Source organism: the organism of the source record quoted next, unplaced genomic scaffold, assembly GCF_019419815.1.
Source record: "Pyrus x bretschneideri cultivar Hongxiangsu unplaced genomic scaffold, Pyrus_bretschneideri_v1 Contig76, whole genome shotgun sequence".
In the NCBI taxonomy this organism is placed as follows: domain Eukaryota; kingdom Viridiplantae; phylum Streptophyta; class Magnoliopsida; order Rosales; family Rosaceae; genus Pyrus; species Pyrus x bretschneideri.
This window is the reverse complement of record NW_025999816.1, coordinates 1217190-1351304: the sequence shown is the minus strand read 5'-3', so window position 1 is coordinate 1351304 and position 134115 is coordinate 1217190. Positions and strand designations below refer to the sequence as shown.

The window sequence follows — 134115 nt, the reverse complement described above, 5'->3', positions numbered from 1 at the left end:
TAATATAAAATAGTGTACAATCTTATGTTGCAGATACATAAAAAAATCTCTCCAGGGTGAAAAGGCCTTTCTTTTTGGTTGCCACACACAAACACATGCAGATGCACATGCAAATGCCGTATGGAGTGCGAGATTTGATGGATGCCAAAAATAAGCATGTTCCCTCCCTCACTTCCTCTCTTTCATCTGTAATTTATATATATATATATATATATATATATATATAAAATAAGTCAATTTACTCAAAATAGCGACATGTCGTGTTAATAAACACACTAAATCAATCCGCGTTGAGTTCATCAAGTTGCATCACCGACTCTTTGTCCTTACTTTCCCCTTCTAATCCTTTTAAGCATTGATTTTCCATTTGGAGGGCCCCAAACCATGTGACAAGGTTTCTTCTATCTTTTTCTCTATCGATTTTGGTGATAATGTACAACCCTAATCTTTCGAAAGACCCATGTTATATGTCGTAATTTAATAATTTATAGTCAAATTTCTGTTAAGATTTCATAGTCGAGTCAGTGGTCACTCTTAGTCATATCAATATTGTATTAGCTTAATAACATGCACAACCTAACAAGTTTTTCGTTTCATTATAAAATTCCTTAATATTAAAATTTCATAGTTGAGTCAATGGTCTACTAACAATCACATCAAAGAAGTGAAGTCTTGCTTCATAGTTTAAATAACTATTATCCTCTCCCTCACATTGCCCATTGGTTTTAGGAGTGATGCTCACATTCCAAAACAATTGAGTTGACAAACTATACCTACTTCCCCAAGTAGGGAACATAAAACGAATAGCTATACGGTTTACCTTAAAGGGTAGTGCTGTTCACACATCTTTTTTACCTCACACGCACCCTAGTTAATTTTTTTTCATCGATCTTCTTCCATCCATTTGATTTAATAGTCGAAAATTAAGAGAAATGTGTAAGAAGTAAAAATAAATATGTGAATAACAACACTTTATATTAAAATATACCCTTAGGTTTCTCAAGCTTTACATTTACATTTTTTTTTTTTTTTGGTGGAACAGCAAACAAATTGTAAATAACTTATTTGGTTTGCTAGTTCTTTGGAGTGGCCAACTTTTTTCATTAGGCAATTGGGTAGGCGACAAGCATAAATTTATAGCTAGTTGTGTTAGGGAAGTGGTAGATTAATCTGGTAATTAGGATATTTCTCTTTAACCATTACGTCCTAAATTTAAACTCTTCATTTTTTTTGTTCTCAATGTAAATTAGTGTAAAATATTGTTTGTAATAGTAGTGCTAATACAATTTGTGTTATAACACAAAATAACATGGGAATTTGTGTGGCTGTATAGGCAAATGTGAACCTACTTGCTAGACTGGAGTTCTAATATTATTCCCAAATAGATTGGATAGTCTATTTTTACGAGTAGTGTGCATATATGACATTTTTGTTTCACATGAGTACCTTAAAAACATTTCCACACCCACCGTTACCATCACTTTTTTCCCACGCTGAAGAAGACCAATTGTCATCTTATACTGCATATATTTGAGTTTTGGTTTAAACAATGCCTTCTTGTTTAGGCGCGATTACGTTGGAAAATACGTAATTATGTAGGAGTGAATCCACTTTGTAGAAACGTGCGTTAGCTGACACCTTCAAGTTTAGAAACTTTTGATAAAAGAGTCGGTCAGCCTTTTTGACAATTTGAGATGTCACTTAAAGCTGCTTTCCAGCTATTCGACGAATTGTCTTTATGGGCACTGAATAGGGTACCTGCTAGTGCCTTTGCATGCGTAGCTATGAGCATCTTTCTGATATGCTCACTCGGCATATGTTGAAATGCTCACTCAAAAGCTATTGACAACAGTCAACATGACATTATTAATAGTTAGATCATGAACATCTTATTCAGTATAGACGTAACTTATTATTAAGGGATGTCATGGAATTACACAATATTGTAACGTTATAATTATTTAGACATAGTAACGTTTGTATTCCAGTACATTAATTTAGTTTAAAATAAGATGAAGTTCTCATCCTCTTTGAGTTTTTGTGTCCGAAGCTCGAAAACTTAAAGATTCGGGTCATTGGAGAAAGAGAAAGAAAAATCTAAAGTTATATTTTATGTGAGATGAGTCATAAAATAGGAGCGATACGAAACTCAAAATCCACTGATTCCAAGCACAAAGATTGGAAAAGAATCTCAATTCCTCAGAATATGGTCTAAGGAATTGGTACGGCAATAAAGTTCTCACCATTTGCATTGGTACGGCAATAAAGTTCTCACCATTTGCCTGGATGACCTTTTCTTTATTCTTCATTATTTATCCCCCAATTAAGGATAATTCTATAAGCAAAGTATAACACATACCAACGCAAAGAAAAAGGTCAGATCCAATCCAAACCAATGAACATAAAAGGGAAAAGAAAAGGTAAAAAAGGAGACTAACATGTCGGTGGTGTATTTTATATTTATTTGTTTGTTATAATAGAAATAGAAAGAAGTAGTTTAAGCTTTAAAAGTTTGAGACTCGACTGTAATGCATGCAATACATTCATTATATAACGGTCACACATACAACTAAAACGAGATAATACCATATCTGACTGTGACATAATAACTATATTATGTAAATGCATGTATTGTAGCTGGTAACTAAAATTTGAAATCCCTAGCGCAATCCAAACTAACTAAATCAAAGAAAAATATAGCAATGGAAGGAATATTATATCCTGGAATTGAAGTTTGTTGATACTGCGCTCGGTAATTTTTTCTAAAAAAAGACCAGCTAGTAGTCAAGTTACGATAATTTACCTTTTTTAGAACTAAAAAACACACATAGGTATTTTAATTTATTTTTGACTACCATCGTATGATTCACTAACAACGAAAAGAAAAAAAAAAATTGATGTTCACTGCTTTTTGTACCTTTTGTGTTCACGCTTTAGCTGTAAAAAGAAAATTAAATAAAGGAAACGTAATGTACAGCTAATTAAAACTCTCACTATTGCCTATTAAAGCTAGTATTGCGTTCAAGCTGGAAGGTGGCATGTTTTATACAATCATTGGACTGTAGCATAAACATAACTCATCCAAAAGAGAATTATATAATACACACATATCTCGATGATTGGAGCAATAGTATCTGAATTTTAGTCTAAATGAATTTTTGGTCTTTGAACAAAAAATTTGCAAGTATTGATTTGTGAATCTGTTATAATATTTATAAATGATTCTTTTGCGTAACTCTGTTAAAATCATACGTCCCTCTTTTACCTCTTAAAACTATTTATTTTCGATAGGATATTTAACAATGTTACTTAAAAGGACCATTGCCATATATTGTGACAAATTCAATGACCAGGATTCATGGATTTTTAGTTCAAGGATCGAAACTTAAGAACTCTCAAATTTAATGTTAATTGCAATCTAATATATCATAGTCAGTGATCCTTTATCACAGAGTTAGAAAAATGTTGAGTCATTGCATTACGATGTGAGTTTGAGCTCTATCAGCTCCTAATCTAACATCTAATCTGACCAAATTGATCGTTTGACAAAAAAAAAAAAAAATCTTATAGATCGAAGTTGTTTATCAATAAAAAAAGTTCTAATGGCCCCAAATCAATAATAGAAAAAGATCCCTTCGAGTAGAAGCAGGAATGGTATGGCCCCAAACATTATTAAGTTTCAAGAATGGCCAAATATTAGTGATAAGAGTCGACCACAAAATTCACTTCCTCAAACAACATGCTTCTAAATAAAAAAAAATATTGTCAAACAAGTCTACGGTTCGTTTGGAAATGGTTTTAAAATAGTTAAAAACGCTTTTAGTGAAAATATTTTTTGTACAATCCTTAATAAAAATGCAAGTGAATCTTGAAAAGAACTTCGATTGTTTTTAGAACTCAAAAATATTTTCGTTAAAATCGTTTTCAGTCAAGTGATAATGGATTATGATTAAGATAGTGTCCAAGTGTTGGATTTCATTCAATGTAAAAAACTCCGGTGAAGAAAAAATATGCTGCTTATGCCACAATACAACCCACATTATTGTCATCAATTGCATAATCATGAAAGGTAAAATTTACATATAACGTGAGATCCATAAATACCCTTATAGACAGACACCTTGTAGACTCACTCTGCATTTATTTTAACGATTCGAATTGTTTATTTCTAAGTTATTATTCATAATCATTCTTATGTGTATATTTTACAAATCTAATTATGTAGTTTAATTAAGCTTTATATATTAAAAAAAGAGTAATTTGATTAACCAGTTATAGATTCGAATAGTGTCAAGTGTTCGATATTTCATTCAATTTAGTAGAAAAATCAGTAAAATAATTTGAATGAAGGGCACCGGGTAATAGATATCCAGAACTCTTGGTCGAGTCATATCTTGTGGGAGATCTAGGATCTTCGTCAAACGTATTTGATTGTAAGCCAGGGTGAGGGAACCAGCGGCGAAGTTATGCCAAAATATTCACCCCAGTCAAAATTTCATATTATTACTTCCGATTCTTTGTTACATCCGCCTAAGTATCACTATGACTAGTATCTTATGAAGTTTATTAGGGTTATTATACATTTTTAAAAGTTTCACTTATAAGCGAAAGTTGTGGAGGTTAAAATAATCTCAAAAATTCTAGAGATGACACGTGAACTTTTATTCGAGAAAGACAATATTACCCTTAATAAATGGGCATGCTTCTCATATGCTCCCCGCGCATCTCACACCCGTGGAGGGCTTAGCAGCTGAATACGATAGCTCACAGCTCACCTGTCATTGGCAAGGAATTAGAGATAAGGATTAATTACCCAAATCTTATCTTTAATACATTCCTAATTGAAGATTGACTCCAATCAACAAAGTAATCCTAATTTAAATCAATTAGGGATAATTACATCATTATCTCAAAATATTATTTCCTATTTAATATCTTGGGAATATTTAGAGAATATCTCTCCATTAAACACTATATGGCAGGCCCTAGCCCTATAAATACCCCACATAGGTCTCTGATCAAAGGTGTTGATTGCAGGTGCATTTTCGTCAAGACTGAAGACGGCCGAAATTTACATCAACAAATTGGTGCTTTCATTGAGAGGTGATTCAAAATACTCGAAGAAGCCTCTTGCATTAGTTCCTTGAATTTTCTGTTACGTTGAATTTCTTACACGTCCTACGGTAAAGCTTCGCAAAAGACATGGCGAAATAGAAGGATGAAGCAAAAACAATGAAAGCAGTTTATTAAATTTCTAGCAAATTGATAAACCGGCTCGAAGACCAACAAAGTTCAAGCAAAGCAGAACAAAAAGGAAAAGAAGAAAACTCCTAAGTCTAAGTAAAAAGATTACTCTTTAGCAGCTTGTTTAACCACTGGTTTCTCGAATGCCACACCTTCAGCAGTTGTGCCATTCCCAACAGTTAAAACTTCCATCAGATCATGCTTAGCAATCCCCGCCTAGACTGCCTGACCCTCAGCTGATCCACCAAAAGCAGCCTCAAAAGAGAAATCAAGCAGATCAAGAAGCGAGCGTTACTTCGTGACCAACTTTCTCATTCTTTAGTTGCGCATTCTCATCAACAAGCCCAGTGTGAGCACCTTGCAACTCACCCAGTTCCTTTTTTAGGTTTTCGCTAGCAGACAACACACCTTGCAGATCCATCTACTTGGACTCAAGCTTACTGGCAACCTCATTAAGACAAGACACTTCAGCATGCATGAAGATAAGTTCCTCATCCTTAGCAAAATAAGAAGATCATAGCTCCGAATTGGCACGCTCAAGGTTATCGACCACCGGAGAAACACGGCTGATTTCCTTCTTTGCAGCTTCTAACATTGCCTGAATCGCACTAAGCCTAGCATTCAAACGGACGACCTCTTGATGAGCGATCTCCAGCTGCAAAGTAGTAGGGGTAGAGACATTAGACCCCTTCAAACCAGCGAGTTCAGATTCGAGCTTCTCGATCTTTTCAGCAGCAGAACAAAGCTGAACCACCAACACTAATTCGGCCTCCTTAGCGCACTTGACAGCATTATGATCAACACACATAGACTCAACTGCTAGGATCAAAGTCTTATGCATTGTAGCAATTAGGGATGACATTCTCGAGTAGGCAGAACGCTTCGCAAAAGAGTCTGAACAGACGATAACTTTCCTAACACTGTCAACAAACTTGGCGCATGCATTAACGTCCTCAAGTAGATTAGCCTTCAGTAGTGTACAAACTACAGGAAATTCTCCAACCTCAGACTTAATGAATCTTTCACAACTACCCGTGCAAGCAGATTTCCCCTTCTTAGCAGACAAGTCAATCACGGCAGAAAGAGTAGCAGGCCCAGATGCCACCTTAGCAGCAGAATCCACTTTCCCGCTATTCATGGTGGTAAGCTTCTCAGAAGCAGAGCCAGACTTAGCTCTCGACGAACGCTTCGATACAAACCCGGACATCGGAGGCACCACCGAACTCTTCCATTGGGCAAGTCTCTCAGCAATAGATGCGGGCACCTTCGGAGCAGCAGGTTTCACATGCTCAAGCTCAAGAAGTTAGATCAATGACAAGCTTCTTGGCAGCAGACGAACTTCCACGAGCAGCAGAAAAAGTCATTGACTTCTTCTCAAATGAAGGCTCACAAGCAGGTAAGGAAAACCTCTTCTTTCCACCACCATTGGTAGCAGGTTCTATAGCAACGATCGGGCAAGCTAATGCCTCATCCTATATCTGCTTTATCTCTTCCCTTGGGGGTGGGCCACCTTTTTCCCAACGGAGAGGGCTAAGCAGCCTGCGCCACTCATAGTACTCAGCAGGAATGCCCAATGCGACGTGCACTTTCTTCATATCTGTCAAAGTCCTAAGGGTTGAGCCAAACTCTGAATCTACACAATGCAAGAAAGATGATCAATAAATTGAAGTCATGGAGCAGTTCAACGAAAAATTCAAGCAGGACAAGAATGAAGCAGTTCACTTACTATTGATAAAGGTAGTCGGAACACGCAGCTAAGGAAAAGAGTCAGACTCCTACTCTCCGCTCACCTCCAAGGTATCTCTGGTCCACTCATGATCGCATTTGCTAGAAGCATCAAGCAGCTTATGGCAAGACCTCAGCTGCCTCACACCTTCCTTGTGGCCAATCTTAAAGAAGTACCAAAACTCATATATGGTCAAGCTAAGATCAAAGAACCTTCTCAAGTTCAAGAGACCCACCATCGCACGAACTGCATTCAGGGAGCACTGAGCAGGCGTGCATTTCATAGAGCATATCACCTTCTGGAAAAAATGCGGCATGGGAAAAGTAAATCCCAACACAATGTAGTACATATGGAATTTGATAGCTCTCTTCCTAGTAAAGGCACCATTGCCGCATGGTTCATGCCCGCTATCATTTTTCACTCATTTAACGCGAACCCCAAAAGGAATCGCATGCTTGTACACCTCAAGAAAATCCTAAGTATTTTCCTATTTAATATCTTGGGAATATTTAGATAATATCTTTCCATTAAACACTATATGGCCGGCCCTAGCCCTATAAATACCCCACATTCTACCAAATTTTGAGAGCTTTTGCAACCCTAAGAAAAGCCCTAAACACTTTACTCTCTCAGAGAAACTAACTTAGGCATCGGAGATCCGTTGACCTAACCCCCCACCTTGTGGGCTCGTGAGGCTTAGGTCTTTGATCAAAGGTGTTGGTTGTTTTGCAGGTGCATTTTCGTCAAGACTGAAGATGGCGGAAATTTGATCGACAAGAGTGGTGGCAGATTCAGGAGTGGCAGATATTTAGATTCGAATGAGTTTTCAGTGTTAAAGTACAAGTTTTTTTGGATAGAAATAGAATGTGAAGCGTGCAAATTTTGTTTAAATTTATTCACCAAGGCATTTTGTCAAACACTTGGTGGGCTTGTTGTCGTCAACCAAACCGCGCACATGTCAACAGATGTCAACATCGAAGCAATCTGATGAGTGATTTTGAGAGAATTTGTTGAGTGGTGTCAAGGCAACCTATCGAGGTATGTCTAACATACATTACATCCGACACTTGGTAGGCATAAAAAAGACCTCATAAGATCTTCACAAGCATATCTCCCAGACTCCGGATGGTCCTAGAACCACCTTTGTCCCCTTGTACATCCTCCCCTGAGTGAGAGGTCTTAGATCACGGTCAAGGGTGGAACCAAATGCAAAACTACCTACAAATCAATTATTCCCTAAATTTTTTTTATGTATATTTCAGTTTTATTTCAACCATATACAAATACACTAAAATCCGAATGTGAAAATTGAAATGAGGCATATTTTGAACGGTAGGATACATGGATGATGTAGTACATCCATATATACAAGAATTTCTCATTAGAAATAATTCCTTAACGTTGTAATAATTGATTTATTTTATATATATTTGTCTTGTTAAAGCTCGCTAAGCATAGAATGATTGAATGAGATCTGCTGATAAGATTTAACGTAACCGTCAGAAACAAAAAATGATCCTTAACTTTCTAGCTACTCAGCCTACTAGCCAAAAATTTCTCTGGCTCCACGCTTGTCTACAGTCAACTCTTATAGACGACAAGTTTAATATCAAATTATTATCGTTTATCTTATTGTGTGACTAACTCAATTATTCACGTTTTTAGTATAAATATATCGTTGTATTAAAAAAATTCAGTTAAAAATTTACGTTTTGGAGCACATCGATCTCTAATATTATCGTTGAGGGTCAACGACAAATATCCATATCAAAACATTTGTTTAAGATTTTGTGAAACCGGATATTTTAAACAGTGCATGCAAACAGCGTACGTAATAGTTTGGATGCATCTCCGATGAGGGATGGTATTTACCATCCGGCTCTGGAATATTTTGGTCTTGTGAGTTGTGAGCACGTATTTGCCAAAACACCAAACTCTTTGATGCTAAAATACCAATCTTCAATAATAAATTCTTCAGAAAAGAAAAAATAATTAAGGTTGACGGTGAATAACACTTGCCTACTTAAAAGATAAATAGGAATTCCTATTTGAAATTGTTCATTGTCAATTCATAGAATTTCGTGTTTGTGGTTATAGTTGTTCATATTATAAATCATTTTATAAAGATCATATCTGCAAAAAAAATTAATTAAAACTAAAGTGACCAATAAAAACAGATGAATTAAATTGGTAAAAGAATTATGAACAATCTATGCATATGCTACAACAAAATGACTAAACGACCTTAATTTTATTTATTTTATGTAGAGATATCTACAACTACAAGGTGCTCATATGAATGTTTTAGTCATAAGCAAAAAGTTTTGTGATTCAAACATGAAAAGTTTTAAATAAGAGTCCATACTTATTGTTAAGTAGTCAAGCATTGTTCGTCGACAATGGTGCTTACTGGTGTGGACATATGAAGATTTTTAGCAAAAAAAGGAGGACAATTGATGGCAAGCCACGATTATCCACCTCTTCTGGCCACAGAGAGATTAAGAAAAATTTCATTCTGTCTATAAACACAATCAAGGAGAATTTTGTTGAAAATCTTCACATGAAGATTAATTGATGGAAAGAATAAATTAATATGAAAATTGTCAGAAAACTTGTGATACTCTGACTCATGGCCATCTTTGAGATTCGGGGGGTCCTATGCGAAATTTGTAAAAGAGGCCCTCCTTAAGATAGTTTTAAGTTTTTAAAAAAATATGACAATGTATTGATACTAGAAAACATTCACTTAAATCAAAACAAAGTCACTTAGTACTACGGTCTAGTGATATTCCTCTTCACTTTTAAGTGAGAGGTCTTAGGTTCAATTCTCACAAAAGGCGAATTTGAACCACATTATTGTTAACTCATTGTAAGGCTTAACCCACTCTCCTACCCCCTTAATGTAGATACTATCATTTGTTTAAAAAAAAAAAATCAAAGCAAACTTTAGTACTCACTGATTGCATGCTTACAAATGTCCGTAATGATAAGTAAAAAGAGTTACAAACATAACATTCACTAAATAATCAAAAGCAGCTTTATCTTAAACAACTAAACATGACAATAAAAACTTCAAATCTCTAACTTTAAAGTTTCACTTGAATATATAACATTGTTATATAATAAAATTATAAAATTGTCATTTTTTAGGATGTTATTATTGACACTCAAAATATCTCATTGTACTCCAAGTTTTTATATTTAGAAAGAAAAAAAAATACTCTTATAAAGAATGCACAATGTGGTTTTAAAATGCTAACAAAATCAAATTTTGGATATAGAACATTATTACCTAATGTTAGAGGGAAAAAATTTAGGGGCCCCTTCAAATTTGGGGCCTTGTGTGACTGCACCTTTCGCTCCCCCTCAACGCCCCCTTTGCTTTGACTTCGTGCCTTTGAGTGGAGGGGGCTTCAACTCCCCACCGCACCTAGTATTACACCAGTCAATAAAGTAATGCCAACTCTTCTCCACAACACACCAACAAAATTCGAAAACGAGTTCAAGTGTTCGACAAAGAAAACACAGCAAAAGGAAATTTATAAAAATTAAACCAGTCAACTTTTTTTATTTTAAAATTTAAAATTTTTAAATTTAGAATAGCACTATCAAGATGTCGGTAAGTTGAACTACAAAAATACAGTCACAAAATAATAAATTAAAATCTACAAATGCTAACCCTTTTTTTATGATGAGCATAAGTTTTCTATAATTTGTGAATAATAACTTAATAAATAAATGAGAAGTAATAGTTAGCAAATGGCGATGGCGGTGGTGGCAGCAATTGTAAGAGTGTGTCTTATGGCTGATAAGGTGTTGGGGGCAGGGGTGATGGTGGTGGAGGAATGGTGACTGCGATTGTGGTGTGTTTTATGGTCATGAAAATATGGTAGTGACGATGGTGGTGGGGTTGGTGGCAGTGGCAATATACATGTATAATGTATTAGTATTAAGGTTGGGCATTTTTAACCACCAAACAAAGAAATTGAGCTAATTATTCTGAGTTTAAGTGAATAGGTTAAACTTTTTTGTTATGGATTTTACAATATGAGATTAGCTGTTTAATCAAACCGAATCAATCATCTAAACTTTTTTTATTTTTTTTTATTTTGGGTTTTAGTTGAGGTTTTTGAATACAAGGTAAAGTTTTGAGGGCAAAACCACCGGAAGAGTATTGTATCATAGTACAACCACCTGGTCACCTTTTAAAAAAATAAAAAGGAATATGTTATTGCTTGGTGAGAGAAAAAGAAAATAAAAAGCAACAAAGTAAAAGACAAAATTACTTGCTTATCTCCTCAAATTGGAGATTCTGACGCAATGTATGGACATGAATAGTTCTAAGGTAAGTCATACTTCATAAAGCATAAAATAGAAAAGTACATTGAATAAAAAAAATAACCAAGGCTTGATTTGGATGTTCCAAATCTAGCTAGGGATACAAACTTAAAAATAAACACTTGAAAGGATTCCTAATTTTGTTTTTTATTTGAAAGAAGACAATGACTTACAAAAAGAACCTAACTATATGATACTAAGCTAGTGTTCCAAAATGTCGATACCTAAATATATTATACTAAACTAGTGTACCTAAATGTCCGTACATAAATATATTATACTAACCCAGTGTACCAAAATGTTCGTACCTAAATATATTGTAATGAATTAGTGGCACATAAGAAAATATGCAAAAATCAATTTATGAACACTATAAAATTATAAATAAAAATAAGAGACAACGAATACATATGTTGGCATTTAATAGAGTCTAGGGACTAAAATCAATTTTTAATCTTGTATAAGACATTTTTCTAAACTTCATCTTATTTAGGGATTAAAATCTAGTTTTCTAAATAAAAAATAAAAACACCTTACATACGAAACCATTAGTGTGAACACATAATTTGAATAGAGAAAAATGGTGTGCACTTATCCTTGATTATAAATAGGATAGCAGTTTCGAAGCTATGAAGCAAGTAAAACACATGAAAAAGAGAGAAGATGGAAGAGAGAAAAAAGAAGAAGAGAGAAGTGAGAGTGATCATACCATTTAACATTGCAACATTATCATCATCATCATCAACAACAACAACAACAACAACATCAACAACAACAACAACAACAACAACAACCAATGACAATAACAACAACAACAACGGCAACAAGAACAACAACAACAATAACAACAACAACAACAACAACATCAACATTGACAACAAATGGGTTATCAAAGTTTCGAAGAAATCCAAAGACAAGGCAAACCCTGACCTTGAAAAAGACAAGGCAAACCCTGGCCCTAAAGAAGACAAGGCAAACCCTGGCCATGAAGAAGACAAGGCAAACCCTGACCATGAAGAAGACAAGGCAAACCTTGGCCCTGAAAAAGACAAGGCAAACCCTGACCCTAAAAAAGACAAGGCAACATCAACATCAACAACATCAACATCAACATCAACAACAACGTCAACAACAACAACAACAACAACCAACGATGACAACAACAACAACAACAACAAGAACAACAACAACAACAAAAACATCAACATCGACAACCGAAGGGTTGTCGAAGTTTCGAAGGCAACCCTCTTTGAAGACAAGGCAATCCCTGACCTTGAAGAAGACAAGGCAAACCCTGGCCCTGAAGAAGATAAGGCAAACCCTGGCCCTAAAGAAGACAAGGCAAACCCTAGCCTTGGCCCTGAAGAAGACAAGGCAAACCCTGACCCTGGCTCTGAAGAAGACAAGGCAAACCCTGACCCTGAAGAAGACAAGGAAAACCCTAGCCTTAAAGAAGACAAGGCAAACCCTGACACCGAATAAGACAACGCAAAGCTGGACCCTGAAAAAAAAGATCTCTTTACAGCCGCTCAGCATTCATGATCATAACTATCATATGATGTTTGTGGGTAACGTCTCTGGAAACCCTCACGAGACTTCACTCGTCCCATCAGGGTCACCTATGGGTTTAAAGGCTTATTGCATGCGCTCAATGCAATCGAGTTCCCTGCGAAAGTGGCATTAGTTTTCATCCCTAGTTTTTCTTATTTTTAGTTTCTACGTATTTCAGTTCCACTGTATTGTGTGTGTGTGTGTGTGTGTGCGCACGCGTGTTAAACCAATAAACACTGATCGTATAAGCTCTATGGTTATGTCCTTTATGTAGTAGCTAGTAAGTTCAATAAAAATTGTGTTTCTTGGGAATTCTTTCTTTTAATGACATACGTATCACTTGAATTCCACATATCAATAGCTTTATGTACTAATTAAACTAATTAAGAAATCGAGAAGGAACTACAAACTTGCTACTCTAGTCTAAATAAGTGAAAAGGGAAGATTGGTACCTTGCATCAACTTAGGGTTCTATCCGGTGGAGGATTAGTATTACAGTGCAATCTATTTTCGTGCATCTTAAACCAAACAATATGACAGGCCTCAGAAAACTTTGTGAATATAAAAGTATAAACCTTGCGGAAATGTGTCCGTAGTTTTCAATTTTCCGTAAACTAAGTTGTCCTAATTTTTTTTTTCTTTTCAAATCAAACTAAGGGGTCATAACTCATTAATAACTAACTCAATGAAAATCTTCCTAAGTCAATTTCAAGAACTTCCAATAATTTTCGAACAACGTCTCTAATGGGAGATGTATGAGCATCAACAATGGAAAGATAAATTCTAATTTGAGATGCGAAAATCATATTTACATCGCAATATACATTTCTAGAAGATGTAAATATGAGTTGTATTTCCAATGAGAAATATGCAAGTTTGATATCTCATTTAATTTTCTTTATTTGATTGGCAGAACCCACCACCAAAAGATGTAAAATTAGGTTCTGAATTACATATTCTAGCGAAGGTGAATATTTTACATCTCTCTTTTTGAGATGCTCTACAATGCCTTGAAATTGGCATTTTACATTTCTTGTTGGCCAAATATCTCTCCATGGAAAGATGTAAAAAATTCATCTTCGGCAGAAAATGTAAATAAAAAGAATGTAAATATACACTTATTTTACATCTTTAGAACATGGACAAAGTTATGGAGAGAAACAAAATAACATCCCAAATTTACATCTCCTCCATTGGATTTGAATCTACTTTCACATCTCTTTGAGATACAAAATGAGAAGTAAATGTGTTTTCGCATCTCATATTTGCATCTTTCCACTAGAGATGCTGGTGTACTTTTACAACTCTATATTTTTTTTTTCTTAATTTTCTCTAGAAGTAGGCCAAGATGAGAGGGGATTGTTCGAACTCTTGGCACGGAGGAAGGGATGCTCCAACTCTTGACTAAATACAAAACTCACTAAGCCAATTCCACGAATTCAAATAATTTTCAAGTAAAATTCGCAAATTTAGAATTGTTTCAGCAAATCTCTATTTTTGTTTCTCTTCTATGGAGTGGAGGCCAATTTTTTTTTTGGGGGGGGGGGGTGGTAATGTTCGAAAATCTTTGCTCGAGTGTGGGATAAATGCTTAATACCACTAAAACTAAACATTTCATAATCCATTTTACCCAGTAGTGAAAAGATTCTCACATACGACCAGTGACTGATTAAGCGCTTGAATGTACTGAAGCAAAAAAAGAAGAGGAGAAAGAGGATGAGGACCGAAAAGCACAGACTTATGATTGATGAATAGGGGCTTGCCCGACACACCACTCATTATGGCAAGTACATGGAAAACGTCGAACAAGGGTTGTGTCGGTGGATATTTATTACACGTCATTGTGGGCCTTTGACCACTTATCGTAGAACTTACCCGACGGACATGGTTGTTGGGCAAATCCAACCTTGCCGACGAATATTGAATTTTTCGGGCAAACATCTAGATATGGCGCGCCATTTTTTTCCCTCTTCGCACCAAAATTTTGGCAGATGAATTGTGACTTGCCCTACGATAGGCTTCCAGTTCGTAAAGGTTTTGAGTAAACCCTAAATGTTGACCATCGTTGCCCTACCAACTGAAACATGCGTCAGGTAAATTCCCTTTACCCCACAAAATTTAGTCCGCCTGGCAAACATTTGTAAGGCAAGCTCTATTTTTTGGTAGTATTGGTAGAACTACAAAGAATTGTTAATGACGACGGCTAAACCTAGGGCCCTTCACAATTAATTTTTTTTCAAAACTATTTGTTTTTCTTACTTGCTGTCCAGTTTTACAAAAACCATTTTTAATTTTCTTTTTTTTAATATTTATTTTAATCTACAACAAAACTCACGTTGGATTATTGGTTCAGGTAAAAAAGTTTGTTTTTGGCATGCCAATTTGTTGGATAAATTCTTAATTGAAGTTTTAAACATTCCAAAGGCTTTGAGTAAAACTTTGCATGCACGGGTCTCCAATTTTATTATTGATGGGAATTGGATTTGTCCTACCTCTCTCCTTGATAGTTTACATCTTATTTGGGGTCAAATTTGTTCTATTTGCTTGCCAAAGATTGCTGAAATTGATGATACTTTGATTTTGACTGATTCTCCTGGTGGTCATTGTTGAGCAAAATTGTACACAATATGTAAACAAGTAATTCACTCTACACAATTTCACCCTCGTTCATTTTTCTGAAGAGGGTTTTATTAATTTGAGTTCGACTCTTTTTAGACTATGCGTCTATTAATTACAATCCTTTATTAATTAAAAGGAAAAACCCCTTGATTCCATTATGACTAAATCGTAACTTGAGGATTTAGGTGTTTATTTGATTTTGCGACTGCATCCAAGTCGAGCCCTAGATTGCCTATGTACCCTTTTTGAGGGGTCAAATCACTCGTAGTTCCTTTGATTTGGTTTAAGATTTTTAGTGAGTGAATGACCCACTAAAGAAAGATTTTTTATTCGGTGAATTTGGTTGAATGAACCTGGGATTCAATTTGGATTTTGTGGTGAATTTGGTTGAGGTGAACCAGCGTAGTTCAAAATGTATTTGTTTGTATTTGATGCCTTGTGTAGTTTCAGCTTGTGCAGGCAAGGATTTTGTGCCACTTGGAGCGTTTGATGCCTTGTACAGTTTTAGCTCGTGCAGGCGATGAGCATTTTGAAATTTGATGCACCTTCATGCCATTTGGTATTTGATACGGCTTCGTGCCAATTGAATCGGCTTTGGGCCATTTGGAATTTTATACTGCATATATTTGAGTTTTGGTTCAAACAATGCCCTCCTGTTTATGTGCAATTACGTTGGAAAATTCGTAATTACGTAGGGGTGAATCCACTTTGTTGAAAGGTGTGTCAGCTGACACCTCCAAGTTTATTAACTTTTTATAAAAGAGTCAGGCTGTCTTTTTGACAATCTGAGATGTCACTGAAAACTACTTTCTAGCTGTTCGACGAATTGCCTTTATGGGCACTGAATAGAGTAGCTACTAGTGCCTTTGCATACGTAGCCATGAGCATATTTCCGATATGCTCACTCGGCATATGTTGAAATGCTCACTCAAAAGTTATTGACAACAGTTGACATGACATTATTAATAGTTAGATCATGAACATCGTATTCAGTATAGACGTAAGTTATTATTAAAGGATGTCATGGAATTACACAATATTGTAATTCACTTACGATCCTTATATCTTAAAGTATAATGGGCATGACGTTAACATCCATTGTGTGAACCACAAGAAAGGTAAGGTTGTAGTACAACCGTTCGAATTTGCACTCCAAAATTTTATAATAATTGTAACGTTATAATTATTTAGACACGGTAACATTTGTATTCCAATACAAAAGTTTGCCTTTACATTATGGAGTGTGAACAATATAATAACAATATAAAAGTACGATATTATATTTGAACGTGTTTATATTACACTAATCAAATGATACCAATGAATTTGTATTAAAAGGTAACGTAAATTAACCCAAAAAGGTTAAAAATTAGTTTTCTAAGTTCAAAAACATGATACGGAAGATTCAGTTACTCAATTCGAGATACAAACCTCAATCAAATGGGTTATTGAGGATCGCACAATTTAAAATGAATGATCTGAAACTCAAAATCCACTAGTTCGAGACATAAAAATTAGAAAAGAATCTTAATTCCTCAGAATATGGTCCAAGGAATTGGTACGGCAATAAAGTTCTCACCATTTGCCTGGATGATCTTCTCTTTATTCTTCATTATTTATCCCCAAATTAAGGATAATTCTATAAGAAAAGTATAACAAATACCAACGCAAAGAAAAAGGTCAGATCCCATCCAAACCAATGAACATAAAAGGGAAAGGAAAAAGGTAAACAAGGAGATTAACATGTCGGTGGTGTATTTTATATTTATTTGTTTATTATAATAAAAATAGAAATAAGTAGTTTAAACTTTTATGATGAGTTTGTTGCATCGGACTATCACAGACTGAACTAGCTTAAGGGATTAAGTTGGACTGACTTAGACTAGACTAATCTGGACTAACTTATTGAAAGATTTGTGATTAAGGAATTATAATATTATATTAATTAATGCATATATAGCAATATTTTATATTATTTAATGTATATAATAATAATATTTTATATTATTTATTATTTATTCACTTTTACTTTTTTACTCTTAAAAACTACCCTTCTCAAAGCATCTTTTCTTTTCTTTTCCCTCTGGCTCCACCCCATTTCTTCTTTCCTCCATCTTTCTCCTGAAAAACATAGGTGTACAGCTCATCGCAAATTCTTCAAAACAAGCTCATCCTCTTCACTCTCTTGCCGCTGTTTAGCATCTCCACCTTCCTCATCCTTTTTTTCCTAAAAATTTTCGAATCTCTCTTCTCCCTTTGATATATGCGTTGGCTTCTCCGTCTACAAAGCCATCTCACAAATTTCTAGCAATGGGTGAATTTTGAATTTTGGGGTTGGATTTTGTTGTTATTATTTTTTTCGGGTTATTTTTTTTTTATGTTTTATTTTTAATTTTGGTGGTTGAATTTTGAGGTTTGGGCAGTGGGTGAGACTTTGTTTCAAATCTGGGCGGTGATTAAAGGGTGTTGTAGAGGAACGCTTGCAGAGGACGCATCATGTAGACGATGCAACGAGCAAACGAAGTAGGTTTGGGGACGGGACTAGCAATCCCATACATATTGGGGGTCCTCGTTAAGACTACCTAGTGAAAGACTTAGTCGGTGCGAGTCCGACTGAGTCTCATTAATGGTAATCCTTATTCACATCAAACACCGGCCAGAAATCCCAACTAAGCCAATCTAATCCAAGAAAGTTTAGTAAGGGCAAACAAACGCCCCCTTAAAGTTTGAAACTCAACTCTAAAACATGCAATACATCCACTATATAACGGTTACACATACAACTAAAATGAGTTAATATCATATCTGACTGTGACATAAAAACTATATTACATAAATACATGTATTGTAGCTAGTAACTAAAATTAACACCTATCGCAATCCAAATTAGCTAAATCAAAGAAAAATAAAGCAATTCTAGCAATGGAGGGAATATTATATCCTAGAAGTGAAGTTTATTGACACCGCGCTCGATAATTCTTTTTTTAAAATGACTATCTAGTGGTCAAGTTACGATAATTTTACTTTTTTGAGAACTAAAAAACACACATAAGCATTTTAGTATTTTCCTAACTATCACTGTGTGATTCACCAACGACGAAAAAAAAAAAAGAATTGATGTTCACTACTTTTTATACATTTTGTGTTCACGTTTTAGCTGTAACAAGAAAATTAAATAAAGGAAACGTAATGTACATTCCACGTTTACAGCTAATTAAACTCTCAATATTGCCTATTAAAGCTTGTATTGCGTTCAAGCTGGAAGGTGGCATGTTTTATACAATCATTGGACTGTAGCATAAACATAACTCATCTAAAAGAGAATTATAAAATACACACATAGCTCGATGATTGGAGCCATTGTACCTGAATTTTAGTCTAAATGAATTTTTGGTTCTTAAACTGAAAATTTGTAAGTATTGATTCGTTAACCTGTTATAATGTTTATCAATGGTTCTTTTGCGTAATTTCGTTAGAACTGTACGTCTCTCTTTTGCTCCTTTAAACTATTTATTTTCGATAGAATATTTAACAATGTTAATTAAAATGACCATTGCTATATATTGTGACCAAATTCAATGACCAGTATTGATGGATTTTTGGTTCAAGGATTGAAACTTAAGGACTCTCAAATTTAATGTTAATTGAAATCTTGTATATTGTAGCTAGTGGCCTTTTATCATAGAGGTAAAAAAGTGTTAAGTCTTTGCATTACGATGTAAGTTCAAACCCCGCCAGCTCCTAATTTAACATCTAATCTGACCAAATCGATCATTTGACAAAAAAAAATCTCATAGATTGAAGTTGTTTATCAATAAAAAAATCCTAATGGTCCCAAACCAATAATAGAAAAAGATCCCTTCGAGTAGAAGCAGGAATGGTATGGTCCCAAACATAAGTAAGTTTCATTAGAGAACGGCCAATATTAGTGATAAGAGTCGACCACAAAATTCACTTCCTTAAACAACATGCTTCTAATAAAAAAATATTGTCAAACAAGTCTACAGTTCGTTTGGAAATACTTTTAAAATAATTGAAAATACTTTTGGTGAAAATATTTTTGATACAATCCTTCGCAAAAATGAAAGTGAATCTTGAAAATAACTTTGATTGCTTTTAAAACTCAAAAATATTTTCTTTAAAAACGCTTTCAATCAAGTGATAATGGATTATGATTAAGATAGTGTCCAAGTGTTGGATTTCATTCAATGTAAAAAAATTGGGACATACCTAAGTAAAATCACCTAGGAAAAACTTCGGTGAAGAAAAAATATGTTGCTCATGCCACAATACAACCTACATTATTGTCATCAATTGCATAATCATGAAAGGTAAAATTTACATATAACTTGAGATCCATAAATACCCTTATAGACAGACATCTTGTAGACTCACTATGTATTTACTTTAACGATTCAAACTGTTTATTTCTAAGTTAATATTCATAATCATTCTTATGTGTGTATTTTACAAATCTAATTATGTAATTTAATTAAGCTTTATATATTAAAAAAAAGAGTAATTTGATTAACCAGTTGTCGATATTTCATTCAATGTAGTAGAAAAATCAGTAAAATAATTTGAATGGAAGGCACCGGGTAAGAGATATCTAGAACTTTTGGTCGAGTCATATCTGGTGGGAGATCTAGGATCTTCGTCAAACGTATTTGATTATAAACCAGGGTGAGGGAACCAGCGCCGAAGTTATGCCTAAATATTCACCCTAGTCAAAATCTCATATTATTACTTCCCATTCTTAGTTACATCCGCCTAAGTATCACTATGATTAGTATCTTATGAAGTTTATTAGGGTTATTATACATTTTTAAAAGTTTCACTTATAAGTGAGAGTGGTGGCAAATTCAGGAATGGCGGATATTTTAGATTCAAATGAGCTTTCAGTGTTAAAATACAAGCTTTTTGGATAGAAACAGAATGTGAAGCGTGCAAATTTTGTTTAAATTTATTCACCAAGGTATTTTGTCAAACACTTGGTAGACTTGTTGTCGTCAACCAAACCGTGTTATGCCATGTCAACATATGTTGACATCAAAGCAATCTAATGAGTAATATCGAGAGAACTTGTCCAGTGGTGTCGAGGCAACCTATCGAGATATGTCTAGCATACATTACATCAGACACTTAGTAGACATAGAGAAGAGACCTCAGAAGATCTTCACAAGCATATCTTCCAAACTCCAGATGATCCTAAAACCACCTTTGTTCCATTGTACATCCTTCCCTGAGTGAGAAGTCTTAGATCACAGTCAAGGGCTGAGACCAAGTGCAAGACTACCTACAAATCAATTATTCCCTAAATTTTTTTATTTTTTATTTTTTATTTTTTTGTATTTTTCAGTTTTATTTCAACTATATACCAATACACTAATTAAAGTCCGACAGTGTGAAAATTAAAATGAGGCATATTTTGAATGGTACGATACATGGATGATGTAGTACATCCCATACATACAAGAATTTCTCATTAAAAATGATTCCTTAACGTTGTAATAATTTGTCTATTTTATATACATTTGTTTTGTTAAATCTCGGTGAGCATAGAATGAATAAGTTCTGCTGATAAGATTTAACATTTATCGTCAGAAACGAAAATTGATCCTTTACTTTCCAGCTAGCCAGCCTACAAGCCAAAAATTTCTTTGGCTCCACACACTTGTATACGGTCTATTTTCATAAATGATAAGTTTGATATTAAATTATTATCGTTTATCTCATTATGTGACTTAACTCAATTATCCACACATATTTAGTATAAATATATCGTTGTATTAAAAAAATTTAGTCATAAATTTACGTTTTGGAGCACATCTCTAACATTATCGTCGAGGGACAACGCCAAATCTCCATATCAAAACATTTGTTTAAGTTTTTGTGAAACCGGATATTTTAAACAGTGCATGCAAACAACGTACGTAATAGTTTGGATGCATCCCCGACAAGGGATGGTATGAAACCATCCGGCTCAGGAATATTTTGGTCCTGTAAATTGTGAGCGTGTATTTGCCAAAACACCACTCTTTGATGCTAAAATACCAAACTTCAATAATAACTTCTTCAGCAAAGAAAAAATAATTAAGGTTGACGGTGAATAACACTTGCCCACTCAAAAGATAAATAAGAATTCTTACTTGAAATTATTCGTTTTCGATTCGTAAAGCTTCATATTTGTGGTAATAGTTGTTCATATTATAAATCACTTTATAAAAATCATTTTTTGTAAAAAAAAAAAATTAATACTAAAGTTGACCAATAAAAATTGATGAATTGAATTGGTAAAAGAATTATGAAAATCTATGCATATTCTACAATAAAATGACTAAACGACTTTAGTTTTATTTATTTTATGTAGAGATGATCTACAACTACAAGGTGATCCTAAATATGAATGGTTTTAGTCATAAGCAAAAAGTTTTGTGATTCAAACACGAAATTTTTTAAATAAGAGTCCATACTTATTGTTAAGTAGTCAATAATTGTTTGTCGATGACAATGCTTACTGGTGTGGGCATATGAAGATTTTTAGCCAAAAAAATGATAATTAGTGGTAAGCTACGATTATCCACATCTACTGAATCCAGAAAGATTAAGAAAAATTTCACTCTGTTTGTAGACACAATCAAGTAGAATTTTGCTGAAAATCTTCACATGAAGATTGATTGATGGAAGGAATAAATTAATATGAAAATTGTCAGAAAACTTGTGATACCATGACTTCGTGCCCTTGAGTGGACGGGTGCTTCAACTCCCCACCGCACTTAGTATTACACCAGTCAATAAAGTTATACCAACTCTTCCGCACAAACACACCAACAAAATTAGAAAGCGCGAGTTCAAGTGTTTGACAAAGAAAACACATCAACGAAAGGAAATTGATAAAAATAAAATTTAAACCAGTCAACTTTTTTTATTTTCAAAATTTTAAACTCAGAGCAGCAACGTCAAGATGTCGGCAAGTTGAACAAAGAAAATACAGTCACAAAATAATAAATTAAAATCTACACATGCTAACCTTTTTTTTATGATGAAATTTCAAAAAGAATTAATTTTCTACTAAAAAAAATAAGTTTTCTATAATTTGTGAATAATAACTTAATATATAAATAAGAAGTAATAGTTAGCAAATGGCGACGGCGGTGGTGGCAGCAATTGTAAGTGTGTTTCTTATGGCTATGAAAATGTGGTGATAAGGTGTTAGTGGCAGGAGTGATGGTTGTGGAGGAATGGTGACTACAATTATGGTGTGGTATGTGGTCATGAAAATATGGTAGTGACAATGGTGGTGAGGTTGATGGCAGTGGCAATATACATGTATAATGTATTAGTACTAAGGTTGGGCATTTTTAACCACCAAACAAAGAAATCAAGCTAATCAGACTAAGTTTAAGTGAACAGGTTAAACCTTTTTGTTATGGATTTTACAATATGAGATTAGCTGTTTAATCAAACCAAAGCAATCATCTAATTTTTTTTATTTTGGGTTTTAGTTGAGGTTTTTGAATACAAGGTAAAGTTTTGAGAGCAAAACCACCGAAAGAGTAGCATGTCGTAATATAACCACCAGCTGGTCACCTTTTAAACAAATAAAAGTGAATATGTTATTGCTTGGTGAGAGAAAAAGAAAATAAAAAGCAACAAAGTAAAAGACAAAATTACTTGCTTAGCTCCTCAAGTTGGAGATTCTTACGTAATGTATGGACATGCATATTTCTAAGGTAAGTCATACTTCTTAAAGCATAAAATAGAAAAGTACATTGAATAAAAAAAATAACCAAGGCTTGATTTGGATGTTCCAAATCTAGCTAGGGATACAAACTTAAAAATAAACACTTGAAAGAATGTATTCCTAATTTTGTTTTTTATTTGGAAGAAGACAATGACTTGCAAAGAGAATCCTCGACCGATTTTAATTTCCAAATTTATTAAATAGTAACTTATGAACTATTTCACGAGAAAAATTATCAAACTAACTACATGTCAAATAAACAAAATTATCAGCGATCATGTTTGCTTTCTCTGAAAACATAATTAAACGTGTATTGAGGGACTTGCTCCAATAAATACTAAACATGATTAAACGGTCGAAAATGATGGACATTTGGAAAAATAAACGATAAGCCCCTTAGTTGGTCATTTTTATAGTTTAGAGCATAAATTGGTTGAAAAAAATAGTTTAAGAGGTAAATTAATAATTAGGTGATAGTTTTTACCAAAAAAAATAAAATAATTAGGTGATGGTTCATAGTGGTAAACAAGAGTTTACACAAAAATAACTACCATAAGCACACACATAAAAGAGTGCGTGAATATTTTTTATTTTTGTTTTTGAAATGAAAGGAGGGGAAAAGGGCGAGTGAGAAAGGACGTGCGAGTGAAGAGAGACGGGAGAGAGGTTTTCTGTTTTAATATTAGAAATATGTAAGAATTACGTATACTTGAGCTTAAAAGAAACAGTAAATTTTGATTTTTATGAAATTACATTACTGTTTATAATATTTTTTTCTGTTCTTTTTTATTAGAAGAATAAAATGATAATTTTACGAGATTTTGGTTAACGATTAGGGTTTAGATATTAGAATGATGAGTAAATGGTTTGAAAGAGAGAGAAAGTAGTTACCACTTTTACCACAGAAAAAAACAAAGAGAAAGAAAGAAGAAAGAGGTGGGAAGTAGATGAATCTGAAGAAACACAATGCAAGCTTGTGTGTATGCTTTAATATAAAGCGCGTCCCTTCCCGTGCTTAAAGCTCTGTGAGAGAGAGAGAGAAAGGAGAGAGAGCCCTCCCACTGTTCTTCCCATATTCCCTTTACCCTTGCTAGCCCGCCTCAGGAATCTCTCTTCCTCTTCTCTGTTTCTACTTCTCTTAAAACAGAGATTTTCACCCACAAAATTAAAATCCCATTTAATTTTCGGTTTCCATTTGGGTTTTGTGGGGTTCAATTCATGAAACAAAGATTAATAGCAGAGATATTGTAGAGAGAGATACACACTCACTGTACGCAGAAAGAGAAGGAGATAAAGGTACTAGTTCATCTCTCTGCGCTGTGTCAGCTTCTTCTTCTTCTTCTCTTACTCTGTAAGTACTTTTCTCCGTCAGATCTCATGCTTTTCTTCTATGTGTAATTTCGTCGAACACATTGCGATCATATTGTTAATGGGTTAATTGGTTTCTTTCTTCTGCACATTAGATCTGGTTTTTGACAGCACCCCATCTTTTTTTCTGTTGTAATTTCCTATTTTTGGACGGCGGTGATCACGCGCGGTTTTTCACCTTTTTCCAATTGCCAGATGCTTAATTAGTTAATTTATCTCCTGGTTTTTTCACAAATTGGGTTTCTTTCGTTTTTCTTGTTGTCTTGATTTTCCTTCTTTATAGGTAAATCTTTTTGGCAAGATGGATAGTTTTGATCTGTCTTTCCTTTTCTTTTGTATAAATATGAAGCACCCGGAGGCCTGCAATCAGTATTCAACACTTACTTTTGCAGGTTTTTTTGGCCTCGTTTCGAAGAAATTTAGGTGCATTTCTTGGTACGATTTTGTGGGTTTGTTTGCTTGTTTCTTTTGATATGAGGTCGATAATATATCAATTTGATGATTGAGAAAGGAAGCAGCAGCTGATTGGCAAGCAGCGACTACGTGAATCATGCATAAAAAACTTTTCTTAAGCTTCAAACAAAATGATGTTATTGAATTATTTGCTTTTTTTGGTTTCCATGGCTTGATTGATGTCCCATGTTTGTTTGCCCTTTCTGGCTTAGTGGGGAGTGAAAAAAATGGAGGGAAGGTGGAGTTTGATGGAGTTAGGGCCCATTGCCATGTGCGGGATATAAAGGGAGGTTGACTTGGAAAGTAGAAAGTGTCGGCAGTTGCCATGAGATCTTGTAGTTTACGGCTTATTCAAGTCGTTTATGTTTTTTGCATCACTTTCTTTGGGTGGACTGAATGCATATGCTAGATCTGGATCTGGATCGATCCCAGGAATTCAGTTTCAGTTTTCCTTTGTGTGATCCCATGTTTTGTAATTGATTGACATATGTTTTTTTTTTGTCAAAGTTTATGGTTAGATGATGGGTTTTCTTTAATTAAACATGTGTTTCTTTCGTTTAAGTTGGTTCGTAAATGTATAAGAAGTCGCTTTTTAGGAACGAAAGAAATCCGTTGTAGCTTGTGACTGGTATAGTTTGACTGTTTGTGTAAGCTGCCTGATTTAAGTTTTTAGTACTGTTCTGTGCTTCTACTAAATTGTGCCTGGTAGCAGATCGGTATTATTTAATATCTGATATGACCAATGATGAAGATATCTAATATGCCTTGTATGTGTGCAGGTAGTTAATACTTTCCGAGATCATGAAACATAAGGATGGAAAACCAGGGCCCCAAGGTACCAGGGTTTTCCCCATGACAATCTTGTTTGTTTTGGTATGCGGGTTTTCATTCTATCTTGGTGGAATCTTCTGTTCTGAAAAGAACAAAATTGAGCCTGTCAAGGTCGAAGATGTCACAGAGGCAGTTCAATCATCTCTCCAGTTAAAACCCGTTACCTTTGCTGAATGCAGCAGTGACTATCAAGACTACACCCCGTGCACGGATCCAAGAGTAACTCCTTAATCATTTTTAAGTACTTTATCCTTTCTGGAATTTACGCACTGCTAGATGCTTATCAGATTGTGGCTGCTTATTGTACAGAGGTGGAGAAAGTATGGTGTTCATCGGCTTACTTTCATGGAACGGCACTGCCCTCCAGTATTGGAGAGGAAAGAATGCTTAGTTCCACCTCCAGATGGCTACAAGCCACCAATCAGATGGCCAAATAGCAGGGACGAATGTTGGTACAGGTAAATATGTGACAGCTGATGCCTAAAGCCTATGTACAGTCAAAAGTTTCTAGTTTTTAGTCTCTATTTGTTTTTTACCTAAAAAATGTTAAAAGTTTCACTGAATTTAGCATGGGCATCTGGTTTCAGGAATGTGCCATATGATTGGATTAACAAACAGAAGTCCAATCAGAATTGGCTGAGAAAAGAAGGGGAGAAGTTTCTCTTTCCCGGTGGGGGAACTATGTTTCCGAGAGGCGTTTCTGCATATGTCGATTTGATGCAAGATCTTATTCCAGAAATGAAAGATGGGACCGTTCGAACTGCCATTGATACTGGGTGTGGGGTGAGCTCATCTTTCATCCTCTTTTACATTTTCCCGATTTATCATGTTTAACTTTAGCTGAAAATTTCTGGTGGGTGAATGCATGTTGCCTTTTTGATCTAGTTAAAAATGCAAGTTTAAATTTCATCTGCACCTTTCTTTCCCTATTTAATTGTTGAAATTTATTTACCATGTAATAATCTATTTCCTTATTATCCTTGAAGCAGCACAAACTGCTAGGTAATTAAATTCATGAGAATCTACAGAAGTTAACCTCTTTAATTGGTTAATTTCTAGGTTGCAAGCTGGGGGGGTGATTTGTTAGATCGTGGGATTTTAACTGTTTCTCTCGCTCCAAGAGATAATCATGAAGCTCAGGTTCAGTTTGCGTTGGAACGTGGAATTCCAGCAATTCTTGGCATCATTTCTACACAGAGACTTCCTTTCCCTTCTAACTCTTTTGATATGGCTCACTGCTCAAGATGCCTCATCCCATGGACAGAATTTGGTACTTATTCTATCAAATTGTTTTAAAAAAATTCTGTTCTAGAGAATTTAATTCAGTATATTGAGCTTAATGTCCAGCTGCTGGAACCAGTTTTCAAATTAGCAATAGCATAGTGGGGATGCATGGGTCATATAAGCAGTGCTGCATTTTGCATTTTACCTGATTGGTCTAGGAACTTGGAGATTTCTCTCTCTTAAGTGCTGTAGTAATGGTCGATAGGACCAACTTAGACAATTTGCATCCACTAAATCCCTGTGTTCCAGTTATCATTTGTAGGGAAAAATTCCACGGCTCAGTTGTGAACTGTAATTTCTTGCATAAGATTGGAACTTCCTTTCTTCCTTTGTAGGACATCATATAAGATATCAGTTATCATTTTTAGGGAAAAATTCCACGGCCCAGTTGTGAACTTGTGTAATTATTTTGCATAAGTTGGAAATGGTTTCATCTTTCTCTCCTCTCGTTTTATCATTTTTATTTATCTTTTAAAGTTTACCACTTCTTCTGATGGCTACTTTCTTGATGTCAGGTGGAATTTACCTCCTTGAAGTTCATCGTATACTCCGTCCTGGTGGTTTTTGGGTCCTGTCTGGTCCACCTGTCAACTACGAAAACCGCTGGCGTGGGTGGAACACCACCGTAGAAGAGCAGAAATCAGATTATGAAAAGTTGCAAGACCTGCTAACTTCATTGTGCTTCAAATTGTACAACAAAAAGGATGATATTGCTGTTTGGCAGAAACTGTCAGACAGCAGTTGCTACAATAAACTTTCTGAGCCAGACACCTATCCTGCAAAGTGTGATGATAGCCTTGAACCAGATTCAGGATGGTACACTCCATTACGCTCTTGTGTCGTAGTTCCAGACCCAAAGCTAAAAAAGTCAGCTTTGAAATCCATCCCTCAATGGCCAGAGCGGTTGCATGTTGCACCAGAGCGTATTTCTGATGTGCATGGCGGAAGTGCTAGTGCTTTCAAGCATGATGACAGCAAGTGGAGGGTACGATTGAAGCATTACAAAAAGTTGCTCCCAGCAATTGGAACAGATAAGATAAGAAATGTTATGGACATGAATACCGTATATGGAGGTTTTGCCGCAGCCACGATTGATAATCCCTTGTGGGTCATGAATGTGGTCTCTTCCTATGCTGTAAACACACTACCCGTGGTCTATGATCGAGGCCTTATCGGAACTTACCATGATTGGTAATTTGAAACTCCTTTCTGCATGAATAGCATACTTTTGATGCGCTTCTCATTTGGTCATTGTAATGAAATCAAGTGGGTTTTGTGTTGATTTATCTGTTCTCTTTTGGCAGGTGTGAGGCGTTTTCTACTTATCCACGTACTTACGATCTTCTACATCTTGATGGCCTCTTTACTGCAGAAAGCCACAGGTAAAAAACGGGTTTTTCTTTATCTGGGGAGATGAATATATTTTGAAAGCTTATATTAGTATGGCATATTGAATTAACTGCTTAATCTTAAATGTAGGTTTTCTGTGCACTCTTGCCTAATTTATCATTCTTTGTATAAATGGTTCTAATGATCGTAAACTTGGGCAGATGCGAAATGAAAAATGTGCTCTTAGAGATGGACCGAATCCTGCGCCCTAGTGGCTACGCAATAGTTCGAGAATCCAGCTACTTTGTGGATGCTGTTGCGACTATTGCCAAAGGGATGAGATGGGGATGCCGCAAAGAAGACACTGAGTATGGCGTTGAGAAGGAGAAAATACTGATATGCCAGAAAAAACTCTGGTATTCATCGAACCGGACTTCCAGATGATGGCCATCCATAGAAACCCAAAACCAAGTCGATTTCTTGGAGGGACGGAAATAGGAATAGAAGCAAAAGAAGCAAGTTCAATACCATTCACAGAGAATTAGTTCATTGTTTAAGAAGCCAAGAATACTCAAATTTGTCGTTGAAGACTCGGTTACCCAATAAGGTGGTTTGATCAACCGATAGGGCGTTGCGTATAGATATATTCTTTATAAGGTGTCAACATGTACTCGGTGTAATTTCTTTTTCGTTTTCCCGATTTTCATAATTTGCTCTCTTTTCGTGTCAAGCTGTAATCGGAGGTGTATGTACCAAAAGAAGAAGAAAGAAAAAGAAAAGGAACAAAGATTTCTTTGTTTCTTAAATGGAAATCTTCTGCTTTTGTTTAAGCTGCAATTGGAGTTTGTCATTTTAACTGTTTCTACTGAAGGAAATACCGTTTGTGTTTAATTTTAAATAAAAATATTTAAAATGATTTATGACCGCACGATGTATGATGAACGGATATGATTTACGGATCCTCAGAATCTTCACAAAAAGGATCCGGATTCAAGCAGTTAAAGGTCAAATCTCCCACTCAAAAAAGTATTGGATTTAGCCTTTTTTTTCTTGCAAGCACGTGTTACCTGAGCCTGGTAAATTTTGAAAATTTGTCGCACGGTGGTCCGCTTTTCATCGAGTGCGTTGAGTTATGCTAGTTTGACTCTTTCATTCTCGTCTGGAATAGTTTGTTTGTGGCTGCTTGACCGTTATATGGAATCTCCATGTAAACGACATGATTTACATTAATATTGAGTACTACATTCTAGACTGTTCAATTGACTTGCGAATTTCGAAACTGGGAAAACTAAAATCTCCCTCCTCATCACCCACCACAACTCCATAATCCGGCCCCCACCCCACTACTGTCCACCCATGTTCCATCAAAATTGCATTTCAACCATCGCTAACAGAGAGAGGGGGTCTTCCTCCCACTCCCGTTGCTCTCTCTACTTCCCTCTCCCGTTCTTCTCTCTTTCCGAAGGAGATGTCGCCAAACAAGTGTTAAAGGTTTTGGTTGCTGACGGGGGTAGTGACGTTTTGAGGGGGTTGGTTAGGCTAGGGTGATGGCATTTTGGTAAACTAAAATAGAATGGGTTTAGATATAATTAGAGGATATTTTAGGAATAATAGTGGGCGAAGAAATAACATTTTAATTTTTTAACTTTTTATAGTAGGTTAAATTATAAGGTGGGTGGGGAAATAAACAATGAGGTGGATCTAATAACACTTTTTTTTATTTTTTATTTTTATTTTTTTTTTATTTTTTAAGAATTGGTGAGAATTAATTTACATTTGAGGTTTACAGGAGGAACACTAAAGCACTCGGTTTTGATGGAGTCTCCATTCTAAAGCAGACATAGCAGCAAAAAGATTGAAATTATGACTGAATGAGCATACTATGTTGAAGATCTATGACCAAAATCCATAATAATAAAAATTTTAAAAATAAAAAAGGGGAGGACTCTCCGTCATCTTATATTTTTGGCATAATATTTTATAATGTTGGCACGAGAATTGTGCCAAAACATAAGGTGGTGGAGAGTGTATGGAGATCATCACTTTTAAAAGAGTTGTTAGCATTTCTCAAAAAATTAAGGAGAAGAACACCAAAAAACGGGTAGAACGGTAATCAAGTTCACAATCATTAACATACAATCCCAACTGCGGTTTAGCCAAAATAGAGCGTATGATAAAGATTGCGTGATAGCAAGAGTTTGATTATTGAGTGTGGGTTTATTTATCATAAACTTTAGTTTTATTGTAATTTCATCTTGTACTTTGATAATAATTATACAATAAATTAAAAAAACAATTCACATATAAAATTTAAGTTGTGCATAAAGTAAAGTTATATAGATTCAAATATAATTTTCCTATCTGTAATTGTTATATAAATTTATGATCTGATTGCGCTCCCTAAAAACTTAACTCTAACATGATATGTAATTGTATAAAAATAAAAAATTAGTAGACATAATCTGTCTTTAACATCTCAATGCAAGAAAATTGGAGCATGAAATGAAAAACTTGCTGTAATTCCATTATTTACCTCTCAATTAAAATGGACACAAGAAAAAGTCAAAACTATTTATTTTTCTAAGTACATTAATATTTTTACATTAAGGAAAATAAAGAATTCGATAAAGCCACATAATGAGGGGTCTAATTTGGTATCAAATTTGCCGTCCACTTCGAATCTAAGATCTCTTACTTACAAATAAAGAAGAATGCAAAAAAGAATTCGAAGTAAATTAATTTTATTTGTTGGAAATAACTTCATTTGAAAAAAAAAAGAACAAAAAAAAAAGAAGTGGAAAAATCCAACCGACCAAAATAGAAAGATCAAGCAATTGGGTCAAATGACAAGTGTATCCTTATCTTCGTGAGAACGTAGAGGGGAGCTATAAATATCGGAAACGTAAGAAATTAGGTAAATTCCTTCGTTGGCACGAAGGCTTTTATTCTCTCTCATCCTCCCCTCTCTCTCTCTCTCTATCTCTCTCTCTCTCTCTGGCAGCAGATCAGAATTCGGTGGGTTCAATCGAAGAAGTCGGTTTTACATAACAGAAACTCTGGATTCCACCTCCTCCCGTCCTTGGCGACGGTTGTCATGCCGCTTGGCTTTCAGGTTCGATTCATTTTCTTCCGATCTGATCCTCAATCAATTTTTTGTCCTTTTTGTTTAGATTTACTTCTGAATTCGATTTTATTCGATTTTGTTTTGTAATTGATTTTATTCGATTTGTTTTGGGATAGTTTGATTTTTTTCGTTGTGAATCGTATCTCGATTTTATTCGATCTGTGTTTTGGGATTTAGGATTAGGGTTAGCTTTTTTAATGTATTCGTCTGGATATGGTACTTTGAACGGACGGGTCCGTTCAAAGTTTGTTATGTTGCTGAAAAATTCTGGGAAATAGAAGGGTTTCAGAGTTTGCAAATTTGGGGCTCGATTTTTGTAGGGTTTCTTCTTCTGGGTTATTAAGGTTTGGTGAAATTATTCTGATTTGGAATTACATCTCTGGGTTATGTAATTGGGATACTCGTGGCTTATGGTGGTGATTTTTATGAATCATAACTCCAATTGGTAATTTGAGGCTTTTTGTTTATTTATTTGTTTGCAAATATTTCATTGGTTGTATTCTGTTTGTGTCTTACATAAATTGCTAATGTTTTTTATCACTCAGGTTATAGATTTAGCTAAGTGTGTCGCACGTGAGGCTAAAACCGTAATTTGCTGCACCATAAAGTCTAACTGCAACCATTTTTTGTATAAACTTGTTTCTGGTTATGGTTCCTCTTCTTTCCTTTCCTACATTCCAGTTTTGTGCTGAAGGTCATTTGGTGGCTTAGAACTTATACAAATTATTGTTGAAATTCATGACGTCATGGGGGTCTATATAATTTGTCCCTGATGTTCTTTTGTGAGTTTAGGTTATCCTTTTACACATTTTTTTGTGATTTGTGGCATGTGGTTTAGCATCGGAAATCATTTGTTGGCCTGCGAATGAGTAAGAACAATGAAATAGCAAAGCATGTGTGCATCACGTTAAGTTTTTTTAGTTGTGTCTCTATGATGCATAATACAGCTTAGGTGCCCAAAGTTTGTTGTATATTGACGTTGTCACCATTATATGGTTTGTGGTATTTGTTTTGTCTGAACTTTGTTCTGAATTGTGCAGCAAGTATTGTAATTTTATGTGAGAGCTATTATGAAGCTGTGGTAAGGATTAAATGTTGTTTTGTTTTAGTGTTTGGATTTGCATCATTATGTTTCATATTATGTGAGATTTTGTTTAAATGGCCATTAAAATCAGTAAATTGTACCTTCTAATCTTGTCTGCATGATTGGTCTTATGTTCTTACAATGCATTCATTTATTGTAATCTTAATTTCAGGTTGTGCCGGGCTTAGATTTAAAGGGGTTTCATATATATTTCAAGACATGGAGCAAATGCGCCTCTGGTCAAATTGCCACCAGTACCGGGTCTTTTCTTTCCAGGAAGTGCTTGACTGGAGATTTCTTGTCCTTGGAGATTTTCTTCTGGTTTCTTTTGTTAATTGCACTTAGTGGTCAATTTCTCTTAAATGATCAATACGGGAGACGTGATGCTAGTTTCTGAGTCAGGTGTTGGATCTTTAGTGCATAGTGCATTGCTGATACAACATCCACTTGAAATTTCTGGGAAAACTTCTTCAGGGGTACAGCATACACAACTCAGATCAATTTTATACTTCTACTTTTTTAGTCTATGCCTGCTTAGTATTCCTGAACTTTATTCTTTCATTATCATGACAGGGTTAAATTCTGGCAATCTGTGACTGAAGATCTCGGCATACTTAATATTAGATAATCAGTTACGTCAAACCAAATCAGTGCAAACTGTTTATTTCAGAGTTATTATTTCATCGTTGCTCCTGATGGGTGCTATGAGAAGTGGCAAGATCTTTGTTACCTGAAGATTCCTCACTGATCTCTGCATAATTTAGATGAGATAGCTATTAGTTAAGTTTATTAAGCCTTGGGTGACACTATCTTGAGCTCTAAGTATTTCATTTGGCGGGATAAATCCTTTTGGTTGGTTTTTTTAATTGGCATCGATATGTTCGGTGATACTTGTCCTTTTTTGCCAACGATGTCATGCTGTAGCCCTGATGCCCTGGAGTTAGTAATAAATAAGGCCGTGCAGCCCATCCATCATATGAATTCTGGTTTTGTGCTTGTGCATATTGCCTCAGAAGATTAATGGTTTGATTCTGCTGGACCAGCAAGGCAGTTGTTTATATCCTACAGTGTATTTGAAGGATCATCCCAGATAAATTCGTTTTATCTTTTACGAGTCTTTATGCTTTCACTGAATAAAGAACGAGCTGCTTTGTGTTCCACAGGAAGAATGGAGAGGTGAGTGTTTACTGTGTGATTTTAGGGTTATCTGTCTGTGTTCATACTAATGCACAAGTATGTGGTTACTCTAGGTACAAGTTAATAAAGGAAGTTGGTGATGGCACATTTGGGAGTGTCTGGCGAGCTATTAATAAGCAGACTGGTGAAGTCGTAAGTGGTTTTGTCCCCATTCCTTTTAGAATGTATGTAGTGCTGTATTTGTTCTGTTCATAGTCATTTGGACAATATTACAGGTTGCTATTAAGAAAATGAAGAAAAGATATTATTCATGGGAGGAGTGCGTAAGTCTACGGGAAGTTAAGGTGGTTCAACTTTCTGTCTCCTCTCTATTAATATCCTGATCTGATTTATATTTTTTAATTGTATCACGGGTTTCTTCTCCATGCAGTCATTGCGTAGAATGAATCATCCAAATATTGTGAAGCTCAAGGAAGTCATCAGGGAAAATGACATATTGTACTTCGTGTTTGAATACATGGTAAGTGGTATAGTTGCTAAACTTGATATTATTTGCTATTATGTCCATGAGTGTCGTAACTGATAAGTGATATTTGTTGTCATATGGACATTGCAGGAGTTCAACTTGTATCAACTCATGAAAGATAAGGAAAAGCTTTTCCCTGAAGCTGAAGTCAGAAATTGGTGTTTTCAAGTTTTTCAGGGCCTTGCTTACATGCATCAGCGTGGATATTTTCATCGTGACCTTAAGCCAGGTATCTGCTACAATTGTTGTGTGTAACCTTGGTTGAGTAGGTAAAATGTTCGTTAGAGAATCAGAAGGGCTAAAAAAGACGTTATTCGATGTTCTGAATGTCCAACGTGTTCTATACTTTGTTTTGTTTTTTTTGGATCTTTAATTATTGCTGCTTGCATTCCCATGCTATGCTTTCTTGCATTTTTTGTTTCCTTTTTTCTCTTTTGTTTTCTGAATCCTCAAGTGGCCAAATCATCCCAAATTTTGTTTCCACTTTCGTTGTGGGGTTATTTTCTTTCCTCAATCAATTTCTTCGCTTATATGGTTTGTCATTAAGCCGTTCAGGCTGTCATCTGTTCTCTTTGTTTTTTCTTGTGCTACCAGACTGACATATTTGTACCTTTACGTTCACTTCTTTGCAGAGAACATATTGGTTACCAAAGATGTCATCAAAATTGCTGATTTTGGACTTGCTCGAGAAATCAATTCACAACCACCATATACAGAATATGTGTCAACACGGTGGTGGGTGTTGTTCTAATTTTTGTTTTTCAATTTTTGTTACGAATTATCTCTGCTTAGGTGTTAATATATTGCTGTCAGTTACTGACTCTAGAATGTGGATGTGCTAGGTATCGAGCGCCCGAAGTGCTGCTTCAGTCATACCTGTATAGCTCAAAAGTTGGTGAGTGTTTTTGTAATGAAGTTATGTTAAAAGTTTTGATTTTTGTCCTTTGTGAGTATATATTTACAATGATTGCTTTCGTAAATTATTAATTTTTATTTTAACTGTCAGATATGTGGGCAATGGGTGCAATCATGGCTGAGTTGTTTTCTCTCCGTCCTTTATTTCCGGGTGTTAGGTATGTATTCCGTGCCTCAGTCATTGTTTGTTTCCCACAGGGAAATATTGCTATAATTATTGGACAGGATAGAATTTTGAATCTGTGCAGTAATTGTTTAATTAACTTCAATTCTTTTTGGAAGATATTAGTGCCATTTTTGCTAATAATTTAGCGACTAATACCAGTTTATTTATGTTAATTGTTCTCACCTTCACCTCCTTCCACCATTCCTGCAGTGAAGCAGATGAGATACACAAAATTTGCAGTGTGATTGGAAGCCCAACCAAGGATTCATGGGCTGACGGGCTTCGCCTTGCAAGGGATATCAACTACCAATTTCCTCAGGTCAGTTATTTCTGGTTTTGCATAATGCAATTCCTCATTTGTTTTGTTCAATTTTATTCATGCGTTTTAGTTTGTTCTCTGAGGTGCATAGACTTGTACAGAAATCTCATGGGGAATGGTTTTTACATTCTCACTTTTATCAGACTGCTGTCATTGCTGCATCTTATTTTATTTGCGAGATTTATTAGACAGTTTAAAGCTGCATGCTAATTTGGGATGTATTTTTTGTGTGTTGTGTTTTAGTATTAGTAGAAAGATAAGATATGCTGTTCCCATACTTGGAAAAACAACCTTGTATATTAAGTTGGTTTTGTATCTTTTAATATGGCAGTTTGCTGGTATTGATCTTTCTTCACTGATCCCATCAGCTAGTGACAGTGCAATCAGCCTTATTACAGTAAGTCCTATATAGTATTACTGCCCCTCAACTCTGCCCATGTGTGGCTAAATCGTTTAAAGAACGTCTACTACTGCGGAATTCATGTTTTTCCTTTTCCTTTTGCTGTAGTCACTTTGTTCATGGGACCCTTCCAAGAGGCCAACTGCTGCAGAGGCCCTCCAGCATCCTTTCTTCCAGGTAGTGTATTGGAACATAGTATAGTTAGTACAACCTCCTATGATGAATCGGGTCTGTAAATGTTGTGTATTCTAAGATGTACTTCCTTTTATTTTGCAGAGTTGCTATTATGTTCCACCATCCCTTCGTTCCAGATCAAATGTTGCCAGAACACCACCAATAGGTTTGTCCATCTGATAATTTATGGAATTGCATCAGCTTTGATATCTTTATTTAGATATTCAAGTAATGTAGGATATAAATTTATTTGTATTGTTACACAGCTGGAGCAAGGGGAGCCGAGCAGCAGAGTGCTAGAAGACTTTCTGGAACTGTATCTCATTCAAAGCTTGCTAACAGCTTCCCTTCCCCAAAGTTGCATGCTTCTGTAGGCACAGGTTGGTTTATATTGTTCTGTTGAGTTTATTTAAACTTTCAATTCTGACGTTTTCTTTTATCCTAAAGGAGAGCATCATTATAATTTCACTTTTTGCCTATAAAAGAAGTGGGTTTATAGCTCATAGTTAAGGAAACATTGACATATTGTCTAATGAACTGGTAGTTTTCTAGATTTATTCTCATTCTGTGATAACTATTTTTGCAGGTGTGCAGCGGAAACTGGATATGGCGAACCAGGTGAGAACACATGTTATTACTTTTCTCTGTTTAATTTGATTGTGCGCTTATGCCAAACATGCACATACCTCAATTGCGTTTACTTTTATTAATTAATTCCTCATCTTTATGATTGAAGGATGTGAAAAAGAATGATAAATATTTGAAAAGCTCTCCAAAGCAGCAGCAGCAGAAATATCGACCTCCTGGAAAGAGCAGTCCTAGTAAGTTCCATGGCTAGAAGGATGTTTGATTGTGTTGCTTTCTTCCACCGATTTGGATTTTTTATCAATCTATTTTGCTGGTCACATTTATGAACCACAAGAATGCGTGAATGTTGGCTTTTTCTTCGGCTTTTAGTTACTTTTTATTTGTCAAGCCCCTGGTGCTTGTTCATATGACATTTATTTAACTGAGAAAAGTATGTGGGTTGGCAGCCTCTGTGAACAAGGGAAGGGTTGCACGTGGAGTTTCAGATACATCTGAGAAGCTGGCAAATATGACAATTGGTCATCGCAGGCAGACTGTCGGGCAGCCGCAGATGCGCCCTCCTCCCATGAAGGCAGGTGTCCAGTGGATTGGTGAGTCTGGAAACTTGTACCTCAGGCCTGTTCAAGAGATTCAACCTGGCAGAACGTATTCAAGGAAAGTTGCGGGATGAAGAAGATGAGCTTCTTTAACAGGTCTTATATATAGATCGTTTGCGTTATCACTACCTGCAGAGTTATGCAGATTTGTCTGTCTCGTGTCTTGTTTAGTACCGAACCTATGACTTGCGCTGGTATTTGGTTTGTATGCTTGTGAATTAGTGGTATGACCAACCGGCATCTTCTGCCCGGTCTTCTATTATTCATGTAAGCGGTATTGGATGAGTTCCAACAGTATGGCGTTTCCTTTCGCTTTCTAAACAATGACCTGGATTTTCAGAGTAAATAAATGAAAGCTAAGGGCACCCTATGTTTTTGTACAAGGTTGTATGTTTTTAACTTCATGTTGTTCCCCCTCCCCTATGGCGCTTAGACCATCTCTAAAAGAAATATCAAATTATAATAGTCAAATTACAATTTATGGATGATGTGTTGATCTGAAGTCTTATATCAAATTTTGTACACCTCTAATAGAATCGTCAAATGTTATTTCTTATTAATATAGAGCTTTAAATGGGTGTATTTATTGAAAAAAAAATGTGGAACAAAATTTTTATTAGTTGGAAATTTTAGTGGAACAAGGGATCCGTTATTAAAAATTAATTAAAAATAAATTTGATGTTGTGTCAAATTTGATTTCTAATTACAAAGACTTCAAATTTAATCAGCTAATAACATTTCCGTTAGAAGGATTTTTGCTAATTAGATTGACATCTCTTTTAAAGATGCTATTATAGGAGCAAAAAGATCTCCAAAACTGAACATAAACACAATTCATTACTATTTCTTACAAACAAACCTCAACATGAAGTACAAAGGCTCCAGAATTCCGAACAAAGAACAAAATATCTAATGTACACAGTGTTGTCTAAACAGCTAAAAAAACATGTAATGTCTTTCAAAATGAATATAAGCCTTGAAAAGCTCTTCAAGTACATTCAAGATATGTCAAACTTGTCACCCAAGTTGATCTGAAAGTGAAGGGAAAAGGGGAAAAAGGGTGAGCTACAAAGCTCAGTAAGTAACAATAAACAAAATGTTGGAGTTTTGAGACTCCTTGTCCCACATCGGGGAACATAAGCTTCCCAAGCACCTTTTAATAGGTTTTGTCTTCCACGTTCGCGGTTAGGATTTGGACCATTTAGAAATGGATTGAGAACTTTGACCTTATGATTGTGGATTAGGTTTGTAAAATATAGCCTATTACAATTAATATTAATTAATTAAGACAAGGACCTTGGTCTTGGAAGTTAAATTAATCAGATTTATTAATTTTAATTTCGAATTTTGATTAAGTGACAGCTCTTTGAAAGAGTTGTGTGTTTTCAAATACGCTCAACATGTATTTGAAATGGTGTAAACCAATCTATATATTTGCAATCACAGTTTCCAAACAGAATCATCTTTTCTTTCTTATTTTTTTTTGCACAAAATTTCCAAAGAGTAAACACACAAAACAATTCGCTATAATTCTATAATCCAATGCGGGTTGTAGAATTAGGTAGTTGTATCTTGGTCGAGCAAACGTTATAGAACCACAAGCACACGAGTGGGACGAAAATATTGTTCGAATGACATAGCTTTTGCGCTAGCCTCTACCTGTGGTTAATCAAGTTAGTACTATTTTAATTCCTGTATTTATTTTTGTATTTAATTCCGTATAACAAGTATTTTTGGTTAATAAAGTATTAAAATTTCAAGTTCTGTTATTTTTATTTATTTCTGAATTGTTCTCCAACACAAAATAATTCGAATGTACATTTGAAGGAGTTGGATTCAAGAGCTGCAACACAACGAACGCTCTTATTCAATGATTCAATGTCAATATCAAAGAAGTTAAGACTTAAAAGGTTTGAAAGAATGGGACAGAGACCAAGAATTCCAGGAATCTATGAATCGTATCCGTTCATTGTACATCGTGAGGTTAGAAATCATTTTAAATATTTTTATTTAAAATTAAACACAACAATATTTGACAAAAACTGATCGTATGATGAAAGGACATGATTTACAGATCCTTATGATCCTCACCAAAAGGATCGAGAGAGGATTTGGTTGAAGAGATCAAGGCTAATCCCATAGTAGAAACTTCGGTTGTGGGTTTGCATGTCAAGAGGTGGCACCTTACTTCAACTGAGGGTTTGCTTCAAACAAACAGACAGCTTCACTTTACATATGGTTGTTCTTAATCTGTCATTTTCCACCCAAAAAGTTAGACAAATTACACTAGGGCCTCAAAAGAGTTGGGCTGTTACAGGTTTCGGTCACCAAGTTTCGGCCATGAGGGTTTTGTGGGTTTGTCATAGCTCCATGCATGCATCTCGTTTGTCATGAGACCTTTATAATCGTCGAGTTTGCGTGTGTACAGTATTAAATTCGAATGTCAAGTATGGTAATTTTAATATTTGGTTGACAATACATGTTCTAACTACCAAGGCAATTCACTAATTTTACTGGGTAAGTGTCCTTGGATTGCAATGTTTGATAAATTACAGTCAAAATTGGCATAAGAAACTACACAACTGAAACGGAACTTGGAGTCACAAAGACCAAAAGTGAAAACTTGGCCTAAGTTTAAGTCTTAATTACAACCGTTGCCACCTTTTTTTTTTTTTTTTTTTTTTGGCAAACAACCGTTGTCACTTAGTATTATGATCTAATAGTAAAAGCGAATTTGAACCACATTATTGCTAGCTCATTGTGAGGCTAAGCCCACCCTCTCCTCCTTAGTGTAGATAATATCATTTGTTCAAAAGAAAAAAAAAAACATAAATTTCATCAAGTCAACTGGGAGTCTGAGAGTCCGGATCCTCGCCAGATCCGTGAATCGCGTCCATTTATCGTACATCGTAAGGTTATAAATCATTTTAAATATTTTTATTTAAAAATAAACATAAATAGTACTTGACAAAAACTGACTACATGATTATGATGAACGGACACGATTCACGGATCCTCACCAAAAAGATTCGAAGAGGATCCTGTTGGGGAGTTTGGGACTAAGTTGAACCATGTGTCAAAGTGAATGCACCCTCAACCAAGACAGATTTTCCAATGTGACCGGTACACGAAGTGGTACACTACGTATCACTATATAAATGATGGAATATGTGTATTAAAAAATAAATTTTTCCACTACTTATATAAAAACACGTGATGTATCATCTATATTCTTGTCAAAATAAAAAATTTCTCCTCAACCAGCGAGCGGCACCTGAAGATATAGGCGTAGCACAGGGCAATATGGACAAAATCGTACTGCGACAAGCATCCTCGCGGAGATGGCCCTTTGGCCCCTTTCCCCTCTCTCATGTTAGCAGACAATCCATGGTTCGTTTTGATTTTGGACGCTTGCTAAAGTATCAAAACCGGATCAAACAAACCTAAAATCAGTTTAGTCAAGATTTTTAAACTATGTAACTTTTTTTCATGGCCAAAAACCAAACTAAATCGACAAAACAATTTGATTTGGTCGGTTTGGATGGTTTGGTCAGTTTGATACTCACCGAAGAAACGATGTTATTTACAATAAGGGGTAGCGAAGTGAGCTAAAACCTCTCACTTATAAGTGAAGAGGAGTGTCATTAGACCGTAGTACTAAATGGTCTCATACCCACAATGGCAGAACTAGGAAATTTTCATTGGATGAGCTAGCTTAAAGATTTAAATAAAGAGGGGCGCGAACTTTTTGTATGCCGTATGCCCTTTTTTTTTTGTTTTTTTTTTTTGAAACATATAAACAAAGAAACTTGATACTGTATCTTTCACAGTACCAGCTAGCTTAAGAAAATTTTCACAAGGTGAGCCAAGAATTTTCGTTATTGAACAAATATGTGTTAAAATTCAAACAAATCTAAACTTGTACATGTACAAGAAGCGTAGAGAAAAAAAAAATGTAAGAAAAAGAGATAGTTTGTAAATTGTATTATATATAATTTTATATAATCAAACTGAGAGAATTCGAATCAATGACTAAATATATAACGGAGTATATTTGAAAATCAATAAAAATTACATGTAAAAAATTATTTTCCACCAAAAGGTACCTGGGCTATAGCCCAGAGTAGCCCTCAACGTGGCTCCGCTAGTGGATACCTACCTCCACTTTTAATTAAAGTGATATCAAATATGACCTTAATTTTTTCTGGGCATTTTAGCAAAAATGCTCGTTGAGATTGACATAACTTCTTGCTTTGTTATATGAGATTTGAAATTGATAAATGTGGTCCTTGAGCTTGTCCACCCTCAATAATTTGTCATTCTGTAAAAAAAATCTATATTAGATAAAGATAAAAATACTCTTAAATTAATAAACAATAAGACAACAAGATTTGACAAAAATTAAAGATATTTTTGTCATTTTCTTATTATTTAGCCGAGATTTTTTATGGAAGAATCTGAATGATTGACTGTAAACAAACTATAAATTAGTTCTATCAATTTAAAATCTCAAACCAAAGTGAGGAGGCATACTAATTTCATGGAACATTTAAAGCTTAAAAGGCATTGCAATTTGCACGGTGCTTGAGAATAAGATTTGAGTTACGCAATCCAAAAAGAAATTGGGTAAAAATCAAAAACCATTCTTGGACTGAACTTGAAGTCTCTGCCTCTCTCGAGTACAAAACACAGACCAGATACTCTCATTTCCTCGCTTCCCGACGAATTTGGCAAAACCCTTCTTCTCCACCACCGTCTCCAACTCCAAGGTAACCTCATCCTTTCCCTCTCTCTCTCTCTCTCTCTCTCTCTCTCTCTCTCTCTCTCTGTATGAGTATGACTAATTGAGATTTGGATGTTTTTGTTAGCATTTAGTCTGAAATGAGCGGGTCGTCGGTGGGCACTGGAGGTCACGCGCCGCTCTTCACAGTGGCGCAATGGGCTGAGATGGAGCATCAAGCTTTGATATTCAAGTATCTCAAGGCAGGAGTCCCTGTTCCTTCTGAGCTCCTCGCCCCTATTCGCACCAGTTTCAACCTCATTTCCCCCAATTTCTTACCTCACCACCCCACCTGTAATTCTCTCCTCCAAATTTCCACTCTTTTTGTTCTTATATTATCGATTTGATTTTTATAATTCCGGAATTTAACGGGCAATTGTTGTTGTGATATGCATGTTGTATTGTTATATTTTGGATTTTTGGTATGGCTAGATGATTTTTTTTCAATATGTTAGGGGGTTATGCTTCCTATTGCGGGAAGAAGATAGACCCAGAGCCGGGGCGGTGCCGGAGGACGGATGGCAAGAAATGGAGGTGCTCCAAAGATGCATATCAGGACTCCAAGTATTGCGAGCGGCACATGAACCGCGGCCGCAATCGTTCAAGAAAGCTTGTGGAATCACAAACTGCCTCTCAATCTTTGTCAACTGTGACGTCAGACAGTGTGATCGGGAGCTCCAGCCACGGTGGGAGCTTCCAGACCATGCCCTTACACTCAATTGGAAATAGTGGAGGCCTATGCTTTGGAGGCAATGGATCTGAGTTGAAGATGGAAGCTATACCCTATGGGGTGTCTAACAGGGGAGCCAGGTATATCCTTTAGGTTACTTTCGTATTGGTAGAATTGTAATGTCTCATGAATTTGCGCTGCATTCCTATTATTTCTCTAGGACGAGAAGTCTTTCTCGTACATAATCTATGAATAGTTGGTTATTTCCCGAACATCACTGACAAGGCCTAAGACGGGAAAGAGGTTATCCAATACATTTGTAGCTGCAGGTGGGGATTTAGATGGAGAGTGTTTATGATAATCACCTTAGAGATATAGAAAGTAGAAATAGAGGACCCGGAAAGCCTTATATGCTTATTTGGGGGGTGATGGGTTGTATATTTGACTGTTAGGGGCTTCACTTGTTAGTTATTAACATCAAATTTATGCTTGAAAATTGTAAGAAGGTTAAGGTCCCTTTGATCACTGTTTGGTTTCACTTTTTTCACTTTTTGTGCTTGAGATATGAGGAAGGTATATATATATATATATGGGGAAAATGAGTGATGAAGAAGGATGGAGCGAGGAAGGGGAAGAAATAACGAGATGGATGAAAACAAAATCTTGAAAGTGAAAACAACTTAAAAATAGCTTTTGATTTTTGGTTTTTGTTTTGTTTCCTTTTTCATTTACATTTCTTTACATTCTTCCCTACTCTTCCTCAACTTCACCATATACTTTCCTCACACCTTAAGCACAAGAAGTAAAAACTGAAAACTAAGAACCAAATGGTTACTAAATGGGCCCTTACTTTTTAAGGAAAACTAATGAAAAGGGCTTGAAAACTTTGAGTTTTAATCAAAAGGACATAAAAGCGTTTTAAGTGAATAGTACGAGAAGTGACTTTTTAGAGTAAAAATGGCCTTTTCATTAAAAGTGAACAGTACCGGGAGTGTTTCGTTAAAATTCCCTACTTTTTACCATGTTTTTAGCCACGTGCATTTGCATTTCTTTTTCATTTGTTACATGTCTCTCCACAAGTTAGCAAGATAGAAGCGTTGAAGAATGATGCATGCATGCAAAGTGAGGAGCAATGATATTTAAAGTGTGTTTGGGTTAGGAATTTTTCTTCCTCTGAATTGCAAAATGAATGGATTTAAATTGGGTGATTTTTAAAGTTGTTTTGGTTAGCCCTTTGTCAAATGGCATACTTTGGCAGCTCTTGGGTGATATTGGGTGGCTGTAACAGCAACTGACTTGTTTTGTGATGTTTGTACCATTTACTCCTGTTCTAACACTGATGCGTCTCCAAATTGAATTCCACTGGGAAGTCATTATCCATATTATACAGAATGGTTTACCCATTAGTTTCTTTCCTGTTATTTGATGAAAATCTAGAAAGTGGAGAAGCATCCGTATGGTCGTTGATACACTGATTATTAGTAATATGTTCAATGGTTGATTATTAAGGAGTTTAGCCTAACTTAGGTCTGTTAGCTTAAATTAAGGTCTAATTGTTCAATTTGCTAATATGAGGTTTATTGTTGAATAGTTAAATTCTGCATGATTAACTCAGTTTGAGGCGAATCTTTAGGACAGATTTATGTCTTGGTGTCTTATAAACACCCATGTACTCTGTTGATAACGAGTGCAATGCAATGTGTTTCTCTTCTATTTTTCAGTTTCTTGTTACACAAACTTTCCTATCCTACATCAATATATCCACCAATACAAAGATGTCTTCAAGTTGTCTTGGACTATGTTCGTAGTATGTTAGAATATGTATTACTACTGGATTCATGCGAGGAACTCATGGTTACATTATAAATTTACCTACAGCACTTTTGGCATAAAGCATCTAGTGAGGTAGATTAATTTACCTACAAGCTGACTATACATCGGATGATCATCCAGTAAGTAACCGTCATCATACTATAGAGACCTCTCCATTGGATGAGGAGAGCTTATCCAAGATAGCCTGTGCCTCTAGAATGCCCAGTACATATTTCCTTTGAGACAAGTAAAATACTTGTTAAACTGAAAACTCTGTACAAAGCCTCATAAAAGAGTATATACACTACGGTTGCAGTAGCCCTAGCATCCTAGGCCATAATTACTTAAGTAACTGTTAAATTCTATCCCTCCAAAGTACTTAAATGATCATCTACGAAACCAAATGACCAAAAAATAAAAGGAAAATAGGGGAACAACTAAGGCCGTAAACTAGCTAGAAGCGGAGCTTAGAGCCAAGTTGGTTATCTAACCTACTCTCTGAAGCTTTGTAGAAGCTCCTGAACCAATTTGTTGAAGGTAGACTGATGTTGGATGCAGTGTCACTTGCAAATAAATGGCACGGTATAGTGATTGGGATTCTTACATGTTTTTGGCAAGCTAAGGTTTTGGGACTAGCTAGAGAAGATGTTTCTGAAATCCATCTGCTTTCAGGATGTTTCTTCTAGAGATGCTAAGAGTTATCATCATGTCTTTTTGAATCGTCTTTTAGCTCATATTTTTCCGTGGTATAATCCGTTAGAATTTGGTCACAATACATTCTGGCAATGGCATGTTATGGTCCTTTGCTTTCTGTTCCTTTTTCTGAGATGGACAAATTTGTTGTTTACTCTACCTTTTTCCATTCTTAAGTTTTGTTTCTTATGCAAATAAAATTTATTGAATCAAAACAACAAAATCATTTAATTGAATATGTGATTAAAAGTAAGATATTTGCATCATTATGGTGATTGATGCATATGAAAGGTTTGTGATGGTCATCTTAGGGGGGATATAAGAGGAAAGGAATTGAAAGAAATTTACAAGATTGAGTTTAGTTGAAACGGGCCAATGGGCTAGTCCAGACCCACAAGTGGGCTGGTCAATGCCCAATGACTCATGGCCATGGACCTTTTGGTGATGGTGCTTTTTGGCAATGACTGCAGGCATCGTGTAATTCAGTTGCTGATGGGTAATTTTATTTAGACCTGAGCTTGATTATTTCTTAAATTGCATCCATGACATTGCTTTAGGTTTTGATGCACCATGATTGGTTATGATTTTTAATCGTCACTTTTTGGTTAGAACTTAAAAATAGTAGTTTTTGATATGCAGTTAGAGACAGATTTCTTAGGAACCAAAAGGATGTGCTAATTTTATGCAAATGCAGGGGGTGCAATAGATCTGGATCAGAAGAACACAATTTCATGTCAGAAGCTAAGAGGTGTGTTCAGGCGCACAGTACTGTAGACAGTCCGTGGCGTCTAATGGAGCCTCAAGTTCCCTTAAAATCAGAATTGAGAAATAGTTCTCTTTGGCTAAACAACAGCTCTCAGCTACAGACATTACAAACTATGGAGTCATTGAGCGGTGCTGCTGCAATCACCAAACAGGAGTATGTTGGTGGAGAATTTGGCTTACCCGGATCTCAAAAACACGAACAAAATTCTCTTCAGCCTTTATTTGATGAGTGGCCTAAGTCGAGGGATCTGGGGTTCCATCTGAATGATCATAGATCAAACACGACTGAGCTGTCAATGTCTAATGCAGGGGCCACCCCTAAATATTGCACAAGGAGTGATGAGTCACCCAATGGTACGTTATTTTCATCTAGAACATCTTGCAGATGCCCTCCTCCATCCCCATGACCAAGGAAAAGATTGATCGTTTGATTTATGTGTTGATGCAGATGCCTATACTTGAACCTGGGAGCTGATATACATGCGCTTTCTCGTGCATGTCCGTGTAGTGTACTTTGCCGAGTTCCTGCTTCCCTGTAATCTGGACGTCAGCATTTCTGGAATTTCTTAGGTTTGTATTTTCCACTCGACCATTCTGGTTATACGATTCCTGGAGTGTAATAATGTCTGTGCTATCTACTCTTATATGTCAGCATAGCACACTCCGGAGATATTGCTTTTGTTTGCTGTTGCACTTATGACTGCTATGGGTTTCTTGTGATGCTTGGACATGCGCTTTGTCACCCACTATGTTATTTGCTATTGTTGTTTCTTAGGGAACTAGCTTCAGAAGCGCCCGGCTCGGCCGGTGAAAAACCGCTTGCCAGCTCCTTTCCATTCTAACATTTTCCTTGGCTGGCTTGTCATTCCATTTTGAGCACTTTCCGTGAGAGGAACCTGACTACGTACTCTCCCTAGTTTGAATCAGTTTCCCGTCTCTCCTCACTGTTATGCATGCCATTGTCAGGCTCCTCTGAAAGTTGAAACACACACCAACTTCATTCCCATACCATGCTTCGAATTCAAAGCATTGATCGATAAAAACAAAAATCAGAATATCGCTATCGTTTGTTAAAAAAAAAAATAGTATGAAAGACCGACCGCAATGAATAGTTGAGTTCTGCCGAATGAATCGCGTTTATTATCAATATATGGTAATGTTCGATAGACTAATTGTTTAGGTGTAATTTCATGAATCATATGACGTAGTTGTCGACGATTAGATTATTATTTAAGTATCGATAAACGTGTTTATTTTGTATTAGTGACACATCACATGATTTGCAAACTTGGTTTAAAAAGTTAGTCTACCTAGCATTACGCTTAATTTATCATTAATTATGTACATAGGATTAATTATATACTTAATGATATAACTGTTTTTTTTTTTTTCAAACAATAGAAATTTCGATTAAATTCGAAGCGAAACATTTACATCAGATGTCAGAGTGTTGAACAACCATTCCGGTTCAAACTCACTCCAACTATGAAACCCACCTTCCTTAAACACAAAAGATACCACTAGATGCGCTGCCTTATTGCAAACACGGGGAACAAAATGAAATTCTACTAACCTCAACTGTTGTTGTAATTGTCTAATATCCAAGAGGATACCTTCAATCATTACCTCCGGTTGCAAAGTACCATTAATCATCCCTATAAGATTTTTTGAGTTAGATGACCTGTTGTTGAGGTCTAAAAATGTCACATACCAACCCAACCAAGTCTCAATGCCCAATTGTCCTGCAAAGCCTACATTCAAGCCCAAACACGGGCCAAGGCACAAGATTGATGAGGAATGTATTCACAAACATGTCATGCCACGCCATGCTCATGCCTATTCATCATGCCATGCTTCCTTAGCCACAAATCATGCTAAGCCCAAGTCACATAATTGGGGCTTGCCAAGTGAATTGTGATGTTGATGGTTACGAAAGGTTATCGGGCCTATGTGAAATTGGGGTCATGGAAGACTTTGGGCTGCTTAGGAGCTCAAAGATCCAAGCCCATACCCTTTGTATTTCACACAGACATCATTGAGAGAGAATTAGCCTAGTTTATCCCTTTCCCTAGTAGGCCAATTCCATTAGTAGGGATTAAACTAAATTCTTGCGTTAAATGCATGACAAGCCTAGCAAACCAGGCATTTAATGCTGATTTTCCCTTCCTAGCCTGCACAGACATCCAATGTGCAAAAGCCGTAAAGCGCGCTACCAGATTTAGCGCCTGCGGAAGGCCGTCCCAGGAAAGCCACATCTCGGGAAGAAGCAATTTGCAGGTCTCAACAGTGCATCTAGTTTACACCAAAAGGGGAATAATGGGATAGCTAGGGAGAAAGGGAGGGAAAACCAAGCCACAAAGGGATATTCCCCTGAAATCTAGAGAAGAACCCTTCACCTACATAAGGAGGGAGAAAAACCATTAGAGAGGGATTCAGAGAAACACATAGAGAGAAATAGAGAAAACGTAGTAAGATAAAACCACCTAGGAAGAAACCTATAGAGTTCCATTTTAGTCCAAAAGCTTACTCCAAGCCTCAAGCATCACCATCCATGCAACCTTAGTAATTTCCACGACCTTCCATCAAACATCTCGACCATTAGAAGCCTTACTATCACCCTAAGAAAGCCCAAATCATGCAGCTAAGAATGCCATGCAACCATGCAAACCTTCTCTCGCATGTAAACTGATAATCTTCTAGCTTCCACATCACGCTTCACTAGCAAGTCATTATCTTGATCTTTCATGCTATCTTCGAGCAGTTAATGTTATCAGGGTATTTCCTAAGACAAGCTATCTCTTTCGAGATATCCCGGGACTCGTTGCGAACCCGCACCAAGGAAGACAAGAGAACGTTCTCAAGGCCCAAATCCACCTCGACCTAAAAGTCCCCCAACACCTGTGCATCAAAAAACCCTTTCTCCATAAAAGCTACAAGGGCCGCCCTAACTGCATCCACTTCTGCCATCAAACTAGATGCGCAAGGATTATTTCCAACCCCACCAGCAGCACGGAAAATCCCGGCAAAGTTCCTTGCCACCCACCCAAAACCACATTTTTCCTTCCTGCATGCACCGTCGCAATTCATCTTAACAATACGGAAAGGAAGGCGCTCCCACGAGGACTTCGCAACAGCCATGGGAGTGGTCACAGGCCGCCGCTGCTCATCAACCCTTGCCTCTACCCATTCCTCCATCTCCCCATACTCCCATCGTTGTTGACGCAGCAGCTCCACAGCCTCAATCGGATGTATTAATTTTTTCTTAAACACCATGGTATTTCTACACTTCGAAAGCCTCCAAAGCCCAAACACTAGCCACCTACTAATCTCATCAGAGTCCTTCTCATGTGCTTATTGTTTAACAAGCCAATTCCAACATTCATAAAAATCTCCACCCCGAACCATACTAGAATCGAGTTGAATGGGGCTACCAAACCAAAAGACCTTCCCATATGGACAATGAAGAAATAGATGGCACTGAGACTCCTCCATCTGATCACAGAGAGCACAATTAGTCGGAAGTCGTATTCCTCGTCGTTGGAGATTTATCTTCACAGCCAACACATTCTTACAACATCGCCACATGAAATGGCGTAACTTAGACTCCCCCATACCTTTTCGTTCAAGTTCCCCATTTTTACTAAGTTCTTGTGCAACCTTATATCCCGATTGGACTGAAAGAACCATTCTTCGCATCCCAATATGCTCAATGGCATGCTCCAAATCTGAGAAGCTTCATCCTGGCCAAAGCAACGTTCAACCAGACTCCTTCTCCGCACCGGTATTAGCATCAATTAAATCCACTACCTTCTCCGGCATCTCGTCATGACAAGAGATGGGCTTAAACGTCCATGGAGTTGGCAGCCACGGGTTTTGTCTAATGATATAACTGAGGAAGCATCTCTGCCTAGCAGTGAATACAGACGTGGACGCCACCAACAGCACCTTCAGGTTCCTTCTCTTTATTCTCCGCAGTTGAATCCCTCCTCATGTCTTTTCATCCATCTTCTTCGGTTTTTCTTTTTTACTTTGGTTTTGCATTAATCGTTGAACATGCTTCGTCATCATAATATTTCTCGTTTATTTCCAAATGCTTACGCGACAACTCGTTGATGCTTAAGCTATAGCATAGCGTATGTAATCAGCTATCGCAATGTAGAACACCGTTTCAGACTGCTGATACGTGTAAGAAATGCATCAAGAGAAGACTTTAAGTGATAAACTCCATGATCGGCTTCAAATGTATTGAGTTTCACAAACCCATATACAGAGCTATTATTGGAACGCCAAAATAATCATCTCGGGCTCCTCTCTAAAGAAAGAATAACGGAAGGAGGAGTGCAAGATGACTATTTCGGAGTGCTAAACTGAGAATGAAGACTGCAAGACCTATGGCACATTTGAAGTTGGTACAAGAGATAAATTCGTGTTGGAAACTATTGGAGGTAGATTACCTGGTTCAGGAATTTGCACAAGTAATAAAACAAGGTCTTCTGCACAACTACTGAAACAAAGGTTTTCTCAGTACTATAGAAGCGCTGCTCCTCTAAAGGCTGCAACCAAAGTATCCTTAAATGGAACCTTCCTCCCAGGTTTCTCATTTACATCAAGGATGATAATAAAAAGAGACGATTCAGTGTAAGAATGCTTAAAATCCTTATAGTATATCCACCAGACAATCCAACTCTCCACGCTGTTAATCTTTTGTACCTGAAAGCAAAGGAACGCGGATATATTATTTTGTTTTTCTTCCAAGAGTGAACAAATAAAATAGAAAGCGGACCAAGCAAATCGAAATCAGGTCTAACGAGACATTTACTGGGCCTACACAAGATACCGACCAAATACATCAGTGATTGAATGAGAACTACATCACAAAGGACAGCTAAATGCAAATGCCATCCCTCTGTATTTCAAGACTTTGTGATCAAAGTGCTGGTGGGAAAATAAGGGGTGTAGAAATCGGAAAAAGGGTGGCAATTATGTCACTCTTAGCCGGCTTGGTATTAATCCATTGCCAAGCTTCTGAAAAATCCTTAAAACTTCTCAAGCAATCAGAATAACCTCAGCTGCAGTATCTTGGAGGGAACCTAAAGGAAAGAATGAGGCGAGAACAATTTGTTATCGACAAAGTTTGTGTATCGGGCATATCTCAGTTTTCTTTGTACGAAAAAAAGCTGATAATGTTTCATCTTAGCTGTCTAAATTCTTACAAGTAAGATGGTTGAAAACGTCTCGAGATACTATCATTTCCATCCTCTCGTGTGACTTATATAATTCTGTTCCACAATGAAATATGATTGTCGTTTAGAAATCATCAGGAATTAGCCAAACAGAGGACAGATATTAAGTCCATTCACTCCTATAACATGTGGATCAACCAAAACCTAACACACACATTTTCAAATATAAGGGTTTTCTTTGGCAGATTACATTACATATAAAAAGCCAGTCTGCAAGCAGATCAAACATCCATAGCAGGCCATTCTGTTGGTTTGTGAGAAAATGGCATTGCCCGCTTGCCAGCTAACCAGTAAAATGACTAGACAGCAAGCAGGCAATCATCAATTACCACTTTTCGGGTTTGATCGTTTGAACTTAAATCGTTGTACTGACTGAGGTACGATGACAGAGAGAATTTGTTCCTTTTAGAATTTGACAAAACCAATCCTTTGGAGAATATATGGTCGCGTATGGTATAGGTGATTGATTGGAATGGATAAGATATTATTTTCAAGGTATGTCGAAGGAAGACCAAGTCCGAGGTAGGAGATGGATTGCTCGAGACGAAAACTTATCCATCCCAATCCTCCCCAATATGGTAGGATCAAGGGAGAAGTTTCATTCATGTCAAATCCCCTTCTAAATTTCTATCCCCTCAAATTGGAAAATCACTTTCCTCTAACTTTATTATGCCTTGAATTAGAGGCGTATCCATTCCAATCCAACCCTTGATACCAAACAACGCCTATAGGTCACTTGTAGTCCAGTAAACATGGGACTGTCTTCCCTGCTTCAGACTAAGCTCTCCCGTCCAAGATAGAACTAAACACAGTATAAGACTAAACAAACCCATGCGCTAAACTGGTCCTTAAGGTCCTCCAGGGTATTGTGTAGCCGTAATAACATTGTCATGTGCTATGAAGTCAGACTCTTTCTTTCTTAATTTTTCACTTAATGCAGTTCAAATTGGATGGTTTAACAAAAGAACTACCGCAATGGAGGCATTAATAAAACCAATAACAGAGAGTTACACGTTAACCGTTAACTACAATGCAAGAGGTGTGTGTGGGCATATATACCTTTGGGAAAGTGGAAGAAGCGTCCGCGAAATGCTTCTACACCTTGGGAAAGAGACCTAGTACCGACGCTTAGGCGGCTCTTCAAGTCAGATAAATCTACCCCTTTCTCCAAGGCCAAGAGATGCTGGTCCTTAAAGCTAGAGAATCTTCCACCGGCTTCCCTTTGCAGGTTTGTGATGCAAGGTGCAATGCTGTTCCAGCCCTCCCCTGCAATGCTTTTGGGGAAAGGAAAGCCACTAGATTGGCCAATCTCCAGTGCACTACTTCTTGCTGCCATAACAGCTGAAAAAATAAATAAAAAGCTATGTCAGAACTGAATCCCGCTCTCCGTAGTTTAGATTAAATTAATTAGAATATCGCTCGAAAACATCCACATCACATCACTAATGAAAAAACAAGCAAATACAGAAGTTAAAAGGGAGTAGCATTAATCACTCTCCTCGTAATTTAGATTAGATTAAATTAGAATATCGCTCGAATCATAAAAATTGCACTCAAAAGAAAAAGTAGAGATTGAAAATAAAAGGAGATACCAACCACTATACGGAAGGTGAAAGAGCCAATTGGCAGGGAGACCGATTCCGGCACCGAGCAGAGTGAAACCGACGGAGAAGCCAAGACCGCAGCCAGCTCCGACATAACCAATTACCTCAGGCCCGAAACCAGGACCCCATCCAACCCCACAACCAATGCCTACACCCAATCCCCAAAACGCTCCACTCGTTGGATGCACTGGGTTCCATCTTTCGTACCTCCTGAACACTCCTTTTATGATCATTACCACCCAATCTTCTGGGTATTTTTATGAATTTCTGGGTATTTATGGGTCTCTCTGCGAGAGAGACTGAGCTCTGAGACTGAGATAGATATGGAGGCTACTGCAAATATGGACGTATTTGTCAATTTTTAACATAAAAAGTTTTCAATTAGTTTTCGATGGTTTAACTTTATGCGTAGCTAAGCTCGCTTAATTCTTCATATCATACCAGCTAGAGGTGTTTTTTTATATTTTTTTATTTTTTTTATTTTGGTCAAAGACCAATTTTAGGTTTTTTTTTTTTTTTTTAATTTTTTTATCAAACAATATAAATATTAAATTAAACGTTAAATTAAAAAGCTCATAGGGTTTGAATCCACATTACAATGCAAGAGTAATACTCTTCTTTCACTATTATGGAAGAGGACTACTTCCAGAGATCAACTTTAGTTGACTTTTACTTTTTCCTATATACTAGAGTCAAATAAGAATTTGATAGTATTTTAATAAATTTAAAGTTTAGTTGTAGTTAATTAAGATTTTAAGGAAGGGTTTTAAAAGATTTAGAAATCATGTTCTAGTCTGACATCTAATTTATTAAAATTTATTGTTTGATAAAAAAAATTAAAAAAAAAATCATATTCTAGTCAAATTAAGATTTTTCAAATCTTTCTGCACCTAGAATCCTGATTGGCATATCTGTGACCTATTTCATATTGGATTTTAACAAAGAGTAATGTTAGGGAGACCAAATTTGTAGACAAAATTTGCAAACTAAATTATGTGTCACCAATAAAATATGAGCACAAATGCATAGACAGCAGCTCTCCAATAAATAAAAAAATGTGAGAGGTTTTGGGTTCGATGTTCTGAACTGGTGAGTCTGTTTGATTATGGCCACGGACAGGTCAAAATTCCCGATAGCCTCTCCGAGCACGAAAATGTTGGATAACCGTGCTTGCTAACAGTTGTCTTCCTTTTTGCACAAAATCGTTTATCAGAACACCTTCGTAAAAAAGGAAAGAGAAAAAACAATACAAAAACTTTCTTCTTAATTAATGCTGGCTGAAAATAGGAAGGAATGGAGATTCGGTATCTCTAATTAGATTTTTTGTGGTGATTTTGATCAATTAACAACGTATCAGTAAAGAAAGTAAAACAAAAAAATCATCAGTACGATTTTGTTACCTCTTTGTGATAAGATGAAGGCGCTGTCTCTTCTCTTATATAAAGAACCATAATCCTCCTTTTTATCTGCATTCGATCTAACCTAATCTAAAGAACCCTAAACCTCCCCTTTTTTTGAATCGGTTCTAAGTTCTAACCCTAAATAGTGAGAAGAGACGCCATCAAGATTTCAAGACTAATTAAGGTATTATTCATCCTTAAATGTAGTTATTAGTTCAGTTGATACATAGTGTCTTAGTGTTGTAATTTTTTTCCTAAACTTGATTAAGGGATAATAAGAAGGAAGACTAATCGGTTATGAGATTTGTCCTAAACTTGATTAACGGATTACTGTTCATATTGACTTTATATGTGTCGACCTAAACTTGTTTACTGTTCTTACTTTGATCTTATCTTTTAGTTTTTTTTTTGTTCTTTACTCTATTGTATGAAAATAAATCTTATTTTCTCGGATTAACTCTTTATCTCATCAGGTTTGAAAAATTACACTATCATGGGTCGACGCAAATCAAAGTTACCTTTAGAGCTAATACCGAACGAAAGTTCGCGCAAGGTTACTTTTCGAAAGAGAAGAAATGGATTGTTGAAGAAGGCAGGTGATTTGAAAACACTTTGTGATGTGAAGGTGTGTACTATCGTTTACGAGAAGAAATCCAAGGGAAAACTGAGCACAGCAGCAACTTTTCCTAAGGAATTTAAAGATGTCAAGGAAATAATTGATAAGTACAAATCGAATTCATCGAAAGTAAAGAGAGTTCAAAGTTTGGGTGACTTCTATGCCACGCAAACGGTTCAAGTGAAGAAAGAGATTGGGAAACTGCGTAGTAAGATTTGTGAAGAGAAGTATCCTGCATGGGATGATCGTTTCAATGCGTTTTCAGCAGAGCAAATGCTTGACCTTTTGAGAAATTTGGAGAACAAAATTGTAGCTGCTCATGAGATGCATAGCACGATGAAGGAATCAAAGCAAATTGTTGTGCAAGAGATTATACCACCAATGGTGAGTGCCTCTAATTGCCATTTGTATTTCTTTAGGTATTTTTCGACGAATTTCTGTTTTTTCTTTTTTTTCTTTTTTTTTTGTGCTTAGGGCATCATCTGATGCATGTTTAGGATTCGATTGAATTTAATTTATGTATTTATTAAATTTAATGTATGCATTGTTTTTAATTTTGTATGAGTTCAAGGTATAAGATGGATTAGCCACAAAGGAAATTAATCATCCTACCAATTGCGTGTACATTGGAAGGGTTTCATGACTAATCCACCTTCGACCTACAACTTACACAAATTTTGAAAGTTGACATCCATTTATCCGTGCAATGTCATACGTTTAAATCTACTGTTATCAAATCCAAACCCATCTAATCCTTGGCACCATCAATAATGTGCAGGCCATGTTTCAAAGCAACCAAGAGTATTCCCAGATGCTTGGATTATCTGATCAAAAACCCAGTTATTGTTCAATGATGATGAATGATGATTGGACTCAATTTGCAAGCACATCACAGACCAACAGCAACATTCAGTACACTCCTTCAGCTATTGCTTCGAACTCCAACTGCAAAACATCTACGTGGGAGCATGATCAGATCTTTAACAATAATTATATTTCTGCAGCGTATGGAAATATGGACGAGAATGCAACTTTCTATAATCCCACGCAGCAGCAACCATGCATGTACGACTCAATATTTTCAAGTGCTGCATCTCAACAGCGGCAACAACAAGCAGTTGTTCCAAGTGTTGAAAACCCTAACCCCATCGACGCGCTTCCTCTGAGTACTGTTTTGTACGAGTACGATCATCCCCTCTCTGTGACAATGCAGCCGAGTTATCTCGAGTGTCCAATTTCAGCAAGTGCTTCTGCTTCATCATCCGGATACGATCAGCAGTTTGGTGCATCTCAATCACAGAACACGTTCTATGATGACGTATTCTATGATAACTTGTGGCATTTCGAATAAAACAACATTTGGAGAGCTCGGGATACTTGATCGATGTATGTTTTAGGGTTGTAAAGTTGATTCATGTTTAAGCACTACTTGGAATCGGATTTCCTGAACGTGTGGTTTTCTTATTCCTTTGGTGGCCATTGACTCCTTTATTTGTTAGTGGTTTCGTCGATACTAAATAAATGCTTTGGTCTTCGAAAAAATTAGATGGGAGTTTAATGAAAATGGCTTAGCAAAATAAAAATTTAATGAAAAACACTTAATAGAATTTTATTAACATTAAGGAAAAAATAAAAAAAGTGACATCATCGTAAATAAACTGAAGTTTGTAAAGAAAAAACAATGTCATTTTTTAAAATAATAATGTTAAAAAAATTTATTCATTCATCTAAAGAACTTTTGAAAAACTGTTATCGGTAGCACCAAAATTCAATTTATTTACCATACTGTCATTGCCTATTTTTTATGTTTTCAGACTTCAAAATGTTTATGAAAATGTAAAAGTAATTACGCTGCTATTTTCAGAAAAAAGAAGATGAAAAAAATAAAAATAAAAAAATAAAAAACTCATCAACGTATTAGATGTTATGTGCGGAATCCAACGGCCTTTAAATCACCACGGACCCGCAAGTGCTATATGGCTAACCTTATCCTTTCTGCAAACCAACATGTTGTCATACTTCGTGGCCCTTCAAATCCCCGCCATGGTAAATGCTCTTTGCTGTTTCTAAACCAGAGCTTCAATTACCAATCCCATGGCTGCAATTGCAGCAGGGCTCGCTTCATGGTCATCATCCAAGCCCTCCCTGATTCCTTCCCAGCACCAAATATCATCACCATCATCATCACCTAATAAGGTATCACCATCTCTCTCTCTCTCTCTCTCTCTCTCTCTCTCTCTCTCTCTCTCTCTTGTGTAGGTACACAATATATGTTCACTTGATTCAGAAAGAAAAAGAATAAATGCAGTAGATTATGTAGTTTTTCTTGGATTGTTTGAGGTTCTTATCACTGAAAAATGGCAGTAAATGTTTTATTTTTATGTGCCCCCAACCCCTAATCACTGAAAAAATATATTAGTAAAAATAAATAAATAGAGAATAAAATAGGAAAGGGAAAATAGTATTTGTATTTCAAAAATATGGAAACTGCAGCTTGTTTTCACCTTGTTTTTGTGTAATTTAACTTAATTATAACAGATTTGTCACTCGCACCTAAGTTTGAATCTTTTTCTGCAATTTATACTGAATTAGAATATCGCTCGAATAAAAGAAGTCTTTTGCTCGTAAAGTTTTGATCTTTAAAATTTCCCTTGCAGGTTGACGCTAAGCCTTGGAGCCTCTCCATCACCAGCAGTTTAAAAGAGGATATAAAAATCCAGTACCCAATCTCCGCAACAAAACAATGCCCAAATACTCAGAAACACTTGAATGCCACCTTGAGAAGCCCAAGAGGCTTTGGACCCTCCCCAAGGAAAAAGAAAAAGATTACCGAGAAGCCGAAGAAGATGGGAAACAATGACAGCGACGACGATGACGACGACGACGAAGATGAAGATGAGGAGGAAGGAGAGGAAGGAGTGATACCAGAGATCGTGACCAACAGGATGATTGGAAGGATGGGCTTCACAGTTGGGCTTCCATTATTTTTGGGCCTCTTGTTTTTCTCTTTCTTTTACTATTTGAAAGTTGGTCTGAAAATTGATGTTCCCACGTGGGTGCCCTTCATTGTGTCATTTGTCTTCTTTGGGACAGCCCTATTGGGGGTCAGCTATGGGATTGTGTCCTCCAGCTGGGATCCTATGAGGGAAGGCTCCCTCTTGGGTTGGACTGAAGCTCAAAAAAATTGGCCTGTATTTTGGCAGTCCCTTCGTGGTGGTGGATCGAAAAAGGACTAAGCACACAAGTACAAGTTACAACTAAATTTAGAGTCATCGTTGTAGCATCGTCTTCTTACTCGTACAGTCAATTTTGAAATATTTTTAATCTTTTCTTATTACAAACTATTGTTTCTTTTGGAACTTGCTTCATAAATTAAGAAACCTACGGGGACGGAGTTGGGATTTTATACGGTATTGAAAAAAAATTGTTGGAATTAACAAAACATGTTATCAATCGAACATATGACATAGATGATTGTCATGTATTCAAATAATATATTGTTGAAACTAATATAATGTTTCAGTAGCACCACATATTACATAGATGATTGTCATGTATTCAAATAATACATCATTCATCTGTTTGGTAGTTGTCAGGTGTGGTCAGCGATTTCAGGAGAAAATCTCTCGTCTCAAAAACATCCAACATCTAATGTATTAACATCAGATTTATTTGCATACCCCATATTTTTTAGGATTTTATATTATTTTTTTCAAATTAAAAAAAGATTAGGCGAGATTAGCTTTTCGGCAACAATCACATGCGAAGGCACCTACCCTCCCTCAAAGTTGAGAGGACCATTACACCTGTAAACCCCCCGTCCGTTCCTCCCCCACCAAATTTATTACTAATGAAAGTAAATAGATAAAATACAAACGGGAGACTATACCAAGACCCGTTAAGAAAAAAGGATCAACAAAACGATCCAAGCATATTGGAGAGTGATGATATATACATTGGAGTAAGTAATGTTCAAATTCAAAAGAAATGTAGAGTTAATCAATGTAATCAAACATTGGAAATAGGAAAAGGGTTGGGGATTGCGATGGAGATCTACTTTGGGGAGGATCGCTGAATGGCTTTATAATCCCCTTTTCCAAGTACATTATTATAAACTTGAAAACAGAACATTCCTAACGTTAAAGGTGGTCTTGTCCACGACCATGCTTCTCATGTATCATCATATACTTTTCTCCTTATTGTTTTTTCTCCTTTTGTTTTCTTTAATTTTTTGACAGAGAGAGAGAGAGAGGGGTTTTGAAAAATTCAGTAACCTACTTACCACATTAACTGTACGTATTGGACAACTAATTGGTTCCTTGTCGTGTCTGAATTACCGGATTTACTCCCATAACTTGTTTTTTAATTTGCATGAATTACGTGGAATTGATTTCACTGCTAATAATACCAAGAATCTTTGTTCAAGAGAAAAGTGGTATGGTGTAGAAACTAGCTAGGAAGTCAAGAATGGTTGCCTCATTTGTATGATTCGATGAATTTTTTTGTAGTTGTACTATGCAACAAGAGGTCTCCCATGATTTGGACAATGATAAGTGGTAAATGTGTCGTGTTTTGCTTTACCCTTTTTAATTTGTGTTGGAGTCATTTCAATTCACGATTGAATAACAAGCAAAACAATATGAAAAATAAAATATAATAATGCAAAATCTCATACTATTTGGGCTTTTCATTTAAAATTATTCTTGAGATTTAAAATCGATAGAAATGGTTCTTGAGATTGTCCACCGTCAATTATTTTGGTTTTTCTGTGGAAATACTTGTTAAATTGAGTGTATTTCTGTCAAATCAACCTCTTCCCTTGAATTGGTGGTTTCTTCAATTTAAATGAGAGTTTTCACTGACGGATCAAAATGATTGACAGTAGACAATCTCAGGGATCACTCATATCGGATTAAATCTCAGAGACCAAAATGAAGAATTATGACAATTTTACAGACCATTTTAGCTAATAAAAACCTTATTTATTAAGTGAAAAAAAAAATCATTTACTAATATTAGTTGCACAGTATTAAATTTGTACACATTCGGCGCCCCAATAATTAACTCACGATGATCATCTGTACATTTCATGAAGATTAAGGAATACTGCCATGAAACAAATGGAACATCATATGTGACAGAATAGCTCTCTTTTGCTCCCACACATAGAGAGTAGACAAAGAGTAGTGACAAAATAACAAAGTTGTAATAAAAGTTTGAGACATAGTTTTGAATTTGCTTCCCAGACGACCAAGCCACAGACTCACAGTACAAGTACAAGAAGGATGGACAAGATGAGGCCAGAGAGGAATGGCTAGCTCAGCTGTGTGGTCCGTCAGTGGACCTTGACTATGCTTTTCTTTCTCAACAAGATCTTGGAAGGAGGCAACCTCTTTCTCTTTACTTACTAACTAAAAAGCTTTGATCTCTAAATCATGACACATGGGCATGTAATGCAATACAAAAACTCATTATTTATATAGAGTAACTTATATGGCACATCTATATTATCACATGACATTCTGTGCCAATGAAATAAGAATATGTAGACAATAACTTATATGACACGGATATATACTGTCACATTCTTTATTTATTGATACAGAACGTTAGTGTGACGGTGTATTCGTGCTCTATATGTTCATTGCTATCGAGAGAGAGAGAGAGAGAGAGAGAGAGAGAGAGAGAGAGAGAGTTGGGTTTTGATTGTCCCTATGTATGTTCCAAGCAAGCATTCTTTGCTTAAAGAGAGGTTAGCCCCAGGAATAAAGCAACCGAGTGACAATATACAGCATGCAGAAGCTGGTTAAAGTTAAAGCATATGGCTTCCTTGGCCATATTGCCAAAGCACCAAATATATAGAAACCCTAAAACCAAAGGAACCCAAAACCAACACCCATGCATGCCATCTGACAACCGACAACAGCCAGTAATATATTATCTCTCTCTTCTCCTGGGAGAACTTACTCTCTTCCCAAGACCGATTAGTCACCGGTCCCAGCCGGTTTAGAGTGCTTCATTGTCTCATGTCCGTACTATTTTCCCTCTGACTCAAACGCAGCAGCAGTAGCAGCTGCAGCATGAAAATGCATATACAATGCCGTTTCGGTCAGACCCAGAGAAAAATGAAATAGAGAAAACTCAGTGACTAGGAAATTTTAAGAAGAAGATCGTTTGAATGAGACAAATACGTAACAGAATCTTTGGTTGGTTGGTTGGTTTGTTTGACAAGATTGTAAGATCTTCCAACATTCCAATTTGGATATGTTCGTAACCAAACAGACCACAGTGCTGAATGATCCCTTTCACTCAGCGGCGCATCTTATTGATAACTCACTCACTCGTGCATTCTGATTGGACCATACTGTCTCTCTACGGATTATTTTGTGCTCGTGACCTTAGCTAGCTTCGAATTATAATTCTCTACTTGCTTCTTCATCGTCGTGGTCCTTGTAAAGAGATTCGATACGTCAAATGTAAGTGAGGTTATGAGTTTCTACTCTATGGAACGTGTACAAAACTCCCACTCGAGCTGGGGATATGAAGCGATTACAAGACAATACATGAATACAAAAGATAAATACACAATGATCTTGTTTAGGTAGGAGCCTTTATTTACACTGACAGAAGAATAAGCCTTTATTTACACTGATGAAGTCTAACGGGCAAGAAGAGTTTAATTCTCATAGTTAACTAACCTCGGATTTGATATCAATGATTCAAATTAAAACATTAAAATTACTTTCACGTAGTCTTTCTACATTTGATATCAAATTCAATGGTGAGTGATCATACAATCCTTGGTTATAGGGTGACCAAGAGAACATTTCTTAGGACAAGAACGCAAGGGAAATTAGACACCATGTTGGTGAATGGTTAGGGAGGACAAACACTTTGTGTGTATATATCGGGTAACTGATGTTTAGAAGGAACATATGCAATCATTAAAACATGTTGAACAACCTTATCTCTAACATAACGGAAATCATTTGACCATGTTATTTGCGAAAATCGAAGATGATATTTGAAGGAATGAAATAGCACTTTGTTTTAAAAAAAAAAGAAAAAACAGGGGGAAAAAACCTAGATAACCAAAGACCATATCCAACCGAAGGAGGGTCAAAGGGCTTGGTTTAGCCATTTGGTCCTCCAAGAAATTAATATTTTAATGAACAGTGCAGAGTCATATTTCTTACCGTCTCCAATCGAGGGCCAGACCAAGCATAACCTTGTCACAATGGCCAAAGGGATATAGAGCCAAACGTAATTTATTATTTTAATTGAATTACTATGGTTACTTAAATCAAATTACCTCAATAATTTTATGTTATGGATTGTCAATAATTTTCATGTTGTTAAATGTTTTTAAAAATGTTGTTCAAGTTTCATGTTGTTAATTTTTTTATGTTGTTTAATATTACTTCATGTTGTTTAATATTGTTTAATGTTGTTTCATGTTACTTAATGTAAAAAATAAAAAATAAAAACTATTAAAAAAAATAAAATATGACGTCAGGATATGGCCCAGCCAGGGCCCGCCCGGTTGGCCTTTTGGCCCTTTTTTCTAGTGGGGCCCACAAGCCCTTTGGCCTGGCCCTCAGTTGGAGATGATTTTCGGGCTATTTTCGGCCCTCTAGACCCTTGGGTTGGAGATAGTCTAACTAACTGAAAGTATCAGAACAAACATATCTCGTTTTATAAATACCAAGCACATCATTCATAAGAGCAGACGCAATCCAAGCAGAGGATCATGAAAAACAAGGCTGCCCAAATCAATATTGAAACTCCACTTCGCCATCTAATCATCAATACATTTTCACGTAATGAAAATACGGTTCAATGACATATGACCGAACTATTCATCATCATCATACAATTGGTCACAATTGTATAAAGAGGACGAAATTTATCAGATAAATTTTGCTTGAGCAAAATAATAGTAGATAGAGAGTCTATTTCAATGATGAGACTAGTTACACCTTTTGCAATCACAACCTATTTGGCGAGCCACCACTTTCAACCATACTAACTATTTTAGTATCATTTTTCCCTAAACTTAACAATCCAAGTCCTTTTTTTTCTCTTGAGGTCCACAAACAATGCAATTTTATAATTTCTAATATTTAGCTAAAATTAACTTTCTTTCTCATCTTAACTAAATCTAGCTAGTTACTGTTCACAAAGTTAAGTTAGCTAGTCATTTCGCTAGCCAATTGGAGCTTAATTTTTCTACATTTTTTTTTAAATAGCAAAAATATCTCATTTAGCTACGCTGTTAAAGATATTCTAGTAAAGTTTGTGAACCATTGAGTTGGGCTTAATATTTTTCCTTAAATTAGATAATTTTGTTTCCTAGTACAACCCAAGTCCAACTCAGTATTTGTATTTGATTTAAATTTACCAAATGAGGGTATAATTGGAAATTCAAGAACAAAAAGTTAAGAGGGTGTGGATTCGGTACATTGGGATGTCTATAAAAGACACCCTCCAAAAAATTACAGGAGCCTTTGTTGTTCTCTTTCGTTCTTCGTTTCCCGTTTCTCATTTCCCGTACGCCTCCAAACAGAGAGAAAACAGGGTCTCTCTTTCCATCTCTCTCTCTCTCTCTCTCTCTCTCTCTCTCTCTCTCTCTCTCTCTCTGAAGCTGAAGGCCAGCCACCAGTCTGCCTGCTGCAACTTGCTCGAGTCATACCATGAGGAGCATGATCAATGCCCATTCCATTGACATGGGGATGAGGATGGGCTGAGACTGAGAGCCGCCAAACGAATTCAGGCTGTGATTGAAGACCCAATCGGCCACAGCGGCAGCCGGTCCGCCCGTTTAGCCTCTGTGGTGCGATCCAGATCCCGCGTCGGAAAGGTAATTGATGAACCATGCAACTCCGGGACGCTGCTAGAATTGTATTCAAAGTTTATTTTGTTTTTGAGAATTTTGAATTCCCCACACCACATTTTTCTAATTGTGTTTCCGGTCCATTCAGACAGGGGAGTGAGATTTCGACTGTTGTTTTTACTTTTCTGTTCGGTAGTGAAGCTGAAGGTTGAAGGGGGACTTGGAAGAAGGAAGAGGGGACAAGATCAAAAAGCAGAGCCGGGTTTTGCTTCGGTAAGTCGCTGTCGAATAATAATGACATTCAAGTTTTTTTATTTATTTCAATTTATTTTCTGTCTCTTTGTCCATGCAACCACCGCTTTCATACCCCAACGCCTGTCCCTTCCCCTCCAAAAAATAAAATAAAATAAATAATTCAGAGTGCTGCTCCCTCTCTCTCCTCTTTTTCTCTCTCTAGTTGCCTTTGGAGTTTTGGAGGAACAAAGTTACAAATTGTCGACGAGATTTTACATAAAAGGAAAGAAATTTGGAAGAGAGAGATAAATGGAAGAAATTGATTTGGTTTGTTGCCTAATACAAATGTTGTCATTACTTTCTTTCTTTGTAATTTATTTGGATTTTTTTATTAAACAAAAAATATTAAGAATGCGGTTTCAAGCTTCATTGCACGTATTACTACGAGTGTTGTAACGGTTAGATTTGATTTTTTCAATCGTTAGAGCCTCTAAAATCAATCTTATCCATCCAATTTCGTATCACTCGGTGTTCCCCAACACTGAAGGAAAATTGAGTTTTGAGACCACTTTGAAGTTTTGAATTGCGATTTTTACTCCATTTTTCCCCTCCTTTTTTTTTTTTTTTGGCTTCTTTTCAATTATTGACTCATTATATTTAAGGGATTTTCTCGGTCTTGTTCTCTGATCCCGAGCTCTTTTCCTTTTTCACTTTTTTTGTTCTTCTTTCTCTTTCTTTGGTCCCATTTGTTTCCTGGGGAGAATTCAAGGACCAAAGAATAAACAACTCGAATCCTTGCATTTCACACTTGCTCTCATATTTCTCCTTCTTTTTGTTTTTATTTTTCCTTTGTATTTTCTCACATTTTCTCGCCAACCAAACAAGTTTTGGGCTTTTGGCGGGCAGTTACTCGTTTGGTTTTCGCAACTATTATCTATCTATTCTATTACGAGAAGAGCGCTCGTCAACTTTTTGCCCCCTTCTATTATTTTGTTTAAAACTCTCTGAGGATTGCAGTCCATCCAATTCCAAGGATGTTCCACACAAACAAAAAACAAAAAAAAACACTCAGCAGCGCACGCGGACTGTTCTATTTCCCAGTAAATTGTCCCAATTGCCCCCGTTTAAATTCCTTACCTCTAGGGTATTACTGTAATTAGCCACACCTTGTCTTTTTTGTTGCAAAAGATACAGCTTGGACATTCCATCCCCTTTATCCATCCGTCAAAAAAAGAGAGAAATTTGTTTTGTTTTGTTTTGTTTTCATGTGAGTGTAATTTGTGAATTTCATGTACTAAACTGAAATTACGTGGTTTGTTCAGGGGTAAAAAGGTAAAAGAGAGGAGCAGGAAGGATGTTTACGTGCATAGCATGTACGAAGCAAACGGACGATGGAGGAGAAGAAGGAGCAGCGCGTGGCAGCGGCACCCCAAATACAAAAGAAGCCGTCAAAAGCCTGACGGCGCAGGTTCCTAATCAATCTCTCTCTCTCTCTCTCTCTTCTGTGTGACTGTGTCTTTCTCTCTCTATCTATCTCTTTCTGTCTCTGGATGTGTGTCGTTTGCTTGCTTCACCAGTTCACCTACACAGCCTTTGCTTTTTCCAGTTTCTTTTTCCTTTGAAAACACTAAAATAATAAAAATTAAATAAAATCATAAGTGCATAGGGGGGGGGGGGCCGGGCGGGTCTGATATCGTGGGGTCTACTTTTGGCATCTTTCCCCCGTATATATGAACATCCTCCACTATTGGTTTGGCTTGCTGTTTTCTTTCAAATGGATGAATAATAATTCGTGTAGTTGGGATAGTGTTGATGGAGTAATCACTTGTGTTGTTGGGAAAATCAAATGCGTCGTTTCGGTGGCGTCATCTTTATGTGTTTAAATATTACTTTAATTATTCGTTAGATATTTAACATGTAATGTTATCGGTTAGTGGAGCGAATTTTTGCAAAACCTAATTTTGAATTTATGAAATAAGACTACCTTTTGATACCTCTACTCCCATCCTACACCTGCATGGCTATAACCTAATTATCAATAAGCACGGGGACTCAAATTGGCAGTGAGCCCAGTCTAGATTCTGTATTGTGACAAAATAAAAGAGGGGAGAGAGAGAGACAACTCTCAGTATGTCACATGTCAACTTTGAGTATGTCATGCAATCAATCATTTTAACCACTTGTTTAGTTACAAACTTCCGATCTTAAACACAACGCATAAATAAACACAAACATGTAAAAATTACTATCCTATTTTTATAGTTCACAAAATATATATTTATTTTGTACAAACGATATTCACAGATAATGAAATGACAATAATCTCATTTGTAGGAGTCTTACAATCGCTGTTAAATGCAATAGTGGGTATTAATATTTTTTTTGGTAGGGTATCTATGCATCCAACTATTAATTTTTTATAGAACAATTTGGAGGAATGCACCAAAAATTTGTTTTTTTTTTTTATGAAAAACAAAGTACCACATGTTATTTATTTTGTTTGAATAAAGAACCAGGTAGACCAAGTCCAAAAAAAAAGAACCAGGTAGACACTGGCCTCTAAGTGAGCAATGGTGGGACACGTATACTTTAACTATCATGTCATTAGAATATATAATATATGTAATATCGTATTAATTTATCATACGATGTCTACACACGTTACTATTATATTCATTTCAGAATTTTTTTTTGGTCTGATTTATAATGTTTTTATCTGACTTGATTCAAAAATTCTTGGGTGCTCTATAGTACCCGGTATCTAGGTGTTTACATCGTTAAATCTTGATTTTTTTTATATTTTAAACATATATTAACAATTAAAACATCCTGATACCGACTTTTCAATCTAAATGACTTCCCATTTGATATTAATCATGGCCTAATATTTTACTTTTCATTTATTTAGTCTGAATTGTTGTGAAAATGATTAATTTAAGCTCTCTTTTTTTTTTTTTTTTTTTTTTATCAACAAATATGTAGGAAATGTATAGTAAAAAGTTGCAATTACATTTAAAATGTCAATTAGTATGAGTTTCCACAATAAGTAAATGGAGGGTTGGGATTGGTTGGGGTGTCGAGAAAAGACAAATGGTTACTTAAATTTGGAAAAAGAGAGACTGCTAATTGATGTCCTTTGGTGGTGACCCACCTTTGAATTCTTGTCTAATCACTGCATTTCTAAAGTAATACATAGAAAATACAAATCCAGTAGATGACAGCCCGACCCAGACGGGTCATGTTATAGCAGAAGAAAATAAAGTACATAAAATCATCCAAGATTTTGTTTGATCATCTGCCTTCACTTTGGGGCTTTTTGCTAGCACGACTCACTTTTCTAACACAAGGAATGCTACAGTTCGTTATCCACCTGCTCCAAAGATTCTTTTGTGTCACCGGCGGTATGTTATACCCTCATCGAGGGAGGTAGATTGTCTGCCCTCCTGTATGTTATACCCTCATCGAGGGAGGTAGATTGTCTGCCCTCCTGTTTGAGTGTCCTTCTCATCCCCTCCTATTTTGTGTGGTCAAGGTTAAGTCACGTCAACATTTTATATTGATTTTTTATAGAGACAATAAGATAAAAAGCAATATGAATATAAAATGTTGACGTGGTTTAACCGTGACCGCACAAATAGGAGGGGATGGGAAGGACACCCAAACAGGAGGGCAGACAATCTACCTCCCTCATCCAGAACCCACATTTTCCCTATCCACACGACATAGTTCCTCTCATGAAAATGAAATTTAGTTTTAGTGAAGTCACCGGCTTGTAAATACTTGCCGTGTATTTAAAAAGTGCATTATTCGTTCAATAAACGATTGACACATAATAAATAAGTGACATGGGAGAATCTCTTTGTGTATGGATGTCTCAGCAAGACCAATCACAAAAATTTGGTTCCAAATAAATACGTACTTTCCATTATTCCACAGTAATTGTTGTTTTGCTTATGAACTGTGCATCACATTTCTACACTTCGATAAACTACATGTAAAGAAAGTAAAATGTTTGCTTCTTCACATGGAACCATCACATATAAACTGTTTTCATCCATTTCTATGTTATGTTTTTGGAGGAAAATTTTCTATTTTTCTGCTAAATATTCAAAACCTACTCTACATTATTGACATGGAAATAGTGATAGAATGGGGTTTGTCTTCAGGCGTCCAACCTACCAAGTAGCTCGACTGTTTTAACAATCTTCACCGTTTGATTTTTTAGAGTCAATCTTCACCGTTAATATTTTGGACTACCCAGTAGTCCCAAACTATTGAAAAAAAAAATTGGGATAAATGTATGTTTCAATTAATCATTGTACAGCTTTCTTGGACGCTTGACCAACCCCATTTATTAACATTTTGTAGATTAAGGATATGGCACTGAAATTCTCTGGTGCGTACAAGCAATGCAAACCATGCACAGGGTCAAGCAATTATAAGAAAGGACGGCCGAGATACCCGGATTTTGATACTGCTTCTGAAGGAATGCCGTACCCCTATATGGGAGGTGCAAGCACAAGTTCTACACCTGCTTGGGACTTCACCTCTAATCATCAGTTGGGTGCAAGATCGGACTCTCGATTTACTAGACCATATGGTGGCGGTGATCGTGCATCAATATCAGCACAGTCTTGTGATGTTGTGCTAGAGGATGAGGATGAGCCTAAGGAGTGGATGGCACAGGTGGAACCCGGCGTACACATTACTTTTGTATCTCTTCCTAATGGGGGAAATGATCTCAAACGAATTCGTTTCAGGTATGCCAATGACCTTCATTTATACAGACAAGCATATCTCTTTGGAGCGTATACGGAACATTTATAATGTTTTGGGACTTTAATTTGATGTGGCTGTGATTCTGAAAATGTCGTAAAATCTAGTTGTTGAATGTTGATTACCTATGTGCCATAAATTGATTATATATGATTTGAAATTTGAAGCCGAGAGATGTTCAACAAATGGCAAGCGCAGCGATGGTGGGGTGAGAATTATGACCGCATCATGGAGCTCTACAATGTCCAGAGATTCAACCGGCAAGCTCTTCACACTCCCCCAAGATCCGAAGATGAGGTAATGAAAATTAATGTTTTCTTTATCATTTTTTCATGTTTTTGTGATAGAGTTCTCTGCTCTAGACACTAGAAATGAAAAGGGTTTGTGGTGGTTTATGAAGTTTGTGTAGACCAAAATGTTATACTAACCGCTTGTACTCAGCAGCAGAGAGATTCTTCTTACTCAAGGATGGGATCTGCTATGGAAAGCCCTATGGCTCCATCAGTGAACAAAGATTGGACACCGAGGCACAACTATAAACCGTCTGGAACTGGAAGTAGAGGGTATTTCCCCTCTGATGGTTTGGATCATGGTGGTGGCAGTGGTGGTCACTACTATAATGCTGGTGGGTCAAGTGCTTATGGAGCAGGTGGCCCCAAGGGAGAGGCATCATCTTTTGATGCATCGCGGACAACAACCTCCTCTCGAGATGAAGCTTCAGTCTCAATTAGCAATGCTAGTGAAGTGGAGTCGGAATGGGTTGAGGAAGATGAGCCTGGGGTGTATATAACCATTAGGCAGCTAGCGGATGGCACCCGGGAGCTCAGGCGTGTCAGATTCAGGTAATGGATCCACTGCCATGTTCATTCACTTTCTAATTTGAGTCATTCATATGGTACTTACAAGTTTTCACTGCATTTACTTCCATTCATCTAGTTCTTTATCTTGCTTAGAAACCTAGTTTTTTCTTGCTCAACATTTACTTCCTTATTCCATACAAACAGTTCTCGATTCTGTTTTCATGATTCATATTTTGTAATTTCTCATTTTGTTGGCGGAGAGGCAGCTCATGACCTTATTTCTGTTATTTGCACAGCCGCGAAAGGTTTGGGGAGATGAATGCGAAGACATGGTGGGAAGAAAACAGAGAGAGAATACAAGCACAATACCTTTAAATTCTAACACTGCATGACCAACATTTCTGGTGGAAGGCATGAAAGATTTTAAGATGCATCTGGATGTCTCAAGAAAGCTGGAAAATAGAAGATTTCAATGGAGTCTCCAATGGAACTAATGATGGTTGGAAATTGAATTGACCTTATATGGTCTAAAAGGGCGACCCCAAACCAACAAGGCTCCCCGCTTTGCGAGGGTTGGGGGGAATGTGTATCTTACACAGCCTTATATGTCTAACACTTTAAATTACAATTTTTTTATTACCTTCCTTATCATATATAGTGATGGCCCATGAGGGTGGTAGTTCATTCACATGGGATGGGAGACCCAGATGTGTCCATTTTTGCCTTCGATTGTCTTTGGGTCTTCTTTTTTGCCCCTTACCATTCCTCCTTGTTATATTTGGAATTTTGGGATTACGCGGCTCACATTTGAGTTTGTTCTTTGTAACACATATAGTTTGAGAAATGGAATTTCATTGATTTGCAGTTATATCTATGGATGTCTTGTACTAATCTGATCGACGTTAAATTTTGAGAACCTATCGATCAAATATCGACAATATAATAACTAAAGATTGTCAACAAAGACAACATATTGAAAAGCTGATAATTTAGAAGTTTATAATTTTATTATTTTGACCGTTTTACCTTTATTTTTTTCATATAATTTGGCTTCCACACATCCCTCTCTGTTTTTTAAGAAAAATGATAAACATACTTTTTTTAATTTTCTCACACGCTCATATTTAATTTTTTATGTTGTTTTCATTTGATTTATTTATTGATGACTAAAATTAGAGAGGGGAAAACTTGTTGAACCCTTACATAAAAGGAGAAGATCCCTCCATGTTGTGTTCACCTGTGAAGTTAATTAGAGAAACTAGGCATGTAAGTTCTCCTAAACAATTTTTGACAATTAAGCAATTTCGTGAATGCGATAAAACTAATAACGACTGCCCCATGTACAATATAGTACCCGTTTTTAGAGAGTTTGGTAGCCAGTATATGTTGGACTCCATTTTGTGTGCACGAATTGTAATATTAAGTGTTATATATAGTCTATTAGTAAATGTATTACGTATAAGAGATCTCTTTTGTTAATATATATGACATATGAACTATGGTTTCGTTTGGTCTTTTAAGTAGAATTAGAATGGATGATTCATCGCGCTCAAAGTTTATTGAAGGTAAACGTTATGTTCATTTTGACACTTAATATTGAAGTATCGTCTTTTTGGAAATGAAATGAAATATTGCCCTTATGTTCTTAGTTTGTCAAACTTTGGAAATGAAATGAAGTATCGCCTTTTTCCTTATAAAAAAAAGTTGAAGGTAAACGTTATGTTCATTTTGAGGGAGAATGGAACGATACTGGAAAACTCATCATTTCTAATACTCCCAATTTTTTTTTATGGAGGGAGGGAGGGGGGGGGGTGGGAATGTATGAATCAAATCGACAATATTGATACTAAGTAAACCGTATATTTGTTAAATGACTAAATGCTTTTTAATTCAAATGATTTGTCCTACTAATGGTGTTAAAGAAATTAGACGATTCTAATTATAATATTTGTAAAGTAAAAATACGTTATTTGAAAGGGATGAACATACACGTGCATCCAAATGGAATAGGTGCAAATATTATCCCTATATGTTGATGTCAAGAGCGGATGCATTAACATTGTATTTGTTACCTACTCCCATATATCTTTCATGAGTCTTGTTAGAGTGAGGTAGAACGTATGAGACAACAATTTCGATCCGCGCACGATCTGCTAGATTGATCGTTTGACTAGAGAGCGAAGCACTGGCGGATGCAATAGGTGTCAAAGGACCCCTTGAGACTTGGAATATCTCCCATTGAAGCTATATATCGACTCCTTGGAGTCCCCTAAACTTGCCCTCATGTTCGACAAAATATACAGTGTGCTATCTCTTTCGAGTTGGCTAGTGTCTCCTGCATGCATGCTAGGTGATGTGCATGCCATATGATAAACCCAATATTTTAGTATTCATCGAAAGAAGAAATATTTTATTGTGACCGGAATACGGAAGGTACACTATCTGCTTTTATAAGTGGTCAGAAATTTTAATATTTAAGTTATTAAGTTTTTAACACACATATCCCACAATTTGTATATATAGTGATACGTGGTGTATCATCCCGTGTTCTGATCACACTGGAAAATCTCTACATTGAGAGGGAGGTGATTGTGGAATGTGGCACTTCAAGGACATGGTGTTTATCAAATGTAAGTGACACAGATTTCCCTCAAAGAAGTATATTATGACGTTAAAATAATAATTTATTATTTGATTAACTCAACGATCATAGTTGGTTATATTTATATGGGGTTTTATTTTGGTTAATTGTTAAGAGTTTTCCGTTTTGATTGATTGGTTGTGCTTTCTTTTGGTTACTTAGTATCGGGTTTGTGTCTTAGCTAGTTAACTTGTCTAGGACAATGTTAGCTTGTTATTTTGTTTTGTTTTTTTTTTTTTTTAATTATTCTTCGGTAGTTTGGATAATGAACGTTGAAGTTCGACTTTACCAAATTAAAATGTTGACTTTAAGAAATTGAACAGTGAAGATTGTTTCAAAGTCGGACTACTTGGTAATTTGGAACACCCAAAAAATCCCTTAAGTTTATCCTAAATTATGAATGAAAATAGTATTGTTTCATGTTATTTTCGTCTATTTAACATGGGGCCTGTTAATAAGTAGTGTTTTACATGTGAAATAAAATTTCAAAAGACACAGTATACATATTAAATAGAAAGTTTTAACGAAACACTTTCAGTATTGTTCACTTTTAAAAAATGACATTTTTACCTTTCCTGATACTATTCACTCACACATTTATTTGTTATTTTCCATTAAAACTAAAATTTTAGAAGACTTTTAGTTTGTTCTCCTTATTAAATATAAGTGTAATCAAACATTCGAAATAGGAAAAGAGTTGTAATTAAGACAGAGATCTACTTTAGTGGTGGTCGCTGAATGGCTTTATGATCTGGTTTTCCAAGTATCCATTGTTAACTTGAAAACAAAACATTCCTAACGTTAAAAGGTGGTCATAGTCCACGATCGACCATGCCTCATGTTTCATATACTTTTCTACGTCTTTTTTTCACTTTTGTTATCTTTTTTATTTTCTTTTTCTTGAGGAAGAAAGGTAGGGAGTTCTGAAAAACTTGTTAACCTGCTTGCCACGTCAACTCTACGCAACAACTGATTAATTCTTACTTTCAGCATTTGATTCATCTGTTTGTATATTTACAAAACTAATGAGTCATGTTCGGGTTATCCATCTTTCCATTTATAATGAATACAACCAAGTCAGAGAGAGAGGGGCTAGGGTTTTGTTTGTCCCTACTAGTGCTAGGAATATAGAGTATGATTATCTCCCCTTCTATTCTCATTCTATTCCTTTTTCTCTTCTCACATTTTACTTTTTGTATTTTTGTTTTTATAAAAAAAATTAATATAAAATATTAACGTAACTTATTCGTAATTGTTCAAATATGAAAGAATGGAAGGCAACTCTCAAGAGTCAAGAGTATAGCAACCAAGTGACAATATTGCCAAAGCACCAAATATATCAACCCTAAAACCAAAAAACCCAAGCATGCTAGCTAGCTGACAATCGACAACAACCAGTTATATATATCTGTCTGTCTATCTATCTATCTATATCCTGTGGGTGAAACTTACTCACTGCCCAAGACAGACAGGAGAAAAACCGATTAGTCATTTGCCCTAGCTGGTTTGCAGTTCTTGACTGTCTCCTATCCGTACTATTTTTCCCTCTTGCGCAAACCAGGAAAGGGTATGGCTCCTTTTGGAGACCCTGGGGGGGTTTGGGTTGCACTCCTGACTCCTGACTCTGACCCCTCAAACCAGGGAAAAAAAAAAGGAAAATTACAGAGAGTACGTTAATGTATGACCCCTCAAATCGGAATCTAGTTTTGGGTTGTTTGATAAGATGGAGTATCTTCCTTTTTTTTCTGTCAGAGATGGAATATCTTCCTACATACCTATTTGGATATTTTTGTAACAATGCTGAATGATGATTCCCTCACCCAACGGCGCAACTGAGTACCTAATTCTTAATTCGTGACCTAACCTTTATATTACAATTTTGTGAATTTTTTTATTTTATTTTTTATCAAAGATTATTTGAGCAACATACATAAAGCATTTAACAGTTAAAAGACGAAAGCTTGTTCATATGCACTAAAAAACCAATCTTTAACCATGAAATTCGAAACTTAGTAAGTGGTGAACCAAATTTAACTCAAATTACAAGAAGGAGTTGAGAATTCATTTTACCTTTATAGATATCTCTTTGCATAAGCAAATGCTATTTACTCATGAGACAGCTTTCATTACCTTGCCCCTTGAATCCTTGGATTTGGATGACAAAGTAGAATCTCCATAAACCACCGAAGTTGATGGTCTTTTAGTTTCTTCACCGAGGAGAGATGTGAAGATGAGATGAGTGATATAGGGTTGAGAGTGGTGCTAGCAACACCACCCTATGTGGCCAGCCTTATAAAGAGAAAATGTAGAGTGATGCTTCTCCAATTTCTCCAAATTACATAACCCTTAATGAGGGTAAGCTTATAACTCCCTTTATATAGTCCCTTCTTATAAGTGACTTAAGGAGAAAACCTAGCTCTCTTTTGGTGTAGGAACAGGGTCGTCAAATTTGTCGAGCGTCAGCTTATGTCTCAAAAGACTTAATTCTTTAGTTCTATATCTTGTTCATTTCCTCTATCTTAGGCAAATCACATTTAGACGATTATAATGAACAATCCAACAAACAACTTTGTTAATTGGTTTAGAGAAATGATATCCAAAAGTTTATCTAAGAATATCTCACAAAACTGTACTCAACAAACATTGCTCTTAACTCATATGCAATGGATCACGCTGCCTAAATGTCCTAATATTCCTAGGTGTAAACATATCAATTTCGGTGCCAAGAGAGATACTCTTGAGTAACCACAATCGTACCATTTCTTGAATCTGCTCTGTTAAGCGGAACAACATGATTCTACTAATACATTGTGTTATAACAAAATTACTATGATATCCGTCAAGATGTTAACTCGTTCCGCACAACTTGCGAACCAAATTCGATCTGATATGGGGCACAACATTCCGATTCTCCAAAATTGACAGGACAAGTTGGGGTCGCAACGCTCACTTAGCCCGCAGATGGTGCACAAGAAACAACAATTTCGATTTCAGAAATTCGAAGATCCGGTTGGAGCAACAACGCACTTTGAAAGGCAAATTCGCTGGACATTCGATCTACTACGACTCTGATTAGATCTAGTCACTCCGCAATTTGGCATCAACTATCCCAATCCAATTGTGAAAAACCCCAGTGCTGCAACAGATACGAAGATACCATAACATGTCTACCGTTAATACGATAGCTTGAACATCGTTACATTAATGATCCGTTATCTAAACAGCATGTTCGACATTGTTATAGTATTAGTAGCAATCAAGCTTTCTTTTATACTAATTATCTTTCTAGATTCTCTCATAGATTAAGAGTGATTACTTTCTCTACAAGGACTCTCGAAATCTCTATAAATACGCAAGTCAAAATTCTTATAAGGATCATCTTTTTACAACACACACAAAACTACACGTGATTTGATTCTCCCTCTTTGGCAAGGGAATAGGTAGGCAATCATTTCTGGTTTCAATCACATGCGCCCCAAACAATCCCCCTATTCTTTGAAGTTCATGGGATTCCGACAATTATTCATATACCAACGATTATGCATAAATTTGGTTCCAACCGTTATTATTTGATTGTTCAATTTGGGCCTTTTGTACGAACTGGAATCAACCCCAGGCATTAAAATATACAATTTTTACTCGTGAAATTGACCTCGATCATGGAAAGGGGTACTCTCCAGATCCCTTCCTCCTAATCTACCAAGTTCGGAGATCCGGGCATTGAAATTTGATTCAACGACTAAGGTTATTATAATTTTTAAAGTAAACCCATATTTATAGCCGTTATATCAAATTTTAAAAGTTCTGATCCCTAAACTTGGTGGATTAGGAGGAAGGGATCAGGAGAAATCCCTTTCCCTCCATCACCACCAAAAATGAAAACCATTTTAAACACCTGTAGCACTCAATGCTAAGTAGCATTAAAGGACTAAAGTAAAACATTGTCAAAGTTATGTGGGCAATTGTGAAATTAACGTCTTTTCCTTAGTTTGTCTTGGGGTTCACAAAAAGGGGTAAGGGCCGGCCTGCTCTTTTTCCAACCCGATCGTATATTATGAAGGACGAAGGAAGCTGACAATACACAAACCCCTCTTCCCTCTCTCGCTTTGGAGCCATGAGTCTCTTCGGTCTGGGCAGGCAAGTACAAACTTTTGATCTGCATATCTCCTTTATGTCCCCAGAGATGGATCTTTCTTCCATGCTTGTTTCATTTCTGGTGTTTTTTTGGTTCTGAATCTTTTGATGGATGTTTCTATTTCTTTATTTTTCTTTTCTGATCAGTTGATTCCTGATGTGTTATGCTTGAAATCCTTTTACTTGATCTATGAAATTTGTGATTTTTGATGTATTCTTTTGGATTTTTTGGTGTTGATTAATGGGTTTTATCTTTTTTGTTGTTCTACCATACTGAATCACTGATACTGCTGGGGTTCTGTAAATGCAATATATGGAAGGTGTGGATAGCTTATTAAAGAAAGTCGATGATTTCTATTCGTCTCGCCGCTGTTAGTTATTAAATTTTAGTAATAGTGATGGATGATGGAGTTTGGTGATAGAGCCCGCTTATTTCTGGGCGTTGTAGCTCAGGAAAATAATAATGGCAAGAGGGTTGATGGTGGATAACTTGATGGATAGATAGATAGATAGATAAGATAGTAACAGCATTATAGTTGATGCATCACATGGGTTGTACTTGTGCGTGGTCTTTGCATTATTTGGAAGTTCTGTTGTTTCTTTGCATAGTTTTTCATAATGATGATTTGGTGTTTGGACCATGATGGATGGTAAACTTTGTACTCAATATGTTGTCGTTCCTTGGTATTGAAATGGGATTGATATGTCGCATGCAAAGAAGCTTTGTGGCAGGTGGACAAAGCTCTTTTTTGTCGAAAGGAAGAAGGGTTTCAATTCATTGAGTAGTTTTCAATCTATTGTTTTTTCATTTTACAGTTCCAATTAAAGTATGAAAATGGTTAGAAAAGTTAGTGAGGAATTTACTGTGGGAAGCTATTGAGAAAGTGAGAGCACTTGATTAGATGGGATGTAATAATATATAGAATGAAAGAAAAGGATGGTTTTAGGGGAGGCTGAAAAATGTGGTGCTGCAAGGAAATTGGCTGTTGGGAGGGCGGGGGAAAGCATTTTTGTCAAGGGTCTATGGCCCTTCGAGCCAGGAGTGGACATCATCATCATCTGCAGATAAATCCAGATCCCCTTCTTTGTTCATTCTTTTGAGATGTTATTTGATCAGGAGTGGGACTGAGAGACCCGCCCCTCTACATCAATCTCGTTGTGCACTTTGCCAGTTTATTATCTGTCTCTCTGTAAAAATCTAGTAAAGTAGCAAAATAGTTAGCAGAGTTTATGGCAATTTCTTGGCGGACGGTATTGAGGAAGGGAGAAAGGATTGATTTGTTTGGGTGTAATATCTAGAAGGAAAGCAGAGGGTGGTTTAGGGGGTGAGTGATTCGGTGAAGAAAAATGGGGAGCTGCTTGTGTGATGGCTGTGTGGGTTTCCCTTGGAGAGGGTTCTCATCCACTGGAAAGGTTAAGGTTTTTGCGGGGATGTAAAATGGTTGAAGTCTTATCTTATGGAGGTGTGATTTTTTGTCTGATTTTTGGTGGTATTTCTTGTAGAGGAAAGTAGGATTTTGGACATTTTTGGAGAGGAAGGTATGGAAGTTTGCAGGACAATGTTCTGTTTGGGTTTTCCTGGTGGGTTCAGTCTATGGACATTCCTTTTTCTGCTGTATACTGTTGTTTTTGTAGGTGGCAGTTTCCTGTAATATTTGATTGTACTGGTTTTTAGAATTTAAAAAATTGTTTCTTAAATAAAAATTAATAAAGCTGATTAGTTTATTGGGATTTGACAATGAAGAGGAAGTGGGTGCAATTTGTGATAGAGTTAGGCTATTTGCTTCTGTCTGGGCTTCTCTGCCAAAACATTTCATGAGTGTGATTTTCTTGATTGGAGGGGGAGTTTTGAACTGACTCCAACCTGAGATTTTCTTCTGTCAGTTGGTTTAGGTTTTTTCGTTGGTTTTTCCATTTCTTATGGTTTTTTCGTTTCTTATGTTGTTTTATGTGCTGTGTAGATTACTTGTTCATGCTTCCTGTATTCCTTTCGTTTCCTCTTACTAAATATTGTGTTTGTCATAAAAGAATAGTAGAAGGCAGTTTGTAAACGTAAATGACAAAAGAGTACATTGCTGTGAGAAGAGGCTAGATCAAAGAATTTAGGGTGCGTTTGTTGCACCGGACTGTCTCGACTGGACTAGCTTCAGGGACTAAGCTGGATTAGCTTAGACTAGACTAAGCTGGACTAGCTTAGTGAATCGTTTGGTACAGTGTTGGACTAAAAAACTAGACTAACAATAAATTTCATTATTATTGTTATATTTTAATTTATTTTCTATTAAAAATATCAAAATGAATATATTGAAAAATAAAAGGGCGTAGCCCTCTTCTTCTTCACGAATTGCAGGTGCTTCTACAACTTGTAGAATTATCAAACTTTCAACGACTCAAATTGATAGGCAAAGAAAACCAAATTTGCAATTTAGAAGATGAACGAGCCTTGTTTAAGATTTCTTGAACATTGGTTTCTCCCTCACCCTCACCGACAGTTCCACTCAATTCGTTGGATTCTTGTAAGACTACCATAAGCCTTAATGTAAAAGGTACTAATTAACTAGGTAAGATCATATACCTGCAGAAATTAATGAGTTAATAACAAAACAGATCAGAATTTACATAGAACAACTTTGTACTTCATTTCATAAAGTAGGAAAAATAGCAGATAAATTGAAAACAAATGGGTAGCAATCAAAACCCAGAAACCAATCAAATATGAGAAATCAATCAAACCCACAAATCGATCAAAAACAAAAATCTATCAAAACCTAGTAATAATTTCACGAATCTTCAAAACAAAACTGAAGAAAACTAAGAAGAGAAAGTGGCAGAGGAAGCAGTGTACGTGGACGCGGCGGTGGTCCTGGGATGGTCCAACGAGCTTGTCAAGCAGGATGAGGAGTCGAGCAGAGCTAGGAGTCGAGTGGGACGACGCGAGAGAAAAGAAGGGTCTTAGCAATCCGGTGGTAGTCGAGGGGTCTCGCTAATCAGCAACAACATAGCACCAAGCAAACCCATGTGAAAAAAAAAAAAAAAAAATTAAAAAATTGAGGAAAAAAAAAAAAAGCAATCCTCTTTACCTGATGGGAGAGTTTGCAGAAGAATAAGAAACTTGGAGAGGATGGAGCAGTTTTCTTCAAGGATTTGATTGGGAAAAAATTATCGGCATGTTAGAAATGGTGGGGGAGACCAAATCGGAAGTGGGTATTGGAGGCCTTGATGCGTTGTGGGCTGAAGCGTTGGGAACTGAAGCTTGCAAGGGCTTGGCATCCATGGCGGTCATGACGACGCTTGAAGCAAATCGCTGCCACAATGCCCATTTCCTCCCCATGATCTGCAAATCGAAGCAAATTCCTTTGAGATCCAAAAGAATGTAGCCCATAACTCGTAGAGGGGCAAAGCAGAGATGAGGAAGAAGATGAAAATGGATGCGAGAGCGGAGAAGAAGAAGCAGGGGCGAAGCGAAAGGGGCTAAGCGAAGATGGTCTTAGTGAGTCCTGTGGTTTGTGGAAGGTCTCGCTAAGAACTCCTAGCGAGGCCTCTAATCCATGCGAGTCCCCTTTGGTCCCATTTAACTTAGTCCCAATGCAAACCAAACATGGGACTACGTTAGTAAGTAGTCCAGTCCAGTCCAGTCCCAGCTAACGAGGCCAAACAAACGCCCCCTTAGGGTTTATGAAAATGGTCATGTTCTTGTTTAGTTAATCTCTCGGTAGTTATTACTTCGTAGATAAATGAATGGAAAAATCAAGACATGCATATGTATTAAAAATTTCAAAGAGTAGATATATTATCACGGGCTGTGTGAACCAGAAACCCATAATTTAATGTCACCAACTTTCTAGTTTCTAAGCACTCCCTCTACCCCTCTGCTTATTTTCCTGTGTTAGTATGTGCATGTACAAAATGCATTTTTATTTTCTTCTAAGCTGCTTAGTACATTATGATTTTAGTTACTATCAATTTTGTAAAACTGAAGTTTGCTAATGATGCAGAAACCAGAGGACATTCCGCCCGAAAAAAAGCGCACCTTCAGGGAGTAAGGTTGTTCCCCTTTGCTCAACTTTTTCTCCGAGTTTATGTATGTATCTATAATTCTATATTGGTACATCGTTCTTCCAAAATAGAAAACTTTTATTGAGTTTTTGTGGCCATTTATACCCATATTATATGGGCATAATTTCCTATGTAACTTTCTTCTTTTCTCATCTGATTCTCCTTACTACAAATTGAATTGTACTCGGAAATTTTTCTGTCCTTGCATTTACTACTACATATATGTTCTCCTAGTGTTTAATTCTCATGATGTGGGATTTAAAACTTGAAATTTGTATGGTTTAAACCTGTACCTGTGAGATTTAAATCTCTTAAATGATATTAAGGACAATTTGGAATGAGAAAAGGAGCATGTTAACAGTGTTTAGAACCTGAATTGAATCGGAAAATGAGCATTCACGAAGTTGTAATTTAAAGATGCAAAGTGAAAGTAACTGGGACTAAAAATCCAGAGAGAAAAACAATGAAAGAGCTGTTCGGATCTTATACTACAATCATACGGTGTAACTGAATTCGTTCATTGAATTTTTCTCTTGATGCAGGGTGCTCAGCTTAGAAAGCATATTGATGCTACACTTGGTAGCGGCAACCTAAGAGAGGCAGTAAAACTTCCAACTGGAGAAGATTTAAATGAATGGCTTGCTGTTAACAGTTCTCTCTCTCTCTCTCTCTCTCTCACACACACACACACTCTCACACATCACAAACTAGTGCCTGTCAATTTTTAGTTTGTTTTGTCCATTATATGGTTGATACGTGGTTAAAAGTTTTGTTTCTTATCAAAAGAACACATGGTTGTTGCATAAAGCTCTGTTTAGCTTGTTGTGTGATGATTTAGACAGTAAAAGTTTCTATGTAAAAGGATTTACATGAAAATGGGACTCTTTCCTCCGAATTTTTTTTTATTGGATGCAACTTGAGATATTATTGGAAATTATATTTATATTTTCATGTGTTTCTCTTAGAAAGTATTATGAGAAAATAGATAAGACTTTAAAAAGCAGTTGAAAGGGAGTGACTTTACTTCTTAATATTACTGTGTTCCAGACAAAAACCAGAAAACTATAGGGCTTGCTTTTATGTTTCTTCCAATTAAAGAAGAGAAAGAGGAGAGAAATAAGGTACTGAAGAAAAATGAGAGGCGAGGAACAAAAAAGTTGGAATAGATAAAACTAAAACTAAGTACAAAGACCATTCTACATATTCTTGCCCCTTCCTTCACATCTGATCTCCTCCCTCATGTCCCCACATCCGACTGAAAGAATAAAAATCACAAAATAATAAAAAACAGCACCAATTATGTGAATTTCATTTTCTCTGGTCTTTTAGGAAAAATAATCTTCGTTACAACATTCAAGTACCTCCTTTCCAGCAATTTATTGTTTAATTCAATCCCTCGTGTACTCTATTTCTAAAATCTTGTCGTCGGTGTTAAAATTTCAGCTGTGGATTTCTTCAATCAGGTCAACCTGTTATACGGTACCCTCACAGAGTTCTGTACTCCAGAGAATTGTCCTACAATGACTGCAGGCCCCAAGTATGGGATTATATCTTTCTTTTATTAAACCGTTTTGCTCTTTCTTTTCTTAAATCTGGGCTTTTTACCATTGTGTTACTGGCTTCTTGTCTTTCTACCAAAAGTCTCCTGGGGAACGTGGAAACACACTAAGTACAAGATGTTTCAGAAAGCTAGATTTATAATTTTATATTAATTCTGAAATTAATAGCAATTGATTCCATTTGCAATTAGGTGTTCACATGTTGATAGATATTAAAATAAACTATTAATTTGACTCTTTAATACTGACGTGTTTAACACAGGTCATCAACACTACTATGAAAAGGATCAAGTATTCAATATCAATATTCTTTAGATAAGAGAAAATGAATGAAGCTCCTCCCTATCTCTACCCCTTGAACCACCCTGTCCCAATCTCTCTGCTTTGTGGGAAACCAACCTCCTCTTTCAGACAGTATGTGGACCTTTGCATGCCTCAACTTCCCCTTTCTCTTTTGGGTTGTATACCTTTCTCTCAGCACCCACAACCCAGTACTTGCATAATCTCCTACATCATTCTGGTCATTCAGAATGTGGTTTGTCTGCTAACCAACCTTTGCCTGCTAGCTCTAGAGTTACTTTTCAGTTTCTGTTGCATAAATTCAGTATTGAAATATTGCCAGCAAATTTCTACATCTTTTTCGTGTAAAACCTTTGAAAAGTTATGTACTCCCAATTTCTCTTTTTACTCGATGGCTTGGACAACTTTAACGACTGATCAAATTATGCCTTCTATAATTTTTATTCTAATCCAGCTTCTGTTTGTTAACACTCTACAGGTATGAGTATAGGTGGGCAGATGGTGTACAGATTAAGAAACCGATTGAGGTTTCAGCTCCAAAATATGTTGAATATCTAATGGACTGGATTGAATCTCAACTTGATGATGAATCCATATTTCCCCAAAAGCTTGGTAATGCTATTTATGACAATATCGTTTTTTCCCAATGTTGTGTTTTTCATTTGACTAATATAATTCATTCTCTGTTCACTTTCTTTGTCTTTCAGGTGCACCATTTCCCCCCAATTTCAGGGAGGTTGTGAAGACGATATTCAAAAGACTGTTCCGTGTATATGCCCACATATATCACTCTCATTTCCAGAAAATTGTGAGCCTTAAGGAGGAGGCCCATTTAAATACTTGCTTCAAGCATTTCATACTATTTACCTGTGTAAGTACTCTTACTATTGCAATAACTGTTTTCTTTTCTCTTCTTTTTGAAATATATCTAGTTGTATGTTTATCTGTTTAATCATTGTATCTTTTTGATAACGTCGATAACATTCTGAAATTGATTATATTCTTAATTCGCCTTCTAGATTGTGGTCTAGCTGTTGGTAACTTGAATTTATAATAATAGTCATAAAATAGAGTACAAAGACTCGGGGAACAAGAGGCCAACCAACGTTTTGCTACAACTCATAGAAACAAAACCAAAACACACCTCTGACATTGTAGTCAAAACTCTCAACTACAGCAGCTTCCCGATCTAATAAAATTATAGAAAATAAATCTCTACAGGGTAGAGAGGATGGAGCCTGTAAGGAATCTATTACTTTTTGCAAACAATGTTGAATTGTAACCGAGGAAAAACCCAAACTAACCCATGCAACCTCAACCAACTACTACCTCAGACCCCAGTGCATATGCTCATTGTAAGAACAAGTGAGTTCCAGATTCCGTCCCCTTTTTTGGCACAAAATACATCAGTTGGGAGACAGACATTCAATTCATAAAGTGGTATAGGTTGCTAGTTGTTTGAACACCTGTCATGGCCTTATTGTTATCCGATAGAAGTTAGATTCGAGGAGTGATATTACTAATGCATAATAGTCATGGTTTTATCATACTTCATGGACAAAGTTCCTACTTGGTAAACTTGTAGGCTGATTCCGTGCTTTTTGCAGGAATTCGTGCTAATTGACAAGAAGGAGCTAGCTCCACTTCAAGAGCTTATAGAATCCATCGTTGTTCCTTATTGAACCCGGTTGGCAGATCCCATTAGGGAAGCATATTTGAATGAAATAAACTCTAGTGATCTTTACAGTCTCCTACGTTGCGTGTTATAAAGACTTTTTTGTGCATATGCTGTGTGCCTTAGACTTGAAATGTTTAATTCTCTCCTAATTTATTTCGATCTATGATATTGTGGAAAGCAAACGGGCAGCAGTTGCTCTTTTGTATAAGCGGCTGAAGCGGAAAAGCTGAAGTCGATCAGCTGAAGGTTTGCCTAGCTGGTTTTACATTATAGAAGCATAAAAGTGAGTGTTGTATTTGTATTTCTTGGTTTTACGTCAAAACTAGCGGCTCGTTAAATTTAGTTTCGAACAGATTTGGCAATAAATTGTGAATTGTGTGGAAGCGATATGCAGTTTTAATTAGTTTTTGTTTGAATATTAATTACCATTATCAAGCAGTTGAAGGCTAAATCACCTTGAGTATCTCTGGAACTTTAGTATTGTGTGCATTTCTACGACGATAATCCTATCGTCCTTTTGTTTAAACCGCCACTAAGTGCGATTAAGCCCTAAATGGATCGATGGCACAAAACAGACATAATCGACGACAAATATAGAAATCTTGATGTTCTTGCTGTTTTGGTTTGCATTCTTTATCTCTTGCCTTGCTATTTGTTCCACACAACTCGAAACAAATGGCGTTTCGTGATAGCGTTGGGCTACCACACCTTCGCGTTTTGGTTGCTTGTAAATTTCTCGTCAACATCGAGATAGCTATGTTGTAACCCATGCTAAATCCTAACTCGACGTCATTTTAATGAATAAATACATCAAATATTATATAGATCACAATAAGTTTACAAAATTCGACACCACCAACAACAACAAAGTATTTTCCCACTAAATGAGGTCGGTTATATGAATCCTAGAACGTCATTGCGCTCAGTTTTGTGTGATGTAATAGGGAAAATAGGGAAGAACATGACCTTGAACAAAAGCCTCTTCATTATTGACAAAAAAAGCTCCCCTTGTATCTTTGAAATTATGAATGCCACTAACTCCACGACTCGTAACTCCATTTGCTTCTATATCTAAAATCTATGTTTCGATCTTTCCTCCGGTAAACATTATATTTTTTTAGATCTGCATTTCAAACCTGTAAAATCACAGAAATCAGGTTGTCAGAAGAACAGCTTGTATTGCAATAAACGCGGACAAGGATAAGCTAGCGTACCCCTATGTCGATCATCAACCAATACATCTTATACTGCACGCAAGCTCCGTTGATCAGAATGCCCAAATCTTGAGGTAACAAAACCATATCCTCCCACAACTGCAACAAGCAAGCTAAGAACCATGGTAAAGAACTGGAAGTTTGCAAGCAACTCACCTCGGACCTCACTGTCGACAGAATGACATGAGATCATATCATCCTTGAGCTGACAACCATCTGGCATCATGGGGCCGTAGAGAGTGAATGCAGTCTGATAAAACCAGAGGCCTTGGAGAGTTATGGCAATACCGCTACATAAATCAATTGGAAAGCTGGTTGGTAAGAGGGCTCCAGCCACAGTTGATAATATGCAGAGCCCGATCAGGAGGACAAGGAGGATGTGGTAATACCCCTCGAGGCCTTTATGAGTTGTTGAGTGAAAGTAGAAAAGGAGATACTCTGCACAGAATGCTGTAGCAGCAATCAGAGCAAGAGCTCCTTCAGGCATCGGAAGAAATCTAATTGCATGACATTAAAGGAGAAAGAAAAACAATTAGCCATAGTACAAAGTCATCGCATAACAGAAAACCAAGGATATTGCATAGATGATGTGTTGGACGGTTAAAATTAACAATTAACAAACAGTTGCGTAAATAGAGGTTAATGTCTGATGGGTAGCACCATGATATTTGAAGCACCGGTAACTATAAAAATAGTTTCAAAAGTAATTCTACAATGATCCCACCGAAAAGGAGTCAGTCTGCAGGCACAAGCAGGCCGCTAGAAACCATCATGGACTTGGGTACTGGAGCTTCTTCAGCTCTCCCCGATTAACATGAGCGAATAGAATACTGGAATATATATATGAGAGTTAAGGATAACCCTATGTTAACAAGCCTAGTGGAATAATTAGTCTTGTTAGCTGTAGGTCAAGAGCTGTGGCAGCTTTTTCTGGGAAGGGATCAGGATAAAGGAAGGATATCTACCGGGGTTCAACGTTTTAGATGAAGCTAAGTGGTGATGGGGAGAAGCTGTGTTGCTCCAAAGGTGGGTCCTGAAGAGGCCATGGCTGATGATGGCATCAACATTGATGGAAGACCAGTAGGTCAGAGAGAGGGGACGGGAGACTGGAACCTAGATCAAAGAGGGAGCATCTCTCTCTTGTCAACTGAAATTCCAAAAAACACAAGTACTATCATCAGACATCTGCCTCTTTATTGGAAACATTTTCACATCACTCTGAATTCCTGGGGAACGATTGCAAAACTTTTGCTGTCTGTTGACATATATCTAAGTTTCATGAGTTAAAACTGATGCTTACACAATTATATACGAATTAAGCAATCATATTAAGATAGTGTTTTTTTCTTCTATTCTTATTTAGCTATCATAAATAGTGGATAAAAGTGTTGCAATATATCACAACAAATAATTATGAAATCCCTTATTCACTTCCCATGGAGTATCTAATTGCAAATTACCATCCCCATCTAATGTACACAAGCACAGATGGTCATCATATAAGCAGCTGCCGCAGTCATCTAATTATGCAAGTACTATTATCTGAACGATTTTGATTGCTAGCATCAAAATTAAAATCTTTAAATTGTAAAGAAACCGAGGAAGCATGGCTACAAATGCCTCCTCGTCCAAGCTGAAAAAAATGAATAAACTTTTAGATGTGCACTCATTTTGTTAATTTGTTTCCGGTGCTATAGAAACATCCACTTGAGCAGGTGAAAAAAATGCAACACTCTTAATTGATCCAAGCAGCTACTCCATCAATCTCATATATTTAAAATCTAAGAATCAGTGGCTCTATTGCTTTTTCTATCCTACCTTTTTCCGACGAATCAACAAGATTGTTACACAACATGATATAAAAACGAAGAAAATGGCAATCAATATAATCGATTGAGCATGACCATACCTTGTCTCCTGTGAGATCAGGGTGACAACCCCAAAGATAAAGAACATAAGAAGCATCCCCGAGTGCTCGAAATCATTCATGTGATGAGGGTTCAAGACTCCATCTACAAAGAACTTGAGATGGGTCGAATACAAAAGCTCGATACACATATCAATGAAAGCACCAACTGCTATAAGATAAAGCTCAAAATACTTAAGCCTCCCATCAACACCGGGAATTGGGTTCCATACATGTACCCGAAAGGACTTGGGGTTTGACACATATCTCACCAGCGAGCACCATACGTGCCACAACCCAACAACCAAAAACAAAGTCCCTGGCAGAATATGACCTTTGAAAGAACCCATCTTTCTTGGTTGATGGATATATCTATATATGCACCGATCAATGTCCGCCTCTCTGAGATTTCCCTTTATTTTTTTGGTCAATATCTCCCTGAGATTTCAATCTTTTTCTTGTCCAACAAAACCCATAATTTCCTTTTCCAGGAAAAACACTTCGAAATTCTTTTCCTTTCCGCTGGCAGACTTTGTGTTCTTGGACTGAGATTTTTGGGTTCTTCTGGAAGTGTTTTGAAGGCGAAAGACTTGATCAATTTTCCAATTTCCAACCTTCCCAGGAAGGAAAGTGTTGAAAGTCGTCTTTCTTTAGTTAAGAAACTAGGAAAACAAGCACAAGCCTCACCAGTAGTCAAACTTCAACATCTGACAATGAGAACATTAATTACGATTTGTAAGCACATAAAACCATAAAAAATAAGTAAAAACAAGATCGAGGCAGTAAAAAAATGGAAATTGACACTAAACCCAACATTTTATACACGAAAAACTGCATCGCAATTCACAGTACTAGCTAAAAAAATGGTAATTGAATGGCGCGTAAAGGGAAATCATCACGATATTATTAGAGAAAAAGCCAAAAAGGAAGGGGAAAGAAAAACGAAATCAACGTACTTGGGAATACTAGTAAGCGTATGATTGATTCATCAAAGGGCTTTGCTTTTTGCAAACCCAAAAGGCAAAGGCAGTGAAAGTGAGCGAGGGAGAGTAAAATATCTACTGTAAATGTGGTGATGATGATGGGCGGACGTGGTGGGGATCCAACAGAGAACGATGATTATGGGAACGGACTTGTTAAGGCGATATAATGTTTTCACGCGCCGACTCTTGGTGGGTCCATCTTTAGATCTACACCGTCCGGTCAAAGGCCTTTCTTTTATTTCAAACGGCTCTCTTGGATGCTTCGGCGATTATTGACTTAAAATTTCTGATCGTGTATTCAAATGGGATTTTGAAGTATTTTAATTTTTTTTAATAAATTTAGAAGTATTCAATATAGATTTAAGCGATTCTCTTAAATTTAAAATTGTATTCAATAAGAATTTTAAGATAATTAATTAAAATCCTTGGAAATCTAGGTATTCAATTAGGATTTTAAAGCAATTTATAACATTTACTTACTTAGAAGTTGATTTTAAAGAATTTGAAAAAATTGAGGAATTCGAGGGAATTTAAGAGATTTCGTAGTGTAATTTAAGCATCTACAAATCTCACGTCTCTCAGATTTCGAGGGAATGTTTATTTAATTTAAACTTAGATACAATAGTTAAAAATTTTTATATTTGAAGAGGTGAAATGTATTACGAAGAGTTTATTTTTGTTGAAAATACGGGTGGGTTAATGAATGCCCACAATGATATTGAAAACATTGGTAGATTTTTCAATGCCCACATAAAGTGATATTGACTTGGGAAATGAAGGAGGATCATATTGTCAAAAAGTGTGTGCTGTAAATTTCAACGTATAGTTCATACTTTGTTTGGAGTTGCTCTATAAATAAAGCGCTCCATATGCTTTCAAAATACACAGAGAACAAAGCAAGATTAATAACATCATTATCTATCCCTCCCTTTTTTATTTGTCATCTCCTTGTGTTCTAATTATAGTGTAATATTTAACACCTACTTCGCTCCTGTCATTAATAAATGTTATCTCTCTAACTTTTACCTATTTATAACAATTTTTACTTTTTTTATTTTTATTTTTTTTATTTTTTATTTTTTTACAGATAGTATTTGACGGCTCCTAAATTCTTAAACAACTTACACGTTTGAAGTAAGCAAATTACATTTGAAAAAGTATAAAACCACATACATGAATAATTGTAATTGTGACTTAAAGGAAGCAAATTTATCTATTGTCATATTAGCTTAATATGATTAAGGATATAATTGAGTATTTGTTGGGAAGTGAAAAAAATTTATAAAGTAGCAGCGAATATCCATGAAATTTGAATTTCTTTCATATTGCAGCAATCCTAACGTTTGAATGGTAAAACTTACCCAATGTCAATGTAAAGCATATTATATAAGGCTAGAGAGAGAAGAGGAAGTTGTGAGTTTAAAGAGAAGAAGAGCTGTAAATTTTGATATTTTTCCTTGATAAACAAATTATTACCATTCCTCACTTATATAACAACTCTCTGACAAACCAACTGTAACTCATTTTCTAATTAATTGACACCTATCATAATCCAGTGCATACATTTGTATACTCTAACATTCCTATCAAAGTCATGGTTGGAATACCTAAGCATGAGATTATGACAGTATGAATTGAAAAGATGAGCACCAAGGCCTTTTGTAAGAATGTATGCAAACTGTTCATTAGAAGACACAAACTGAACTAGGAGATTTTTGTTAGCAACTCCTTCTCTGACAAAGTGCAAATCAATCTCAATGCGTTTAGTCTTCTAATGTTGTACAAGATTAAATGGGAAATTGTTATAGTTGATAGATTGTCACAAAACAAAATTTGAAGATTAGGCAGCTGAATTTGTAAGAAATTGAGTAGTTGTTGAAGAAGCTAAGTAGTTGTTGAATACCATAGGATGCAGTAGCTTTGAAGATCCTTAATATACTTCTCTTCAGATAAGAACAGTCTTGTTGCAAACTTGATCATTTGTATCCCTAAAAAATATTGCAGAGGACCAAGGTCCTTGATGTCAAACTCTTTGGTTAAGTTTGTGGCGCATTAGATTCTCAGGAGGCTAGATCAACAAATATATCTTCATTAGGGTTATTATACAAAATGATCTCTGAGATTTGCATGATCAATAGAAATGGTCATTAAGATTGAAAATTAATAGAAATGGTCATTGAGATTGTCCACCATCCATGATTTTGGTCATTCCGTTAAAAGCGATTTTGGGCAATTTTCAAAGCTTTGTAACTCAATCGTTTCTTAACCAAATTCGACCCATAATATATCAAAATGAAGATAGGAAAATGAAGAATAAGATTATACTTATTTGGAAGCCCAATGGTTGCCGGAGATGGCTGAAAAATATCCTGAAAGGTGACTGATCCGTGAGAAAACTGGAAAACTTGCCGAAAATTGGATAAATTTTAAACGTTCATAACTTTTTCAATACTCAACCAAATCGAGTGATTCAAAAACAAAAATAATAATTCTTGACGAGACAAAGAGAATGATACCTTTTTCGAAGGCTAACTCACCGTGGTTTGGTCGAACAACGGCTCGAAATTGGCTAACCATTTTTCGAGCAGTTTTCCAGCCAAACCACGGTGAGTTGGCAGTAAAGAAAGATACCATTCTCTTTGTCTCATCGATAAGTATGATTTTCATTTTTGAATCACTCGATTTCGTTGAGTATTGAATAAGTTATGAATGTTTAAAGTTTACCCAGTTTCCGGCGAGTTTTCCAGTTTTCCCGCCGACCAGTCACCTTTCAGGCTATTTTCCGGCCATCTCCAGCAATCATTGGGCTTCCAAATAGGTATAATATTGTTCTAAACTTTCTTATCTTCATTTTGATATATTATGGGTCGAATTTGGTTAAGAATCGATTGAATTATGAAGCTTTGAAAATTACAAAGAATTTTTAACGAAAGAACCAAAATTATGGATGGTGGACAATCTCAATGATCATTTTTATTGATTTTCAATCTCAGTGACCATTTCTATTGATCATGCAAATCTCAGAAACTATTTTGTATAATAATCCTCTTCATTATCTTCCCACGTAAGTTGCCAAGCCCTCTATGACGAAGTGGGAGTTCAAAAACTTTTCAGAGGTAGGAATCGATCTCGTAAACACCATTTGAAGAGCGTGAAGTTGAAGTTAGAGGTTTAAAAAGTCGAGGATAACCTTAGATTCTCGCAGGATGTAAAAAAGAACTTGAAATGGTGTTTATAGGCGACCTTTAGACAACAGGCTTCCGAATTCGAAAGGGTGTGCCTCGATTCAGGTTTAAACTCAATTGTTTATTCTCGATAACAAAAGAGATTTTTGGTTTTATTGAGATTAATCTTAGATGCTAATTAAAGGCATCCCCATATTTGGGAATGTCCATGGTATTATTGAGATTAAACTACGTACTCATAAAGACAAATGAATAAACAAGAAGGATCTCTACCTTCAAGTAAAATGCAGGTAGAATACTCTAATGCATGTGATTATGATAAATTTTTTTGTCAAAGTATTAAGACGGGAATGAAGTACGAAACTCATTGTCTTAAAATTGGATTTATGATTTATTAATAGTATTTAATCATTCTTAGGTCTTTGATTTACTACAGTGTCGTGAATAGTATTTGTTTTGAATTGTTTCAATTTCATTGCTTGTTTTTGTGCTTTTATTGTTCGTGTTTTGACTAAATGGCTCAATATAATCATATTGTTGTTATACATCTTATTGTAACAAAGAAGTGGATAATTGATACAGCAGCCAATGATCATATAACTGGTGATCCTAGAGTGTTTTATGAATTATGTGATTATGTTCATGATCTGTATATTACTAGTGCAAATGGAGACCGTCACCTGATAAAGGTGAAGGCACTATCTCTCCTACTCCGACCTTATCACTGGTCCATGCTTTAGTTGCCCTTGATATTAAGTTCAAAGTTCCGTTGGTAGGAAAACTACTTGATACCTTATATTGTTCCACTCACTTTTACCTCATATATTGTTATTTTCAAGGCCTTAAAATTCAAAAGATAAGTGGCCGTGGTAAAAGAGTTGAGGGTTCTGTACATCTTGATTGTAGATGATACAAATGTTTCAGATTAAAGCAATTATCAAATTCTAAATGCCAAACTGGATGACAAACATTAATTTTGGTTGTGGAATCGACATTTGGGACGTCAACTAGCAGATCTTTTCATTAAAGCTATCTCAATTAGCTTTAGTTAGCAAGTTGGTCGTTGGTGATTTCTATGCATGAACGTGAAAATGAGTGTTAAGGTAGCCTTAGTGTTTTGTTCTCCACTTTTTATGGTATGTAAAGGGAGATTCTATAGTATGGAGAAGAAGCTTGATATAATTAATTACTTAGCTTGTATATCACCCTTGTATTTTGTATATTCCTCCTAATAGAGGAATACAATAAAATCTCCTACATATTTTAGCACCATTTTCCTTCTCTACTTCAAACAATGAATTGTCTCAAACTCAATTGTGGCATTGTCTAGAATTATTCAGTTCTGTACGATATGAAGGCACTTTGATATTCAGATATGATGCAAAGGCAACACCTTCTTTTATCTATTTGTCAAAGTGATTGAAATAATCTTGTATATCGCATTACACAAGACTAAAATGGAACGAATTCTACAACATTTATAAGAGAAATAGTCATGAAATAAGAACAATCAATTTATATTAAAACGACTCATAGTTGCAGTACCAACATATCATCCGACTATCTAAATGACAACCTTACCAATTGGATAAGAATTTTGAGTATTTACTATTTTGAAAATTCATCTAAATGAATCTTAACTCATTTGTTTGATAATATAATTGTCGTCTCTGAGGCTCGAATTATTTATAATAATATTTGTTTTGGGTGATGTACACCCTTCCCTTAACTAAAAAACAAAAAATTATGAGGTGATTTTCCTCGAACGGTCCGCGATGCTCGCATATGGCAACCAGAGACTACACAATCCCCTTTCAAAAATTTTGCCACGGAATTTACACGGCGCCAAGACACACACAACCTCCAAATTCCCATCACGTTTTTCCACGTGGCAAGCTTTCGCGAGGACACGCCTTTTTTACTTACGTGGGATCTCCCACTTTCGGCCGTCAGAAGCGCACTCTCAAATTCACTGTCGTGGGATCATACCCCTCGCTGACCTCCCCAAGTTATACGTCGTCGTTTTGGATCGTCGGCTCTCGGCCATTTCACCCACTTCTGAATAACACCGCCACCTGTTAACTGTTTCTCTCTCCTCTCCCTCTCTCCTATTTCTCTCTCCTCTAGATCTCAAGGAATTCGAAATTCCACCTTACTTTGATCTCAATGTGGAATTCGGAGCACTAGGTCGAGATTTGCTGGATTTTTCGGTAATCTGGTTCGAACGATGAGTGATCAGATTACATAGTGAAAGAGTGGTCTCGCTGGAAGCGAAGGTTGCGATCGGAGCTTCCGAGTCGGTGAGAATTTCGGTTTCAAAATTTAGATTTCGGACTCCGGCAGCGTTTGGATTGAAACGATGTCGTCCAAGGTTGTCTACGAAGGGTGGATGGTACGATACGGGCGGAGGAAGATCGGCCGGTCCTTTATTCACATGCGGTATTTCGTGCTCGAGTCTCGGCTACTCGCCTACTACAAGCGGAAGCCTCAGGATAATCAGGCAAATTCTCATTTACTTTTTTCACTTTTTGATTCAGTGAATCTTTAGGTGAATGAATTTTCAGCTCAGTTGTAACTTTTTATTGTTTTGTAAGACTGTCAATGGTGTTTTTGTTGCGTGTTTTGATTAGGTTCCGATCAAGACGCTGTTAATTGATGGAAATTGTAGAGTGGAGGATCGAGGATTGAAGACTCACCATGGGCATGTGAGATAATCAATTTGTTTGTTTTGAATCTGTGCATTTCTTACTTACGGAAACGCATATATATCTGTTTATGGGAAGAACATCATGTATATTTGAAAATGTATATACATATATGTGAATAGTTAAATGCTTGATACTTGATGTCGGTTAGTTTAATACAGAATATGTCTTTTAGTTAGAAGTTCTAAGCATTGTTTGTTTTCATCATTTATTTCTCGGATGGGGCAGGGTGTTTGGTTGATGGAAGTTTTTGAACACTAATTGACGAGAAACCGTGGGCTTATACATGTGATTTGCAAACATGTAGCATTGTTGCATGATCAGGTTAAAGTAGATATGTTGGTGTCAGTAGAAATCGCCTAAGGGGTCAAGAGGTCTGGTTAAAAGACATTGAATCCGAAAAGGTGATTTATTAATTTGGTGAGGAAAATGTGGATCATGTATATGTTTCACTGTTGTCACTCCTTACATTTGTGGTTGAAGCTGTTTAAATTATTCATTATGTGCTGGGTTATCCAAAGTGGTGCTTTGAGCTGTTAAGTATTCAGTTCAATGCTTTCCAAGGGGGTCTTTGGTGTTTGCAATATTTTGGGTCATTTGGATGGAGTTTAATATGAGTACCTTTGATGATTACAAAGGGGTTGGGGCGGAAGATGGTGTGCATTTTGGTTGTTGGTTTCTGCAGATTTTGGGGGATTCCTTGTTCATGTATTTTTTGGATCTTCAAGCTCAGTTTGGTTCTTTAATGATGACTTGTTTAATTTGTAAGGTGGAAGCGTTGCCTAAATCCTAGTGTTCTTAACATTTTTATACAGCTAATATTTAATTCTCAGATCATGTGATCATGTGTTTTTAGGTGATTGTTGGATGATCTTGTCTAAAGGAGTGCTGTAATTGATTATACCGTGTTCTCAGAGTGCTATTTATGTTCATACTCCTTTGAAGAATTAGAACTTCAAGAAATATTTTTAAAGGTTATGCGTATATTTAGGGGCAGCTGGGTGAACATGCTTATGTGCCACCTAGAATGTTTCCAGAAAAAATAGAAAAGACTTTTTTTTTTTTTTTTTTTTGTTTTTTAAATAACTTTCTGATTCTTTGATGGTTGAATGTTGTATTTAAATCTGTTTTGGAAAATTAGTGGATACAAGTTTCCTTAGGATATTGAAAAAATCAGTTAGCTGTAAGCCTGTAACTTAATATTGGCTTTTGCTGTACTTGGACCCGTGTTTCTGTTGCATCTACTTTTTGATTTACATTCCATCCTAATTATGATAGTTCTACAGTGCTTTTGATATTCATCCCAATGATGGATTTTTTTAATATTTTTTTTTCTTTTTCTGAAAGAGATTATTTTGGTGCAGATGGTATATGTTTTGTCTGTTTACAACAAGAAAGAGAAATACCTTCGAATCACGGTGAGGGCCCTTTCGCTTTCATATTTTGAAAGTGCTTGAAGATAAAACCTTTGATGTTGTTTTAGTCATCTATGTTCATATATATGCATGGTTAAAAAAGTTTAATGAGTTTAAATTTTGTACATCTGTAAACTTCATTTTCTTTGTACTCATTCCTATTTATTGTTGATTTCACATGGTATGATGGTACATAGAATTTAGTTGGTGTTGTCAATAACATTTGATTATCTTAGGGTCAGGATCATTTGGAAGTGACTTGTTTATTATAAGGCCTAATAGATGGTACTCATGTACCCTTGTGTTACGAGGAGCATTTTATGTCTATGTTTCTGCAAAATGACAGTTTCTATCATTCTTAAGCTGTAAACTATCTGTGCATGAGATAGCTCTCGTTATTAAAAAGTTATCCATATCCTTTATGGAGCATTGACCTGTCTGATTTTGGACTTTATTAAGGGCTTGGGTGGAGTCTGATATAATAGGGCCTATTTCAAAGTGCTTTCAGGTAAACAAAAGTTCTTTGACAGGGTTTGGGGGTGTGACCATGAAATTACTTTGTCATTTTAATTATATATCTTAAAGAGGAGGGTTTACACCTATCCGTTTCTCTTTAAGCATCCAATGAAGAGGAGAGATATATCTTTTTTGTCCTCTTCCCTAGAGATAAAACCTATTTTCTCCTGTCCTTGATCATAGTGCGAAGTTTTCTCCTCTCTAATTTGTTATGTTATCAGGAGCTGTATAAATGGGCCCAATAAGAAAAAGTTGTTGCATACGTCTGAGAGTAGGAGACTTTTATTTTAATGGGAATTGCCAAAAGTAGTAAAACACCTTCTGTGGTTTATTCCGGTTATGGACTTGGGTTTTTATTTTAATTTATTATTATTCTATTTTATTTTTAAGTGTAGCATTTTGTAGTTGGTTGTTGTGGTGTTCTCGTATTTATACATAACCGTTTTGCTCTGAACTCCTGACATTCACCTATACGCATGTGTGTACATTTCTTCTGTTAATTGTTTTGAATCCTGAGTTCTGAAAGTCATACTGCTTAAATTTTGTCGCGAATACTTATTCATTTGGGTATTGTCCTGTTCCAGATGGCAGCATTTAACATCCAGGAGGCACTAGTATGGAAGGATAAAATAGAGTATGTCATTGATCAGGTAGTTACTTTTGGACCTCATGCTAGTGAGACAATAAGTTTCCTCCCGATTTCTCATGGGCTAATGGATACAGGAATAATTGCATATTGATCTGTGTGCAGCATCAAGGTTCACAAGTTACAAATGGTAACAAATATATATCTTTCGAATACAAATCTGGAATGGATAATGGGAGGACTGCTTCTTCATCCGACCATGAAAGTCAGTAAGTAATATAACTTATGGAATACGACCAGACATTTTATGCTGATGGCCATTGGATTTTTTGTCATTTCTCCTTTCTTTGTGCTTCATGAGCATTGGCATGTCCCTTTAATTATTTATTTTTGAAAAAGAGAATTTTATCAAGAGAAAAAGAGTACAAAAAGTGAACAAGATGTCCACCAAAGATCAATTGCTATAAGGAAACTGACCAAAAGCTATAGCTCCCAAACAATATTATATAAATATGTTTTTGATAAAGAGACAATTTTATAGCTGCCTTCCGGAGTAAAAATAAGAGAAATGTCTCTGAACTCTGACGTTATAGAACCCCAAAGTGAAGACCAAAACCTCCTGTTACCCAGTGTTATGGTTTAATCTGAGCCGACAGCATCCTCACAATACTTTGGCCCTGTTTCCTTTACCATATCCAACATTACTTTTACTAAGCAATGAGTAGCACCTTTATGGTACTACCCAATTCATTCCAGCCTCTGTGAATAATAAGACCTCTTTTGTTTAACTGGAATGGTGGAATGGAAATGCAATCACATTCAATTCCGTAATTACTCTAGAATGGAATGATTTAAATTATTGCTATTCTAAATGTTTGGAACAACTGGAACAACTAAGGACCCGTTTGATAATCATTTCGTTTTTGGTTCACTTTCTGTGGAGATATGAGGTAATGGGAGAGAGGGATGAAGAAAGGTGATAGGAGAGAGAGAGAGGGGGAGGAAGAAAATAAAAAGCATCCATGAAAACAAAATCTTGAACGTGAAAACAACTCAATATAGTTTTTGGTTGCTTATACTGTTTGTTTCTACATCTCTACCACCATCCTTGATCCGCTAGTCCTCATCCCTAATTTCCCTTTGGTATTTCCCTTCTATCTCTAACATAAAAAGTGAAATAAAAAAAACTAATAGAGATGGTTATGAAACTCTGAACTTGTGTTGCCAATTTTTCATCTCAACCATTCTCATCATGGTTTTCATATTCACTCCTTTACTACGTGTCAAAAAGACTCCCTTAACCTTGGAAATTTGCGAAGCCATTTTCTTAGAAGTACATGTCCCTTTGTTGTCACAAGAAAAAAGGAAAAGGAAAAAGGAAGTAAAGAAGAAAGAAAAATTGATAGTTGGACCTATTCTTGGGAATTTGATGTGCTTGTCATATTGGTCTCCAGCTGTGGATGCAACTATATTATCTTAATCTGTTTTTTCTTAATACTTTGTAGATTTAGCGCCCAGGAAGATGAAGATGATGCTCATCCTAATTTGATGAGGAGAACAACAATTGGAAATGGTCTAAACTGATATCTTTCTGTCATTGAGTTTTGGATTGATTGGTGGTATCTTTTCCTGAAGTTCACGGTTTTGATGACTGCAGGTCCTCCAGAGACAATATTAGACTGGACGAGAGATTCAGATCTGACAAACCAGAGTAACAACAACCAAGCATTTTCCAAAAAGCATTGGCGTCTTCTCCAGTGCCAAAATGGTGAGCCACTGTCATGTCGTAGAGCTTTGTTTGTTATGCTAGAAATGGAATTTTGGAAAATAATCATCTACCCTATTTGGTAATGGTTTTCATGGTGCATAATGATTTATTCTTATTCTTGTTTTGGCACAGGACTCCGCATTTTTGAAGAGCTTCTTGAAGTAGATTACCTTGTATGGAATTCTGTCTTTGTTTACACTATGTACGTTATGATATTTTACCATCTATCAGCTTGTTTTAGGTTGCAACTGCAATTTATAATTCTGTATATGCAGCCAAGGAGCTGTAGTAGAGCCATGAAGGCTGTTGGAGTGGTGGAGGCTACCTGTGAAGAAATTTTTGAGCTTGTGATGAGCATGGACAGAACACGGTTTGAGTAGGTGTTTTCCTTTTACAATTTTACTTTTTATTTTTATGAGTTGCTATAATAGCTTATTTTATGTAGTTTATTATGCAGATAAAAGAATGAAACTGCACTCTACTTTTTATGTTAATCCTGCTTTGGTTTTTTAATCTAAACTTGTCTGGCCTGAACTAATGGTATCAGATTGAAAGAGAGAATACATTGTTGGTGTATTGGATAGAGTTACATATTGCAAGAGGTTAATCATATAAAATGAAGGATGGAAGGGAATTGAACTTGTGATCCATCTTTGGGTTCTCCTTGGTCGAGGCATGGGATTATAAATTGTATCATACCTTCAAAATGGTCAATTTGCTTTATTTGAGCTTCTGATGGGGGAAAAAATAGTGCAATTATGTTGTAGAGAAATGTGGATTTTAACCCTGTGATTTAGGATGTTTTCTTTTTTGGGTGGGTAAAAGATGGTTTCAGATGGCTGCTTTTGTGTTTCAAGAGCACACTCCCTTGATACCATGCATCCAACCTAAAACCAGTTGGCAATTTAGTGAGAAAGCACACAAAGCTTTACGATTACCAATCGTGAGATTATATATTCTCAACTGCCTAATATCTTTGATCTATTTTTTTCTTATTTTCCTTTGTGGCAAATGGCAATGCCAACATGTTTGTAGTATCAGCTGTCATATTTTTATGATTGCAGGTGGGATTGCAGTTTCCAGTATGGTAGCTTAGTTGAGGAGGTTGATGGACATACAGCAGTACTTTACCATAAGCTTCAGCTAGATTGGTTCCCAATGTAATCTCTAACTTAAATTTCCTGTTTCTTCAATCACCACGTTCCTGGCAGCAGCTTCATATTCTGTTGTTAAGTAAAATGTAGTAGGAGATAATATTTAGTAGTCTATGAGTAGATGGTTTCTTAGAGACTAGGTGGGTATTTGGAAACTTGGGGGCCTGTTTGGTTCATGGTTTGAACTTGATTTTCAAAGACTTACAATTTGAGTAGTCTGTTTGTATACAGATTTTTATTTATGTTAAATATGAAAATATGTTTGGTTTTAGTTCTGAAAATTGTTTTCATAATGTAGAGTAACTTTTCTATTGATGAGTGCTTCTGTATTTTGAAAACATTTTTTTTTTGTACGGGTATTTTGAAAACATTGAAAAATGATGTTATTTTGTGCATTTCCTAAAAAGGGTTGTTTTTGAGATTCTTATTTTTAGAAACTATTCTACCAAAACAGAATTTGTTTTTCCAATGGAAAGCGGTTTTAAAATCCTATACCAAACGAGTGGTTTTAATTTACACCAAGTATGACTTAAAAATGGAATATACGGTATCTAAAATTGGATTTTTTTTAAAAAAATCCTATACCAAACGGGAGGTTAAATTTTGTGAATAATGACTTGTGTTTCATGTTTTATTATGATTCCCCTTATCTCTTCAGACCAACTTTGAAGAACGTTGTAATTAAGAATGAAAGGTGCTTGACTAATGTCCTTGTTAGCAGTGTGCAGTTATAGTTTTGTTGCTCAAGACTCCTTTTGGTTGCAGGGTTGTGTGGCCGCGTGACCTTTGCTATGTGCGCTATTGGCGTCGAAATGATGACGGGAGCTATGGTATTTTTTATGCTTTTCCCCATGCTTAAAATTCTGGTTAATTGGTGTATGGAAATTTTCAATTGGTGCTTTTCATGGTGCAGTTGTGTTATTTCGTTCTAGGGAGCATGAGAACTGTGGTCCACAGCCCGGATATGTGCGGGCACATATTGAGAGTGAGTTCTGTACATTATTTAGAGGCCTTATCGTGCAAAGGATGAGAACTAGTTGGGATCTTTGCCCTTATGTTTTAATTTTTCAGTTCAGAAAACTGATGCGTACTGATTTTTCCAGGTGGAGGTTTCAACATTTCCCCTCTTAAACCTCGAAATGGGAGGCCTAGAACTCAGGTGCAGCATTTGATGCAGATTGATTTGAAAGGATGGGGTGTGAGTTATGTCCCATCCTTTCAACAGCATTGTCTTCTTCAGGTGTTGAATAGTGTCGCTGGTAAGTTCCTTGTATACTTGTTATAATTTCTTGTCCTGTGTGTTATTCCAATACTTAGTGATAAATACAAAGTTTTGAGCATTGCAGTTTGGTATCACTTTCCTCATTGATTTCCATTTTTCCTGTTCAATTAGATACCCTTTGTCTATATTCCCATTCCTCTTTCATCGAAGAACAGAAATTTTATTGCTTAAGTTAAGCTGCTTGGAAGCCGAAAAACAATTCATAAAAGATTGTCGAAGAATATTTTTCTTGTAATGGAATTTAAAGTTGGGATTCTATTTTTCTTAAACCTTGTTCCTTCTGACGTGAAAAAATCAACAGGAAGCTATCTCTTGTATAATTGAGTCTTTGCTTTGATGATAGGACTACGTGAGTGGTTTTCCCAAACAGATGAAAGGAATGCTCCTCCAAGAATCCCGGTTATGGTCAATATGTCCTCGGCTTCTGTTTCTTCACGTAAGGGGCAAAAGTTGCATGATTTTTCTGTTAATTCCGCAAACAGAAATTCTGTGATGATGGATGAATACTCGGACGAAGATGAAGAATTTCAAATTGCTGAGGCTGAACAAGAGGTGTGATTCAGACGAGTGCTCTTTTTCTTTCCGCATATTCTTTTTAAATATGAGTTATTTATTGGAGTTATTATTTTCTTTATTAATACTTTCAGGCATACCAAAATGGTCTTGAGAACGATATGAAGAGGACAGGTATACAATTACTTTTCTGTTTCATTCTAAACTATGATCCTTGTTTGAGTATTTGGGTTTAACACCTTATCACTATGTTTGTCATGATAGCCGTAGAAGAAGAACCAGCTGATCAAATTGATTTATCCTGTTTTTCGGGTAACCTACGGCGTGATGACCATGATAATGCTCGTGATTGCTGGAATGTTTCTGATGGTTGCAACTTCAGAGTTCGCAGCAAGCATTTTTGTTATGATAAGTCAAAGGTTCTCTTATATTGGCCCATTCCTATATGGTTTCTTATTTTTGTGGATCATCATATATTGATAATGACTTTTAGGCTTTCTCTGATAACATTGTTGGCCATGTCTCTCTGAAGATTCCTGCAGGGAAGCATTTAATGGATCTTGTTGCTGTTGATTGGTTTAAAGACACAAAAAGAATGGACCATGTTGCTCGGCGTCAGGGATGTGCAGCACAAGTATGTAATAGAAGCTCCATTCCTTCTTGGGTTGATTCAACAATTGAACTACACTCTAATCAGTAATCATTATAGGGCATTAGCAGATATTCCATTTTGGTGTTAAAATATTGAAATTTCAGAGTGTCATATAATACTGTTGGGTTGTTTTTGTCTTGTATTGCCACTTGATTTACCTATATTGGGGCATTGTCTGGACTTGGATGATATTCCTTACCTATTATTTTGTTGTTAATAACATCTGAGTTTTTCTGTAGGTTGCCTCAGAAAAAGGGCTTTTCTCTCTAATTGTTAATTTGCAAGTAAGTTGCTTTATTCCATCTGGTTCAGATCTAGAAATGATTTTTGGGAATCTAGGGAGTGACAAAAATCTATACTTTTCCAGGTCCCGGCATCAACACATTACAGTATGGTATTTTATTTTGTAACAAAGGAATTAGTACCTGGATCCCTCTTGCAACGGTTTGTTGATGGTGATGATGAATTTCGTACAAGTAGACTGAAGCTTATTCCTTCTGTTAAAAAGGTATTAATATCAGTTTCTTTATATATGAAAAAAATGAATGCTCATATCAAATTTCAGGACTGTTGTTGTCTGACCACCTTTTTGAATTTTGGCTCATGAGTTTTATATGAATCATAGTATTGATCAACTTTTAGGAGATTCCTTTACTTAAAAATGTGCTTGTGTACTATTTATGCATATAAATAAAGCAGAATTTATACATATAAATAATTTCTTGAAGGATAAAGTTGCAAAAACAAGTATATCTGTTCATAATGCTGTGATATTTTGGAATTTTTGGGGCATAGAAATCGGATATAATTTGGATGACATATCTGTACCGTATCATTCCTGGTTCACGACCGAACAAAAATACAAGGGACACATACTCTCCGGGTAGAAAAGAAGGCCAACACAGCACCAAGGGGAAACAACAAAAGAACAAACAAAATCTTAACAAGGATTTCTGTACAATGAATAAAGGGGAGCAAAACAAAGTAGACAACAGCCACAGTATGGGGAATCGTATACTTAGGCTAAACCTCATCTTAGAGCTGAAAAGACAGCAAAACACAAGAACACATATAAGAATAGTGCTTGTACACTACCACTTGCAGCTAAGGAAACAGAAACAAACAGCTGCCTGAGTACTATCCCTGAATCCTGTTGCAACAATGAAACAAGGACCAGTGAGTTTCCATTTTAGAACGACCTGTGATGACTAGGCTAGTTCTTGAGCTTGAGAGAGTATGTTCTTTGTGAATCAAATTAGTTCAATAGCTGAGCAATATGGTAATGATTAGGCTAGTCCTTGGGCTTCACAAAAGACTTATCAGGGAACTAATGTAGGTTGAAGATCATTAGTAATGCCAACTTACTCTTGAAGGGTGTCAAAAGGGTTGCAGGTGGGAATGTCTAGTTGGGAGACGGTTAGGAAGGGATTAGGTGGTCACGAGTCACGAGTCACGAGTCACGAATCACTTACGCTATGGTTTGAATGATTTCACCCGACCTTGTCATTTTTGTTGGGTTTTTCCAACCCATGATGAGTTGTCCTAAGTCTATTAGAAATTATAGACTTAGAGGATTTAGTTGTTTTCCCAAACAATTTGAGTTGGTTTTCCAATTAGAGGTTTTTTCCCAATTGAAGTTGTTTACCTAATTGAAGAAGACCTTCTATATAAAGGGGGCTATTGTACTAGTTTCGAATGGGAACAAAACAATATTTTGTATACCACTCAAGGGATTAGAGTGAGAGAATATTGTAAGGGCAAACTGTGTGTGGGAGAAAAGAAAAGAGATAAAAGAGTGTATTTCTTGTTCTTGTTCTTTCAAGTTTATCGTCAAGTTCTTAATTTTAGAGACTTGGCAAGATTATTGGTTGTACTCATTATTGGTATAGTGAAAGATTGTTGTTGCTATCCCGTGGACATAGGCACATGTAGCCGAACCACGTTAATTCTTGGTGTATTTATCTTGGTTATTTTGTTTTCGATTTCTCGAGTTTGTTCTGCTTTTCCCATTCTTAAACGCGACATTCACAACAATTTTCATCCTTCATTTGTATTAAGAATAAGATGGCCAATATGTCAATTGATAGTATCATATTAGCATACACTTTCTGCTAATAAAATGTTAGCTGTGGGGTTACTGATGAAATTTCTTTTCCCTTCATTCTTGTAACAGAGTTGATTTTTTGTGTTTCTCACCACACTTCTTCCTTCTTTTTTTTATTTTTATTTTGTTCTTCTCCTCTTATATTCTTTTTGTACCATATAAAGAGGTTCTTTTATGGATGTATATTATTAACATTATTTATGGAACCATGCAGGGTTCATGGATTGTCCGCCAGAGTGTTGGAAGCACTCCTTGTTTGTTGGGAAAAGCTGTTGATTGCAACTATATCCGTGGTCCTAAGTACTTAGAAGTAATGTATTCTTGCCAGATATTTTTTGCATTTTTATTAACTTATTGGGTCTTGTGGTTGGCAACGTTCTTTCAGTATAAATACGTAATTTGGTTTATTATTCTGCAGATTGATGTGGATATTGGTTCATCTACTGTCGCTAATGGGGTTTTGGGGCTGGTAATTGGCGTAATTACCTCATTGGTGGTTGACATGGCTTTCCTTGTACAGGTATGCTTCTCGTAAAATATGTGATCATAGACCATGGAATACTGTACTGTTCATCAAAGGCATGTTCAGCAATACATTTGAACTAGTGAATGAGTGATCGATTGAATAATAAATGAGGCCTAGCCCCTAGTTTATGTAGTTCAGATTGAAATAATAATAGTTTAGGCAATTAATATTATTAAATAAATTTCCAGCGTCAAATATAACTTGGGTTGGTAGATCTGGTTCAGATATGGTTTCTTATTAGGTTTCCCCATCAAGCTCAGATATATCCTTTAACTGTGAATGTGTATGGCCTGACAGTATGCATGCAATTAATTCTGGGGGTTTTAGATTTATTCTATCGCTTAAATATAAATTACTTTTTCTTTTTCTTTTTCATTTTTTTTTTTCAGTTGGGTTTGGTATCTCTTGCAACGATTTGTTTGCTGGTTTCTTTTAGCTCGCTGTTAACTTTTGAGAATGTTGCTAGCTTTTATAAGTTTCAAAACTTCAGATAGTACTTATTGCATTTTCTGAGAATCAAAATTGCATATATGCTATTCTATAACTCAGAAACTCGCATTTACCAGGAGCCCCAACTAACGTTTATAGTTCCTGTAGTTTTAATTTCTGGAAACTAAGGAATATAATCTGTTAAAATCTGTCAAAACCGTTCTGACAAATCTATTAAATGTCTGGATGGAAAGATAACATGCGTAGTATGTGTGCACATGGTTTCCAGACTACCCAAAATGTGTATTTTCTCTTTGCACGTTTGTAAGTTCGTATATTCATCCTCCCATTTGATTGATTTAACGGATTGAAGTTGATTACAAGTTCAAGCAAACAAAACTGCATTCTTTCAATTGCTAAACTTGAGAGTACATGGACTGAAGTGGATATCTAGCGAAACTACAGATACAATAAATGTCATTTACCCCTAGCTCAACCTACCTATGTCAGACTTTGATCAAATTGAATCATAAAATAGATGTTAATTTGTCGGAACATGTCTCGAAAATGATATAATATGCAAGACTCTGAAGATTACAGTAAAATTTTTACCAGTTTCTGTTTGTATTTGTTACCCATAACATAATGATCCACGTTTATTGTCACGTGTTGGGTATCCTGTGTTGCCTTTGATAAGGTCTCGTTTCTGGCAATGGGCACTTAAAAGGTAGAAAGGCCAGTTTCGCCTAGTTTTTCTTGTTTATGAGTATTCGCACAGGCAATGTCCTTACAGCCTCATTTTAAACGATTCCAATGGAATTGATCTCGCTGCGATACTTAGTTTATCACTAAGATACTAGCTTCTCGCTATTTCATTGCTCGATTTAATGCTTGCAAGCTCACGTTAGCAAAATATTATGTTGTATGCTGACTATGAACTGGTTACCTGCAGGCAAACAGTACAGATGAATTGCCAGAGAGGCTAATTGGTGCCGTTCGTGTTTCTCACATAGATCTCAAATCCGCCATTGTACCAAAGCTGGAACCGGATCCATCATGACCGACAGAGACAAATTAACCGCTCAGTTCTTCCATACAAAATCATTTGTTCATCAGATACGCATATAATGCCTCCTGATTTCATTGCCATATCTCACTTCAGGAATGGTCATCTGATTCAAGTGCAATTTTTTTTGCATAAAATTGTGACAAGAGTTTTATAATAAGTACAGAACAAGGTAAGCGTTTTTTTCTGTTTCGAGCCTTTCAGGACACTCACGTATTTTGTCGTGAGTTTTGGGTGGTGTTTGAGTGATTGGTATTGGTAAAACCTGGTTTTGTGGCGGGTACCCATCTTAGTACGCCTTTGTGAGACGTTATACAAAATGGGGACCGCATAGAGCCCTTTTTTTCGTGTTCCAACACGTATGGCGTGACATAGCCGTTGACATAGCTACTTATGGTGTTATGCATCGAAGAGATGCGACTTCTTGACTGGTTTTGTTGCAAGTTTTAACAGACGATAGGATCCTGGTGAATGAATTTGAGGTACATTAATGCCAAAAATTCAATAAGATAACACAATTGGGGCAGCCTAACCAGAGATGATCTGCTTGTTCGGCTAATTTTACTCATTCCCCGGACCGCCGTGGAAAGAGTTTGGTTTTTGCTAGAAAACCTTAAGTCTGGCCTAACATTTGGCATTTCCCATCCATGCTCTTTTATTTTACTCCAACCATGCGCACTAGTTTGGGGAGATTTTTTAGTGTGTCGGGAACACGGTCAGGTACATTAAATGTTAAGTGGTTGGATATTTGAAAAAGAAAATTGGTGATCATCAAAGACAGGAGGGGGCACCATTGTTGATCATTTGGTAGACACTGATCGACCATTTTAAGGTAAATGTTGTCTTCAGCATGGTCATCTTAGATCATGAAAAGGTTTCACTTTAAAAAATTAATGGTACATGATCTCTAAATCTCAGGACCTGCCTTTCATCAGTTTCATGGTAGTAAGTGAAGATTTAGGAAATTGGAATTTGGTCCGTTATTAGATTGCCAATATTGTGTTACAGCGCCATCTGTAACGCAATATTGCCGACCGAGTGAAATTATGATTTTTTTTTTTTTGCACGACCCGTGAATTTGACTGGTAAATTCGAATTTTAAGATCAACCCGTTAACTGGTGAAGTCTTTATCAGGTTGTCCGTCAAAATAACGGTATAACATGAAAATAACATAAACATGACAATCACGACCAGTTTGTGATGTCTAGCCACCACCACTACCCTTATCTTTCATATTTGGGCCTTGTTAAAATAAGAACTTTGGAAAGATGACGTTGAATAAAAAGAATTCAAGTAATTCATAAAAATTTGAGTCGTGGACAGTTTGGCGTATGTATTGCTTAATCGTAGACTGTTTGGTGCTAAGTAAAATATGTTCCAACAATAAAAAGACCATGAAATGAATTAAGGCACAACTAGTTTAAACTTTCTTCTTTCTTTATATGTTTTTTATAAGACATTTATTCTTCTTGTATGTAAAGATATTTCAAGATATTTTTTTATATGTACTATCTTTAACAGAGATAAGGCCCATCAATACATGCAGAACTCATCTTTATTAGAAAGATGATACAGCGTGTTGTGAAAAATGTGGTATTACCATTTTTGTTATATTTTATACAAATCCATTTTTACATGAGGATCTTATAGATGGTTGTCGCATGCGTGTCGAGGGTAGTTTACTGGGCATGTAGTGTTGAGTGCAGTAGGAAATGGGATCGGTGTATCCGCTTCCTTCAATGGAATGCTTCAACATGTAATAAATACTCAGTGATTTCAAGGTTGATCGTATATGATATAAACAAACACATAACATTCCAAATTGTAGTAAGAAGTGTGACGTGTGTAGTAAAATTACACACATTCATTATACACTGATAAGTGATACATCGAAGAAAAGTGAGAAATCAAACAAACAATCAAACAAGAACAAGCTGATCACCAAGAAGCTGCTTTTGGCTTTTGGGCAACAAAATCTCTAAAAGCATCCAAAGCAGCAACTGAACTCGTTGGAAATCCATGCCCAAATTTCTCACGCAGCTCCAAAGCTCGTCGTTTTATGTCCTCGTCACTTACCAGCATCTCGATTCCCTTCACTATATCTTCCTTCTTAATTAATATTTTCTCGTCAGGAATAGGGATGCGATACCCTACTTTCAGAAAGCTCGCCACCAATTTGGCATCGTGGTGTTGGTCCCCTCTGATTGGCCACGCTAGGATCGGGACCCCACGTCCAATTGCCTCCACCGTTGAATTCCATCCACAGTGTGATAAAAATCCACCCGTTGATGGATGGCTCAGGATCAACAGCTGTGGGGCCCATCCGTGTATTATCAAACCTCTTTTCCCGACTCGAGCCTCCATTTCGTGTGGATAGTATCCCTCTTCACCTTCCGAACCGGCCCGCGGAGGACCCGGCGGTCTGCCCGAACCGGATTGCACCACCCATATGAAGGGCTGGGTGGATGATTCCAATGCCTCAGCCAATACTTTGTACTCCTCCACTGTAGGTCCCACCTCGCTGCCGAATGACACGTAAAGTACTGATCCGGGCGGCTTCGAGTCTAGCCACTCGACCACCTCGTCTTCGGTGATGTTTGACCGTCGGGTGCTGGTTCGGAACTCGCGGTCGTGGAGAATTGAACCGGCCGATTTCCAGTATTGTTCGGGCAAAAGCGGGCCAACTCCCCAGACCGGTTTTCCAATTTGCTCCGCAATGTACTTAAGGAATGGACGCTCCAGATCATCACACGTATTGATCATCACCGCAATAGATCGGTCAGCATCTTCTGTCCACGGTGGTTTACCTCCTGGTTGCGGTGGGCCCCTTCTCCCCGGCCCAGGTCCATTAAGAGGCGCGTCGGGTGGAGGCATACCGTGCCCCGGTCCAAATGGAGGAAAACCAACTGCATCTTGGCCCGGCAGAGGCATACCTGCATTTGGGCCAAATGGAGGAAAGCCACCTACACCTTGGCTGGGTGGCGGAGGAAAACCGGCAGCTGACCCTGTTAGTGAGCCGCCACCATGACCGGGTGGCGGAGGAAAACCTGCACCTGGCCCTGTTGGTGGGCCGCCACCATGACCGTGTGGCGGTGGTCCGCGAGACTGTCGTTTAACATCAGATAGAGTGAGAGCCATTTCCTCGGGTAACCCGGGGAGCAAACGGGTCTCGTCGGATTTGATATCCAAGGGCTGAGCCTTCCACATGGCATACTCCATGGCGGCAGAGCAAGCACCAGAGGTGAAGAAAGCTACGGTTGGAATTTCAAATTTCTTAAAAACTTCGGCAGTCCAGCCCATCATGACGTCAAGCACGGCACATACGGGGGGCGCAGAATCCGAACCCTGGCATCGGGTCGAGAGGAGTTTCTCAAGACCGAGAGCCATCTGGTTGTGTTGATCGTGGTGGCGGTGGAGCGGCGGAGGAGTTGGCTGAGGCGGCGTTGAAGGATCAGACGATGGGATTGATTCAGGGATTTCGGCGATTTGGACAAGCGGGTGTTGGCGGAGGGAAGAGGGGACGGAGGAGGAGAAGTTGGAAGAAATAACGAAAACGGATTTGAAGTCTCGGGAGGCTATTTGCTTGCAGAGCTCCATTAGAGGGAATAGATGTCCCTGCCCAAAAAATGGAACAATCCATATCTCATTCGCCATCTTTTCAATATTTGTGTTTTGAATTCGTGAGATCGTTGGGGATTTTATAGGGAAGAATTAACAAAGAATCAGAAGAAAGCATTTTTTTTTTCGGTCAACGATACCGACACGAGATACGACACCAGAATACATTAAATTTTTTAAAATTAAAAACAAAGTATGGTATAGTTACATCATTTTATCTCATAAGAACGTATTCAATAAATTTTTTTTTAATGGGATAAGTCTCAGAACTAACCATAATAATATGTTCAAATTCATTTTTAATAAGAATCAAATTTAAGATCTCAAATTTACCAGTGATGACTTGCTAAAAAACTAGACTGGAGCTCTAGTTGCCTTGTACCTATCAGCCTTCTTCGACCAGATCGAGTCAAAGGCCATGACCAGGATATCCGCAAACTATCGGATTCCTGTATTTAAATTGTCAAATACTTGTATTTATCTTTTAAATGCCGTATTTTCAATCTAGTTACATATTCAATACGTAACAGACCGTATTACAATGTACTGTATCTATTCTTGTATTTGATATGCAATACGTGACAGAACTGCCGTATCCGTGCATCGTAGGGAGTAGGGTTTGACTGTTAGGTTTGTTTAAACAGTTAAGAATGAAACCTGTACAGCATGCAAGTTTTGGTCGACAAGGTGATGTAATGCTCTGAAACTTTGACACCTGGAAATCAAGAGTCATACTTGTTGGTGACGGTGTCATTATCTTACTAATTAAGTTTTTAAAGGAGCGAAACCGAGTCAACCGACCACTGAGATTAGGTCGGCGACAACGATGACCAATGAATGTAAATTTTCTTCATGAACACGTATTGTAAAGGGCAGTTGACCGTTAGATGGAAAGGTTCCTAGTCTTCTGACTGTATGGTAAAACTATTATAGCTAAGTCATGTTAATTAGGATTACTGCTTTTGTTGCCTAATTGAGATGGATGTTCTCTTGTCTTGTACACGTTTTTGATGTATTATTGTATTATATCGAGTTTGAAAGCATTTTAAGTCGTACTCGTAAGATAAGGTACACTTGTATGGGAGCATTGGCGATTGAAGATTGTATTTGAAGATAAAACTTTATGGAGTGTTATGTATATCATTCAAAGTTTTAACAAGGAAGTTATGCCGTCATTAGCCAGACTGCTGATTTTGTCTTGTGTTCTACAGCCTCAAGCAGAGTTTCTAAATTTGTTTTGATGCATTTGTTTGAAACCCTAAGTTAGCCTCCAGCACAAACTCATTCTGAACAAGCTTTTCTGAGTTTGGGTAGTAGGGGTTTGATTGACAGAATGTTCTTTTGGTCATTAGTTGTCTAAAGAATGTATAGTCTCTTATCATTGTAACGTGATGTCATGGTGAAAAATAAATGGATGTGATTTTAATGTTTTAATCTCAACTTCTGATGTTAAATCCAATGGTTGGTGACCATGAATCCCTGGACACTAGGTGACTTTGAGAACGGATCTTAATATCAATCCCATCTTGAACCAAACATAAGATTATTTAAGAACTGGATTAATTAGCATTATACATTCACTAACATGACTTATTTAAGAACTGGATTGATTGGCATTATAGATTTCTCGTAGTGACTGAAGATTAAGTTTCAGTACACCACAAGGCTACATACATGATACATGTAATGAATGAATTGACTGGTGTGCTGGGAACACAATCAGGTACGTTAAATGTTAAGTGGTTGGATATTTGAAAAAGAAAATTGATGATCATCGAAGACAGAGGAGGGGGCGCCATTGTGGATCATTTGGTAGACACTGATCGACCATTTTAAGGTAAATGTTGTCTTTATCATGGTCATCTTAGATCATGAAAAGGTTTCACTTAAAAAAATTAATGGTACACGATCTCTAAATCTCAGGACCTGCCTTTCATCAGTTTCATGGTAGTAAGTGAAGATTTAGGAAATTGGAATTTGGTCCGTTATTAGATTGCCAATATTATATTACAACGCCATCTGTAACGTAATATTGATGACCGAGTGATATGATTATTTTTTTGCACGATCCGTGAATTTGACTGGAAAATCCGAAGTTTAGGATCAACCTGTGCAGTGATCAAAATTTGGCTGGGGCTGTGCAGTGGACAATCATGTATATATTGCAAATCTGCAATGCATATCTTGGCTGTGCAGTGGAAAATCATATATATATATATATATATATATATATATATATTGCAAATCTGCGCTGCACATTAGAAACACAACAACCTTGTTAATCTATGTTTCAAGCATCATTAAGAACATTCAATTTTGATAATTAAGGGGAAGAAGGCCCTTTCAATTTCATTATACGATATCATTAAAGTGTTAAATTCATTGGTTCAACCCAATCAATTGTGCTCAAGCTACTAAAATGATGTTAAGTGGAAAAAGTTTAGAAATAGAGAAGAGGAAAGTCTGCTCAACATACTCCTGCATTATCTAATGTTTTCATGTTCAGCATAAATTGGCAATTTGGCATGCATTCATCGCTTCTCAATGGAACAAAGTTCCAAGAATCTGAAGGAATCAATAGAAATCCTAGGTTTGATTTATATTCAACGGTTGAGATTAAATCTCAACAGAATCCGACAGCTATTAAAATTCTAAATATATATTTAAAAATTAAATAATATATATGTTTTTCAGTTCGATTCGGGATTATTGAAATCCCGAAAACTTAAGACCGATTCCCATACCGAAATTTCGGGATTGGTTCAGTATTGGGTACCGAAATGAATCCAACGATAAAAACACCATGAAATGAATTATGGCACAACTAGTTCAACTTTCTTCTTTCTTTATATTTTTTTTTATAAGACGTTTCTTCTTCTTAGATGTGAAGATATCTCAAGATATTTCTTTATATATACTATCTCTAACAGACGTAGAGCACACTAACACATATAGATCTCATCTCTATTAGAAAGATGGTACAACGTGCTATGAAAAATGTGGTATTACCATTTTTGTTATATTTTATACAAATCCATTTTTACATGAGGATCTTATAAATGGTTGTCGCATGCATGTTGAGGGTAGTTCACTGGGCATGTGGTGTTGAGTGAAGTAGGAAATGGGATCGGTGTATCCACCTCCTTCAATGGAATGCTTCAACATGTAATAAATACTCTGAGATTTCAGGATCGATCATATATGATGTAAACAGACACATAACATTCCAAGTTGTAGTAAGAAGCGTGACAGTAAAATTACACACATTCATTATAGATTGATACATTGAATAAAAGTGAAAAATCAAACAAGAAAAAGCTGATCACGAAGAAGTTGCTTTTGGCTTTTGGGCAACAAAATCTCTAAAAGTATCCAAAGCAGCAACCGAACTTGTTGGAAATCTGTGCTCAAATTTCTCACTCAGCTCCAAAGCTCGTCGTTTCATGTCCTCGTCACTCATCAGCATCTCGATTCCCTTCGCTATATCTTCCTTCTTAATTAATATTTTCTCGTCAGGAATGGGGATCTGATAACCTACTTTCAGAAAGCTCACCACCAAATTGGCATCGTGGTATTGGTCCCCTCTGATTGGCCATGCCAGGATCGGGAACCCACACCCGATTGCCTCCACCGTTGAATTCCATCCACAGTGTGATAAAAATCCACCCGTTGACGGATGGCCCAGGATCAGCAGCTGTGGGGCCCATCCGTGTATTATCAAACCTCTTATCCCCATTCGAGCCTCCATTTCGTGTGGATAGTTCTTCGCCTTCCGAACCGGCCCGCGGGGGACCTGGCGGTTTGCCCGAACCGGATTGGACCACCCATATGAAGGGCTGGGTGGATGATTCCAATGCCTCTGCCAGTACTTTGTACTCCTCCCCTGTAGGTTCTACCGTGCTACCAAATGACACGTAGAGTACTGATCCGGACGGCTTCAAGTCTAGCCACTCGACCACCTCGTCTTCGGTGATGTTTGACCATCGGGTGCTGGTTCGGAACTCGCGGTCGTGGAGAATTGAACCGGCCGATTTCCAGTAGCGGGCCAACTCCCCAGACCGGTTTTCCAATTTGCTCCGCAATGTACTTAAGGAATGGACGCTCCAGATCATCACACGTATTGATCATCAACGCAATAGATCGGTCAGCATCTTCCGTCCATGGTGGTTTACCTCCTGGTTGCGGATGGCCCCTTCTTCCCGGGCCAGGTCCATTAAGAGGCGGGTCAGGTGGAGGCACACCGTGCCCCGGTCCAAATGGAGGAAAACCAACTGCATCTTGGCCCGGCAGAGGCATACCTGCATTTGGGCCAAATGGAGGAAAGCCACCTACACCTTGGCTCGGTGGCGGAGGAAAACCTGCAGCTGGCCCTGTTGGTGGGCCGCCACCATAACCGTGTGGCGGTGGTCCGCGAGACTGTCGTTCAACATCAGATAGAGTGAGAGCCATTTCCTTGGGTAACCCGGGGAGCAAACGAGTCTCGTCGGATTTGATATCCAAGGGCTGAGCCTTCCACATGGCATACTCCATTGCGGCAGAGCAAGCACCAGAGGTGAAGAAAGCTACGGTTGGAATTTCAAATTTCTTAAACACGTTGGCTGTCCAGCCCATCATGACGTCAAGCACGGCACATACGGGCAGCGCAGAATCCGAACTCTGGCATCGGGTCGTAAGGAGTTTCTCAAGACCGTCAGCCATCTGGTTGTCCTCATCGTGGTGGCGGTGGAGCGGCTGAGTAGTTGGCTGAGGCGGCGTTGAAGGATCAGACGATGGGATTGATTCAGGGATTTCGGCGATTTGGACAAGCGGGTGCTGGCGGAGGGAAGAGGGGACGGAGGAGGAGAAGTTGGAAGAAATAACGAAAACAGATTTGAAGTCTCGGGAGGCTATTTGCTTGCAGAGCTCCATTAGCGGGAAGAGATGTCCCTGCCCATACAATGGAACGATCCATATCTCATTCGCCATGTTTTGAATTCGTAAGATCGTTGGGGATTTTACAGGGAAGAATTAACAAAGAATCAGAAGAAAGCTTTTTTTTTTTTTTTCGGTCAACGATCAGATGAAAGCTTAGCTGCGAAGGAATGGGTTGGATTTTGAAAGGGAGAGAGACGAAAGTAGGCTAACCGTTACGATGCATGGACAGAGACACGAGCCAGAATACATCAAATTTTTAAAATTAAAAACAAAGTATGGTATAGTTACAGCAATTTATCTCATGAGTGTGTATTCAATAAAAATATATTTTTTTAATAAACGATATTATTTACACTAAAAAGATAGGATAAGAAACTAATTTACCTATCTGCCTTCTTCCACCAGGTCGCGTCAAAGACCATGGTGGGGATATCCGCAAACCATCGGATATCTGTATTTAAATTGTCAAATACTTGTATTCATCTTTTAAATGCCATATTTGTTAACCTAGATACATATTAAATACGTGACTGGCCGTAATAAAGCGTACTGTATCTATTCTTGTATTTGATACGCAATACGCAACAGAACTGGCATCGTAGGAGCTAGGGTTTGACTGTTAGGTTCGTTTAAACAGTTAAGAATGAAACCTGTAAAGCATGCAAGTTTTGGTCGACAAGGAGATGTAATGCTCTGAAACTTGTAAAGCATGCAAGTTTTGGTCGACAAGGAAAAGCATGCAAGTTTTGGTCGACAAGGAGATGTAATGCTCTGAAACTTGTAAAGCATGCAAGTTTTGGTCGACAAGGAGATGTAATGCTCTGAAACGTTCACACCTGGAAATCACGAGTCATACTTGTTTGTGACGGTGTCATTCTCTTATTTACTAAGTTTTTCTTCATCAACACGTATTTTAAAGGGACTTGACCGTTGTGAAAAGGTTCTTAGTCTTCTGACCGTATGGTAAAACTATTATAGTTAAGTCATGTTAATTAGGATTACTGCTTTTGTTGCCTAATTGAGATGGATGTTCTGCAGTTTTGTAAGCGTCTTTGATGTATTATTTTATTGTGTCGAGTTCGAAAGCATTTTAAGTCATACTGGTAAGGTAAGGTATTTGTATGGGAGCGTTGGCGATTGAAGATTGTATTTGAAAAAACTTCACGGAGCATTGTGTATATCATTCAAAGTTTTAACAAGGAAGTTACGCCATCATCACTCATCAGCCAGAATTCTGATTTTGTCTTGTGTTCTGCAGCCTCGAGCAGAGTTTCTAAATTTGTTTTGATGCATTTTTTGAAACCCTAAGTCAGCCTCCAGCACAAACTCATTCTGAACAAGCTTTTCAGAGTTCGGGTAGTAGGGGTTTGATCGACACAATGCTCTTTTGGTCACTAGGTGTCTAAAGAATGTATGGTCTCATATCCTTATAACATGATGTCAAGGTGAAAAATAAATGGATGTGATTTTAATGTAATATTCTGGTACGCTCAAACCGATAGAAGACTATCTAAAGCAACTTCCTTGAGCGATGGCATAGTTCCTTACTTTCGGAAGACTTCCCATGGACCTGTGTAGCTCCTAGATGTCGCATAACATAAATAACAAAGAAAAAAAAAGAGGTAAAGAATGTACTCATATCGCAGAGATATTGAAAAAAGGAACTATAGAAAACAACTATTTTTGTACGTCAATGAAACAAATTCGGTATCAGTAGCTAGCAAACCTGAAAAGGGTCCCTCCGAGGTATCCCTTAAAATTGTGAAAGTAGTATACAGTCTACTTAAGTGGAATTAGGGGTCTCGGAAAGTGCAGCGAGCTTTGGGTAGAAGAAAGCTATATAACTTGTAATCGATAAGGTCACTAATTAATGGTTACAAGTTATATGCTTCATGGATTTGATTCCAGTCACTATTGCTCTACCACTTACTTGAACCTCCAGTTTGATTTATGTAATGCATTCATGGCTTGTGACGGGAAATAATATGAGGGCATTGATCTATCATAACTAAAGGAAATCCCCGATACTTGGCGGGGATAAATATGTACTCATGCTGCGCATCAAGGTTGAGCAAATGAGCAAGTGATATATATTTGAAGGGTGAAAGCGTTTAAACACAAAATGAAACAAATTGGAATATTTGCTAAGGATCCTTTTGCAGCGAACAGATTCGTCGAGAAGTTCACTGCAGGAATCTTAAGCAGCGAAGAGTTCCCTCTCCCAAAAGTGTCCGACGAGGGGCTTTATTACTATTTCACTTTTCACCAAAAAAGGCTCTTGTTGGAAATATTCCAACTTTTTCTTTGTCGTCCCATTCTCGACGTAGATTTTCAACTACGTTAAAAGTCCAAACAAGGTTTATCCTGGTGCATATGGGTTTAGGAATTTCTACTTATTAAAGGATATTGAATTAGGGTCTGCCTAGGAATCCTTGGTAGAGGAGGGTGTGCAAACCTCTATATAAACAGATACCCTGCACATATGCCAGAACTCACCACAACATACTCTCTCGAGTTTTATCAAGGCCTGTGTGAGGACATTTAACTCTCTCTCTCTCTCTCTCTCTCTCTCGCTCTCTCTCTCTCTCTCTGTGCAGTCTTTCGCTCTTGAGGAAAAACCAACCAAAACCGAGCAATGGCAGTCACATTATTTGGCCTCAACTCGGCTGCTGGCCTGAAAAAACTGGATGGCTACTTGCTTGATTGCAGTTACATCACCGGCTACTTGCTTGATCGCAGTTACATCACCGGCTCTCAGGCTTCCAAGGATGATCTCACTGTGCATGCAGGTCTTTCTAAGCCACCATCTTCGGAATTTGTGAATGTGTCTAGGTGGTACAACCACATCGCTGCTATTTTTTCTGCTGTTTTTGGAGAAGGATATGGTGTCATTATTGAGACCAGGGACGCAGCTTCTATTATACTCCTCCTGTAGGCTGCAGCTGAAACAAAGGCAGCTGACGATGATGATGATGATGTTGATCTCTTTGGCGAAGAGTTCGTCGATGTCGATCTCTTTGGCGAAGAGACCGAAGAGGAGAAGAAGGTTGCTGAAGAATGTGTGGCGGCTTTCGTCAAGGCATATACAGAGAAGAAAGAGTCTGGCAAGTCATCAGTTCTGTTGGACGTGAAGCCATGGGATGATGAAACTGACATGAAACTGCTTGAGGAGGTAATAAGAACCTTGTTCTAACCTTCAACGCATGGCACAAAAACTCTGTCTGTATTATTACTCAATAATATACTTTTCTCATCATAACCTGCCTTGCACATTTAGTATACTATATATATCTATTTCAGACTTGCAGGCTAAGTTTCTACAATCAATAACCACCCAACTAACCATCCAATCCAATGACAAGTGTCAAGCATCTAATAAGGATTCCATGAGCTAACAGAATATACACATACCTATTAATTTGGATAACCCTTCTTAGTATCCTATCATAACCCCGCCAAAAGAAACAAACCTTGTCCTCAAGGTTGAAAACTAGGAAATCGACGCTTGAAATCTTCATATTCTTCCCAAGTTGCATCGTCCTTAGAATGATTTTTCCAATGAACAGGAACTTCAAGAATCTGAGAGTTGGCCTTAGTGACCACCCGATGCTGAAGAATGGCTAATGGAGTTGATTGTAACAAACCTTCATCAGTGACATCAGGGAGCATAGTAGTAGGGGCCACACCCACACCCAACTGCTTCTTCAAACAGGACACATTAAAAACAGGATGTAATTTGGAATGAACTGGAAGTTTGATTTTGTAAGCTACTGTCCCAATCTTTTCGAACACCTCAAAAGGCCCATAAAACTTCGGTTGTGGCTTGTGAAATGGATGACAAGCCAAGGACTGGTGTTGGTAAGGAACAAGTCTAAGGTAAACCATATCACCGACTACAAAAGTGCGTTCAGTACGATGTTTATCCGCCTGTTGCTTCATCCACACCTGACCAGCTTCCAAATTGTTCTTGAGTTGAGATAAAATCTATGATCGGGTTTGCAAACACTTATTGACCATATCCAATTTGGTGGTACAAGATTTATACGTTGGAACCGCAGGAGGAAGTTGGCCATACACAATTTCAAATGGTGTGAGCTTTGAAGAAGAGTGATAAGAGGCATTGTAACTCCATTCAACCCATGATAACCACTGGAGCCACTTCTTTGGTTGCAGGCTACAAAAACAGCACATGTATATTTCTAGACATCTGTTGATTACCTTGGTTTGCCCATCAAATTAGGGATGATACCCAGAGCTTAGACACAATTTAGAACCTTGTAATACAAAGAATTCTTTCCCGAAAACGCTGAGGATCACAGGATCTCAATCACTAACTATTGTTGCAGGCATACCATGTAGCTTGAAAATGTGATCTACAAAAATCTGAGCAACTGAATGGGCTATGTAGGGATGAGACAGCGCCACAAAATGTGCATATTTAGAGAACCGATCAACAACCACAAAAATAATAGTCTTCCCTTTGCAAGGTGGCAACCCAACAATAAAATCCATGGAAATGTCTGTCCAAATAGTTTGAGGGATTGGCAATGGATTCAATAGACCTGGAGTAGCCAATGTTTCATATTTATTTTGTTGATAGACTTGACATTCAGCAACCATTCTTCTAATATCAAACTTCATGCCTAGCCAATAAAAAGAGTGAGAGATCCTTTTATAAGTCTTTAGAAAATCGGAGTGTCTTGCCATCAAGGTACTATAATGTTCATGATATATCTTATCCCTCCAATTGGTAGTCGGACTCAACACAATTCTACCCCTATGCTTGAGAAAACCATTATCATAATGGTAGTTAGAAGAAAATGTATTAGTAGCACCATTCGAAACAGAGGGCTCCTTGAGCTTAGAAATAATCCAAGGCTCCTGCTCCAAGTGTCGGTGCAAGTCGTCTAACCAACCCATGTAAGGATAGGAAATAACACATAATTGAGCCTTCGAATGCAATCGAGACAGTGCATCAACAGCCTGATTTTCAGTGCCTTGCTTGTTCTGGATTTCGTAATCGAATCCCAAAAGTTTAGAAATCCATTTTTGTTGGAATGGAGTATGGGCCCTATTTTGCACCAAAAAAAAAAAAAAAAAAAAAAAAAAAAAATCAGACTATGATGGTATGTTCGTATAACAAAATGGTTGCCTTGAAGATAAGTTTGCCATTTTTTAATAGCATGAACGATTGCAAGCATTTCCCTTTCATAAGCTGACATAGCTTGAGATCAAGGGCCAAGAGCTTTACTTGTAAAAGCTATAGGTTTGCCTTCTTGTTGTAGAACAACACCAATGCCCGTGTTAGATGCATCTGTCTCGATAACAAATGTCTTCGAAAAATCTGGAAGAGCTAGAACTGTTGGGGACAACATCACTTCTTTAAGCTTATTGAAAGAAGCTGTAGCCTGAGAATTCCAGTGGAAGGCATCCTTTTTAGTCAAGGAAGCTAATGGCTCACAAATCCTTCCATATCCTGGTATAAACTTTCGGTAATACCCAGTCAAACCCAAAAATCCCCGCAAACCTTTAATTGAAGCATGTAAGGGCCAATCTTGAATAACTTGGAGTTTTGAAGGGTCCGCTGCAACTCCGTTTCGAGATACCACATGCCCCTAGTGCTCGGTATGTGATTTACCCAAATCACATTTTGATTTCTTAACAAACAACTTATGCTGCTGCAAGACTTGAAAAATTGTAGTGAGATGTAGCAGATGCTCTTCCCAAGTAGAATTGTAAATCAAAATATCATAAATAAAAAATACCAGAACAAAGGGGCACAAAAAGGGTCGAAAACGCTCATTCATGAAACTTTGAAAGGTTGTTGGAGCATTTGTGAGTCCAAACGGCATCACAAGGAACTCATAATGTCCATTATGAGTGCGGAATGTTGTTTTTTCTATATCTGCAGGGTGAACTTGAATCTGATGATAACTGGCCCTTAAATCCAACTTGGAGAAGAATTGAGCACCCCATAATTCATCCAACAATTCATCAATTAATGGAATGGGATATTTATCCTGGATAGTCAACAAATTCAAAGCTCGATAGTCCATACACATTTCTCGATCTCAGACTTTTGCATAGGATTGTATCGATAAGGTCTTGCACTAGGTGGTTTACTTCCTTCCACAAGTGCGATCTTATGGTCATGAGACCTTGATGGAGGTAAAGTGGTGGGTGACTGGAAGATTGATTCAAACTGAGACAATAAATCATCCAATTCAGCTTGTTGAATGTCAAAGAAATCTCCCATTATAGTCACTTCAATGTTTGGAGCAATAAGAAACAAGACTACGCCAAAAAAACCTTGATTCAGAAGCCGTTCTTGTGAAATCCCGTCCCCGAAATTTCACTATTCATTACGTATCTCGTAATTTAAATTCGTATTTCATGTTTACATTATCTTTATTAGTTAATTTTAATTCCGTAAATTTTGGGAATTAAATCGAATAGTTATCAGGTTTGAATTTTCGTAATTTATCTTTAAAATTCGTTGACCTTTCAAGGTCACAATTAATGTTTTCGAATAGATTTCAAAACCACGAGCACATAGGTGTAGGCCATTTGTGAATTGGGACGAGAAAAGAGACGTTATGGATGTTAGAAGTTTCTTAAATAAAATAAGATTTAATATTTTTAGGGGTTCCTACTAATTTGGGAAGAGAATAATTAAAAAAAAAAAAACAGATTAAACGTTGCCCAGATGGCAGCAAGAAGATGATGGGGAAGGAAGGTAATTGCGGAAGAAGAAGGAGGGAACAGAGGGACGAATCAGATGAGCAAAGAGGAAGGAAGGCGGCCAATCAGAAACAAGAGAAAGGAGAGAGGTGTGGAACACCGGATCTCGTCGACCCGTACACCCATACACCCAACCTGTTGGACCTGATTAGATTCTGGTGGTTCCTAGCCATTTTTTAGGCGAATTGCACTCAACCATCACTTGAAATCACCACCACACTCCTTCTCCTTCATTGTTCATTCAAGATTGGACATAAATTGGGCCAATTTGTGGCGTTTTGCGACGGGACATTGAAGGCTTCATCGGCGGTGATCCGCAAATCGTGAAGTTAACTCTGCCAATTACCTCAACCTTAGGAACAAAGCCCAAGTAGTGGTGATGGCGTCTGAGTGAGTATGGAGGTCAAATCAAAGCACACCTAAGTCTAGGGTTCCGGCGATTTGTAGGTGATTTCAGACGTTTTCCGGCCGAATTGGACTTCGGCCCAAGTATGAAAATTTCTTCCCTCAATGAGATCTACTTGGCTGTAAAATTTGGTAATTTTTGGAAATAGTTGAATTTTCCAGCGAGTCGGGGCTGCCGGCCGCCACGTGCAGCGACGCGTGCAGCAGCGCGTGGGCCAAGACCCCACCTGTACTTCCTAGACTAATTTGGATACCGTGGTTCCATATGTGACGTTTAATTGATGAAACCCCGTCGTATGACTATAGTTTTGATTAGGGGTGGTTCGGTATAGGATCCCATACCAAAACCCTTATCTCGATTCCCAAACCGAAATTTTCAGGAATCCCAATTTCAATACCGATCCCAAACCAAATTTTCGGGAATCCCGAAATAGTTTTGGGATTTTGGGAAAAATCGAGAATCCCGAAATGGTATGGGCTTTTGGGCTAAAATTTGACATATTATGCTTTTGGGTCCAATCTGCCAATTTGTTTCTACTAATCTACCAATCAAATTTGCCAATCAAAAGGCAAGGCATGTTTCTACTAATCTGTGCAGAAATTTGACATGGTTTCATAGTATATAACCAATCTGCCCAGTGCCCATCTGTGCACAATAGCATCTGCCTATTCAATTTCTACTACACATGCGTGCAACAAATTTGTGCACAATAGCATCTGCCTATATCACAGAAACAAAATTTGGTTTTAAAAGTGCTGCATTGCAAGTGTTGATGTCCATCAGAAACATAATAGACATTCAAAACTTTACTCAATACCACTACAACAACATTAGCATCCACACATAACAACATTAATTTCCAAACGCTACAACATCATTGATCTTCATCCAGCCAAAATCCCGATTACCCACGAGTTCAAAGTTCAACCAAACTGTTTAAATCCTAAACATTAATAAAACAGAATGACAAATACATCCAAACAGTCTTAAATTTACGAGTAAGAAACGCGAAAGTTATGAACTTTTTTACATGAGGTGGAGGAAGAATAAGAAGGAGAAAAAGGAAGAGGATGCTTGAGGTGGACCGTGGGTTGTGGAAGGAAAGGCCGAGGAAGAAGTGAGTGAGAGCGGTGGCGTAGAGGTGGATGTGTGGCGTAGGAAGACTGGAGAGTCGGGTGTGGTGGTGGGCCGGTGGCTGGCCGGAATTCGTCACAAAGAGAGAGATGAGATGAGGGCTTGCCGGCTCAGTGAGGGAGAGATCACAGACGAGATTAGGGCTCAACTATTCGATAGAAAGTTGAAACAATGGAACGAAAGTGAACTGTGAAATGGGATTTTGACCTAAAAACATATGAACGACATAGATTAAATAAAAAACAATGAACGGTTAAAATAATTCTCTTATAATTAAAAATATATATATAATATTTATTTTCGGTTCGGTATGGGAGTACCGAAAAAATTGAGATGCAAAACCGAATCCTATACCAAAAATTTCTGGAATTTTGGTTTGGGATCGGGATTTTTCGGTTTGGTTTGGGATTTTTGGGATTTTTTTTCCAGTCCTAGTTTTGATAGAGACCGCCACTCTGACATTATATGAATTAACGATCCGACCGTTGGATCGGCACCAAACTTAAATAAGTTATAGAATATAATATTTGAGGATATTAGGAATTGAAAGATTGGGAATCCATAGAATGGATCTTCCCGGATTGGTTTCCTAAGTTTGTAAAGCTAAACATCAGCTGCCACGTAATTTTAGCGATTGACAGAGATCCGATCGTTGGATCTCGATGAAATTTTAGTATGTTATTCCAGAAGCATAATGTGGACTTTGACAAGTTACGGATCAGAAATCTGATAGCCGGATCTTTCGGTTTATATTTCTAGGTTTGAAGACCCTACTCTCGATCTTGATCGATGGTTGACTTTTTAGTGAACTAGATTGAGTTATTCTAGCGTGTCATTGATCTTAAAGTGTTGTTAAGAACTCATGGAGCTTAGTGGGCTCATCGTGTTGACGTGTCTTCCTTGGTTAACGTGCGTCTTGATTTATGTCCTAGTGGCAACATATTGAGTTATACATGTTTATTAAATGTGATTTCTATTGAATTGTTATTTTTATTTTTAGCCATCGATCTATGTTTATTAATTGTGATTCAACTGTAGCTTGGCAACGTTTATGAGATGTGGTTTGAATTGTAAGCTTGGTATTATGTGTATGATTGTTTTTATGATGATGTGAACCTGTAATCTTATTAGCAGTATTATGTAGAACTTTTATGCCTGTATGACAAGATAGTTAGTGGTCATGAGAAGTTGATAGTGCATGTGCCTACGTTGTAAATCATAGGGATTAAGGTAGAGGTAGATTGTGTGCTGAACTGATTACACTGAGTAGCAGTGGTACTTAGATGGTCTTGCTTGGTATATTCACGATGAGGGGCCATATGTATTTCAAGGGTGATCATGCTTGGTATATCCGTGATGGGGGACCATATGTATTCAAGGGTGATCATGCTTAATATATCTGCGATGGGTGATCATTGCTTGCACGATGAGATTATGCCTAGGTTCTGTTTGGTATATCTGTGATGAGGGACCATACGCATTCTAGGGGAGATAAAGATTAGTTGTACTTGGTACATTTGATAGGCAATCATATTTTAGTTTGGTTCAGTTGAGTGGTCCGGAACCTGATATTAATGGATTTCGTTGAGTGATCCAAAATCCCATTCTTTGGAGAAGTAGGCTTGGCATTGTGTCACTCTAGCCTTAGTTTTAGTATATTTGTGAACAATGGTTTCGAGAATCTTGTCAATTAAATTAGAAAAACTGTTGGACGTCTAAGTGACTCCTTCGGGATTTTTTACGATACAATTATGAATTCATAAAGTATGAATTTAGAAGATATGGATATGATTGTTATTATTTTGGTCAAATTAGTTAATTAATGTGGCTAAAGAATGGTATTGTGCTTCGTCGGTTCTTTGATATGATATGTTGTGAATTGCGGTATTATGTTAGGACATAGTGGTTTATGTTATGAATACTTGAGTGTAGTGAATGGTGAACTACGAATGACTTGATCTAAGATGTATTCATAGTCTTGACTATTAATTTTGACCTGAGAACTCCCCATACTGGCAATTGTACCCCCATTGGCAATCATCACATCAAATTTCTTAAGTGGATCTATCATCCAACCCATCTTCTTGGCCAAAGCAAAGTTGATGAAATTGTGAGAGCTACCTGAGTAAAAAAGAATCATTGCAGGACAATTTTTAATAGACCTTAGGAACTTCATAGTTGGAATACTATCAGGAGCAGAGACACCATACATAGCACAAGCAGTAATACGAGCATTCGATAATTCATCATCCCCATCTACCATATGATTAACATTAAGAACCTATTCAGATCTATCAGACAAATCAAGTAGTAAAAGTTGCTGATTTTGGCAAACATGTCATTTAAACCATTTCAAGGGACAATAATCACAAAGACCATTTTTCCAGCATTCCCTAATTTCCTCAAATGTCATCTTCTTAACATTGCTTTGCTTAGGAAAATTAACAGAAGAATTGGGAGTACCTAGATCCGTATAGGTTGGTGTAGCCTTATTGCCAACTGAATTATGCCAAGAAAAATTTGGAGCTTTCGAGAATGATCGCATCTTAGAATCAACAAGTTTGGCATCGATTTGTAAGGCAATAGCCTGAGCCTCATAAACATCCAGTGGCCACATAAGCTTCACATCATGACGGAGCTCCGACTTCAATCCCCCGATGAAACAACTTTTAAGCACACTTGAGCAAACTTATGGGTCCGATTGGCTAAACGTCTGAACTCTGTGATGTAATCCCTAACCAACCCAGTTTACTTTAATTGAACCAAAGCTTCCAAAAAATCCTCAAACTTCGAAGGGCCGAACTCTCGACAGAAAATCTTAACAAAATCAGGCCAATGTGGAAAATTCTTGAGGCAATTCCACCACTGAAGCCATTGAAGGGCTTCATGATCAAGGCGAAAGGATGCCAATTGAACCTTGCGATCGTCGGCGACCGAGAAAAAGAAAAAAAAAATGTTCCGCTTTGTACACCGAAGCTAAGGGATCGTCACCGTCAACAAATCTTGGAAATTCAAGCTTGATCGACGATTGGCGAAACTAAAATTGAAAATCTTGATGGCGAAATTGAGGATCTTGATGCTGGAATTGAAAATTGGGATTAAGATTCTGATCGCTGAAGGTTTTGTCTGAATAAATGGGATTGCCCCCCAATTCCAACGGACCCACATGGTCGCAGCCTTGTTCTTCCATGGTAGCAGAACGAGATTCGACCAACGAAAGATGAGTATCCATTGACGCCATGAATTTGGACATTTGGACCGCGAGATTTTGGAATGATTCTTCGATTCTGGAGTTCGAAGCTTCGAGGGCAGTGACGCAAGCATCCATCTTTGTGGCACGAGTGGTTGATCTCGGCATACTCAAGGGAAACATGGGATCTTACAATTGGCTAATACTAATAATAAGAACCTTGTTCTAACCTTCAACGCGTGGCACATAAACTCTATATGTATTATTACTCAACAATATACTTTTCTCATCATAACCTGCCTTGCACATTTAGTCCAATACTACTGTGTGTGTGTATATATATATATATAAAACCACTAACTTTGGTTCTATCAATGCTACTGGCGTCAGATAATGTGGTGGCGGCATTGGAAGATTTCATTCTCAGTGGTGATGCGATAGAACCAAATTGTTCTGTGCAATCTTCCCTTGCTTCTTGATTGTCTCGATTTTCCAAATTGCTCTAAGCCATTCGACGGTCGTGATCTGTCGGTGGTGCTGAAAGAGCAACCAAAGTTTTTGCCACGTGGCTTGCTGTTTCTTTATTCGCAAGAAGAACAGGCTGATTAGTGCCACTTTTATATCTTTTTTCGTATTTGTTGAGCAAAAAATTTATGGTGGTTCGGAGTACTCCAAGCTTTTTTTTTAACCTTTAAATTTTAAATTTTAAATTTTTAAACGGTTAAAAACATCTGAAGTATGCTAAGACATCCAGCGTATATAGAATACCATAGAAAATGCTCAAGTGGTAACTATAAATGACCTCAATATCTCATTTAGAACCAGAAGAAAGCCTCACTGTGCAATTTACTCACTTTAGTTTTGAAGGGGTTTGATTGATTTTCTTTCATTTAGATCACTTTTTTCGTGTGGCAGATAAACAGAGTTTAACCAATCCACTCACGTTATAACACCGAGCGATTTTGAATCCCTCCCAATTACAGAACCTGACTTTATTTTGACATGGGTGAACTTTATTTTGAATTTTTTTAAAGGAGTGGGAGTCGAATCAATCAAGTTGTGGGTGTATGGCTCTACTGTTCTAAAAGTTCTCATCTAAGCATTAGGTGACTGACCAACGCCTCATTTAATTTCTAGGCATTTTAAAATTAAGAAAGAACGCCTAGATCTGCTCAAGTGGCCCACCTAGACGCTCGTCTAGGTCTTGATTTTCACTTAAACAGAAAATCGATAACTTTCATTTTGTATTTTATTTATTTCAATAAAATGTAAGAGACTTGTTTAATACTTGAATAACACTCATTATATACTTGTTCTTCATATTTTCAATATGTTCTAATACTATGTAATCTATATGTCAATTTATTTTGCAATTTATATATCCAATACAATTATGTATCTTTTTAAGTATAAATAGGCACTTATTTATACGATATTAATAAATTTACTTAAATTCACCTACATCCCTGTCTAAGCCCTACCAACCGTCTAGGTGCTAGGCTCCACCACCGCCCGACTAGTGCTTAGCGTGTTTGAGAACATTGGATGGATCATTTGAATATGTGATCAACAGGAACTCCAGTGATGCCACATCCTCCATCGACTTCCAACCAAAAAGAAAAGACAATCCAATTGAATTCGTCATCCAACCAGTCAGTTAGTAATAGCAGCCCCAACATGTGGTCATACATATTCTTGGTGTCTACTTAACAGAGTGGATGTATGAAATGTATAACTGAAAATCAAAACTCACTCGGTGGTCCTGAAGGCCAAGGACAAACACCGGCGTAAAAAGGAAAGGACCGTCAATATTTATCTACTCTTCAATAACAAAGAATCAGTTCTGAACAACCTCATAATTCTCCGCTCCATAAAGCCGCCTGGGAATAACAAAAAACAGGAAGAAATTGTACAATTAGGAAATTAACAGCAAAATCGGTACCAAAGACCTTAACTCCGACGCACATAAATGACACACTCTTTTGACCAATTAAAATGACACTTACGCAAGATCTATCAAGGATTCTGATTTAATCACAGCCTTTCCTTCTGCAAGTTCAAGGGACGAATGATGCGTTATCATTTCCCTCAGTGTGTGCTTTGTGCTTTTAATGTCATTATCCCACAAGATGCTCTGCGGTCAGAAGTTCAAGAACACGTCAGCATGCCTAGCTCCAGTCAATCATAACATGAAACACTTTGATTGCACCAAAGGGAGCAAGAAAAGAAAAAGAAAAAAATGTGGTCAAGAAGACGACCAAACACGAAGGCAAAGGACAACAGAACTCTCTTGAGCCAGAAACAATAATAAAAGATTACACCACCAAGGAGACCCAATCCCGCCAAATGCTACAGAAAGGAATTAGTCTAAACTCTATAGAAAGTTAGAAACAGAAGCCCAAAGGGCTTCCCAGAACTGAATTTCATCCCAAGCTCATAGTCTTCAAGAACTCTCTTATTTCTTTCTGTCCTTTGTGTACTTCCACAAAGAAATCCGTCATCTAGGGAAAATGACCACTAGCTAATTCCATCATGCACAACTGATAAAACACAGCACTAGGAGACACTTACCTTCCTAACATATTCCCTCTTCACGTCTTCCCATGGTAATTTACCTTTTGGACAGAAAATTGAAGCATTCCAAAGTGCTCCTCTTGCAACCATCACAGATGAAGTACCTTTAACAATTGTGTGCACCATCAATAATCGTATTCAAGAATACACAGCACATACGCGCTCCTAATCTTTAGTTCCGTTAGGGATGTGAGATTTCAAATCTAAATTTTTGGTTAAGGCTTATTCAAAATACACAAGTATAATCTTAACACTGCATAAAATTTGCATAGGAAGACAGAAGAAATATACGGATTAATTCAACTGAACCTAGGTATCTCAAATAAATTGCATATAGTATTTTTAGGGTATTCTAACTCACGTCAAGCTTACCATCAAAATCCAAACCCATCTATTACACCTTTGTATCCGAATTGAGCCTTTCTAGATTTTTCCATTTTACAGAAATTAGTGCTATTTTTACCATTTTAATGACAAAAAAAATACATAAAGTGCATGGTCACATATGTTGCAGGCTTCTAAGATACTCATGTGATAACAAATTGTATAGATTAAACCCTGACACAAATGATATAAACCCAGCTAGTATAAATAACATGAAGGCTACTTGATCTAAAATCTCAGCTCGGGTATTTCTTTAGGACCAGGATATAATTATTGTGGTGCAAGAAAGGAAATAACAGAGGTAAGATTTTGTATCCCCAACATGAAATATGATATGGTCCTAAAGAAATTCTAATATCTTAAGATTACTTGAATAGTCTTATTGCTACCTGTAGCAACTTTGATACGCTGAAAATCTTCATACTCAAAAACATCGCCATTTGCTATAACTGGAATGGATAAGGATGCTACAACATCAGCAATTTCACTCCACTTAGCTGGATCCCGCGGCCTATCCTCAACTTTTCTGCATTTTATTGAACAGAAACACGTTAGACCAAGAATCATGCAATTGAGACAAGAATATTGATGTTATTTTACTTTTATAGAAGCTGGCAACAAACCCTCCTGCATTAAATAATGTTATGGAATGCAAATATTTCTTATTTCCTTTTATTTTTGGTGACTCAATATGACAGGAAAACCCTATCATCACGCAGTCTAATTTTTCCATTCTTTATAATGTGACATGAAAAGCCACAGTGTACATAGATATGCCTTTCTATTTTGTTTAACATTTGTTATATCCAACTTTGAAGCTTGTTTTTATTTCCCTCTGTTGCTACGTATATCATCCCTCTGCTAATACACTTGTTTTTCATGACCCACTTGAAATTTATGGTTGTCAAAAAGTAGAATTAGGGTAGGCCATAAATGTTCGGTCATAAGTGTTCAGTTCAAAACGTAGGCCCTAGGTGTTCTCATTTTACTTCACTCTCACAAACTCCACAGTTGATACTTTCACTTCCTCACCTACTCCAAAAATTTCTCCTCACTTATGTTAGCAATGTCTCATCCTGAACTTCACATCCTTCTCCCACAATCCCGGAACCAAATGTTGTCAAAAGACTCAAAGCTAAAAGCACAGGACTAGAATGGTGTTAGTCTCCTAATGATGGAACCCCAACAAAAACTACCATGAAATTTCTTCTTCCTCAAATACGCGCAAATGTTATCCGCCTTTTCCTGTTCTTTTCACTAAGCATTTTTCCTTTTCTTTGTTGGGCCCAATTTTATTAAGCTGTTACAACTCAAGATCTAATCACTTACATACTAACATATTAGAATGACAACCTCTACGTAGGACAGCAAAGCAGATGTAAATCTTGGGATCTAAAGGAATTTTATTTATATATTTATCCAGGACCCGAAACGAACAGTAACCGCGGGTAAGGATGGCTTGTTTGTTGGTTTCCAATGTTGTTGATATGGTGAGCTTAAATATGGTTCTATTACAGTTCAACTATGGCTTGCATGTTACGGTTAGGAGATAATAAGGCAGGGAAATCATAACAGAAGAGATAGTTAATCAGAGTGCAATTTCATGCATTTATATAGATTCCATCCATAACCATACAGTTGGGCAAGGGCGTAATTAAAATGATAATGTAGAAATGTACTAGACAAAAAGCCAAACTTTACCAACAGGGTATATGAGAGATTACCTTCCATGGACAGCAAGAGCAGTAACTCCAGTTTTTTCAATTCTCCTAGCCAATTCAACAGTATCCTGAGATGATTTTAATAGTCGAATCTTACAAGTTACCGGTATACTTAGGTTTCGCAATAATGTAGTCAAAATCTGAACTTAGAAAGGAAAAGAGGAAGTTAGAAATTAACTGCAAGCACTCTGCAGATGGAAAGAAAAAGAATCTTGAGTGGATAAGATTATTTACATCATGAATAAGATCTGGTTTGGTCAACAGTGCAGCACCCATTCCTCCACTCACAGAAAATGACTTTGGACAACCCATGTTTATATCCACTGCTGTGACATCCTTACACCTAAAAGAAAAAGGTCCATAAGTATACTAGCCACAGTTGAGACAAGCATTACATTGAGATGGACACAGACCCATATCACACATATGGGTGTTTTGTCCAAGATGAGTATGAAGAATCAGATTGGACATGAGAAGAAACAGATACGCAACAGGTTCCTGTGGGAAGAGAAGATACCAGACCACTGCTATATGAATGAAACCCAAACAAAGATATAGTCACATTTTGAAAACCAATTGTCTGCTCAAACCTGATACTTTCAAAAAACCTAGATCCAAGGTTGATCCAATTCTATCCAAATCTTTGGAGGATTACCATTAAAAACAACCTTATTTATGACAAATCTTGGTAGACCTACCACGGTTATATACATTCTCCCATTTAGTCATATGCATGCATGAGTATGACAAATAAACCAGGCTCAAGCTAACAGAAAACAACCCTAATAACGCTTGCATTGACTACTCATTCACACATTTAGTACTTTTTGGCACCCGCATTTACTAAATAAGGTAGAATAAGGAAAAATAAAATGTGGGTGAAGTTTCCTCTCCACCCGTACAGATTTAGACCATTTCCATATCTTTACCATCAAAATGACAATCTGTTTTCTAGGTGAACAAACACAATATTTTAAAACAAAGGAATATCACTTTTTCTTTCAAATGCATACACAATTTTCATTAATGTATCACTTTCATAAATTTCCTTAATACTACCATGTCCAACATACAACGAAATATGTGGAAGAATCAATAAATGAAAGGTCAAAATCAAAACATATAACTTAGAATCTTGATATAGTTATAGCATTTTTCTTCCTTTTTAAGAAAGCATGTTAACGTAAAGCAAAAGTTGTGCAAATACAGCTATTCGATTACTAAATGCTTTAACTTGTTGATTTATAGGCTTGTATGCTGAAATCCATGTATTCATGCAACTACATCCCGATCTACTTCTAAACTTTGCACTGTCTACACAAGTAATAAGTGATTCAATATGAACCCCAAACTCAAATAGCAAACCAATCAAGTCAACACTGAGTGTATGGAGAGCACAGGTGCATACAGTCACTTCCCATACCAATCGCGTGATCCTAATAACTTAGATTGATACCATATTGATCACAAGGCCATCGATCTAAGTTCCACAACCAAAAGACGACAGACTTTCAAGTTAAAGTTCCAACATAATAACTCTGTCTACTAGTACCTAATTACATTTTTACGATAAACACATAAAAATACGAACTTCGAAAGAAAAAGAGAACGACGCAATGCAACAATCAACTCACACGATCTCAGCAGCTTTGAGAGCCCTTACGGCGTTGGAAGTACCAATCTGAAACACCACTCGATTCTTTTCCGCATCGCATGTCCTGAAAACAACACTTCCAGTACCTCTCTCCACAAAATCAACGGATCCTAATTTCTCTAAGCAACAAACATTACACAAAAATTCCCAAAATTAAGCACCCCACAACCAAAATGGGTCAAATTCTTTGCTCCATAAATCTTCAGGAAACAAATATATATATATATATATATATATATATATAGTAATTTGTGAACAAGTGAGAAAAATGAAAAAGGTTATCATACCATTGAATCTGCGCTCGCATTTGACAAGTTTATGGTCGATAATTTCTTCACCGTAGGTTATATCAGCTCCATATTCAGCAGCTAGTAATCGAAACGGCAAAGTCCCCTAGCCAATTTCAAAATTTGTACGTAAATAACATGAATTAGAAGGTTAATTTTTCACTGAAATTCAAGCAAAAAATAGAAAAGGAAAAAGGGTTTAGGGTTTAGAAGTACTGACGACGCGAACCATGGGAGCGAGGACAAGTTTGTTGCGGTACTCCATCTTCGTCGGCGCCGTCGGATGATTGGATGGTCTGGATGGCCTTGACCAGGAGAGGAGACCCTGCTCCGCTTTGCAGGAGAATCCGGAGGACCAAAATTTGATAAGTGCGCCATTTAAAACACAATCTTCCCCCGAATTATTCATTTTCTAAAATTATTCTTTTTGTTTTTAATATATAAATATATTTCATTATTTCTTATTGTCCAAAATATTATAGGTAAATTACATTTTACTATCTCAGATTTGAAGTCTATTATAACCTCATATGACGTCTTCAAAACATTTTACTTTCATTTCTCAAGTACTATTTTATTTCAATATAATACATTCGTTACATTTTTCATCCATTAATCTGTGAAGAGCTGACATGGCTGCCACATTTGTGCAACATGGCAATTTTTTTTATTCATTAAAAATATTATAATAATTTACCCAATTAAAAAAATTAAAAAAAAAACCTATCTTTTTCCCAAAGCCCTTCTCGTTCCCTACAACCCAAACACCTTATCCCACCCCACCCCCCACAACCCCCAAACAACCCTCCATCCTTTCTCTCTCCACGGCCGACACCCCTGCAACCCCCCCCCCACACCATCGCCAACCCCGCAATCCCCCCCACCCCCTCCCCTCCCACCTATTAAGGGTAGTAATGTAAAATGATGTTGAGTAGTGTTGTCAGAGTTGTTGTGAGAAGTTTGCCATACCTTACTTAGTCAATAAGGTAGGTAGTTATCCTATATGTAAATGATGGTATGTATACCAAAGTGTAACATTATTCAAGTAATGAAAACGTACAACTTCATTTCTCTCCTCTCTTTATCTTTCTTATTGAATTTTTCTCTAGATTCTAACATGGTATCTATCGCCGATGTCTAACGACCTTTGACGATCTTTCGTCTCCCTGCGTTCTCTATGGTCTCTCTTCTTGATTTTCTACGCTACTAACAATGGCAGTATCTCCTTCACCTTTCTCTGATTCTACATCGCAGCCATCTCCTGCAAATTCTTTAGCCCCAAATTTGTGCCCTAATTCGATCAGTTCTTCGATCACAATTCAGAACATTGGCTTGCTGGTCCCGATGAAACTGACAACTACAAATTGAATCACCTGG

The 134115-nt window shown here is 36.8% G+C and overlaps 13 protein-coding genes and 2 pseudogenes across 24 annotated transcripts; 10 read left to right on the top strand and 5 right to left on the bottom strand.

The window, feature by feature from the left end:
• Positions 1 to 6498: 6498 nt before the first annotated feature.
• On the top strand, positions 6499 to 12790 carry LOC108867820 (myosin light chain kinase 2, skeletal/cardiac muscle-like). Its single transcript, XM_018649500.1, has 3 exons — positions 6499 to 6640; positions 12204 to 12388; positions 12548 to 12790. Exons 1-3 carry the CDS (start codon positions 6499 to 6501, stop codon positions 12788 to 12790), a joined length of 570 nt encoding a protein of 189 aa, XP_018505016.1.
• Positions 12791 to 24241: 11451 nt separating this feature from the next.
• Positions 24242 to 29324, top strand: LOC103955564 (probable methyltransferase PMT21). Of its 3 annotated transcripts, none has more exons than XM_009367471.3 (8): positions 24242 to 24518; positions 25823 to 26093; positions 26184 to 26332; positions 26462 to 26657; positions 26934 to 27144; positions 27674 to 28349; positions 28463 to 28540; positions 28709 to 29324. In XM_009367471.3, exons 2-8 carry the CDS (start codon positions 25845 to 25847, stop codon positions 28929 to 28931), a joined length of 1782 nt encoding a protein of 593 aa, XP_009365746.1. In that variant the 5' UTR covers positions 24242 to 24518; positions 25823 to 25844; the 3' UTR covers positions 28932 to 29324. The 3 variants fall into 3 exon arrangements, with proteins under 3 accessions (XP_009365746.1, XP_009365745.1, XP_048430858.1); XM_009367470.3 differs by having other exon boundaries at positions 24242 to 24573; XM_048574901.1 differs by lacking the exon at positions 24242 to 24518 and adding an exon at positions 25132 to 25671.
• A 2116-nt stretch (positions 29325 to 31440) lies between these two features.
• On the top strand, positions 31441 to 37899 carry LOC103955563 (cyclin-dependent kinase F-4). Of its 2 annotated transcripts, XM_018649519.2 has the most exons (19): positions 31505 to 31599; positions 32652 to 32692; positions 32868 to 33171; positions 33269 to 33871; positions 33946 to 34024; positions 34108 to 34176; positions 34263 to 34352; positions 34449 to 34587; positions 34991 to 35093; positions 35201 to 35253; positions 35365 to 35431; positions 35650 to 35758; positions 36090 to 36155; positions 36267 to 36335; positions 36435 to 36498; positions 36599 to 36712; positions 36919 to 36950; positions 37069 to 37153; positions 37367 to 37899. In XM_018649519.2, exons 4-19 carry the CDS (start codon positions 33816 to 33818, stop codon positions 37588 to 37590), a joined length of 1419 nt encoding a protein of 472 aa, XP_018505035.1. In that variant the 5' UTR covers positions 31505 to 31599; positions 32652 to 32692; positions 32868 to 33171; positions 33269 to 33815; the 3' UTR covers positions 37591 to 37899. The 2 variants fall into 2 exon arrangements, with proteins under 2 accessions (XP_009365744.1, XP_018505035.1); XM_009367469.3 differs by lacking the exon at positions 32652 to 32692 and having other exon boundaries at positions 31441 to 31599.
• A 4221-nt stretch (positions 37900 to 42120) lies between these two features.
• LOC103955561 (growth-regulating factor 4) lies at positions 42121 to 46964 on the top strand. Of its 2 annotated transcripts, none has more exons than XM_048574949.1 (5): positions 42121 to 42285; positions 42392 to 42590; positions 42752 to 43106; positions 46166 to 46590; positions 46685 to 46964. In XM_048574949.1, the coding sequence occupies exons 2-5, from the start codon at positions 42398 to 42400 to the stop codon at positions 46696 to 46698; spliced, it is 987 nt and encodes a 328-aa protein (XP_048430906.1). In that variant the 5' UTR covers positions 42121 to 42285; positions 42392 to 42397; the 3' UTR covers positions 46699 to 46964. The 2 variants fall into 2 exon arrangements, with proteins under 2 accessions (XP_048430906.1, XP_009365741.1); XM_009367466.3 differs by having other exon boundaries at positions 42122 to 42285; positions 42385 to 42590.
• Positions 46965 to 50663: 3699 nt separating this feature from the next.
• Positions 50664 to 53462, bottom strand: LOC103955560 (cadmium-induced protein AS8). The gene is made up of 3 exons (XM_009367465.3): positions 53076 to 53462; positions 52539 to 52820; positions 50664 to 50946 (listed from the first exon to the last, which is right to left on the bottom strand). The coding sequence occupies exons 1-3, from the start codon at positions 53314 to 53316 to the stop codon at positions 50933 to 50935; spliced, it is 537 nt and encodes a 178-aa protein (XP_009365740.1). The 5' UTR covers positions 53317 to 53462; the 3' UTR covers positions 50664 to 50932.
• A 1514-nt stretch (positions 53463 to 54976) lies between these two features.
• Positions 54977 to 55980, top strand: LOC103955598 (agamous-like MADS-box protein AGL82). The gene has a single exon (XM_048574895.1). The coding sequence runs from the start codon at positions 54977 to 54979 to the stop codon at positions 55571 to 55573; it is 597 nt and encodes a 198-aa protein (XP_048430852.1). The 3' UTR covers positions 55574 to 55980.
• A 1118-nt stretch (positions 55981 to 57098) lies between these two features.
• On the top strand, positions 57099 to 58505 carry LOC103955556 (protein PAM68, chloroplastic). The gene is made up of 2 exons (XM_009367457.3): positions 57099 to 57295; positions 57757 to 58505. Exons 1-2 carry the CDS (start codon positions 57194 to 57196, stop codon positions 58333 to 58335), a joined length of 681 nt encoding a protein of 226 aa, XP_009365732.1. The 5' UTR covers positions 57099 to 57193; the 3' UTR covers positions 58336 to 58505.
• A 5113-nt stretch (positions 58506 to 63618) lies between these two features.
• Positions 63619 to 70610, top strand: LOC103955557 (protein BREVIS RADIX). 3 transcript variants are annotated; one of them, XM_048574871.1, is made up of 7 exons: positions 63619 to 63959; positions 64085 to 64205; positions 65489 to 65634; positions 68535 to 68926; positions 69110 to 69239; positions 69384 to 69784; positions 70039 to 70610. In XM_048574871.1, exons 3-7 carry the CDS (start codon positions 65521 to 65523, stop codon positions 70115 to 70117), a joined length of 1116 nt encoding a protein of 371 aa, XP_048430828.1. In that variant the 5' UTR covers positions 63619 to 63959; positions 64085 to 64205; positions 65489 to 65520; the 3' UTR covers positions 70118 to 70610. The 3 variants fall into 3 exon arrangements, with proteins under 3 accessions (XP_048430828.1, XP_048430829.1, XP_048430827.1); XM_048574872.1 differs by having other exon boundaries at positions 64081 to 64205; positions 69387 to 69784; XM_048574870.1 differs by having other exon boundaries at positions 64081 to 64205.
• A 5785-nt stretch (positions 70611 to 76395) lies between these two features.
• Positions 76396 to 84493, top strand: LOC103955558 (MOB kinase activator-like 1B). Its single transcript, XM_009367459.3, has 7 exons — positions 76396 to 76520; positions 80513 to 80561; positions 81116 to 81224; positions 82017 to 82110; positions 82911 to 83044; positions 83140 to 83303; positions 84040 to 84493. The coding sequence occupies exons 1-7, from the start codon at positions 76498 to 76500 to the stop codon at positions 84112 to 84114; spliced, it is 648 nt and encodes a 215-aa protein (XP_009365734.1). The 5' UTR covers positions 76396 to 76497; the 3' UTR covers positions 84115 to 84493.
• Positions 84494 to 84902: 409 nt separating this feature from the next.
• On the bottom strand, positions 84903 to 88347 carry LOC103955555 (transmembrane protein 45B). The gene is made up of 4 exons (XM_009367456.3): positions 88187 to 88347; positions 87234 to 87937; positions 85325 to 85821; positions 84903 to 85246 (listed from the first exon to the last, which is right to left on the bottom strand). Exons 2-3 carry the CDS (start codon positions 87578 to 87580, stop codon positions 85353 to 85355), a joined length of 816 nt encoding a protein of 271 aa, XP_009365731.1. The 5' UTR covers positions 87581 to 87937; positions 88187 to 88347; the 3' UTR covers positions 84903 to 85246; positions 85325 to 85352.
• Positions 88348 to 93361: 5014 nt separating this feature from the next.
• Positions 93362 to 106301, top strand: LOC103955554 (protein ENHANCED DISEASE RESISTANCE 2). Of its 2 annotated transcripts, none has more exons than XM_009367455.3 (22): positions 93362 to 93898; positions 94029 to 94103; positions 95468 to 95521; positions 96619 to 96684; positions 96786 to 96889; positions 98126 to 98187; positions 98278 to 98388; positions 98521 to 98561; positions 98664 to 98764; positions 99453 to 99548; positions 100308 to 100372; positions 100456 to 100527; positions 100646 to 100801; positions 101168 to 101376; positions 101472 to 101511; positions 101602 to 101756; positions 101870 to 101971; positions 102229 to 102273; positions 102357 to 102497; positions 104308 to 104403; positions 104512 to 104613; positions 106001 to 106301. In XM_009367455.3, the coding sequence occupies exons 1-22, from the start codon at positions 93758 to 93760 to the stop codon at positions 106106 to 106108; spliced, it is 2142 nt and encodes a 713-aa protein (XP_009365730.1). In that variant the 5' UTR covers positions 93362 to 93757; the 3' UTR covers positions 106109 to 106301. The 2 variants fall into 2 exon arrangements, with proteins under 2 accessions (XP_009365730.1, XP_009365728.1); XM_009367453.3 differs by having other exon boundaries at positions 93364 to 93898; positions 98126 to 98193.
• Positions 106302 to 107908: 1607 nt separating this feature from the next.
• LOC103955597 (UDP-glycosyltransferase 73D1-like) lies at positions 107909 to 109769 on the bottom strand. Its single transcript, XM_048574951.1, has one exon. It carries the CDS (start codon positions 109767 to 109769, stop codon positions 108054 to 108056), a length of 1716 nt encoding a protein of 571 aa, XP_048430908.1. The 3' UTR covers positions 107909 to 108053.
• A 3132-nt stretch (positions 109770 to 112901) lies between these two features.
• On the bottom strand, positions 112902 to 115094 carry LOC103955553 (annotated as a pseudogene).
• A 1813-nt stretch (positions 115095 to 116907) lies between these two features.
• LOC103955596 lies at positions 116908 to 117840 on the top strand (annotated as a pseudogene).
• Positions 117841 to 127722: 9882 nt separating this feature from the next.
• LOC103955551 (tRNA-dihydrouridine(20) synthase [NAD(P)+]-like) lies at positions 127723 to 133128 on the bottom strand. Of its 5 annotated transcripts, none has more exons than XM_048574957.1 (9): positions 132968 to 133128; positions 132739 to 132844; positions 132432 to 132561; positions 131032 to 131140; positions 130801 to 130937; positions 129466 to 129602; positions 128690 to 128796; positions 128125 to 128252; positions 127723 to 127998 (listed from the first exon to the last, which is right to left on the bottom strand). In XM_048574957.1, the coding sequence occupies exons 1-9, from the start codon at positions 133001 to 133003 to the stop codon at positions 127956 to 127958; spliced, it is 933 nt and encodes a 310-aa protein (XP_048430914.1). In that variant the 5' UTR covers positions 133004 to 133128; the 3' UTR covers positions 127723 to 127955. The 5 variants fall into 5 exon arrangements, with proteins under 5 accessions (XP_048430914.1, XP_009365726.2, XP_048430913.1 ...); XM_009367451.3 differs by having other exon boundaries at positions 132959 to 133126; XM_048574956.1 differs by having other exon boundaries at positions 132432 to 132570; positions 132968 to 133126.
• Positions 133129 to 134115: the final 987 nt, after the last annotated feature.

Excerpts from the sequence above, each read along its gene's own strand:
- LOC108867820 (XM_018649500.1), top strand. The coding sequence starts at position 6,499 with ATGCGGGCACCTTCGGAGCAGCAGGTTTCACATGCTCAAGCTCAAGAA. Across the intron at positions 6,641-12,203 it reads AAATGAAGGCTCACAAGCAG|TTTCGAAGAAATCCAAAGAC; the intron begins GTAAGGAAAACC and ends GGGTTATCAAAG. Across the intron at positions 12,389-12,547 it reads CTGACCCTAAAAAAGACAAG|GCAACCCTCTTTGAAGACAA; the intron begins GCAACATCAACA and ends GAAGTTTCGAAG.
- LOC103955564 (XM_009367471.3), top strand. The coding sequence starts at position 25,845 with ATGAAACATAAGGATGGAAAACCAGGGCCCCAAGGTACCAGGGTTTTC. Across the intron at positions 26,094-26,183 it reads CCCCGTGCACGGATCCAAGA|AGGTGGAGAAAGTATGGTGT; the intron begins GTAACTCCTTAA and ends CTTATTGTACAG. Across the intron at positions 28,350-28,462 it reads ATCGGAACTTACCATGATTG|GTGTGAGGCGTTTTCTACTT; the intron begins GTAATTTGAAAC and ends CTCTTTTGGCAG.
- LOC103955563 (XM_009367469.3), top strand. The coding sequence starts at position 33,816 with ATGCTTTCACTGAATAAAGAACGAGCTGCTTTGTGTTCCACAGGAAGA. Across the intron at positions 34,588-34,990 it reads TCATCGTGACCTTAAGCCAG|AGAACATATTGGTTACCAAA; the intron begins GTATCTGCTACA and ends ACTTCTTTGCAG. Across the intron at positions 36,499-36,598 it reads TGCCAGAACACCACCAATAG|CTGGAGCAAGGGGAGCCGAG; the intron begins GTTTGTCCATCT and ends ATTGTTACACAG.
- LOC103955561 (XM_048574949.1), top strand. The coding sequence starts at position 42,398 with ATGAGCGGGTCGTCGGTGGGCACTGGAGGTCACGCGCCGCTCTTCACA. Across the intron at positions 42,591-42,751 it reads CTTACCTCACCACCCCACCT|GGGGTTATGCTTCCTATTGC; the intron begins GTAATTCTCTCC and ends TCAATATGTTAG. Across the intron at positions 43,107-46,165 it reads GTGTCTAACAGGGGAGCCAG|GGGGTGCAATAGATCTGGAT; the intron begins GTATATCCTTTA and ends ATGCAAATGCAG.
- LOC103955560 (XM_009367465.3), bottom strand. The coding sequence starts at position 53,316 with ATGATCATAAAAGGAGTGTTCAGGAGGTACGAAAGATGGAACCCAGTG. Across the intron at positions 52,821-53,075 it reads CTTTCACCTTCCGTATAGTG|CTGTTATGGCAGCAAGAAGT; the intron begins GTTGGTATCTCC and ends TTATTTTTTCAG.
- LOC103955598 (XM_048574895.1), top strand. The coding sequence starts at position 54,977 with ATGGGTCGACGCAAATCAAAGTTACCTTTAGAGCTAATACCGAACGAA.
- LOC103955556 (XM_009367457.3), top strand. The coding sequence starts at position 57,194 with ATGGCTGCAATTGCAGCAGGGCTCGCTTCATGGTCATCATCCAAGCCC. Across the intron at positions 57,296-57,756 it reads CATCATCATCACCTAATAAG|GTTGACGCTAAGCCTTGGAG; the intron begins GTATCACCATCT and ends TTTCCCTTGCAG.
- LOC103955557 (XM_048574871.1), top strand. The coding sequence starts at position 65,521 with ATGTTTACGTGCATAGCATGTACGAAGCAAACGGACGATGGAGGAGAA. Across the intron at positions 69,240-69,383 it reads CCCCAAGATCCGAAGATGAG|CAGCAGAGAGATTCTTCTTA; the intron begins GTAATGAAAATT and ends GCTTGTACTCAG. Across the intron at positions 69,785-70,038 it reads CTCAGGCGTGTCAGATTCAG|CCGCGAAAGGTTTGGGGAGA; the intron begins GTAATGGATCCA and ends TTATTTGCACAG.
- LOC103955558 (XM_009367459.3), top strand. The coding sequence starts at position 76,498 with ATGAGTCTCTTCGGTCTGGGCAG. Across the intron at positions 81,225-82,016 it reads TGAATGGCTTGCTGTTAACA|CTGTGGATTTCTTCAATCAG; the intron begins GTTCTCTCTCTC and ends TTAAAATTTCAG. Across the intron at positions 83,045-83,139 it reads CATATTTCCCCAAAAGCTTG|GTGCACCATTTCCCCCCAAT; the intron begins GTAATGCTATTT and ends TTTGTCTTTCAG.
- LOC103955555 (XM_009367456.3), bottom strand. The coding sequence starts at position 87,580 with ATGGGTTCTTTCAAAGGTCATATTCTGCCAGGGACTTTGTTTTTGGTT. Across the intron at positions 85,822-87,233 it reads CTGATCTCACAGGAGACAAG|ATTTCTTCCGATGCCTGAAG; the intron begins GTATGGTCATGC and ends TCATGCAATTAG.
- LOC103955554 (XM_009367453.3), top strand. The coding sequence starts at position 93,758 with ATGTCGTCCAAGGTTGTCTACGAAGGGTGGATGGTACGATACGGGCGG. Across the intron at positions 96,685-96,785 it reads TAGAGTATGTCATTGATCAG|CATCAAGGTTCACAAGTTAC; the intron begins GTAGTTACTTTT and ends ATCTGTGTGCAG. Across the intron at positions 101,757-101,869 it reads TTTGTTATGATAAGTCAAAG|ATTCCTGCAGGGAAGCATTT; the intron begins GTTCTCTTATAT and ends GTCTCTCTGAAG.
- LOC103955597 (XM_048574951.1), bottom strand. The coding sequence starts at position 109,769 with ATGGCGAATGAGATATGGATTGTTCCATTTTTTGGGCAGGGACATCTA.
- LOC103955551 (XM_009367450.3), bottom strand. The coding sequence starts at position 133,003 with ATGGAGTACCGCAACAAACTTGTCCTCGCTCCCATGGTTCGCGTC. Across the intron at positions 129,603-130,800 it reads GCTCTTGCTGTCCATGGAAG|AAAAGTTGAGGATAGGCCGC; the intron begins GTAATCTCTCAT and ends AATAAAATGCAG. Across the intron at positions 128,253-128,689 it reads AGAGGGAATATGTTAGGAAG|AGCATCTTGTGGGATAATGA; the intron begins GTAAGTGTCTCC and ends TTCTGACCGCAG.